Raw genomic sequence first — 144179 nt, forward strand, 5'->3', positions numbered from 1 at the left:
ACGACATGTTGATTGGCTTCCGTATTGCAAAAGTGTGGAAAGTAACCTTTAGCCATTTCTGTCATTCCAAACGTTTTAGGCATTCGACTCAAAGGCATGGCCAAGTAACTCATCGAATCTTTAAACTGTACTTGTCCCACTTGCATGAAAATGAGTTTGGCTCCGTTCAAAGTGACTTTAGGACGCTCGTACCATGTTCCGTATAGTATCTGAGAAGAAACTCTCCATCGTATCCGGAGAAATTGTGAGCCATCACCGTGGCATGACGAAGACAATCTCGGTAACGTCCTATGTCCTCTTGGCTCCATGTCTTGTCGATGGGGTCTAAGACCCATCGGGCGAAATCGGCTGGCCTGTTTTGTCCCCGAAATATTTTTTCACGTCCTCTAGGAATCTTGCTGCAGTGAGGGCAATGACTGAAAATAGGTTCTTGAATGCACTTCTCGCACGCTCGATGAGCCACGCAGAAATTAGGAATGTGAATGCCGGTCTCTTGCATCCATTCGAAATCGAAAAAGATGAAATTGCCTTTCTTCTTCTTGTGACCATCCTCTTTCTCTTCTTGGGGCTTGGTACTTCTGCATGTAGCATTGATGTTCCATGTCCACGATTCGGTGACAAATGTGACATTTTTTCTTTCCTGGACATACGTGTGCCTTGACATTATTGGTAAGTATGCCTTGTCCACACATAGGGCACAATCTCAAGAGCTGACAAGCACATTTCTGCTGTGAACCGTGTGTCTTGAGATGTTGTTGGTAACAGATAGGGCTGACAAACGTGCGCAGACAAGCATAACAATGCACTCGTTCTTGTCCTTCGTCCAGACAGGGTTGAGAGGCCAAACATCCTGAGCATTTCGATCCGCAATGTTTGTGTTGCACTCGAGTGTTATAGCCGTAGTCACATTTCTCACAGTAATAACCATATCGCAGGAATGTGGTGATACTGGTAATGGTATCGAAATGTTCATCGTGATGATGGAGATGAATGTATTTTCCATCTTTAAAGTCTTGGCCTGGAAACAACAGAGGTCCGCGCACTTCTTGAAGGTACACTTTCAAAGTGTAGCGTGGAGCTAGGACATCTTGCAATTTTTGCATTTCAGGAATGCCACAAGGTGTGTCTTTGGACAGGACGGCTTGTTGTAACAGGAGTTCTGCTTCATTTCGTTGTTTGGCTCGGTTCGATTTTTGAATAGTTTTCCAGGCTCTTTTCCATTCTGCCGTGTCGTTCTTGTTGGCATAGGTTCGCTCCACCACGATAGCCCTGGCTAAACACATGTGGTTTTGAGAATTGTGAATTTGAAGCAGGCTACGCTTAATGCTGCGAAGGCCGTTCACCAATAACACCTTTTTGCGTTGTCAAGTCCCTTGAGGAGGAGAGACGTGGGTCATGTCCAGTGTGGCTTTTCCATCGGTGATGTCAAACTTGTCATTGGATTGTTGCACGTGTTGAATCTTGTCCATGACTTTGGAAGGGGACAGTTCTGCAGGGCTACTAAACTCGATCCAAACAGGGGATTTCAAGCCGTCGTGTTGTATGGAAAGTCACAAGCGATCGTCTTCTTTGGGTTGACGTTGTCGCTTGAGTGTGGTGAGCAAAGAATCCCACATCTCGGTGATGAACTCTTCTGCTTTCTCCAGCGGTACGTCGGACTTGAAATCTTTAAACCTCGCCGTGTATTTGTAAGCCGTGGTTCTAAATTTTCTAGAGGTGCGCTTTTCCGTCTCTCGAATGTGATAGTAATTTTCATGGTTGACTAAGTGTGGTGAACTTAGGCTAGGTGCAGACTCTCTGGGTTTGGATTCTGGTTCACTCATGTCCTCTTCAAAATCACTGGCATGAATTTGTGCCAAGTCTTCAGCAATGTTACGAGGCGATAGATCACGTTTCTGTCTCTTACGTTCTTTTTCTCCTTTCTTCTCGATTGGATTGGATCGTTTCATCTTGACTGCAAAAAGTTAAATGACTAAAGTTTAAACACCATGGGGTACTTTATATCCATGACAGACCAGCGTATATAAAGGGTGTGTGTCTTGTCCTTCCACTATTCATTTCACTCTCAAACCGAGCAGAACATGGACGAGACTAAACAAATCGAACTTTTCATCAGAGCTTTGCGAGGGGTCATCAGAAAATTTTCTTCAGACCAGCCGACGGACTATTCACCCTCCTTTCGAGATAAAAGTCAAGATACTTGCTATATCTGTCAGAAGAAAGGCCATTGGTCTTCAGAGTGTCCAGACCGTCAAAAAAACAAAACAGGGGTTAAAAGAGACAAAAGTCAAGGTACCTGTTAGCATTATCAAGAAAAAGGACATTGGTCTCCAGATTGCCCTAAGAAACAACAGGAGCAAGAAGAAGAGGGAGTGATGGAGAGGAAGAAGAGGAAGAAAGCAGACAGGTGAAAAAACAGAAACAGGAGAAAAAAAGAAGAAGAAAAGAAAGTGAGAATGAAGAGGAGGAAAAGCTGTGAAAGTGAAGACATTTTAAAAAAGAGAGAGTGAAGACAGAAAAAGAAGAAGCCTATGAACTGTTTAAAGTGTTATGTGGTGTTGTGAATTAGATTTTAAAATTTGTACCAGAATAGACAGTCTATAAAACGTAAGTGTCTATTGGTCTTGATTTTTAGAATAAGAATCTACACTCATGCACTCAATCATTCACACGTAATGTAGGGGTAAAGAAAGGGATTTTTTAGTTTTAATTGATGTTGGCCATTGAAATACTATCTCTTTTCGAGAGACATGGGTGGCCCTTAAATGGCCTTTATGTCTTGGTGGGTTTTAAAAAACAAACTTAGGAAGCAATCAACTTTAACTGTCTTAAGCCTTTGCCACGGCCAAGGCCTACTTCTGGACTGCGTACGGTTGATGATGATGATTTAGTAGAAATTATTAAAGGTGGTATGGTAGGTGTTGTCACAGGGTTGGATTGTTTAGCTCGGGAAGGTCCTTTTCTCTTCGGTCGTAATAAAGAAGTCTGATATATTTGTTTCAGACTTCTTAACTCCGCTAAAATGTCTAACAGTACCGTAACCGTTTGACTTTCACCCTGTTGTTTCTTAGCTGCTTCTTCTTGTTGTTTCTTTCTTACCTCTTCTTCTTGTTGTTGTAGGAGAAAAGCTTTTTCCGCTTCCTTTTGCTGTTGTATAAATTTCTCCAATTCTTCTTTCTGTCTCTGTTTAAAATTCTCCACGTGTGGTAAAGAAGAAGAAGGTGACGAAGGTACTGGTTCAGGAACAAATTCTTGCGAAAGAAAATCCACAAAATCCCATTTCACCTCTTCTGAAAGTAAGTCCGGGTTCCCTTGGTGCACCTCAATTCATTTTCTTCTGAGTTTCCGTCATGTTTATGCTCACTGTGTCGCATGGATTGACTGCGCACAAACGCTAGTGTCTCTATATACAGAATGTGACCTCACGGACTGCTCTTTTCCGATTGGACGAATGGTGAATGAATTTTATAACGCGTGTTTGGACTGGTCAATCAACTCAATCCGTTTCGATCATCTCTCTCCCTATAAATACTCGCAGTTTGCTGCATTCCTTCACCTGTTCTCGTCACCCAGATGTGGACCGACGTGGAATCCTCTACTCTTGTGTCTTCAATGATGTTTCGATGATGTTTAGAACGGACTTACCCATGTAAGTCCGATCTACGTGGACTATTGTCAAGATGACGGATACCTGTGTGTGGAAAAGAAGAATCTACGTAGAAAGACAAGGTTGTTTAAAGAGAGTGATGATCTACGGTCCCGAAGTAAGACAGAGTTTAAGGACAAGAAGAAGACCTAAGCGGTGCCCTCTATGTTAACAGTATGGTATGTTAACATAAAACCAAAGGCCTTTCTCAGGGCCACTCCAATGCCTCGAAAAGACATTTCCTTTCATGCCTACATTTATTTTCTTTCTTTTTTTAAAATGTCTGTTGTCTGTGTTCAATTTCCCTTGTCGCTACAAAATCCCAAACGCCTCGGATGCGGGAGGTCGTGGGTTCGATCCCCGGCCGAGTCATACCAAAGACTTACAAAAACGGTACTAACAGCTGCCTCGCTTGGCGCTCAGCATTAAGAGGTTAGTGTTAGGACTGGTCGGCCCGGTGTCAGGATAATGTGACTGGGTGGGACATCATGCTACATGTCTGCGGCATGATGCCCAAGTGCTAGACATCACTATAAACTGCCACATTGCAGACATCGTAGCGATATGACTGAAAAATTGTTAAAGCTACGTTAAAAGTCCAAATCACATCACATCACAGTCCCAAAATATATTCCCATGTTAAATTCCCTTGTCGCTATAAAGCCTTCCACATTTTCCCATGTTAAATTTCCCTTGTCGCTATACAGTCCCAAAATCTATTCCCATCTTAAATTCCCTTGTCGCTATAAGGCCTTTCAAAATTTGCCCATGTTAAATGTCCATTGTCCCCCTATCGTCCCACTTCACTACTATTGTCATTATTATTATTATTATTATTATTATTATTATTATTATTATTATTATCATTATGATTATTATTAGTAGTAGTAGTATCGTTATTATTATTATTATTATTATTATTATTATTATTATTATTATTGTTGTTGTTCTTGTTCTTGTAGTAGTAGCTGTAGCAGTGGTAGTATTCCCTTTTTAAATTTTACGAGTTGCATAAATCCTCAACATTATTTTTATCCTGCCGACACTGGATGTCTGGAACTACATGTTTATTGAAAGACTTTTCTTCTACATGATAAGTATGCTTTAAAACTAAACCATTAAACTAATCCAAATCAAAATAGCCACTTTTATCTACATCTATCGCTTCACGGCTAAACTCACAGACATGGAATTACGTTCTTGCTCAGAAACCATAAAAACATTAATCCCACTGTAATGCAGATGGTTGTACGATACGATACGATTATTCATGCATGGCTTTACGAAAGATCTTTGTTATATTCAGGAGACTTAGGGGCCGTCCATTTAGTACGTACCAATGGAGGGGGCAGTGGGGTTTAACCCAAATGCATACGCTTATGTATGGGGGATCTACTGATAATGTACGTATGCATAGGAAGCGAGGGGTGGGGTGAAACCTCGATAATAATATGTCTAATACGTATAGCATGTTCGACTGGGTTCAGTCGGCGTTTGAATTTTAGCGGACACACTAGACACACATGTAAAAGTTACGCAGCTTATTTCCTTGATGCAGCCAGACGTTTACCATCGGTGGACTATCTGTTTTATTAAAAATACTAAACAGTATTAATTCTTAATCGTTCCTGCGTGGATTAAATATACGCCGTTCTATAGAAAGGGGGGGGGGGCGTCAAGCGCACGTACACATGTGGAGTAAGGGTAAAAAGTATGCATGTGTGCAAGGAGGGAATAGGGTTCAAGCTTTGTCAGACTTTTGCACACGCACTAAATGGATGGCCCATTATCTCCCCTGGGTCCCAAACGAGGATTTTGTCCCACACAAAACCCATCGCTTACTTTTTTAAGCTCCACCCACCAGTTAGAGAAACAAAATGAAAATAAATTTAAAAAATTGTACTTAACGATGTTTCTGGATATGCTGTTGATTATAATTTGTAATTAGAATTCAGTACGAGCATACTGTTTCAAGATGCTATTTTTATATGTATCAGTGATTGTAAGTTGTCTTGAGTGGTAACGTATAATAATTGATGACCTTATTACAGTTATATGCGATGTACATGTGTGACAAATTAACCATCCGCCAGTATCTAGCACTCGCGGCTGGCATATGCCAAATATGACTTATTTGAATAGTCTGCTATGATACAGCTGTAGTGTTAAACATGACTGATATTACAATCACCTGTTTTACATTGTGCCCAACAACGAGGAAGTAAATTGAAACTCCGGATTGAACTGGATATGCAAACTGAGTTCATTGTCAGTGTTAATTATGTGTTCTCAAATAGAAACACAACGTAGCGACACTCCGTGATCGGATACAAGGATTCATCTCGCTCAAGGTATTATTAAGTTCATATATTCATTTCACATCCACAATGTAATATGTACATGTATTATATATAATATGTATCAAGCATGATGTCGAGAACGCGGTGGGGGTAGCGGATATATATAAACAAAGCAAGCCTAACCAGAAAGTAGATCAAAAGCCACACATTCCATAACGAATACAATACACCGAGACATGAGACATATACCATTTAGATAAAGGTATTTATAACAACTTCCGAGTTATTTAAGCATAGGTACATACACTATGGTATAGTACAAACATACATACAATTCATCTATATCTAATTACATTCATACATGTATGCATGCACTTTCCCTCCGGTCAGATACAAACACGGTATTACTGGTTAATTGAAGTCAGGATACTGCCTGATATGTCCCGTATCGGGCATCTGTTTGTCTTCCAAAGGTCACTTCTTGAAACCGAACTATAAGTACTTGAATTATTGTGCCAAATTAAGTAGGGAATATGTTGAGCCATAACAAGCATTGACAACATATTACTTACTGGGCCATGCGAAAGCTTAACAACACAAAGTGAATACTTGATAATGGCCGATCGGTGGAATATTTACTGAATCAAACCTGTAATAGATTTGGATACGTTTTGCGACTCTATAATACATTAATTTAAATGTATCAATATATAAAGTGTTTTCATTTAAATCATAGACCCATTCCCTCCCCCGTCTTAGTCTATGTCTGTTTCTCTTTTTCTATCTCTCTCACTGTCTGTCTCTTTCTATCTGTCACTGTCCCTATGTCTCTCTCGCTATCCACCATTCACCGTGGAGTTCGATAAGAGGTTTAAAAATGTATTGTGTGTATGTGGCTGTTAGTTTTTCTGTCTGTCTCTCTTACTATATGAGTGCATATCTGTCTCTCTAACTTTGTATGTCTTTGTCTCTCATTGTCTGTCTCTTTGCATTTTATCTTTTCTCTCTCCTTTTTATATTCTATCATTGTTTATTTGTATATAATAGAACACTGTACTTGACTCAAATGTTTATGCTCTTTAAAATAAAATAAAGTATGTTCTGTTCTCTACTGTATCGGTCGATAACATGTATATGCCCCATAGACAGTAACATGATAACGACATGTATTATATATCCAGGTCGTAGCCTTTCTGTCTGCACTATTCAGCAGTACAAACTCCAATATATAATTATACTCCAGTACTCAAATATGTAATTATACCCCAGTGTTCAAATATAAAATTATACTCCATTACTCCAATATATAATTATCATGTTAAATATACTATGTTGCAAAGTATACTCGCTGAGTTCATGTTGACACTATTCATTGTTGAGTTCCATAAGAACTTTAAAAATGTACTATTTGTTTAAGTGTCTGAAATAGAGAAGCAATTAATAGGGTATATTCATAAATATTTTTAATTCTTCAGCAGCTTTCATATTATTTTAGTGGCAAAGTGAAATGTAGTATAAACTTAAATACATGACGTCCAAGCATGACATAACATTGATCACTTCAGCGATCAGAGCCAGTAAATAGTATCAAAGAATACTTATATTTAAGAATACTTACTACCTAAAGGAATTTACATGAGTGATAATGTCAAATTGAATCCATCAAATGCGTTGATTAATTTCTTTTTTTTTTCGCTATGTCGAGCAAATGATTTAAATTATTTTATAAGCTTAATTAACTTTTCTTTTTAAATTGAAATGTTTAAATAGAAAGCGATGATATTTGTATTCCTATGGTAGAACCGGATAAGTTTACAAGGACTTGGATTGAGTACATACATATATAGTTTAATTGTCAATGTTACAGCAGTGTTCATAAGCAGTGGTCGTATATCAATACCAACCGCATCCACATATATGACATATATTCATGATGTTGTCTAAACAGAAAGCTAGAGCTAGAAGCCATCGCAGAAATTTTAATTGTTTCCCCTCCCTACCCCCTCAACACTAGGGACCGCATTTTCCCTTCGTTTTCGTCTATCCATCCGCTTGAACAGTCATGACAGCTATGACAACAGTCCTCAACCGGTGTAGATTGAGTTCTGGTTACAAGGTAGAGTCCACATAACCTAATGAATATGTTACATTTTGCGCCACGCGCTTCTTCACTTGGGGTGGAGGTAGTGGCGGATACATTCAGAATGCAAAACTTACAAAGTCATCTAATGATTCTCGTAAAACGTACCAAAGATAAACACCCTCCCGCAATTGGTTTAAATGAAGGCACTGGATGTCAGGTTAAATGTGTGAGGGACTGGCTGAATATTTAGCCAGACGGGCACACAGGAAAACGGACCCGATCAAATACAATGCGTTGGCTTAAAACGTTTCTGTAATCATTACTAAGATGTTGGAAAACAGAAACAATAAAGTGTTTGTACTCGGTATTGTGTGCTAAGTATATTAAATCATATGTAACAGTTTAATGGTATTTGATATTTGAAAACCTGCTCTGAATTAGCTATTTAGTTTTTTTCTTTAAACATGCCAGTATATGTCTGAAATTCATTTTTTTAAAATAATTCCAAACTGTGTGTTTCATAGAGACTCTATAAAACGAGTTTAGTAGTATTTGTCAAGACTCAGATAAAATAAGTGTAAATAACTAATATATATATATATATATATATATATATATATATATATATATATATATATATATTACTAATTTATTTAGTTCTTTGCACTTATTTTCTCTAACTTTTAAAAATCTAGTTTGCATGCACAAATAATCCTCATCGTTAAAACTGCAACTTATTAGCAACACTATATTATATCAGTTGGATGTTGGTGCAAACTATCTTTGATGAACTGCTGCGATTTTGTACAAGGCATACACTGTCCCTTATGGCTTCCATCGCATTGCATTTTGTTTATCTAAGAGTACGATAACATAATTGAATGAAGAAAATATAAACAATGACGGTATGACGATCGTTTGTAAATATGTTCTTTGTAATCTATATATGTTGCGTAATCATTGTTGGATTCAGTAAAGTAAACCGGATGATTTGTAGATGCTTGATTTCACTATAAAGAACATGAAAACGAAATCTGGTTCACCACATTTAACATTTACCTGCTGTATGTGATTTAGTGTTTGCATACAAAATAATATCACTAAAGTGAAATAATAAATATGTGTTTTCATTATATTCTTTTTCTGAAGCAACAATAAAAGTTTGATATGAACTGAGACCATATTTAGAAATGGTATGTTATATTAGGATGATCTATATAGATTGGAATTGGAGAGTGTGTGCGTGTCTGTGTGTATGTGCGTGTGTCTGTGTGTGTTTTAATTTTGTGCCCTGGAATTTAGATGAGTTTCGTTTCACTCTACATCTACGACCTTCTCGACAAATATTTGGTCTCTTTGGTCATTAATTTTGTATTTTGGTATTGTTTTTTAGACATATGGAGTTAATTCATTACATACATAATATCGAAATATGCAGCAACATGAAGCTTGTGATGTAGACCTGAAATCGCTTATTATAACAAATTTATTCAAGGTCTTTTCATGATGTTGTGAAAGCTGTAACAGTAGTCCAAAATAACAATGAGCTGTTAATGGAACATACATGTTACAGAACTGCATTGGCCGTGCCGCGTGTATTCTACACTACTCATTCTTGCGAAATCCACTAGACAAATGTAGTATTACATAGCGCCATAGACATTATCAGCATGTACTTTCGAAGAAAGTATATTAGCAGTGTGAAGATCATTAGTTTCTTTCGTATGACTTTTAAAGTCGATCATTTAATCCTCGCCCTTTTATTTCATTTTCTTGTTAAGTTTCTTATCTACTCAACCCTTCTGAAGAATAAATAACGAAGAACCCGAAAATGATAATAAGGCACACATGGCGATTGACGCATTGCTCGGCTCATCTGCAATGGCAATGGCTTACAGAATGAATTTCCTCGTGAAGCTTTTATCTTCTGTTTTATTCAGATATTTTTTGTACTTTATGAACACATTTTGAGACGTCGCGCCATCTCTCGAATTTATACGCCTTAAGGATGTATTAGATATCAGATTGGTAATAAAAAGCAGGATACTCAATATACCATGTAAGTCTAAGGCAACGTGGATGTGTAGGTGGTGTAAATGACAACTTTATATAAACAGATTAATATAAATTGTGTCTTTTCACGTAGAATAAAAAACATTTTGTTCGCACCTCTGGACATAGGCCTTGTCCGTGTAACAAAACCGAAATCAGTCAAATGAGAAAGGTCTATGTCATTGCTAGACATTGTTAAACCTGTATTTGCTCGACGCTGGGCTTATAGCTAATCTGTGATTTTTCACGATAGTGCAGACATTAGGCAGCCATGTCTGTACAATACCTGTAACTAGGTAATGTTGCAGTTGTGTTTACATGAATTTTGTCAGCAAATATCCACAACCGATGTCAGGGATTTGACGTTTCAGTTGCATATTTATCGTGATTGTGCCCTTTTGGATGATTTTTTTTAATGAGATCTTATTGTTGACCCCCTTTTTGTCTAGCAAAGCGAATCAACCATTCTCACAACTTTCAACACTGAGTTCTCGATAGGCCAGCCTGCAATTGGTCTCGAAACGATGGGCTTGTTCCATTGTTTGAACTTGTCCTGTTCATAATGTCTTGTTTTATTGCAGTAAATTGTGAACAGTCACCAAGTTGATCATTATTCTTATTTAATTAACGACCTGATATTGATATGATACCGTGGTCATTTATGAATACGTACTGAAGAGTTTAAGTCTATGTACTTTACCTCTTATTTTGTTGCTTTAGTTCAGTGCTTGTTTTGCAATGCAATCCTTTAAACGTATACAGTCTCTTTCTATTGTCGTCTTATTATACTAGACAGTTATATTGTTCACTCTAATTCCAGCAGCAGAGAGGGCGAACAACCTCTAAATGGTTCAAAAGTATTTTCGCAAAATAAGCCTTCCTGGGAAATCGCAAAAAAAAACCCAAAAAACACCGCGATATCCAGCGTAAGACAGCTCTGTCGATGACAAATTGGCTTACCCGGTTATCGCCGAGGGGTTTTTTCTTTGCGATACACCGAAGGAAAATATGCGATTGTGTCGGTGCCAATTTGGAGGCGCGACCTCTCTGCCGCTATAAATTAAATCATCGCTGTATCAATAAAGGCAAATATCGGAGAAGCACATTCCGCTAGATTAGCTCGAGAGCGACTAGAAGCAATCAAAAATTTTCTTCCCGTGAGAGATTTTGTAAGACAAATTCTTCAAGAACGTCAGCAAGCACAAGTTGAATTTGCTAAGGGTACAGAACAGTTATTTAAACCCATTACAACAGCTACTGAAAAAGTTTAAGCGACTACTGAAAGAGCTATATGGGGAGATATTAAGGATGAGGAGGAGAGGTAGAAGGATATTCTTCCAGTATTAAAACAAACCGCTGAGCAGACTGAAAAAATAGCAGCGAGAACTAAAAAAAATAAAAACGATTTTACGAGAACTTCCAACTGATATAACTGCAGCTCAACCTCCAGCAGTCGGCGAATAAATGCTTGAGAGTATTGGTAAAATTCGTACTGAATTTGCCGACGTGAAAAAAGAACTTGCATCTAAACCAATAAAAGAAAATATTGGACTGATTGCAAAATTTAGGGAGGGTTTTGTCGAGGATATTAGAAATACTAAAAGAGAAAAATTGCCTGAAAAAATATTAATTAGTATATTTAATAAATCTAGTATCTTAAAACCCAGTTCTGAAAGAGTAAATGATGATAATCTTATTAAATGGATATATCGCACATATAAAAACAAAAAACAGGCCACAGATGATGATTTAGAATACAGAGGTCTGTTTGAAGAAATACAGAGACTTTATAAAGAGAGTGTGAAACAAATAGAACAACAACAACTCTCCCAGCAGGAACCTTCATATCAACTTTCTAAACCACTGCAACAGATAGAACAACAATCTTCTTCACCGCAGCAAAAACCTTCACCACTGCAGCGATTATATACCCGACAACGTACTACATTGAGGGAGCCAGCTGAGAAGTTTAAAAGAGAAAGGGAACAGATGTTGGCAGGAAAGGATGATGATGATCCTCCAAGTGCTGTAGGAAGTGGTTTCCTGACTACATCAGGAGGAAATAATTTTGCTTGTCCTGATAATATCCTCAATGACGTGTCGCGGTTAGAAGTTCTCATAGGGAGAAAACGAGCTGGGAATAATACACCAGAAATAATTAATGAAGCAGCTGATATATGTCAACGATTATTTCAAGGCGGTATCATGGACATTAATGTTTACCGAGAACTTATTGGTGAGATCGTTGATGACTATCACAGTGACTAGTTGTTAGATAAATGAATAATTAAATAAAAATGATCGTACACAATTCTCATCCTTGACCAGTTATGGTTAGGGTGGTAAATTCACGATTACCGGTATACAGGATGACTTACGAAAAAGGATTCGGTAATGTTGTTCGGGGTTTATTCCCGAGGATGGCCCCTAAAGCAATCCCAATTGCAAAACAATTATCGATGAAAGCAATGGATATTATTCGTGATGAAGCTCATGGTGCTATTGGTAACGTTGCCAGTAAAGCATTCTTGGCAATCAAGGACAGACTAGCACGATTAATACGTAAACCACCATCACCAGTGAAATTACCCAGTACTGACGTTATGCCCGCAAATATCAGTAAAGTACTAAATCAAGCCGCAAATCAAAAACTAGCAGCGCTGATAAATCAAGGAGCTGAATAAATAAATACAAGTCTGGTGTCGGGAAGTGGTCTTCGTTTTAGACGATAACAAATTATAATAAAATGTTTAAACGTGAATCCGACACAGCGTTTGACATAGACGAACCGGTTCTTAAAAATGAATCAGTGCGTGATTTTCAGTATTATTCTTATGACGCGCGAAGTCCAAATCAACGAGGACGAATTGAATTACAAGTTTAAGATACAAGTAGATATTTCTTACCCGCTGAAGCATTTATTGAAGTAGCAGGTGAAATTATAAAAACAGATGATACAGAATACGGGGATGGTGTTAAAGTCGGTTTTGTCAATAACGGAAGTATGGCCTTGTTTGAAAGCGCTGCATATCTCATTGACGGAAAAAAAATTGAGTCAATTGAGAATAATGTTGATGTGGCTACAACAATAATAGGTTTGGCGAGATATTCCGATGATTAAACAAAATCAGTTGGTCCATCAATGATGTTTGCTAAAGACACTTCTGATTTTCTTAACAATGATCGGTACAATATTAGACGGCCAAGAAATAATGCCAACAACGCTGATGCTGATGTTTGGCCGGTGGTTCATGGTGCTAATACAGAATTTAATTTAGGATTTACAACTCGTAAATTATTGTCGGGTGGTAATCATATAAATTTTTCTTGTGTAATTCCGCTGTCGCATATATTTGCATTTTGTAGAGAGGCTAGAACAGTAATTTTTGGAGCAAAACATACGGTTGCGCTTTTTAGAAAATCTGATGAGAATGATGCTTTATGGCGACCCATTGGTGACGCTGGTAAAGTAGTGCTGACAAAACAGCAACTACTTTCTTTATGTATCAAGGTGGTAAATTGTTGTTATCATGGCTTACAGTAACCACAGATAGTACTCAAAGTAATATTAATGGTTTATTTACATGGCATATAGCATCACAGCTGGGTTTCTGCACCGCGACATATTTTCATTGCTCTTCAAAATGTAACACGATTAGACTCACAAACACGGAGTCATATGATATTTGACAGACTCGGTGTGTCTGAAGTTTCCTTAAAAATAAACGGGCATCAAGAACCATCTGAGAATATACTGTTAGATTTTACTAATAATCATGTTGCACGTGTATATCATCGTTTGACGAAATATCTAGTGCGTGATCTAAATATTGATACTGGTTTGCAAATATCACAATTGGATTTTATGACATATTATCCAATCTATTACTTTTCACTAGAGCATCTTGATTTAACTAGACAATATGTCGTTGATGTACACTTTCGAGCTAATGTCACAAGAGGGGCTATAGCTAATTACAGAGCAATTGCTGTTATACTCAACGATAAAGCAATGCTACTTGAGGTTGTTGGTGGGCGAATGAGAGTTATTGATGCACCAGTGGAAAACATGTAGACAATTAGATCAATCGTGTTTATTATAAAAATGTCATATAGTTACGTTAATGTTACTCTGACTCCTGGTCAGGTGAAAAAATTACAAAACGCGAGCGCAACCGGGGCAGCGATAACACTAGCGCGGGATCAAATTGCTAATGGTGGCTCAAACAAGTTATCGTTGACTAAAACCCAACTAAAACATTTCAATAAAGCGAAGCAAGCAAAAACCGGAGTTCAACTTGATTTAGCTTCAAGAGCTATCAGCGACATGATTAAAACCGGTGGTATATTTCCACTTCTCGCAGCAATACCAGCATTAATTTCTGCAGCCGCTCCTGCTATTGCAAAAGCAGCCGCGTTAGGTGCTGTTGGAACCGCTGCTGGAATGGTATTAAAGAAAACAACTGGGCGGAGATATAAAAAAAGAAGCGGGTCTAAGACTTCCAGGAACTCCGCCCTCCTAGATACCCCAAAGGTGTTTGACTCCGATGTCAAAGTTTGATTTACTCGATGCCGCTAAACAATTAAATATACAAATTTCAGAGATATTTTTTATGCGAGATCAGTTACCGCGTGAACCGAATAATCCAGAAACTGGAATTATTAATCTCGACAACAGCGATGGTCCAGGAACTCACTGGGTTGCATACGCGATGCATCCACGTGGAATTGTTTATTTCGATTCATATGGGTTAGCACCGCCGGTTGAATTCCTAAAATACGCACACAGAGTACGAAGTACTGCCGCTCCCATTCCAGTCTGGTATTCAATGCTACCAACACAAACATTAACCGATGCACCAATATGCGGCCGTGAATTAATTAATGTACTTGACGCTTATCAAAATCAACCAAACCACCTCACAAAGTCGTGCACGAGTATACCACGGATAAATTAAACAATCCCTAAAAATAATGGTTGATCTTTACGGAAGATCTCTCAGCACGAGTAAAAGTAAAAAACGCGACGATGTGGATTATCAAAATATGCTTTTAATCCTCTCCGGAATAGACCCAGAAGAGATTGTTATTTTTCAAGACCGATACGGAAAACTAAAAACCAACGATATCAAATGGCATGAAATAATTCGTAGGGTTATTTGAGCTACTCCGGGTAACATTTCTGTATTCACTGACAGCGGAAAAATCAGAGACTCAAGTATGTCAATTGACAGCGTCAAAGATGAAATTGCAAATAATGTTGCTAATCGCTTAAAAAATACCGGTGACACAATGACAGGTGAACTCAACATGAATGGAAATAAAATAGTGGTGTTAGCGGATCCAACATCCGACGACGATATCGCGACGAAAAGGTATGTTGACGCCGGCTGCAACCTCGTTGACGGTAAATTATCAACGCTGCGGGACGAGTATGACGTTCACGTAAACGCGTTTACAAATCTCCGTAGAAACTTTAGAAAAATTAATGAAACCGCAGAAGAATTCTTTGGTACCCCATTGGCCGTTGACGCAAAACTTTCCGATGTCAAAACTAACACTGATACGATCAAACAAACACACGAAGATATCATAAGTGGAATTCCTGTGATTGTTAACAAAATTAGTCTGATTAAAATACTGCCTGGAGTTACTACCGGGCATATTACCAATATCGTATACACGGTGTCATCTGGATTCGCAACATGGTCAAAACAAAATAATACTATCAAATATACCGCAACAGTCACTGGTGTGTATAGACTGTCTGTATTCAGTGCTGCAAAATTTGAGATATTTACAACATATCCCTGGCGACATTCCACCGACAAGTTTTCCGGGGTTATGACTATCATATTAAATAGCGGAACCGAAGAAACATTTATAGTGGAAGCAGCCGACAAGAAATTAACTTCAATATCTTACTGGTGGTGTTTGGAATTTGTAGCTGAAACCACCTCAATTGTTTACTGCGTAAAATATAATAATGTCAACGACAACATCGATGATAAAGTCCTTAACAGAGTTAAGGGTCCAGCAATTTATCAACGATCAAGTACGCGAATGGCAATCAGAGTTAAAAAGCATCATCGACAAATACACAACAAAAGTAGAAAAATATAAGCGACGAGCAGTTATTTTTTGACGTTGCAGTATACTCGGTAACCGCGTTAGTTGCATCGACCTGAGTAGTATTATCAGCGCTAAGCCTGTAACAACTGCTATCGCAGTAACAATATGCGCTTCATCTTCAGCGGCAGTTGCAGTTGTTTTTAATATAATCGCGATAAAGATGTCAACGTCCACGAACACAAAACTACACGATTATATCACGCGGCTAAACACAGCAACAGTAGCATACTAAAAACTACCTCGCTGATATCATCAAGCCTTAACGATGAAACAATATCAGATTCCGAATTCGCGTTAATGACAAAGACATACGCAGACTGCAAGCAGTCCGAGTCCCACAGTTTGAAAACAAAGATGATAAATAACAACGATGTCATGACAACGTCGGAATTACTTCAGCAGATAGCCGCAAATACAACTCCGGTAAGGACCACAATGATAACAGTAAGCTCAACCAAACCTGAATGCAGTATTAATTTTCCAACTGTGATTGCGGTAAGCGAGATCGCGCTGGCACAGTTGCGAGTATACCACAGTTGGCCCAATATCAGATCAAAATTATTTGGCGGATTACCAACAAATAATTCGTTTGTGTTTGCAAATAAAAAAAATAAATAAGATGGTACACCCGCCTGGAACGTTGTTGGAATACCAACCGGGAGCTATCAAATCGAAGAAATCAATGATGAATTACAACGTCGATTAAAAAATATCACCTGGAACGAATCCAAAATAGCAATAACCGCTCACGAACCAACGCTGTCTTCCGCAATTGAGATAAACTCCCCCGACTACGCCGTGGATATATATCAGAGTTCGATCAGAATAGTGTTAGGATGGCCTGAAATCCCACCGCCGGAAATAGCGATACCGCCTTAACCAAAAAAGTCTAATTATGTCACAGACAAACATTCATACCACGGACTTACCCCGTCGTACAAGCAACGTCTACTTGATATGAAAATTTCAACATATCCAACACTGACTGATTATCTTACCGTTATTAATAAAGAGAATGTAACTTGACATATTGTTCAGGAACATCTCGGGTATGGAGTATTTAAATATTTAGATATTCGCCTAGATGAAATTATTGAATACTTTAAAATTATTAATCAAGAACATAGGCGACAACTAGAAAAACTACAGCAAAATTTCCAAGAACATCTTTTTGATGTAACAAGTTCACGTAGCGAAATCATTCAACAAATTGAGATATTAAATCAACTTGTGTCCGACATTAAAGATATTAACAGGCGAGTAATTCAGGTAACAATTAATACTAAAGCGATAGACCGCAAACAGCAATGTTCAACTACACATTCGATAACAGAAGCTGATCTAATGAATTTTAAATTTCCCGGATATAACGCAGACGAACTGCAAAAATCCACCAACAAAATCATTGATGAGTTCTTCACTGATATACTTGAACAATTGAGAAAAACACTATAACCGGCAACTATTCTCCGGTACAATAATGACCCAACGGGGCAAGGAAGACATGTATCCCCGGAAATCGTAAATATAACCCAAGTGGTCGCGGTCAGTCTTATATGTGATGTAATCGATAACAGCTACAGCACGGACACGACAATGTAAAATCAAGCCCAGCTAGGATTCTTTCTTTATTCATTCACGCCAAAAGATCCACCTGGATTTTTAAGCCAATCAATCCGGTCTATCTACGATGCCATAATCCACTGTTATCAAGAATAAATTTCAAACTAATAGACCACTTAGGCCACTTATTGGATTTGAGTAATGAAATGGTAAATATTAATATACTTGTGCGATCCTAAGGATCTCATCGTGAAACTGTTGACAGATTCAAGAAAACAGTAAAAACAAAATAATTCTCTTGACAGTCAAGGTGGATATCTTTTTTTCACTGTCGCTAGATTTCAGTAAAATATTCTAAGGAATTTATTTTTTACTGAAAATCTGTCAACGCTGTTAATTCAAAAAGTAATAAGGTAGTCAAAATCATGTGCATCGAATGATTTCTCAATTCGGAAAGTATTTAGCTAGTCAAAATCGTGTGCATCAACTGATTCCACAAGCAAGTATAATAATTTTATTTTTGTGCACGGGTAACAGTAAAAATATTTTATTTATATATATTTTGTGCACATCGACTGATTTGCTAATTTTGATAGGGTATTTACTAGTCAAAATCGTGTGCATCGACTGATTTGCTAATTCGGAAAGTATTTAGCTAGTCAAAATGGTGTAAATCCAACAATTTTCAGCACAAAAAAAACATTTAATATTTTCCTGTAATCAGTTTTTTAATTTCGATTTCATTTCCACGTACTTATTTGATTTCCACGTACTTGATAAAATCAACTTTCTTTTTCGATCGCTTCACGATCTGACATAATTTTTCTTAATTGTCTCACACGAGAATTAATTATCTTTTTTGATTCATATTCAAGAGATAATTCCGACCTAATTTTTTCGATTGCACGAGACAAAAAAAACAAATTCCTTTATTCGCGTTTCTTCTACTGTGGCTAGTGATTGACACATAACCGTCTGAATTTTCTTTATGAATCTATATTGCGATGGCAGAATATACCGCCCTTCATGTTTAGCTTCTTGCAGTGTTTCAAAGTCAGAAATATTTTTTTCAGAATTTAATTCATCAGATTTATTTATTCCGTTATGTTCTATTTTTTTTAATAGCAACAATTACATCACTGATATTTTCGTAATTCATTATTATATATACCGAATATTATATATTTAAAAGAAAAATATTTTACACCATTATGTGAAAATCTAGGTTGTCTTATGACATCCTAGCAAGTCCAGAATGGTGTTTTTTTTACACTAGCGACGACACATCTCGATATGAGTCTCTATGGTGTCTTGTGACATCCTACCAGACTCAGGAACACGGAAACACAACCCCCATGTGAACTCCTAACCTGTCAAACAACAGTCTAGAAGGTCCAGAAGACGTGTTTGCGAAGACGACTAAACATTCCCCATGTGAACCTCTAGCTTATCAAATGATATGCTAGAGGTTCAGAGGAATACATATAAGGACAGCACAACATTGTATTTACACTATTTACACCGTACCCTCCTCCCATATTGTCTTATCACATTCTAGTAGGTTTGAAAGGTGCTCTTAATTCTAACTTATCCTAAGGACAGCACAACATATAATCTTACTTCTAACTTATCCTAAGGACAGTACAACCTTATGTGGTCCATATGGTCCCCTAGATTGTCTTATAACATTCTAGCCGGATCAGCAGGGACATATAACTTATTCTAAGGACAACACAACATATAATCTTAAGTCTAACTTATCCTAAGGACAGTACAACATGTATTTTTTAACTATAACTTATACTAAGGACGACACAGACAGATACGGGGTTATATTCTACGGATTTGCACACCCTCCCCCAATCGCGTGAGGTGCAAAATATCACCGCCACATGGCGATATGGCGGAAGGTGTGCAACTTTGTTGGGTTTCGAAAAGCCCCAGTATATAATACGGACGCTATAGTATATAAACTGACTGATACTTGGAAATTCAAAAATAGCTCACGCGATGGGCGTGGTTTCTTTTGCTGTTTTTGTATTTCTTTTCTTAAATATAATCGCAGAAAAAATACAGATGAACCAAGAAACCAAATGAATTTAATAAAACAAGTATATTGTCTGTGAAAAAAAATATTATTTGTCCCAATAATCAATTATACGCCGGCCCGTTTTGACAGTCCTTGATAAAAATCTACGGGAAGTAATTGGAGATGTTTTACTTCCATGTTATAATCCGTTCAGGTAGGACGGAGAATTGTTTACCTGTAGTGTGTATACAATAGACGGTTCGCCACACCAAAATAAAAATTAATAGAACCTGAATTTAGTTCTACATTTTCTGGATAATATATCACCTGTAAAGGTAATGACGTGGATTACTCAATCTTAAGGGAGGGAATTCCATAATTGACTTTTCACAATCGTTGCAAAGTTATCTCCGTTATCTGCATCTACATAGCAAACCGATAATCCAGCTTCCAAACCGGTATGAAAAACTTGATTTGATTATTTTAACTGCAACACGTTTCACTGAACACGAGTGAATACCGAAATACTCGCCAGCTGCGGTCATTGATTGAAAAATTCTCTTTTCGCCGTTTGCTATATTTAAAGATTGAACTGACTTAGGCTTTCTGCTCCCCCCGGCATTCCCACGTGCAACATTCTAGCGTTGTGTGATAGCTTGTAGGTTAGATAAATTATTGTTAAATTTCTCTCCGTCAATATGAGCGATCACACGACCATCTTTGATCTCTCCAAAGAAACATTCAAATACAAAGCCTGTGATTGTAACATATTTTATTCCCAACTTTGAACTTTAGATAACCAGCATTACCAACAATGCCAACTGGTTTTTTCAATATACAATGGCTAACTATTCCATCACGAGACGCTTCGTAGTTCTTAAAGATAGAATGTCTGACAAATTCTTGATTCATTTATACAATAATGTATTTGTCTAATTTATAATTTGTCTGAAAACTTAGATAATCCTCTTCACACGCTATAACTCTGCCCCTGACAGAGGCTTTTCTTTTTAATCATAATATCTTTTGAGATCCTTGTATCGCTTACCACCACAACTCGCACATACCTGTGTCTTGCCCCGGACTCTGACACCACATCGTAAGCAGGGTATTGGTCCTAAACTACCATTACGAAGACATTGTGAATGTTGCCTTCAGAATTCGTTTACGCAGGATTTGCCACATGGAGTTACAGATCCTACCTTAAACCATTTACACTGATTTCTTGGTTTTATTTAAATGTTTGTCTTAATTATGTATGGATGAGTTTGAGAGATTATCCAGAATCAAGCTCTGGAAAGCTTCTAGATTCGATATTGACAGACTAACCCCTGACTCGCGGAGGCGAGCCCTGACTGATCTGATTGATATTATCAGAGGTGCCAAAAACGTAATTCGTGATGACGGAGCATCTCACGTGTGGTCTACATTCAAAATTATACACGACGACTCTGTCATTGATGCTACAATGAACAATGCACGAGCGAAAGCGATTATCGATTAGCCCAATCAGAAATATCTTCTCAGAATAAAGTTTATTGTGCAAGCAGATTCCGATACGTGGAAAATCCGTGACAAACGTGACACTGTCCTTGCTAATGGAAAAACTGCTGTGTTAAGTAAAGATTCCAAACCAGGAATGTTAAATGGGATTCACAGACCATATTACGCTCGATCGTATCCTGTGACAGCGGTTGTTTATGGAATTTATCAACTAAATGATAGACCTAACATTAATCATTTTGCCCCGATGAGATTTTCGTCCTTGACTTCGGCAAGGCTGAATTGTGTAGCCGAGCGAGTAATGGAATATTTAACAAATACGAAGCGTGGAAAAGGTTTAACCGATCTACGACGTGAAAAAATAGCGAAGTGGGCTGAATCAGTCAATGATAAAAGAGCGTCAATAAACGATATCGATGAGTTATCTAGTAAATTAAATTTTCGAATGATAGTAAAGACATTAACGGGGGGGGTATATGAATCAGCGAATAAAGGAAAGGGAACACCAGTTGAAATTATTGATTATAACGCTCATACTTGGACCTCCGCGGTAACAATATTTCCACGAGATCGTGCCGTGAGATATTACTCGTCAGAGAACTCTGGGGAAAATTCCCGGGAAAACATATTTGATGCTATCAGCCAGATAAGTAAAAACGAACCCCTGTCAGTATGGTTGTTTAAGAGTTCCAAAGATGAAGAACATACCAATTTGTAAGACCCAACGGCGATTTACATCGTAAAGTATCTCTGCATGAAGAAATGAGAAAACTATCGGAAAAATATTCAGAAAATACTGAGCAATTATTAACTAATTGTTTCACAGTTCCGTCAGTTGCTGCCCACGACGCGAGAGAAATTCATGGAGACCAACACGCGCTGAGTTCCTTGAAGATGTTCAGGCGAGCTGTATCGAATATGGACACGGCGGTTTGTGAAATACCGAATATAGTCACAAGATTGTCATTTCCGTGGACATGGTCGGGTGTCATCCGGGAAGTTTTCTCGGGATGGGTGAGTGTGCTGAATATTTTGTGCGGTTTGGACATCCTACAAACGAGATGACACGAGTGGCGATTAATAGTCCATTACCCGATTTTGACCTGACAGGATTCGCTCGTGTAGTGTCGTTTGAATTCGCTAAGAATCTTCATCCGTGCTGTTATGTTTGGTTTGGTAGACACTTCTCGGAGCGACGTTGGGCACCAATAGTGTTATTATGATATATGCTTGACAACCGCGTATTAATATCGTTGACGGTCAGTGAAGCAATGATATCATATCGGAAGCAGACCTCAGTTTGGTTACCAACACTAGATCGTATCAGAATAGATTAGGTCATCGAAGATTATGCGCGGGAATGTCCAAACGTTTCTGCTGATATCATTGCTAATGATGCTCCGAATATTCACAAGATTAAACTCAGCAACAGTGAAATAACCGCAAAGGATCTCGGTAGAAGAATAATTGGTAAGTTTACTCAGGGTGGAGCATATGATCATAAATGGCATCACGCACGATTGATTATGGACGATGTTGAATTAGATTTTATAATTGCTGATGCCGCTGCGAGAAATATATTTTGTAATCGGGAAGACGCTCACATGTCTAACGGAACACTGTTGGGCACAATTGCTAGTTACACTGATGGAGAATCTCCTCAGAATACACATTTAAGATCTTCAATGCTCGCTTATGTTTCTATAAATTTGCTATCGATCATAAATAGATTTCTTCACACCGCAGTTAGAGTTGCAACGGATTCATTTTTCTTGAATAAAAATATTCAGAATTACTGGCTCGTTTCACAGGCACTGATGAATCGTGGGGTTCGTGGAGCATAAAAAATAAAATGGTACATTGTTATTGTGAATCCGCGGATTTTGCGGTTAAAGATAGTTATCGCAAATCAGAATTATCAGAATTATCGTCGGTGCCAGTAGCCAGGCACAAAACGGTTTATTTGAACGGGCCGGGAGGTTCTGGTAAGACAACTCGGGTAATCGAATTATTTCGACAGAAACACGATGATATGATTGTGCTAACACCAACAGACAGATTCGTCAGGAACAACGAGGAGTTAATTCTTGTACTTATCACAGCTTTTTCAAATACAGCTTTGGCACATGGACTCTAGATCGAAAGGGAGAGAAATATATTCCAAAGATCATCATTTGGGATGAAGTGTGCACAGTGTCGTTGGAAATATTAAAAACATTTCTCGATTGGTTTTTATTGAGCAATACAGCTGTGATAATGTGCGGCGATCACGGTCAACCACCGCCGTTTCTTTGGCCATCTCCACACGATTGGTTGAAGAATTTTGTTGATTATTACTCGGAGATAACTGATGATCACAGATCTCTCGATGCAGAATTAAAGGAGTTTAAAAAAATTAATCAGACTACAACCGAACAAAATTAAATGTGAAATAGCGTGTAAAATAATTTCAGAAATTTCTATGAACGACTTTTGGGATACGTGGAGACCAAACGATTTAATAGTGGCAAGTAGAAAGATAGTCAGAGACACACTTCAACAGCGGTTGTTTCAGTTACACAAAGAGAAATTCCCAACACTGTCAGTGCCATTGTGCTACAGACCAGCTGATACACGAAGTTAAAATATCGACGTACGTTTACCAGGACAGTCAAGGAAGCAGAATCTTGTGTTGAATGATATTATCACAGTTGATGTCAATGCTGCTGAAGATGCACTGCACGGTAATAATTCCCTGTGGACGTTAGGATACGCGATGACAATTCACTCATCACAAGGACTGACTATCACTGACACAGTTGTTTGGATCGTTGATGATCACATCGAGTGGTCGAACTTGGTTTATCTCGCAGTGTCCAGAGTCAGAAGAATATCTCAGCTGCGGAGAATCGTCATGGACGAGTCAGTGATTTTAATGATGACAACGATAAATGTCAGGTCGATATAATAAGAAAAAAATTGGTTGGTTATAAACCAAATGACCAAAAAAATAATCGCGACTTTGATCTTGACGTTGAATTTATTAACGCGCTAAAGCAGCAGCAGAATAATCACTGTGCGAGCTGTAATTGTGTAACGTTATGGCAGTATTCGAGTAATAATCCAAGACAATTTACCGTAGGTAGAAAAGATAACCACCGCGGTCATACACGAGAAAATACGATGTTGACCTGTCTTGAATGTAATCGACGTTGGGACGCTAGTTAAGTGATTTGGGCGGTAATTTTGTGTCTTCGGGAATTACTTGTAATTGTTCACGTGCAAATCCACGTAGAGGAGCAGTTGAATCCAGTCTGTAGATTGCGGGTTTACCCGAGGATCTTGTTATGCTAGATATCTTGTGTGTGGTAATACTCCAAATAGGATCAATCGATCTTTTTGTACCGCCTTCACTTTCACCGGGCTCATATAAATATCTTACAGAGTCATTGACCAGCACTGGCTGTGTTAAAAAATCACGTCGTTGTACTGGTATGTTTTTTTGTGACTGCGCTAATGGGCTTCATTTTGGTTGTTCGAGTAATCCCATTATTTAACGCGGTTATCACATTTGGTAATCTTGCAACCCATTCACGAGATCTCTTGTCCTGAATGAATTCCTTCGCGTATTAATATCCAAATAACCGCTCAGCAAGTGTTCGATTAAATCGTTCAACAATTGCCTTATCACGGTGAATTTCAGTATGTCCTCGTCTGGTGGTGACGTTATGTTATTTCATAAACGATGATACTGCACCCTGAAATTCTTTGCCAGGATTAACTTGTAGCAACTGTGGCCATTGCAAGGGTCCACGTTGATAAATTCGTTTAAACGCAGAAGCTACTTCAGTTGCTGTCTTTGTTGACAACGGTTCTGCTTCTTTGTATCTCCTTGCAACGTCAGCGACAGTTAACCCGTATTTATATGTTATTTGACGTCTTTGGATTTTAACGATATCATGTGGTAGAAATAATATATCAGCTTGATGAACTTCATTAGAACACTAACATCAAAATGTGCAAATTGAATTTGCTTAGGTGGTGGTAGCTAATTTGCCATATTGCCTGTCGGGATAACCACTTTTTAGCAGTGGCACGTGTGACTTTTGCTGCTTCAGCGAGTTTACTAATCGCTGCGTTGCCCTTCCAATATCATCTTGGGGAATAACAAATCGATTCCATTTATAATTAATTACTAGCACCTAGCGCTAATTTACCTTTCATTGTGGATCTTACTAACCAATTAGCCAGTGATTCCTTGAAGAATTTATTTGTAATGGAATTTAGCGCGTGAATTAATTTCACATCTAAATCATGAGCATAACACGCTTTGTCAATAGCATTTATCGGATACTCACCTGGTTTTGGTTGGTTTTGGTTGTCAAGTCTGATATCAAGTCGGGTTCCAGGGCCACAGTAATTATATCCTCGAAGATGTTTTTCTCCTGGATATTTAGCCCACGGAGTTCCCGGTAATTTTCCTAATTTTGCTGCAATATCACCTCCTCGTTTTTTTTTAAATAACATTATTTGACTTTGACTGTGAGCAAATAAATTTAAATTATTTTGTACCGCATCGTTCACACTTACCCGTAACCACTGATCTGTTGTTTTGTTGTAATGGTTGTTAGATCACCTGTTGGGCTACGTGTCCTGCATTTTACACAATGTAAATCCATATTCTTTTATACACCATGAATGAAATTGATTTTTCTGCGAGAAGAAAACAAGAGCCGGTCAGGCATCATGCTACGCTACCAAATTCTGTCCGTATGATCATAATTGGACCATCCGGAAGTGGCAAAACACAACTGCTACTTAATTTGATAATGAGATGGTTAATATGGGATGAGTTGTATTTGGTATCTCCGTCTGTAGATGACCAGCGGTGCTATGATCTAGCAAAGGATTTTAATGAAAATGCAAAATCGTTAAATGAAAACGGCGATGATGTTTACGAGTTTATCACTGATATCGATGAAGCGCCAAGTATTGATGATATTGATGGGTTTATTAACAATTTAGTCGTCTATGATGATGTAATGCTGGATAGGCAATCAAATCCTACTAGAATATTTTCCAGAGGCAGGCACAAAAACACTGATGTGATTTATGTAACCCAGCGGTATACACAAATACCAAAAGTGATCAGGGATAATTGTAATATTCTTGCTGTGTTTAACGGAGTTGATACTCACACGTTACGAAATATTCATCAGACCTGATGTAGAAGTGATATGGACATAAGCAAGTTTAGAAATTTATTTAGTCAGGCTTGGTCAACCCCGCATAGATTTATAACAATAAATTTACATGATCCTCGAGCACGATCTCGAGTCGGACTTGATACAATTTTTGGATAAATGATAGCAGCAGAGAGTGCGCGCCTCCAAATTGGCACCGACACAATCGCATATTTTCCTTCGGTGTATCGCAAAGAAAAAACCCCTCGGCGATAACCGGGTAAGCCAATTTGTCATCGACGGAGTTGTCTTACGCTGGATATCGCGGTGTTTTTTTTTTTGTTTTTTTTTTGCGAGTTCCCAGGAAGGCTTATTTTGCGAAAATACGGTTGAACCATTTAGAGGTTGTTCGCCCTCTCTGCTGCTATTCCACATGGATCCGTATCTACATCTATCTGAATTTCGCTTGTATCATCCATCGTGTACGTCATAGTTTTTCTCTTTGTCATGCCTCAACAAAGGGATTTGATTTCAAACGCACGTCTATAGGTACTAGTACGACATAATATTATAATATCCGCTCTCAGACCGTCAGAAAGCCATCCGATCATATAGATACCACTCACTTGGTCCAGCATATTTGTTCAGAAGCTTACATCATAAAATATTGTTACAAAACGAAGGTGGTATTTACTTCAAAAGCCCATTCGGTCAGGTATAATCGTGTTTATAGATTGTAACTTGCACTCGGTCCGACATATCCTGTTCTGACAATTACAGTACATCATATTTTGAACAAATAAAATACAGTCGGCTTTTATAGCCCCATTCCATCTAGCCTATTTCTAATAATACACTTCATCACGTCTGTATTCTTTTTTATCGTTAATTTCGCTTTCTGGCTCCGTCAGCGGCCAGAAGATGCCTGAACCCTATAGAAACCCTGCTGTGCAATAAGCCATAAGCCGCAGGGCAAAATTCCATTGCATGATTAATATGTGCACTTTGGCTTTGCATATTCACCCCTTTTCTGTGCAATATTTTGCATTCGGGGTTAATTACTTTAACTCATGGGTCAATACTCCTTTGCAAGAGTATTGTAATTTTTTTGGGGGGAACACATCTATATCAATTCATAGGTACATAAAATATTGCATGGAACAGAACAAAACGGTAGCTTGCATTGGCATTTGTTGTTACAGGTAGTTTAATCTTAAAAATATTCTTTATCGATCAACTACCGTTATCGTTATTATTATTTATTATTATTATTATTATTATTATTATTATTATTATTTATTATTATTATTATTATTATTATTATTATTATTATTATTATTATTCGTATTGGTCCTGATATTACAGTTGAATTTAAGAACGCATATGCTACACACACTTCCATACCATATCACATGCTGATTAAGATCAGAAAATTAATCTTTGTAGACACGTTTCGAAATGTCAGGTTTATAAACCTAATGCTTAGAATCAAGTCCATTTACAACACATTCTTGCAGAGTTTAATGAACGCTGCAAGAAAGAGGAACACAGCAAATGCGTTAGATAAAATTGAGTATGGACCATAGCACATAGCCAAACATCATGCGTAATTAATGTATTGCATATTTAGTGTCATATACATCTCTGTCCAAATGCAACACATTTTGAAGAGATTTGGTCTGTCAAATTGGTACTTTAGTAAAAGTTGTTTTGGAGCAGCAATGCATATTTATTACCATTCTAAACAATTTTTAAAAAATTATTTATACCGGACGTTTTAATGTACAAATTGTTTTTTTATTATATCATTTAGAGCTTTTGAACATTTGGTATTTTGTTCCTTTCATTCCTGTAGAAAAACTTTAATCTCTGTATTTTTCATCATTTCTTTAAAAGAATGAACAACATACAAATGAGCCATGAGCCAATGGACATGTGAGTAAAATTTGAATGACTTGTGGATGATGTTTGTGTTCTTGAACTTTGTTTGTGTTCCCCTTTGTTAGACACATTATTAAACGTATGGTCAGGTGCCATCATATATATATATATATATATATATATATATATATATATATATATATATATATATATATATGTATATATATATGTGTGTGTGTGTGTGTGTGTGTGTGGTGTGTATGCCTAAAGTGAGACAGAAGAATATATACATGTATATATCTAGCTATATGTATATATATATATATATATATATATATATATATATATATATATATATATATATATATATATATATATATATATATATATAAGCGAGCGAAACCATAATATGATAAATAATAAAATGCACTGATAAAAGTTAAGATGTGATTAAAGCAAGTTTTTCAAGAATGATTAAACTTTAAAATCTTTCAAGAGGATGATTTTCAATCACATTGAAAGTGGGAAGAAGACTTGAAAAGGTGATTTTGTTAGCAATTAAAAGGAAACACAAATGCAACAGCAACATAATTTTGTTTCTATTGTGGTCAATGAAAATATCTGTAAAGTACTGTTGATTAGTCACCTATCAAGTTCCTTTCAAGTATGAATACATAGCTGATCGAATTATTAATATTTTTATCGTTTGTCATGCGTTACGATTACACTTATATATTTACAGCTTGGATGAATATGTGGACGTATCAGAAGAACTAAGTCGTAATCCACTGATGACGTAAGACATATTTTATGATTTTTAAAAGTGTTTGTCCATATTAATAAACAAATAAGGAAATAATTGAAACTATACTTGTTTATAAAGAATGTTTGTAAAATATACTCGCCACTTGAGAATTGCTCAAGCGAAACGTTCTTAAAATGGTCAGATATTGTGTGTTAGCACCCAATAACTAAATCATCATTAAGGAAAGGAGATCACATATAAATTATGCAAACTTCGGTGAATATTTATGTTCATTGATACATCGATAGATACCTTACATAGATTATGCATTTACCTACTTTATGTAAATTGGGTTGTGCTATAACTTATTCAGCATAAAAGTGTACATCACGTACATTAATTGATAACTTATATATTTGAGGTAGAAGGAGAGTGAGAGAAATATAACCGTGAGTGATGGAGAATAAGTATCCTTACATATATAAAATATCATCTTTATTTCGGTATTACGAAAATCATCACAATTGTCTTCAAATATCGTGCACAAATTTACATATAGTAATATCCTTCACATTGAATATTTTTGTGTAAAATTTGGCTTTATACATAGCGGATAGATTCCCATGACCAACAATTCCCGTCATACTAAATACATATAATATTTGAAGAGGTAAACAACTGATACAGAATGTGATAATTGATTGATGTTTTGCAATAATATACCGCGATGAAACAAATACCGTCTACGCTCTAAACAAATACAATTGGTTGCAAGTGCCTTCTCAGAATTACAGCAACGACAGAAAACAAATCAGCAATGCAACTGTTTCTTATTGTTTGTAGAGGATTTGAAATGTTCTGTCTTCATATGTTGAATGGCTGGTAATCTTTTGCGCATAATATTAGTTACTTGAATACAGAAATAGACGGCGCATGTATTACACCCTTTCAATGGTTATTACACGCTCATTTTTACATATTCAGGTATACAGTATTTTATCATTTATAAGTTAGCTTGAAAAGTAAACTGCGTTTTCGCAGTATGTTATGTTTAACCGACAATTTTATTGTCTTCTCGTAGAATACAAATACATTTGATAACTAAATGGTATTATTAAATATTAAGGGTATGAATGGTAACACAGTAAACACTTTAAGATGTATTCATCGAAATATTAAAAGCTGTTTGTGGATACATAAAGGTTCAACTACTTATTTCGAATGCACATCAGGTACGCGAGAAGAATATTCTTGTTTTCTCTTTTTATTAATGATTTCATTAAACAGCTTAAGCCTGTATGCAATAGATGGATATGTATATCAAAATATTTTAATGATACTCTTGCAATATTTTGCGTTGATGATGTTCTCCATCTGTGCTATTACAGAGTGGCTCCTGCAACAACACACCACTGTCATTAAACGCTTCTGTGATAAAAGTGGCATGTAGGTCAAAATTGGATGATATCTTAAGCCCACCAAAAATGTTGTGTTTTTTTCAGAGAAAAATGTAGTGGATGTTTGCCTTACTGCAAATATAAAATGGTTTGCTTTTCACTTCATAATTTGGTTGGTCAAAATCATAACAGATGCTAGGGACCCAGGAAAAGAAAGCAACTATTTCGATTTTGTCTTATCAGAAACGGGTTTGGCCGTTTTAGTGTAAATGATGCTTTTAAAATGCCTGATTCTGTGATGAAACTAATTGCTTGGGTCAGGCATTTGTGGTTAAGAATTTAGTATAGGTATTGAAAGTATGCTATACATTTTTAAACAGTATTTAGTTGTTCCTACAACTAATAATTATGCGATTGTGTTATGGCAGTGCGGCAGATATCCACTTTGGAGCTTGTATCTTTTGCCATGTTTTAAGAATGTATTGAACTCGCTACCCACACCAAGGATATTTAACATAGTAAAGATTTGATGAAGTCATCCTTGTCAACTGCGCTAGAAAAGTAAAGGATAACTTATTTTGTTTTGGTTCTGAGCGTGTCTGGCTAAATCAGGAGACGAACAACATTTTTCCTCACTATCTTTGCAAAGAATCGTGAAATCGACCTCCAAAAACTGGCAGAGCGATATACTAGTTCTGTCTGCATAATACTAAATATAAAATTGAATTATATAATATTAATTGTATTAAAAAATATGGATTGTCGTATATGTTTTGGAGGTTACTTACTAGATTCAGGTGTTCAGCAATCATGTTGAAAGGAGAGACGGAAAGACATAGAAGGATTGACAGAAATCAAGAGTATTCTGAGATATTCCACAAAAATGTGTATTTGGTAAAGGATGAATTCCATTTCGTTTCTGTTTGCCCAGGTTATGGTTGTCTAAGAAAGAAATCCTTTAACTAAGTTGATTATCTCTATCCGTCTATGCCACTAATTTAAATCTCACATGGTTCTTAGTAACATATAAATTTACAATAAACTTATTCTTAATATATCATTTCGGATTTTCATATTTGATAACTAACACGAAACCTAAGTGTTAGTAACAGTTTTACATTATCATAAATTAAGATCTTTTTACAGGAAATTATGTGTGTTGAATAGCCACGCACTGCATTTACTTTTGTATGCTTTGAATTATGGGCAAGTGTTCTAAATTACGGAATAATATAAGGCATTATGTGGTGACTACCTTATTACGTCATTGAGCTAGAAGAACGCTGATTTGTGGTTTATTATTATCAATATTTGCTATAAGGTCTTTGAAAGTTTGAAACTTATAGTCCATATTTCTTAGATCTAAAAGTTTCAGATATGAAAATATTGTTAAATGCAGACAGATTACCAACGCACACTACATAAATATTTTCCAACTAGCTCTTACCGTTTCCGAATTATGGCAACAACTGTGAGTGGCGTGTGTTGATTTGGTAACAAAAACAATGCCATTCATGATAGGAGACCAGCGGTTTGACTAGATTAGTTAAAAACACTCAACTCCCCCGTTTATGTGGTTGATAAAATAAAAAATAATACGTAATTGCTGCGTAAAAAATACGGTAGAACTTGTAAGAAATAACGCATGAATATAACTATGGATTTCGACAACGAAACAATCTGGGGCTGCATAATCGCCAAACAATAAAGATTACCTTGTGCAAAGACCATTGTCGGGATCGTCCTGGGATCCCAAATTTGCGCGCGTAAGAATGCAACTGGTCTAAATCCTCATTATTAAGTTCATGTTTGCAATAAACAGTAGTTAAAAAATAAAGTGTCATATCATATATGAGACTCATTTTGCTAACCTAATACTAATGGCCAAGTAAAATGGCTTAGACAGCTATCCGCATCAAAATTTAATGTGAAGAATGTTTGGGTGGACAGTTGTATTTTCTGATAAATAACATTTTCTTGTTTGGTTGCTTCGCAATACCTGAAGGTGAAACAAATATGAGAGGGAGAATGACTTTTGGGCAATGCAATATGTAACATAGTACATGCTGAATAATTGTAGAGTTTGTACAAGGTTGCCATACAAGATGTACGATTCAGAATCAACCTGTGAATTAAAATCAAATAGGACTGCGTATTCTGCTTACGGTACATTAAAGGATAAGCTGCGTGTGTAATGATACAAGTTATTCTTTATTTATCAAAACATTAAAATTCAAGAAGGCTGTATTAGTTTCATGAAGTAAAGATGAATTTCCAAAAAACATGAAATCTTAAAAATTAAAGTAACAGATGCTTGCTGCGTATTAGCCTCGTGATTCATGACATTTATCTAACATGTACTTCTCCTTTGTTTGTTTATCCTCTTATGTATATTCAATTTGCATTGTTTGATGGCTTTTTTAATGATTATATGTTATGAATATATTTAGTTTGTAATTGACATACGTCCAAAATCGAGTTAATGGTATACCTGACCAGAGACATTCATTTTATACATAATACATAATACATAGCTATTATTTCTCTATGATTATAAATGAAATATGCAGATCATTATTAATCGTAAACATGTTTATCTCAGTTTGAGTTAAGATACAATTTTTATTCTGACCTTATAAATTTCAAGAAAAGAAAATTTTCACTAAATTGAGAGAGTACTTCCAGACAATAGTAAAAGCGACCTAGGTCAAGGGGTGGGGTGTATAAACACGCCCAGGTAAGGTCGATTCATTCTGTACTTAACATTCAGTGCGTATCACCTTATTGTTGTGTGCACGTGTTAATTCAGGTTGACATATTTATTCAAAACAATATTCACTGGTTTAAAAGTGCTCAATAATATTCTTCGATTAAATCATTAATTTCGAATTATAGTGAATTCAGACAACTACATTTTGAACTAAATTGCTGCTATTCATGAGAGGAATGTTAACATTTCAACAAATTCCAGGCCTCTGATACATTAGCGCGTTCGAGAGCACAGGTACATCATCACATTCAATATTGGAATTATTTTAAACCCCATTGGAATTCAATTAGTACTTCATACATTTGGACTTGCCTCGGAACAAGTAGTAACAACAGATTCTAATTCACAATACTGTTAGTTCTTTTTAAATTTTCCACTTTCTATTCTATGGAAATAAATCCTTTATCAACTTTAACAAAACTTGTTTCAATCCTCGATTATAATAATGTATAGCAGTAAATGTAGTAATAATGTTCCCAAGAAGAAAATGATTTCGTTAATGTTGGGATCAGAACGAGAACATGTATCAGTAAATTATATAATGTATCCAAGATACTGTTTACCGAATAAGTCAGAGTTTTGTTGGATGGTAAAATGTGAATGTGAAACATTAGAATGTTTACTTCACTAGGTATAAAACAATTAACATCTAAAGAAGATACAAATCTTGGATACAAAGGCATATATAGATATGGTGTAGTCAGAGACAGACAAAAACGGAAAGACAATTGAAAAACTAACACTAGAACCGACATACAAGATTAACGTTATTCAGTATCCATGCCTCTGAGGTCAACAAGTATCGTCTTTAAAGGCAAAGGAAACGGTTAAACGATTTGCATCTGTAGTAACTAAAATACACAAGTAAACCTGGGTTGTTAGAATGGGAGAGAAACAATAGTTATTTTACTGACAACTTTCGCTAGCTGGTGAATCTGACAATAATAATATTGATGAGCGTTCTGACGTTTAGTACCCAATTACTGTAATTCGAATCAAAAAGTGTTTTATGCAAGAAAACAGGTTGCGCCTCGGGATGAATGACAACATTCATAGAAGCTATCTTTCATAGAAGGATTTAGCCAACATATTTTTCCGGGACAAAATACAGTTTAGATAATATGTTTAAAATAGTATCATTAGCTAAAACATACTCATAACATGATTCTGACACTGAATGCAGCAATACTTCGGTCCGTTACCTTCTCGTCATGACTACGAGTTTCATGTTTGTACTATGGACTGAACAGGTTAAGGGAATCTCTTCTTTTAAGGAGTTCAAAATGGTCTTCTTATGAGCTTAATGATATGCTTGTCTGTGAGTGTACTTTAACTTTTCTGTCTCCCAATACAGGAATTTGTGGCATAATATGCATGCCATGAATTATATGATATATTGTGTTAAGCTTGTGAATGTATGAATATATGTGAAATAGGGAATACGTCGCCAAACTTTCGAAATATTCAATAATAGGATCGTATTTTGAGATGTGTTCTTGTGTAATTATATATATATATATATATATATATATATATATATATATATATATATATATACACATGTCACTACACTCCGTGCACACATTTTGATACAAAAGTATAATTTATTTTTAGTACATTAAAGGAATATGAAGATCGGGAAAGAGAATGGAAGGAACACAAGGTCGCACTCGAAAATTGGTATTTATTTTATTAAAATTGAATACATATTTTGACGGAAACGATGCAAACAATCATATTTTATCAAAATGTTAAACGATATGTGTCCACACAATTGCTTTAAACAGGAATTACACACCCTGACACAATTAAGTACTCCTGTCTTTTTAAACGCATTGTAAATGCAGTCGAAAGCGCTTTGATAAGTACATATTTGTTCTTAATACTTGTATCAATTGCACTAAATGTTTCTTAGCAAAACCAACCAAACGAATACAACCCTTGGAATGTCCAGTGATCGATTGGTAGCTTATGAATATCATTGGCGTTAATTTGATATTTTGAAGATAATAGTTGCTTGTACTCGAAGATGGTATGTGGATAATTATGTTTACATCAATCGATTGATGTCAAATAACTTGCTGTTGTCACGGAAACTGTCCTTTCCTCAAACTGGTGAGGTCAAAAGTCTGTATAGGTTGATCTTTTGATGTACTTAAAGGATGAATGTACTATAAGCAACCATTCGTCATATCATATGTCAAAATTCAGAAATCAAGAATGATATCCATACTTGAATGAGTTATTTTGTTTTTTCAACAAAACGTAGTTACAATACATTTCAATAGCATCTTGTAAAAGACATCACCAATATTATTCACTCATTGTCGTGTACACATTTGGGTGGTATTTTAAATTTATCTCTGAAGATAAACTGTTATATTGTTTCATGCCATCTTTTGCAATTTTATATCGGCCACTAATTTGTAAATAATTTGATTACATAATTATGTATATACGCTGTTTTAGTCTAATTTAAATTTCAGCCTGAAAGCAGAAGAAGACAAATTCAAGGAAATGGAATATGCCTTCAAATATGCAATGGAAACGGAAAAGCAGAAGTATAAAGTGTAATGAATGCACATAACGCTTTGCTTCTTTAGAAAGGAAGTGTTATTATATTATCGGAAATTGCATAACTAACGATTCTTTGTACTTTCTCAGTATATTTTTGTTCTTTGAAATCGAATGATAATATGTCATTGATGGTGCTTTGTAAGATATTTGATATTAGATGAACACTTTGTTTTCTGGGGCAGTTTAGTTTCGCTTCCCTTATGTAATATTTTCAATTGTACTATTTACAAGTATTTTAACCATTTTCATGTTTACTCATAATCTGCAATGCTTCCGTTTAACTATAATAAAGCATTATAATTATTTTCGTACGGTGCTCATGAGTAAACATTGGGGACATGTCAGACCAAATTGTGTTATTCTCAGCCAGAGACGCTACTTCCAATATTACATATCTATGTATGCATCAAAGTTTCCTTAATAATGTTCATAAGTAAGACATTCGTTTTGTTGACACTATCTTGCACGCTGTGATATATACGTTGGTAATTTTTATGTAACCCTTTCAGTCTAAAAGCGTTAAATGTTCAGCATCTTACGCAAAAGAGAATGAATGAAATCGTAAACGATTCAGCAAGAACAGTACTCTGTTAACAAAAGCAAAAGCCCAGAATTCACTAATTGTATCAAAGTTTGGATATCATAAGAATATGAATCATCTATGGGTTCCATTTCAAATCCTGACACAGTGAACCTTTCTGTCGTAGAGGTATATGCTAATGTTTGCTAACCTTCCCTTAGAACTGTTCTGGTTACATAGCTTTGATTATATGCAGCATTGCTCCAATTGATACATTTTCAATTGGATAGACTACAGTTTGTTAAGAAACTAAAGATCAGTCTGAAATTTTACAGTATGTAAACTTAATTGACCATGTATATTTCTCGCTATTATGGAGATGTCTTCTTGGCTAACATAGCTCTCACTAATTTTAAACTTCACATTATATCAACACAACTTGCGAAATTAATTCGTGGCATGTCAACATGTAGGTGAGCAATTATTGCTCTACACGAGTTACAAGCAGACATTTATTTATTTAAGAAATCTAGACAATAGAGTAACATAATGACATTTGCTACAAAAATAAATGGCACTCTCTTAATCGCTGTGTAGATCAGCCGCTCAAAAACCTCCAAATAGCCTGCGTTCAAACAAGTATATGATTTTCATAATCAGCGTATTGCATCAAGCAAATTATGCTGCTTGTGTGAAAGACCTAGTTCAATAAGGAATATACAGTCTATGTCATCAACTGAAAACAGTTTGTGAGGTAAAACAAATAGGACCGTTTCGACATATCCTGTCATTAAATTATATGCTTACACCTTTGTCATAAAGAAGACCGAAATTACCAAAAGTATAGTAAATTGTGCTGGGTATTACGTTCTGATTTCTGCATTTATCATATGCTGATATACATATAGTTAGTAGATATGTGCAATTTATTTTCACTATATTTATACCCTTTAAACAACCCCTTACCCTGGCAAAATGCAAATATACTATTTTGTATTCAAAACATGGATCTCTTGCAACAGAATAACTGAGAGCTGTTCTGACTTTGGTCGATGTTAGATGTACTTAATTATTTTATTTTCTATGTTGTTAACGATGTTTTAATTCCAACTACTAAATATAATCTGTGAACGGTTTACCTACTTGTCTCATATATTTGTTTGTATCGTTCTCCGTCTTATTGCAAACAATTTCGTCGAACATATATTACAGGTATAATTTAGATCAGCCTTTCCTTTGAGTAGATGTTTTCTCATGGGGGTCGCCATCGGGTTTGCTTATAATTTATTTGCGTCCTCTTTTTGACTGTAAATCACTGATTTTAAACGAGCCACTCACACTTTAATAATGTGCAGTTCATGGTTCGTTGAAATGGGCTCGTTGTTCTTTCAACTATTTGATCCCTTACATGCAAGCATAGGCTGGCATTACAATATACATGCCATTTTCCATTTAATTTTCGTATATCTCCCCAAAAGCGGGTTGGGGGAGTTGAGATAACATTTTTAGAGTTTAATCCTCCAAACACTTAGTGGATTCGTCATTATTTGCGTGCCGTCTTTGTTGCAGATTGCATGATCATCCTCCCTGATACTAAACTCTCCGTATGTAATTGAACCTTATTCATGATGCTAGTTGCTTGCAGTTAATATGCAATAGTTTATTTAGTCGGCCTCGAGTAAGCTTTAAATATCTTTAAAACAACTTAAAACAACACTGTACATTCGTAAAATTGGGTACTAATTTTCAGGGTTTTTTTTAGCCCTTCAAAAACAATTGTAGGTATTTTAATCTGTGATAACCATTTGGTCTGTTAGGCAGGCAACTTTGCGTCTGTTGTAGTGTATGGATGATAACTACATGTAAACATTTGTTCCGTACAGGGTTAAAACATTATTTCCCTTAGCTCAGGGAAAAAAATTTCTTATTTTTATATGAGTAAAGTTGCTCCACCTCCAAGGTCGCCATTGATAAAATTGTATATGTTGCCTTTGCGTCGCACTTCTGAATTATATAAATAAATCTAATATAAAAATTCATCGAAATATTGGACATGTGTTGCATTACGCTCCAGGATAAAAGAAACAACTATATTTTGAGCAAGCTGCTCCATGGTGAATTTCGCTTTTTCAAGAAGTAAGTTATTATTAAGTTGTTTCTTTACCAGAAGATACATGCAACTATAGATAACATTTTTCAACTTAATTTGGAAACGTTTTGCTTAGACCTAGAACGTAAACAGCTGGTTTAACTTATTAATGGCGGTTAATCAAGGTTGTTTTCACTCAATTTAAAATTGTTCACTACGTTTAAGTTACAACAATAATATCAGTAATATATAGGAATGGTACACACATGTGTACAAATGTAAACACCCTACCCCCAAAGAAAGACCACAAGTTTTAATGTGTACCTTCCAGGTCTTATTCAGCTAACATCACAGCCGTATAAGCATGCAATGTTTGGTTTTATTTTGCAGAGATGTGGATCAACTGACAAATGAAAATCAGATCTTGAAAAACCTTTTGAGCGATCTTCACAAGTATGTCACGATCCTTCCAGAATTAGACGACAGCGCTTTTGAACAATTAAAAACATTGAAGCTTGAACCACCAGAGTCAAATTTATACCAAAAAGTCCAGGATATATATAATAAATTAAAGGAAATTAAGGAAAAACAAAGGTAAGGTTACTAAACCCAAATCTTCTATTTTATAAATTGAACGATTATTACTGCAATAAATAACGACGATCAAATACATTGAAACATTTTTTAAAGAAGTAAAAAATAATAATATATTTTATTTTGTGTTCACTTAAGGAATACGAACACCAGAAACAAGCATAGAAGGATTAAAACGCAAAATTCAAAAAACAGTATGTGTCTTATTAAACGGAAATAAATAAATTGATGGAAAAAATACAAAATGTCATACGGCACATTTTCTCTATAAGTTAAATGAAATATGTTCAAACAACTGCATTACACTGAATTACACACCATGAAACATTTAAGTATCTATGAGTTCGAAAGGCATTGCAAATACAACTGAAATACATATCAAATCGTTTGAAATACATTTGGAATGCATGTCTCTTCAATAGTGTTTCAATTAATCTCGGCGTTGACAGTTCATCATATCATGATTTGTTATGAGTCTTGTGAAGTCATGCGTTTTTCGAAAATTTAAGAAAGCGCTTGCAATTGCATTATGCCAATGTTTCTGAGAAACTACATTCTGATATGTGCCATACTGGGGACAAATTTAAGTTTAAATACAATTAACGTATTAGCCAGATTAATTTTGCTAATAGTTTCAATGCCCGACATGCACATCACTCTAGTATTTGGTATTGAATACTACATATTTCGTTTTTATAAAATGCTGTAATTACACAAAGAACCATGTACGTCACTATTATAAATGGCGGACAGTATAACTATTTTCTGTGTGCACTATATATATATATATATATATATATATATATATATATATATATATATATATATATATATATATATATATATATATATATATAGCATGTTGGAATACATACACACCTAAACACATGCATACCTAGATGGATGGATATAACGACAGACAAATGGATTACACACTTAGTGTTATGTCCTGTCTGTTATTACGTCCCAATTTATACATCTAATATATTTAGTAATTATTTGTTTTGTTATTGAGACTTGTACATAGACGTCATTCCTATTGAATCGTATTGATGTGACCTGTGTGCAACATGGACTGGTTTCATAACATGTCTCAATATAAGTAATTTTTGAGGATATTCTTACGTACAGCAGTTACGTAGTTAGAGATAGGAATTATTTTGTGTATTAGGCGCTCGAATACTGTATCATAACACATGTTATGAGATAATGATACGGAGGCTTTGCTTTGCGTACTAATAAATCTCACCAAGGTAAAGGAAAAAAAATCGTTCAAGTATGAAATTAGAGGGTCATTCATATGAGGATCTTGATGCCCAGTTTACTTGATAAAGATAAAATGCATTTACGGGTAAGATGTGCATGGAATTAGTATGTAGCAGCAAAATATAAGGCAACAATCTATTATGAAAGACATAAACTAAATGGAACTTGGACGCTCTACGTAACATACCGAGTACTGTATGAAAGCAGCACACACGTTTGCCATAGCCTATAAAAGTGTCTGTCGGAATCTGCTGGAAAAGGTAACATTCAATATGCTCTTCAACACACAACGTTTCGACATACGTGGTACCAGAGAACACGAGTGTGAATGAGCAATGGTATTCTATAGTAAACATATATACTTTACGTGAGACTTTTCGTAAAATGTATGAAGGCCCATTGAGTGGTGTCTTAAATCTGCCCAAGGATAACACTTGCAAGACTTTTTTTGAGTTGCATACGTTACAAACACTTGACGCTGAAACCCTAAATCATTAATCATACAGCTCCTATGTATCTACTTGGCCAGCGTTAGCTGCCTGTGATTCTTGACGTTTCTAATTAAGAAAGCTGAGGAGATTAAGGGATGAAATCTCCAAGTCGCTACGAATACTGTCATTTGACATGCTGAGACACGAGCAAATACCATATGTCATCACATTGGAGACTGCATTATGTTCAAAAGAATTTACATTGAGACAGACAACTAAAGTCATTCGAAAAGTTCAGTAACTGTCAAAGCATTTATTATGGAACTCTAGAGTTGACATATATATGTATTTATCACTATCAATCATTTTTGACATTTGAGTGAAATATGCTTTAAACGTTTTACTGCCTTTGTGATCGAGAAGAACAATAACAAAAACAGAAACTTAGGACAATTGATTAAACTTCAGAGACAGTAATACAGGAAGTATACCATTAAAATTGAATAATTAGGGGAAAAACAAAAGTCGTCTGATATTTGCATGTAATGAAAAAGGGAAATATATGCACATTGCTTTAACAATATATTTTGTTTTATACAAATTAGTAGACAGTATAATTCGGTCTTTTTGACATTTAAACGGATCATATCGATTGTATCCCTTACATATACATGCGCACACACACATACACACACAGATATACATAGTACCTTTGCTACGAGCGAGTTCTGCATTTCCTACTTAATTTGGTAGGCATAAACACGTATCTTTAAGGCAATACTATCATATTGTAGTCAATGATTACTACGGAATAGTTGCCTCATCAGCATACTTGTAACATTTCGTTTACTTTCTTAAGCGATAGCTGAATATATTGCACTTCATGACATATGCATCCGCTACCGTAAACACTTATTTTATATCTTTCCTTTCGCTGCTGAGCCAATTCATGCTCATGCAAAAGAGTAACGTACTATATGGATATCGACAATTTGTAAGGCTGCAGGAATATTTCCCAACAGCCGGTCATTATCAAAAGTGAAATCTTCATAAGAGTAGAATATTGTGCACCATGCTTGAACCAAATATTGAATTTAACATTGCCGTATCAGCATCCTTCAAAATTAGAGAAATTTTACGGATCCTTCTTCAACGATTCCCCATCAACTGTCTGTATGTTGATACAATCACTGAATGGTAAGACAAAGTCAAAGAAAATTACGATTCAGCTATGAAGTTATGTAATTATGGTTCAGTGCCGTTAATTAATTTAAGAAGGTTCCTTCAAGAATGGACCGTACTGCTCATTTTTTTTGCACTGCTCAGTGCTGCTGTAAGTAACGTTTTATTACTTGAAATGTCATTTAATATTTGATTGATGGAACAACCGAGCTAATGCTATCTGCGGTCGACACTGTATTTGATCGGATGTCAAACTACAAATACTTAATCCTCCATTTGACAGGTCTCAATTCTTCATTATTTGATATCACTGATAGTTGAATAAATGTATCAAAACTAGAATATTAGAATTCACTTCTCAAATACATAATCTATGATATAATTGAGCATCAGATGCAGCAAACGAAGAGAAGCTTCATTAAATTACATATTTTGCATTCATATATATATATGTGAGTGTGTGTGTGTGTGTGTGTGTGTGTGCTTGTGTGTGTGTATGTCTGTGTGTGTGTGGAATCCTATTTTCTTGTACATAAACGAAAAACTTCGAGAATAAAGTATTTCTGCTTCCTTTTTTGAAAACACAGTTTTTGTCTTTTCTTTACGTACCTTAGTCTGGAAGCAAGCAAATATATAGAAGAGATACACATGTACTTAAAACGCAACAATCATTGGTATATTACCAACAAGACGAAAATACAAAGTTCATTAACATAAACTGAGATTCAATTTGTCTATCATTTTCATATAATCGAGTATGGTTTGCTATATTTTTGTCTTATATTCAATTTTTCTGCGAACACCAAGTTGTATATCCTTCCCGCTCATTTGCGTCTGATACAATCTGATATAGGTCACGAATTTGAAGATGATTTGATTAAATTCTTATTGATATGTTCTGTTTGATACTAGCTATATTTACATTTTAGCCTGAAAGCAGCGGAACAAAGAGTCGGGAACATAGATTCGGCGAGGATGGTCAATGAATCAATAGAACATAAGAATGCAGTGTAAGTGAAGCAGCAATTTTATGTTTATAATGTGATTATAAACACTTTTTGATAGGACTTGGTGTTGTTTAATCTTAATTTATATTGTATGCTTGATATGTTAATGGCGATAGTATTGTGGCCTACGTTACCTTTGGAAGTTTGAAACATATTTATTTCAATTTGCTCTTAAGATGTAAAGTTAGTAAGGAAGTTAGAATGCTCTAGAAGCATGCATGTTTACAATTTGATGGAATTTTCGATTCAAAATTATTCACATTCAAGGCATTTTATTGTGTCTTATGTCTAGTTAAAGAAGTATATACATGTTAAAGTAAGCAATGTTTCATTCATTTTTTTTAAATTCAGTCTCTATACTAAATTACTTTTGTGTTCATTTATGAGTTTGCAACGAATAATTTATTTTCACTATTCATAACATTTACGAAGTTCTCATTTATTGTTTGCAATCAAACACTAGGATTATTGAGAATTAATTAAAAGAGAGAACTACATGTTTTGTTAAATTTCAAAAGAAATGTTCTTGGATCGCTTACTTATGTTACTTTGTTTAATACGATAAAGACTTGACAAGAATGTGAGGCCACCGCACGGATCAACAGTTTTTTGGAAAGCGTAATAAGGATTATAAAACATCGAATGCCAAATTTACATTGACTTTGTACATGAATTTTAATTACCCGTTGAAACAAGTTTTATTCCTCAGTTTGAAATCTTTCGTGAAAGCAGTAAGCTCTCACAATATCATATAAAATGAAGAAATTTGTTTAAATCTTACCAAGGTAGGGTTAGATTTCCTGCAAACGCAGTTGCTTGAGTGTGCAAGATAATATGAACTTTTTAGGACGTGAAACTGTCTTTAACAAAATATTAGTATGGTTATATTAGTTCAATAATTGGTGGCAAAGACAATTTTTGATGATTGGTTTTGAGAGCAAAGAAAAGGATCTACAGTTTAATGAAAAAATACCTGATGCGTTCTATGCAATCGAACGCTCCAACACTGCCGTCTGAGAAGAAAATGATGGAATTGCAAATTCAGAAACGATAAAAGGGGCGGCAAATGAGAATTGAGATTGAAAGGGATGAAAGGAGAGGCAGATATAGGACTAAGACAGAAAAATACAGATTAAAAGAGAGAGATAGAGAAAGATAGAGAGAGAAGAAAATCAAATATATATAACAGAAATATGGAAATAATATTCGAACTAGCAAGAGGAAAGACACCCCCTTGCGCACAAGTTCAGGAGTCGATATTGCCATGAATAAAGAAGATTAGTGACCCTTTTGAAGAGAACGAAATGGATACATACGTGCCTGATTCTGCGAATATTGCTGAACTTGAAATGGTCAAGACTGCATAGGTCTTTATTATTGCAGGGTATACTTATTGCCAAAGCTCGTGAAGAGAACACTTCACTGTGGGTAAAACGATCTGCTGATTATGATGTTATTAATTAACACATATTGAAGGGTTATGACCTGTTATGTGATGGATCTCGAAACATAAATTATGAATACTTTTGTGTACTGTTACACACAATTTAATGTATGTATCATGAAAGGTCATAAAATGAACTGAATGGCGTGGATACAAATTTCAGAAGTAATTAAATATCTTTTCACTGTAAGTTACCGAATGTAACTATATATCAAAAATATATTCGTACGAATCATACAACAATGATATTATTTTCATAAGGTAAGCAAATTATTTCTTTTAGACCCGTTTAAGTATGGAATGTGAATTTACGTAGCAGATGTCGCTATCCTACATATGCAAAGCTATTGCAGGCAGTTACGTGATTTAAACAAATCTAAAAAAATTGCAATACATGTTTGTTGTTAAACCTTAGATCAAGTACAACTTCTTGTTTTAAAGAAGCACCTGAAACAGTAATACCATTGGAATGTCTACTTCACATGGAACTATCCTGCTTTCATGACAAACATGCCAAGCAATGAGGTGGTTCTGAAGTACGGTCAGTACTAACAAATGTGCTAGTACCATGATCATATTGGTATATTTTATAAACATCAACCATAGTAATAATTATTTATTTTTAAAGCACAGAAACCAACCGATAAAGAATACAAAGTGCATGTATGGTGGCTTAAGACCAGAATATCATAGGTAAATCATTGAATTAAGACAGACACCAGCTATGATAGCTATGTTTAAAGGAATGTATTTAGGTTAATAAACTTCCTTATGTAAACGAAATTGTCTTACAATGGGATTAGAATGCTATTTTGTGATAAAAGATTTACTGATGATATAACAGCAATGAATAGTATTCAATTAATGAGCTGATGAATCAGTCAATAAATGAATAATTACGCCGTACATATTTAGGATTCATAGAATAAACATTTCCTGGCGGCACAAACGCACACATTCAGAAATATGAGGTTATCTAAGGTCGTAAACTGGAGAGCTCTCCAAGGCAATTAACTGCTAATACACTCCGCGTTTAAACACAGTGAACTAGGAGCGCACAAAGTGTCAGGTTCATTCTTAACCACACCGTATCTCCACACGTAACCTATATAACTTATTCTTTACCAAATACGGATATAAAATTATAGTGAAAATAATCTTACGCACACATATACCAATGGCCTTCTCAAATTTGTTTGAAAATACTCGTGTAAAAGTTTTAGTTTATTTTCGGAAACTTGTGTATGCCTTCGTAATAACTAATTTGTTCTTATGATATACAATTTGAACAACTTGGCAACAATATGTATCTCTACAAAAAAACAGCTGACAATATGACGGTCAGATTGTAAACTTTTCTGAAAGAATAATCTACCATCTACAATGCAGACATAGAGCTTAACATGTACGAAACGTTGCCATAAGTTTCGAAAGTAATATCGTTCTCTTTAAAATTGGTAGAAAAGTACGGACTACATCTTTCCTCTTCCATTTTGATTAACCCAATGAAAATCTTGTGTGGCTTGCACTATCATCTCCGTGTTTGGCGAAATTAGAAACTTTATCTGGCGGTGAATATAATGCCCACGACAAATACAGACGACTATTCGCAGAGCAATATTTTATTAAAGTCACGGTACTATTGCAATCCCTCTCATAACAAGAAAGAAGCATGTATTGACGTAGCAGCAGTAATTCAAGCCATTTTTCTAGAAACAGAATAGAGTATGTTTGGCTTTCAAAGGAAGCTTTAAATATGTGCAAATCTTTGTTTCTGGATTTAAAGTTCTTACATTTTGTAAAGTAAGCCAAAATGGAAATAATAAAAATCGATTTTGATACATTTAGAGCTCATATCATCCTATAAATATTATTTAAAGTAGCCTAATATCACTACAGATGTATGCAAAAGGGGAAACATCTTGAATGTTTGCCTTATTGACACTAAAAGATATAATTGTTAAACACATTTTATTTAATCATGTTGTTAGACATGTGTATTTTCCTGGTTATTTATGTATTATTAAGATCGATTTCGTCCTTTGTAGTTTAATGATTAACGTTATAAGATAACTGCCATCAGGTGAGGACAAGTCACAAACTTATTTACTAGTAACATTTGAAAGCCCTCAGAATCGAGAGAATTATATTGGTTGGCTCTATTTCAGAAGAAAAGACATACATATTAGATCTTTGCAGCATAAATTTGTAAAATATATTGAAATAGCAGACTCCATAATTGTTTGTTAAGCACGTGTAATGAAATTATGGTTCCCTTGTGCTAATATTGTGCATCCCGTGCAAAGGATTGAATAGGATATCTGACAGATTTTCTGACTTTGAGCGATGTTTCACGTACTTAATGTATTTATTTTTCTTACGTAGTTTGCGATGTTTTATTGCAGCGTTCACTCTGCTAAAAGAAAATGCGAACGGTGTTTATGCCTGTTGCATAGATTTTTCAAACTCGTACTTCATCTCATTGCGAATATTTTCATGTAGCACATAATACAGGTAGGGTTTTGTTGAGGCAGCTTTTTGCCTCTGAGTTCAGCTTCAAGTCTGTTTATAACATCACCGAGCACCCCACCCCTTATAACTGTATAGCACTGATTTTAAACAAGTCTTTCGAACTTTAATAATGCGAGGTTCTTGGCTGTCTGATTAGCCTAGTTTGTCCTTTAACTTCTTTTTGTTATTCTTTACATGCAAACATAAGCTGGTTTTAACACATACTCGTGATATTTGATATGTATGTCATAATAATCAGCCAGGTCAGAGGGAGAGCTAACAGTCTAGAGTGTATTCCTCCAACTTTCAAATGTATTCAGTTTTTGCCTGCGTGTTTGTTGCTGACAACACGATTATCCTAACATATATTGAAACTATCTGTATTATAACCAAAGTCATCAACATTATATAAGCTTAAAATTTATATCTCATATAGTTTATTTTGTCAGCAACGAATAAACTGTGAATATTTTTAACACGGCATCACTGTACCTTTAGTAAAGTTGGTTAATATATTTTTAGTTTATTATCTCCCGCAAAAGAGAGCTGCTGTTATTGTAGTATGTGATGTACTATTGGATATGTTAAACATTGAGACAATCGTGTCTTTTTGTGTATGGATGACAACTACAAGTAAACATTTTTTCATGATGCATTGGAGCATTATGTCCCTTATCTTAGGAAAGAAATCCATTATCATTTTGTATGTGAGTACAATAGCTCCAACTCCAAGGTCACAAATGATAAAGCTATATATTTTGCCTACGTTTTGCGCTTTTGAATTAAATAATAAACGCTATTGATTGAACGTCATCTAAATTTAGAACATTTGCTACATTAAGCTCAAAAAAGAAACACGTATGTTTTGGTCATTTAGTCATCATCGCTATTTGCAAAAGTACGTTTATTTCTTTTTCTTCAGATGATAGAAAAGCTATATCTAACATATTGAACGGAATTTGAAAACATTTTTATCAGCCCTGAAAAGTTAACAACTGATTTAAGTGAGCAGTGGCACCAAAATCAAGATATTGTCTCTCACATTAGAACTGGCGTTTATGTTTCAATTGCGAATAATAATATCAGCACTATAAGATGCAATCTAACATTCATGTGTGCAAGTTTACACCTCCGGGCACAATAACAAAATCCACGAGTTTTGAATGTGTACCTTCTAGGTCATATATAGTTTTACTAATAGCAATTTTAGCAGTATGACGCATGCAATGTTAATTTTTTGCAGGCAAAATGATGAATTGGAAAATGAAAATCAGATTTTGAAAACTCTACTGAGTGATCTTCACGGGTATGCCACTTCCAATACGGACGAAAACATCAGATACAATACACCATCAGATACAACGAAATCCAACCCGTCAGTGGCCAGTGTGTACCTACAAGTCCACGATATATACAATCAATTAAAGAAAACTAAGGAACTAGACAGGTATCGTTACGAAACTCAAGTCTTCTCCTAATTTATAAATATCGTATCAGTATGAAGTCTACCTAGTGTTATTGTAGGCACTAAGCAGAGTACTGAAGTTATGACACATTTGCACACATTTGACATTTACAGATGGTTCAAAACGATTTAACGTCAGTGATAAGTATATTAAGTAGTCTAGGGCAGTCATATTGTTATATTCGTTTTCTCCTGTCTTGAGTCAAACCTAGTTTATAGACGTACTATAACACTTTATGTCAAAATTAAACATGGCTAGCGCAATCTAACATTTTCACACTAAGAAAATCACATACAAAACATTGTCAAAAATCAATCCTTATTATTGCTTTCAAACTGGAGGAACAAAAATGAATATATACATATTAACATAGCTGTATTTACTTGCTTTTTGAATTCTTGCTTCTTCAATATATTGCGATGATAAATCGCTGCGAGAGCGATATGAACGTCACCAAACATGATTGATTAAAACAATACAGAATTGCACGATAGGGTCAACGTCTAAAGACCGTCACTCTCCCTCTCTCTCTCTCTGGATGTTTACTTTTTTCTATACGATGCACCTAGTGGTATGTTCTTCATTACGGTATATTACTTATATTTGCATTAAATATTGCTGGGTAAAACCCTGCCTCTAAAGCCTTTTACCCTTCCGATAGTTACCAATATAATAACATATTCATAGTTTTAATTGTGCACGTTTTCGCTATGATACCAATGAAGAGACTTATATATATCGTCCAGATGTGTTCGGATGATGTAAAGTTCTCTTATAAAACCTATTTAACAAATTAATTTAAGGCAGGTAAATTAGCTAGCTTTAACCATGTTTGAACTTATTAAATGATAGCTTTTAAATATGATTAAATATCATGGAAATCTTTCATATACATGTAAATCACTAATGTTTTAATTATTTGTTTAACAAACATCTATGTCTTTAATGATTGGTATAATGATTGGGTTAATAGTATATATATTCAACTCCATAGTGTAGTTCCAATTGTAAAACTAAGTTACTTGCTAATTATTATAAAAACCTATGCGTGCTCAAATTGTTTGTAAAACATTATACCTTTAAAACTATCAAAGTTGGTTGCAAATTGATTTTTTGGGGTTCTAACTTTGGCTTAGCATTGTTGCAACAAGTATCAAAGTTCTGGCACTTAATGTCGGGTTTCGTATAGGCTTCACTATTTGCGGTTCGCCATTCATTGTGCTTTATATAATAATGACTATTTGAATATATGTTGAACAATTATTTACCAAATTAGTGTAATGTGTTCGCTAAAACGATTCTGGTGTTACGATGCATTTGCTCATGCCCTCGAGGCTTAGGGTCAGCGCTTGAGATCGTTCATTAGAACGATGTAATTGTATTAGTTTAAATTACACATTTGTTGCTTTATCTAATACTTATTTATCGTAGAAATAAGATTTTAAAGAACATGATATTACGGCTGCACTGATTGTTTATATCTAAATTATTCTCTAGTAATTTGCACTAATAAGCATTAATATATCTGCTGTATGACTATCGTATCCTCTATATTCGGATGTATGTTTATTGGGAAGCAAATTATAGACCGTGCTTGTAATTTGTAAGTTTGAGTGTTAGTGTTGTTGAATCCATATACGTGAAGGAGTCATACCCAAAACCATCACTTATCAGACGTCACAATCAATTCACTGCTTGTATCCCCCAAAACTATGAGCTACGATATGATGTTGGAAATTATTTAACGATTTAATTTCTATTTTCTTAATTGTTTAATTTTCTCCCCAAAAAGAAAACAAAAACTATATAATATCACAAAAATACTCGACGTAGAACATCTGCAATTAATCTCATAAATACTGCAAGGTTCTGTACTGTAATGTATGCACGTATGTCACCGATTGTATTCTTTAATTATGCGATCGTTTTCAATTTCTATATAATAATAAAACAAAATGTTTTCATTTTATTTACTATTCAAGCAGGTCCTAGTAGATCATTGTCTTGTGCTAGTTCGATGACATCTACAAGTCGTCTTGAAGTATGAAGTATGACATTACTTCATCGTGTGCATCGTGATGTGCTTAAATGAGATGGTGACCTGTCAGGAAGTTGTATTATTAATACAGTTTTAACAAAAGATTGATTTAGTTAGATTTATTTGCGGAATTAACATGAATATAATTGTATTACTTTAAGAAGGTTTTGCCAGTTATCATGAGAAATGGAGATACTGATAAGACATTTTTTTGTAGCTTTTGGCTTAACACTTTCAGTGAGACGGAGTCTGCCGGCAAGCAATTGTTTAAACTAATATCAACAATCCTTGGAGATGGAGGACACCACACAATGGTTACAACTGGACGCGAGAAAAAACCCAAAGATGGTTCGCAATCATGTTTGAAAAAACCTGACACGCATAATGAAAATTTCCAGCTTGCACTATCTGAGCTGGAACAAATGAAACGGAGATCACGGTAAGACGTTAGTGCTCTATACTTTAAGGACCACTGGGTTGTGAGAAGACAAGATTAAATATCAGAAACATTCTCACATCCTTTCTGTACATATTGTTGCACCGACATTATAATGACATTCTAATCCATCCTCTCGATTTTCTAGTTGGTATATATATATATATATATATATATATATATATATATATATATATATATATATATATATATATATACTAGAGAATCCCAGATGAATAAATTAACTTAAGCAGGGAAAATCCATCGAAAAATATGGCATAGTTTGTAACTGGAAACGCATTATTCTCAACAAGACGTAGAACATATCTCCTCTAAAACTTCTATGAATACCTTAAATCTTTATTAAAGAAGCCTGTGTTTGAGTAACATGACTCTAACATTATCGTTAGTCAAGAACTAAGTCACTTACAGGTTTGTGATTTAAATACTCACATTACAAATGATAAAATTATGAGAAGTTTATTTAAAATCGAACACAAATCCCCTGGACCTAATATGATATATCCTCGGTTTTTTTAGTGCACGATCGAAACAATCTTACCATTCCAAACGCTCTACTCAACAAATTCTTTGAATCTGGTTATTTTCCTAAACAGTGGTAGAATAGTAGTATTTGTGTTATATATAAATGCGGTGCATGTGCTATCCAAACAACTACAGAGGAATCCCTCTTGTACATATTCTAGGCAAAGTCTCTCCTGATATATTGAATACTCGTATAGACACGTGGGCGGTAGTCGGAGAGACGGAGTACAAACAGGCGTTTGGAGAAGAAAAAAGACTTTTTTTGGACTTTAGCTCATATATGCAACTTAAGTGTATTCATCTCAGAAGATGATGATGTTTGTGTAACATTTAAAACGGATGATGTTGCTAATTACGCCGACACAGTAAAGCTACTTCTGAACCAAATAAATGCTATCGAATGTTTCTATGATAAAACTGGTATGATGGTCAATCGCGATAAAACTAAAAGCATTGGTTTACGAAATTGGGATATCTGAAGCAAAAGGAAGCATGTTTTGTTAAAATAAATTCGAATTGAGTGTGTAACTTATTATAAGTAAATGGGTTTTTCACACCAAAGTTGGTTTGGACGAAAGCTAAGCAGATACTAGCGGCGAAAGCAACTTCAAAAATTTTGAATTGTCAACAGCCATTCGGCTGTTTTAGTGTTGATGATGCTTTGAAACATTTCGATACTTTAACAAAGCAAATTGCTTGTTATGGGTCAGATATTTGGGGATCTGAATTTAGTAGAGATATTGAAACTGTGCAATAAAACTTTTGCAAACAGTATTTAGGTGTTCCTAAACCAAACAATACTGTGATTGTATTAGGGGTGTGCGAACGATACCTACTTTGTACCTAGTATTTGTTAATGGATTAAGTACTGGTTTAAGGTCGCAAGAATGCCTTCAAATCGATACCCACACCAATGTTATTTAATGCAGAAAAGATTAGATGAAACTAATTGTATCAGTTTGGCTACCAAAGATAAATACATGATATTTTGTGCTTCGGTTTTGAATATGCTTGGCTAAATCAAGATGTCGAGACGTACAACAATTTTTCTCACTATTTGTTTTACTAGGAAATATCATTCGACACTATATTAAAAATTAAAATAAATGTGTGTATTCAAGTATGTGATAAACCAGCTTAGGACTGGAAAAATACGTTTTTGTGGATTATCGTATTTTCATATTACTTGCTAAATATAGATGTTCAGTGCATACGCTGAAAATAGAGACAGGTAGGGATAGCAGGATAAAATATTGTGAATCATACGGGAAAAAATAATGTGTATTTGGTAGAAGATGAATTCCAGTTTGCTTGTGTCTGTCATGCTTATGATCATTTAAGAACGAAATAATTTAATTAAGTTTATAATCTATATCGGACTGTAGCATAAATGATATTCATAATGAGTTATAGTAGTATATTAATTATTATAAATATGATTTACTATCTCAATTCGGCGTTTCTTCTGGTGATTAATATACTTAGAGGTAGTAACATCATTATAATTATATGCACTGATTGTAGACGATTATATATCCATACACATGATGAACACCATATTTAACTTCTTTACACCGTGGCGCACATTATATATACTTGTTTCGAATTTTGTAACATGGGTCAGTGGCCTGAATTACTGTTGTTGTTGATGTTGTTGCAGGGTTTAAGGCCATTTTTCAGCACATGATCGGCTATAAATGGCAGCCAGTATTAATGTTAGAGGAAGAACCCGGGAAAAACCCCGAAAGAACCACCGACCCACGAGCAGCTACTGGCAAGCTTTCTCACATCGGCTGAATCGGAGACCTCGAAGCCACGCAGACAGAGGTGAGATGGCAGTGATCCGTAACGGAGAGCGCCTCAGACCACTAAATTACTGAACTATATATATATATATATATATATATATATATATATATATACTCTACATTTGCAATGTCATACAAAAATCTAGCTAAACTATAAAACTTTGTTCTTATACACAATTCACATTTAGGAAATAATGTCTGCAAACAGTATACATAAGTACTAAATTCTGCATGAGATTTGCCGGAAAGGGGGGGGGGGCAGACAGATGACACCCCCACCTAGCCAAAGAGTGGAAAGTGATTATGTGTTCGTGTTGCCCCCAAAGGTGTGTTGTGTGTATTTGTTATAAATATAATTTTAATTAAGATCATTTTAATTTAGAAATTTTGATTTGGGTATTTCACAAAGGTCCCTAGTGTATCTATAGGGTTGTTCATCCGAGAATGATTTATATCACTTTCTCGGAATTCATTCCCTAGTTCTTTATAGTTGACTTTGCTAAGGGTCACCTATGTCCCGTGTATTCTATATGTATGTGCTATATATTGTGATTGCTATATTTTGTTTCCATGTTGGGACAGCATATTATAATCAAATGCAAACCCAGATGTCATATCTTCTCCCATATGTTTCCACTGGGAGACCTTTGTAATTTGGAATTTGGCGAGTTAGCGTTGTACTATTATATGAGATTAAAACCTTGGTGGTTTATGCGTGTGCTCTTCAGTGTCGCTCTCGTATTATCTCATAAGATGAGCTGTGCCCGAGGTGGGGTCCATACTTTATTTAATTTCTCGAGCAGGTTATCTTTTATTTATTATTTTCTAAAGTTTCCAAAATATTATTTTAAATTTAAAGAAAAATTATAACAGGGTATAATAGAATATGTGTATGTTCAGATGTTTGTGTATGTGTGTGTTTGTGTATGTGTCCGTGTGAGTTGGTGTCTTGGAGAGAACACTATAATTCCCTAAATGGAGTGTTTTTCCCATCTCTTCCACAGGCCTGCTCACTTCGCGTAGCGCCTTGTGATATAGCCCCATGGCGTCATTGATAGTACTTTCTCCATATAAGGCCCTGTCGTCCCTTTCTAATGCCCATGTTATTTCATCTGCTTTTAAAAGGGAAGTGCTTCGCAGAAAGTCTATCGATTCAGTCTCATCCAATTTTGATCACCTGTCCACATGCTGTCATTGTGTCTACCATGTAATTTGTAATTAAGCACAGAGTTTTTTGTCAAAGTTCCCGTCTAGGTAAAGAATATTTTGTGTCTTTTATGTTTCTTTACGTTTGATTTCCTCAAGTACGTTTTGTCGTTTGGTTTTTATATTTTCACAATACAGCATAGTAAGTGTTTTAATAAAACTATATTTCTTACACAATGGTCATTTTGGCGGTACTCTGACCATAAGCGGCCTCAGTGCGACCTCTCCTGTCAAACATGCATTATGCATGTATTTGAAGCGTAAACTTTGTATCTTTAGTGATCCTTATTGGACCCAGTTTCCCCATGCTTTCTTCCAGTTCACCTGTACATTCTCTATTTCTACATGACTGTTTTGTTTGCTGATTCTTCCCTTATCCATGGATACGTTTTTTCCTCTCTATATCCCATAATTCTTTTTTGTCCATGTATTTTATTAAAAGTTCCTTAATTTCTTTAAGTTGCCTCGGTGTTTCCGGTAATCTGCTTATTTTTTTATTTCGATAAATGTCTTTCCTATGCCTCATAGATAGGCCGAACCAATATATATATATATATATATATATATATATATATATATATATATATATATATATATATATATATATAAAGCCCTTCCAACTGAATATTCGGGTTTGTTTTTAAGACTTTGAACCTATTGATAATGTTTGTGAGTTTAAGTAGTATCGGGTTAGTAATTGCTAAGGCTCCCCTTTCCTTTGCTTTATAAATTGTTTCCTTATTTATATAGTGCGTTTTGAAATCCCATATAAAGTTAATGATTTAGTTGTCAAGAGTCTTTAGAATATTCTTTAGATCTATATATTTTGTGGTATAGTTTATATTTGCGTACATGTACGTCCTTGCCACTTGTGCCCGTTCCATAAGACATAATGGTTTTAGCGCCCAGATGTTCACATTTTTTTCTATTTTGCTTTTTAATTGATTATGGTTTTATTTTCTTCATTTTGGCTAAAGTATATCCCCAATGCTTTGACTTTTTCCTTGATTTGTTGTGGAGGTAATCCAGAGTCGTTTCCCCTCCAGTTCCCTATTTTTAGAATCTCTGTTTTGTCATGGTTAATCCGGAATCCTTACCAAAATTATCAAATTCATTCAATAGGTGTTTGAATGAATAAGAATCCCTATTAAAATTGGTGCAATCATCGGCGTGTTGAAGCATTTTAACTTCTTCTGTTATATTCGGGGTTTTGATTCCTTCAATTTGTTTTTTTTTTGTCGTATTTGTATACTTAGAATTTCTATTGCTATTACGTATAATAGCATTGATAGGGGGCAATCTTGCCTCACCGATCTTTGGATTTCAAATTTTCCTGTGCAGGCGCCAGTTACCTGTATACTTGACGTCATTCTGTTATAAAGGATTTTGGTCCATTTTTGGAACTTATATCCAAAGCCAAAATTTTTAAAAACTTTTTGTATATAGCCTTCCTCCAATCTGTCGAAGGCATTTTTGTCTTTACTGATGTAATTTTAGCTCAGTCTTATTAGTGTCGAAATAAATTATTACACTTTGGAGTAGCAGTCTTCGTTGACGTCAGGTACAGTACGGAATTTCATCGAACTCATATTTCTTGTCCTTTAATGTCTAAGGTACAAACGTACATGGACATTTGTGGACTGAAGGATAAAACAATTGAGTTGGGTGAACACTTGATCTGCAACCTACATTTAGTAGCCTACAAGACACTGAGTCGCCGTAATGGTATGCTTACACCTTTCAAGAGCACTATCTACAGTGTTTGCAATACCAATGATTAAGTGTTGAAGAGACTGTAAGGTAAATATACATAATGAAGTAAGATCCAAGAGAAAAACTTATGGTCGGTAGCAATATCGATTAAATCATAATAATTACATAAATTGTACGGAAATTTAAATGATATAGGTTACGTCTTTCTATCCTATATGACTTCTCTTCATTTTAGCATAGATCCACATACTATTTGCAATTCACGAACGTTATTAGAAAGCATTCATTTGAGGAATTTACTCTAATATGTGGCTCCCTGACTTTCTTGCACCTAATATAGTATATTTAGACAAATGAGTATTTGTGCGCGTTTTGCAAATCATAACTTTAATCACTACCACAAATAACTATTGGATGCTGGAACACCAATATATTTTATATTCCGGCATGGAAAACTAAATCAAAAAACAAACACCGAAACAAAAAGTCAAAAGCCAGAAACCTAGGTCAAACCCAAATACACAGGTATCGAAGTATGCAACAACAATATAAAAACCTGAATCGGAAATCAACTTTGATGGTAGCAAACCTGGGATTCCAAAATTTATAGCAAAAGTAGATGTGTCTGAATTTGTTCATACTTTAGCTGCAAATACATTTTGGTACATTTCGAAAGAAGTCTACACACCCATGGATGTGGATCCTTCTCCATCGACTAGACACGCGATGTCTCGACCACAATAGTAATACATCTATTCGTTTCTCCGAGTTCTAAAAGTGTTCATGTCTTCATTTGAACAAACTTTACAGTTTAAATCATATAGTATGTATTTAATAAATATGAATGAAAACTAAACCTCACAATAACGAAAATACGTGTCAATTTCCAAAAGGGATTGTGCATTATTGCAATAGGCACATAAATGTTGTAGCGGACATAGTGGGCAGGGATGTGGAGTTCACAATTGTAAGGGTTTAAATATGGTAAACATTTGTTTATGCCCAAAATAAGTGTTCTCAGATGTAATGATAGTTAAACAAAATTTTTTAACGATAGGCACTGATACAATAGATGTTAATGCCAGAGGTACAATTTATACGATAATCTGATAAGAAACTCTCTGACTGTTGTCCAAAGACTAATTGAGCCATTAAATATCGAGACTGTAAACATATTTAGATGTTGTTTCTATGTATACGCTTATAATCCTAAGTAGATATTGATTTTCAAAATAATTGTAATCTAAAAATTTAAACAGACATGTATTAGCATCTTGTAATTATTCATTGCAGAGAATGTGAGATATCGCATCAAAGACTGCATGAGGCAAATGAAAGGTATGTATTTTGTCTTCTCAGTGGATCTTCAAATTTAGTCGGTACATTGACTGCTGCTGTATTTTATAAAATAATATATTCGTATGCTTAATTTACATGAAGGATAACATATTATGAGTCCATACACTTGTTTTAAACAAAGAACAACAAACCAATATACCGAAGGAAACTTAATAAACTATAGACATATACCTGAAACAGAGCTTGACGCCCAGGTGGCCTAGTGATTAGAGCATCCGCTTTGGAAGCGGGTTCGAACCCATGCCGAGTCGTACCAAATTCTTATAAAAATCGTACTAGCAGCCGCCTCGCGTGGCTCTTAGCATTAAGATGTTAGTATTAGGACTGGTCGGCATGGTGTCAGGGTAATGCCACTGGATGGGACATGATACTACATGTCTGCGGCATGATGACCTTGGGACAGACATTATAAATTGTCGCAATGCAGACATCGCACAGATATGACTGAACAATGAATAATGCTACGGTAAAAAGTATAAAAGAACATACACACAAACATATCTTATTACTACGAACTTGTTGACGCAATAATTAGAGTAAACCACGTACCCTTCATGTAAATGAAATGGACTGAGCGTATTGTATCTATACATTAGTGGTATGCTCACATATCAGCGACTTATCTTGAATCTAAAAATATTTAAAGTTATGTGCGACATTAAAACAATGTTTTGGCCTTGCAATGTGTCATTCAGACTCAAAGAACATCGTGTATGAAATTGAACCTCAAATTGAACACAAACATGAAAGTCAGGTCTTGTATCGCATGCCAATTAAAATTGTTCTTCACACTGATAAAGGGTGTAAAGAGTTTTAAAAACACATGAACTCGAATGCTTCACCAGTTCGTAAAAACAATGACAATACAATTGAACTTTACTAGTGACTGCTGGCCAAGTATGAGTTCTAAAATATTCAGAGAAGCAGAAACTCAAAACTACAATAGTTTCACAATTATGTTACACACACACACACACACACACACACACAGATATATATATATATATATATATATATATATATATATATATATATATATATATATATATATATATATATTTATATTTATATATATATATATATATATATATATATATATATATATACCGCATAAAATGTATGCTTGCCCTACTGATAAATGTACGTTCTACAGTGGTTTTAAAGAAATAATAGCGCATTTGTTTTGAGAATGTAATATGATTAAGTAATTATCGAGTAATCCCACTGGATTGAAAACAGTGAAAATAGCACCATAAACTCAAATGGTGTTGTCCGAGTCAAAGATGCAGAGCTTCTGTATGAAAAGCCTTTATATTTTAGTTTTTCATGTGACGCGTACAACATATGCATATACGAAATGACAAATATATATATATATATATATATATATATATATATATATATATATATATATATATATATATATATATATATATATATATATATATATATATATATATATATATTTCTACATTAAATGACCCTTATACCGCATTTAATTAGTGGTATATATGTATATTGAAAGTATTCATTGCATTTGGGAAGTACATGAATATTTATTTCTTTCTAACAATAGTTTAATTTTGTATTACAGTCTCTTTACGCAAACTTACCGCGATTGTAACATAACCATTGCGATACATGACACGCTCTCTCTCTCTCTCTCTCTCTCTCTCTCTCTCTCTCTCTCTCTCTATATATATATATATATATATATATATATATATATATATATATATATATATATATATATTCCTGGTCTTTATGTCATATCTGTGCTAATGATTTATATGTGCAATAATTGTCAAGAAGATGAATTAAACGTTATGATGATATTTGGTCCGGTTCAATTGTAAATTAGTAGATGAAGCAATACAAAGTAACTGAAAACAGAATAAGAACACAAATGATGTTACTAATTATGTTTGGTATAGAACACTATAACCTTATAAATCTTCATATCTCTGAATTATTCAGAGTTCGAATACATGATGTTTAAGAAATTATTATGTGTTATTTGTCCGTATGTGTAAATGTCGATTGCATTCGCATGCCAACTTCTTCTCCTGATAAAAGAGGTAAACAAACAATACCCTATGTGTTGTTTTAAATTAATTATGCTGTTGTCATACTGCATGCATACAAATGTAGAGAAAATTTAATACAAATTAAATCTTTCAAAGAGGATACCGGGTGATTAAATGACTTATTTGAAATTGTACAGATATGTCTAGTAATAAGACCTAGTGTTGTGTCTTTGTTCCTCATACATAATATCTGATATGTTGCACCACATATATGTCACGTGCCGTTCATTATTTAGCGGGTCCAATAAAATTAAAACCAACCTTCATAACAAATGTTATTGTTATGATTGTGAAGTTGTTTTCGTAGCATCTGAACTACAGTTACATAAGGAATATCAATTACAATACGAATATCATATCACACGAACTCATCATGGAAGAAAAATACTAAATGTCTTCATTATTTGGTCATCACTAATGATGGCGCAGTAATACGTGCATCCATCCATCCATCCATACATACATACATACATACAATACATACATACATACATACATACATACATACATACATACATCCACACACACACACATACACACACACACATCCATCCATCCATCCATTAATCCATCCATCCATCCATCCATCCATACATACATACATACATACATATGTGGGGGTGACGATTATTACTACCGTTATTTATCAGCTTAGAAACACATTATGGTCATAAGCAATATTAGGTACACATATAGAATTTTCCTTACAGTGTGCCGACAACGGATAATGACATGCATCGTCTCAACAAGGCATGGCAGCACATTTATGCAACGCTAGAGCAGGAAAAGAACAGGTATGCAAAGGATGAAGTATGTATACGTTCATCCATAGGTAGGTAGCATGATAGCAGACAAAGGTAGTCTGCACGTGAAATTTTTTACACCGTGTAGCAATTATTTTCAGCTTCAGGCTGACAAACTTCGCAGAATCATGCTTTAAAGTCAAGATTAAAGTAGAAAGTCTCATTTTGTCAAAGACATAAAGTTTATTTCAATACCGTATACAAATTATGTTTTTATCATTCATAAACGTTATTGTTTCGCATATTCAAGCAGGCTTCATGAAAACATTCTAACCCATACTAATATTTTAACAACGCACCACACGCGCACACATAAATATTCATTTTTGTCGAGTCATGTCTTTGGTATTCATACAGACGTTTACATGTAAAGATAACATTTTATTTATGTCTGGGTTGTTTTCGTTGTAGAAATTTACGTGACATCATTGAAAATCCTTCTGCCTATGCATAAATATGTATATATAACAATTCAAGAATAACAAGAACCGTCACGACTCATACAGCATTATAGCCGGGTGCGTTGGCCTTTAGAACTAGAATCGATTAGATGTGTTAGGAGTTTGATCCATGTTTGGTGTTACAGGCAGAAAGGTAGCTATGCTTGGTTTGTATTATTATTATTATTAGTAGTAGTAGTAGTAGTAGTAGTAGTAGTGTGTGTGTGTGTGTGTTTGTGATTTGGATTTTTAACGTAGCGTTAACAGTTTTTTAGTCATATCGCTACGATGTCTGCAGTGCTACAGTTTATAGCGAGGTTTAGCACTGGGGCATAATGCTGCAGACATGTAGCATGATGGCCACTCAGTCACATTATCTTGACACCAGACCAACCAGTCCTAACACTAACCTCTTAATGCTGAGCGCCAACCAAAACAGCTGTTCGTGCCATTCTTGCAAGTCTTTGGTATGACTCGGCTGGGGATTGCGCCCACGACCTCCCGCATCCGAGTCGGATGCTCTACCCACTAGGACACCTGAGCGATGTGATATTAGTAGTATAAGTAGCAGCAGTAGTTCTAGTTTCATCTGCTTTGGATGACATGTTTATATACAGGTAACGGCTCATGCAAACAAAGTCAACTCATTATACAATATATTTTTAATTTTAATACTATACTTTAAGCCTAAAGAAAGAAGACGTGTAGAAAAAGACATAAATTTATTGACCTACTTTACAAAGCTTTTTATTATGATGGATATTTGTTTCAGAGAACTTGAGATTACAACCCAGTGGGTCAATCACTATAAGGAACTGAACCAACAACATGCGAATGAAAAGGAGCATCTGCTTAATTCCGTCAAAATTCTGAAGTCGGAAAAAGATACTTTATTAACAAGGTGATATGATGTTGTGTGTATATATATATATATATATATATATATATATATATATATATATATATATATATATATATATATAGTACTATTCCATTTGAGGTATATTACAACATTCAAATCATAATACGTATCCTCTTTATTTTATTTTATATAGATGTAAACACTCCAATCTCTAAATTGTGATTTCGTATTACATATATAATATTTTTTAAAAATCCGTAGTAACTGCATTATCTTACATTTAGGTTGAGTAAAATAGCAGCAGATAAGCTGACTCATGGAAACGTCAATATTGCAGACCTGAGCGATCCCGGTCGACCGACTAAGCTTCAAGAGGTGTATTCAGAACTTTATGACAACGAGTGGACAGACGCTTTTGAAGAATTACTAAAGCAGCCAAACGTGTTAGAAAAAGATGCAATCAGGATGCTTCTAAATATTCTCATGGTTGTATCTTTACCTTAGTATTGATTATAAGTATTTTTTATGAAGTTTAAGCTTAGATCTGCAGTCGGAAGGTCGACTATCAAGAGTCTTCAAACGATAAAAAAGCTATTTAATATGCTGGATTTCAGTTACATAATTTATTTCTTCTGTGAATACTTTACCCGGTCACAATACAATACCTTAGGAGAATTTCTGCCTCGCAAATCAAGCCCTCCCAGGTAAAAAAAGAAAACAACCTTTTAACTAAAGAGCTAAAAATGATCTGCCCACATAGGTGGCGGTCGGACAGAGTGATCGCCCCTTGATAGAGGGATTGGTGGCAAAACTCGTCAGTATCGTTACTACTTCCACTCATGCCGAGAAACAAGCTCTCAACAGGAAAGACATCCTCCTCCACCCCCGATACCAGATTCGTCTTTACTAAATGGTGGAGTAGTTCTCCCTTCTAAGGAAAGTACACTCCATCTATATATCCAACTTTTCTTTCTTCCTATGCAGACATCGCTATGCCTTTATAAGTTACCACACTTTGTTATCTTTATACATTTCATTGTACCTAAGTACTTGCACGGTTAGCCGATGCGACTTCAGAATAAGCTCGGACTGAATTGTTTATTTTATGTTCGTGCAAGTTCCCTGGATATATATAAAACTCTTAATACATGTATAATTCTACGACGACTGGGTAGATACAGGTGAGTTTTTCTGCTAATACATTTAGTGTCCGGACGCCACGCTTGATTGTATTTACCTTGCAACAGTTAGTATGGTGAATTATTTTTTGACTAGACATGAACGAATCATAGCTTTATTAAGTTGGTCTTATATCAAAAATGTTTAATTAACACAATTAGTCAAAGCTTTACACCGATTTTGTGTTTATTAATAAAGAGACAGATGCAAAGCTAAAAAATGCATACGTATTGCTCTATTTGACTTACAGATTATACCATGGGCAAAGCGCAAAAATGCGCCGTTAAGGACGACGGCATCTTAAGCCTTTGTACTGACATATCCAAGAGTGGAGAGTTCTGGGCAATGTTTCACACAACAACGTTGGCGCAAAAATTTTCGTAAGGTTTTACTTAAGATATCCGAACGTGAGTACGGGTGTTCAACTAAAGAGAATTACACACGGGGGCCCGGAGTGGCCGAGTGGTCTAAAGCGCTCTCCGTTACGGATCATTGCCATCTCACCTCTGCCTGCGCCGGTTCGAGTCTCGGATTCAGCCAATGTGGGTATGTGAGAAAGCTTGCCAGTAGCTTCTCTTGGGTCGGTGGTTCTTTGCGGGGTTTTCCCAGGTTCTTCCTCCACCATTAATACTGGCCGCCATGTATAGCCTGTCATGTGCTGAAAAATGACGTTAAACCCCACAACAACAACAACAACATTACACACGTTTTTACCTAACTTTCCCTTTAGTATTATGTTTGTTGAGAGCGAGACTCACACCGAGAGGGTTATCTTGTGATACGCCCTGACATTCTAAAATATACGGCATATCGGGTTCTTGTCTATTTTAAATCATATTTAAGGTTATTCTCTGTAAAACAAATCAATATGAAACAAAACTATGTATACGATACATTTTACTTTCTTGATTATTCTGAAAAATATAAACAAGCGAAATATTAAGTCATCAATTTTAATTACATTCCTTCAAAACCTACGGCAGAAAAAAAAATTACATTTTTATATACGGTATGTCAGGGCCAGGAATTGCAGATATACATAGAGGTATTCCATCCAGTGTGATAAAGAATATGTGGATTTTAGGAAAGAGATTAGTATAGATGCTGAAAATCTAAACTAAGTTCTTTTTCAATATAACCAATACGTCAGTGCATTTTTTGCCCGTTTTCACTTCACGCACAGAAGCCATCTGCCTAAAGCGACAAATCAAGATGCCGAAGATCTAAACTAAATTTTTTTCATACCTTCACTTGGGTACCTACTAATTGTTTATGCGAGTTTACATGTGATGTTGTCGACATTTTCATTCTGTATGGTAATATCAGGTGTCTTTTAATGTTATTCTTTTGCCTTATTGTCCTTTTTCTGCGCATTATAGGCAATATATGGCGGTCAGAATAACTGGTGGAATAAGAATTCGTGAAACCCGGTATAAACCACCGACCCACGGGAGGCTGCTGGCAAGCTTTCTCACATATCCACATTGGCCGAGCCCAGGACTCGAACCCACGCAGACAAGGGTGAGATGGCAGTGATTAGACCACTCGGCCATATAGGGCTACACTGTCTTTTAATAAATTAAACGAAAATAGAAATTAAACAGTCCTTACTGTAAACGATGATCATCATCGTCAGCAACATCTTCATTATCACCGAAATCAGAAAGTCGAATTCTCAATAAACTGGAATTAATAAATGTTTCAAAAACGGCTAATATTGGGAATTCTTTCATACAGACTTTGATATAAAAATTCATATTAGCTAAGAACGAAACTAATAGTTTAAAAGGGATATCTGTATTATTAAAGAATGTTTCAAATGGAAAGTAAAAACTAAAGCATTGGTTGGTACTATCCATAGCATTTGTACATACAATATTTAATTCCAACTGGATATTACAAAAATGTTCATGACGACATAACTATTCTTTAGAGAGACTAATATACTATCCCACGTGGTTTATTATGATTCCGTAATGAGCTTGATAAACTATTCTCACTTTTATACTCATATTTCCATTGCATATTTGTAATGATTCTTCAGAGTATAAATCAGTTGCCACACATGCGCACATACATACACACGTTGTGTTTTTTAGCCGAAAAATATCTATATTTATTTCAATATGACCAATATGTCAGTGCATTTTTTGCCCGTTTTCACTTCACAAACACAAAGCAGCTGCCTAAACTACGACAATCTGGATTTGTCAAAATGTATTTATTCTGCATATAAAAACCACTAGTTATAATTTTATATTAAATTTTAATTGAGTAATGGTCTTTAAATGGTCTGGTTGAATGGCTTTATTTTGAACAAATAGTGTGCTTCAAACCTGACAACGCCTCGGGGCTGCATACTTATAAATTCATCACCAAGCACATGCACATACACGTATTCTTTAATCAGAAATAATATCTATATTTCATTCAATTTTACCAGTACGTCAAAGAATTTTTGTCTGATATTTCGTTTTGGTCATTATACTGATATTGTTGTTCTTCTCATCCTCATCACCATTCCTTGTAAGTATCTTCTATGCGCCCTACTATATTTTAAAGATTTATGATCTACCTCCCATACAAAATAGTAGATTTCACAAAAGGTTTTCTTAGACGTACGAAGTGTTCATATGGATATCTCTGTGAAACACTCTTTGGAAATAACATACCCTTTCTTTGGCTGTAAACTTACGTTAATTCTGTGCAAAAACACACATTGCGAGTGAAATGGGGCCTTGGTGGATAGCGAAGATATAGCATCAAAGGAATCTTCAGTTAGAAAACGCCAGAAATCTACCGGAACTCTCTTCGACGCTTCTTTCCGGTTCTATGCCTCTCTGCTACGTCTGGTACCTTCGACTCCGTTCACTTCTTGCACCTCCTGAACTCTCTTCGACACTTACTTCCGGTACTACGCCTTCACTCCACTGCTTACGTCACGATATACCTCACAAGTGGTCTCAATGTATCTTCCTTCATTTCGATTTGTGGGTGTTGCCTCTCGCTACCACTCACAAAGGTTGTTCAGAATCCCTTTGATCCGAAACCAAAACTAGAATTGCACAATAATTCCTTCCCTCCTTTTTACGAGTGCACAACTCTATCTCTTCCTTATGACATTTACATCTGTATTAATTTTCCAAAATGAATGTAACTGGAATAATGTCTTGACTGCGCGGAAAAATCCGCCCTAAATTTAATTTGAACCGGTTTACGTTGGATACGGCACGGCCCCTTTGAAAACTGCCCTGCGATAATGCATCAGTTACTGTCGCACTGAATTCGCTTGACATCACTGAGTGCAAAGCAAACAAAGGCATCCCGACAGAGACATAGAATTCCTTTTTTTTATTTTAGCTGCAAACATGCCATTGCATAATGGTTACACAACCGACAGACATTTTCTTTGTCCAGAATCGGGTCTACAGTCGAAACCTTTTCATAATACGTATTAACATATACAGTTGCTCTCACTACAAAGCAAATACATATAAGAAAATACGTGTGTATACGAACCTGAACATCGGCAAGTTTTCCCCACAACGTGAAACAAAGCCGAGTCATTGACCGGTTACGTGAATCAAACATCCTGTAACACGTCCCAACATTATGACTAGAACGACGTCCTCCCAACAGATGTTGCCTAATTCCATTAAGAGCGGAATAGGCCTAATACAAGGGATCATAATAAGGGACAAAGATGTAAATTCTACATGACAAGTTACCGGAAGTCATTTTGTCTTGCAGCTTGTCGAACTGGGTGTATAATGGTACTTATCTAAACCAGTCTAATCAAACTAATGCCTCAAATTACTCATCAATTATGATGCCTAGCTTAGTGCCTCAACTTCCAACAGGTGTCACTTCACAGTTCTCTCAACCAGTTTTCAGTAGAAATGATTCCTTAATCATTGACCGGTTGGAAACCACAGTTTGTACTTCTGTTTACTCCACAAGTTTTCTCAGCGGCAGACCTTCACACTCTTTGACAACGCATTCCCAGGCAAATACTGAGACTTCAGTGTTATGTCGCTAGAAGAGGCGGCCTTCACATCTTCGATTGAAAAAAAGTTTTCCACTTTTTAACTCCGGTGTTCTACTCTCCTGCACCTACCATATCATCCATTGGTACCAGAGTTCCAGCTTATATTTCTTTCATGACAAAATAAACAACAATCTGGCAGAACTCCAGACATTATGAACTGCTTGCATCATCAATTGCAAGATCTCAGCATCAACCATTCATTGTTCTTAAAAAGGCCCCTTCCGTCAGGTTATCTTTGGTGGTTCTACAATTGCCCTACACCAATATTTCATCTTGACACCTAACTGTGACATCGCAGTCTATGAGATGACAAAACCATACTCTGTTCGTAGGATTCGAACAAATTCAATGACACTCAGCAATTGGTTCACATTGGCTCTACGTTGGACTTGGTATCGATATCTATCTTCCAACATGAGGAACAGGGCCCATTTTATCCTACTCCGCATTACACAGGACATGTATGGGATCCGGTCTCCATAATGGCCCAGGTCTTAAACGGAACTGCTCAACATACTTTAGCCTATTCCGTCAATGCAGCTGAAAATTTACAACTTCTGGAACGTGTTACTCTGCTCTTTACTGTTATGACTCTACGGTCAAAGTAAGCAGCAGAAAGGAGCAAAACCAAGATCTTGTGTAAAACTAAAAAATAATTTAATTATCAAAGTTATTATTGAAAATGTGAGAGGAACGTACATTATAATGATGTGAATCCAGAAAAATCCTGATAGAATTTTATGAAAAGCCTAAATCAATGAAAAGCGCTGTATAAATTCCAAAACTGGAAGTGTACTGGCTGGCCAAGAATCATAAAGTTATCATGTGGCGTTGTCCAGAACTCCTTTGAATAATTCTTAGCAAGACCAGAAATAATATTACAGTAAAAGAAGCACTGTATTTTTCACTGAATAGGCTAAACAATTTGTTTCCTCTCGAATATCGAAGTACAACATAAAACACGTCCACAGACTTGCAACAGGAACAAAATAACATGTAACTGACTCCGAAATTAGAATAAAACTGATTGCTCAATCCTCTCTTTATTACACAATGTATTTTGCTACTATATTTCACAATGGACTTCAAGTGACAGATCACATTACTGATTTTACGTGCCTATTTATATGGCCTAGCCTAACCAATTGGAAATTAATGAACTCTTCTAGAAACGATATCATTGATCTCAACACGGAAATTCTCCGGAAAATAGAGAATTACCCTCATGTACTCTGACATCCAGGACGACCTTTGTTTCATCCTAATCCTGAGGTACTGATGCAGCACATCTGAATTATATTAAACAGACCCACATAGATACACGATTCTCGCGACCATTCGTGGATATAGTTGCTCAGGAATGTGGGCCTCTCTTCTGAAAGCATATGAAAGCAAATGAAAAATATTCAGACGGTGGTATACGCAAGAACGCATTATACACCAACTAGCTTCTATACCTGAAATAGCTAAATTCCTCCTCTGGTTCTTAGACGAAAACAAATTAACATCAAGTACAATCAACGGTTATCATTCAAAGATTGCTGACACCGTACGTCATCATGGAGAAGAGGATATTATACATAACACTTACTTATCCGACCTTTTTCCTAACTTTGACTATACAGGGCCAGAAGCGTTGGATCATTGCCCAAAGTGGAACTTCTCGTGGGTATTAAGCCGGTTGATAAAATACTATTTGAACCGCTTTAAATCTGAGCATTGGCTAAACTTTCACACAAAACCTGCTTCCTCATGACATTAGGGTCCACCAGCAGAATCATATAAATACATGCCCTATCAGTGGACCCAAACTGTATGCAGTTCGCACAATAGGGATCAGTTTCAATGATGACGGTTCCCTCTTTCATCGCCAAGAACGGGCTATCGTCCATGGGTAACTTTCACTCAAGGCCACCTACTAGACCCACTACGAGCTTTGAAGTGGTATCGTACAAAAGTACAGAGCCATTGCGTCGACGCAGATCATGCCTATGTTTACCTCTAGAGCAGGGACAGGACAATATAATATCACAGACTTTTTCTTCCTGAATTAAGTTGAGTATTTCGCTCTGCATATTGAGAAGTAACTGCACTTGAAATAAATTTGTTATGAACTTCTTTTCATGAGATTAGAGCAGTTGCCACAAGTGTAGCCTTTGACCGGGACAATTTTCTAAGTCACATTATATCCATGTCGTGTGATTGAGATCGGATTCAACATTCAAAAGTTTTACCACGTAGATCATTCATACCAAAGGACTCAATTCCATTTGATGGGATCTATACCCGTGGCGCATCAGGTCACCTTTCCTGAACGCACATCAGCGTCATAAGACGCAGCTTCACGACATCGATGAATCTGAGGAGGTAACATTTTCATTTTTGTAAGTCGCTCCTCGACAGATGTCGTCTTCTGAAGTGGTGTTACCTAGAAGCTTTCCCACATACCTTTTGGGAAACGGAGATGGTATCTTCGGGGTAAGGGCATGTATTCCCCTCCACCTCTTACGTGTTCTCCTAAGGTGTTATGATTTAGTAACGTTTTCAAGGAAGAAATAACATTTTTGTAGTAAAATATTTCTTTGTGAATGCATTCTTAGCTATAATACACATACACCCTTCCAGCCTCCTCGTAGTTACATCAATGAGTGCTTTACGCTCCATTAGTAACTGAGATACTTGTGGATTTTTCCGCCATTCCCTGTATCAAGGGTCAATCACTCTGCCCGACAAACACATAGGTGGGGAGATAACTTTTAGCTCGTTAGCTGACATTTTGTATCTTGGAGGCATGGATTTGCGAGGTAAAGGTAGTTCTCCTAAGGTATTATGATTGGGTAAGTATTCACGAAGACACATGCTTTGCTAGAAATAAAGACTATTTCGGTCTACAGGGGCAGAAGTCAAGCAGTTTCTGAATATCAGAAATTCCAACTGCCCACTGACTGGTCTCCTAAAACAGCTAGATTGTGGCGAACTTTGGTTATATACATACCGTGATATGCAGCAGGAACACTATAAAAATGTTATTGGTATAACTTTCAAATTATTTAAGATTGTGTTTTAATTACTTTGGACCAAGCGAGAACAAACATTTTCTACAGGCATAACTTTATTTACAGAATATTTGTTTGACCTTTTCTCCTAACACTATGGTTGTTGTTTTCATTTTTCAGTGTTCGTTCCGGAAGTGCAGAGAAATAACGTGGGGTAGATACGAAAAGCTAAAATATGTCGCATCTTCTGTAGATATTGTAGAAAGAAACCCCTTTTCAGCCTCTGTGAAGGTTCGTTGCATATTTTAATATAAATAGATATATGCATCATTGAGTTAACATGTTTTTCTAGTTTATTTGTTTTTGTCAAAAGGAGGATTATTTGTCAGAGAATTGAAAAATAAAACATGTTATAGTTACTAACGGAACAATATGTGACATAAACTATTAGTTTCGATCTGTTTTTGTTTCTGAACTCTGGTTTTTCTTAGCATTGAACATATGATCGTCATATAAGCTAGACTAAAATTGGTTACATATTTAAACGGACAAGCTTTTATTTACTTCCATAACAGAAACTCGTGTTTATGCCGTAAAGCCATGTTGGTGCAACACAATGTTCCGTTTCACAAAGGACCTGAAAATAACGTCGTTCTATCTCCGCAAACACCGCTCTAACTACCAAATAAATTATTTCTTAGATAACATTTACTATATTAACCCAACCTATACCGTTGATTAGGGGGCAGAGTGTATCAGAAAATAACATGCTTGAATTGCGACAGAAAGGGTGTGTGTTCGAATTCAACAATCAGATCAGCCAGGCACAAACTGTGGCTCATTTTGCCGTTGCATTAAATAACTTGTATTGGTGTGTCGCACAACATCAGCTCAGCAACGACAATAACTATTTTTTATTATAGTTTCTTATTAATAACATTGTGAATAGTTTTGGACTCATTATGATGAAACATTTTCTTTAAAAATAAGCATTTTCTTTAAAACTCAAGTGAACACTGCATGCAGATCGCCACTTAAATATTGATTACACCCGCGTGATATTTGTTGCCGAAGAAATGAAACGATGACTTGAAAAAATTAAGAAACTGTACATTTTCAAAAGGTAATGAGTGACGTTTCTGATCCTGGACTGGTAAAACAAGACCAAGAAACCGGAGCGCAATTGGGTAGCAATAATGAAATAGAGGATCACGTAAGTAATGTTACTCTTAGTTGTATTATCGTTAGTAGTTGCAGTAGTATTGTAGTTGATCTTTATTACGTTGTGTTACAGTCACACTCCATATTCTTACAAAACTACGTTTTTACACGTCTTTTGCTTATGATATAATTTCCTGATGCAATGCTATGTCTGTGAAAAATACGTTTGTCGTTGTTTGCTTTAGAATAGGATGACTGACGTCATTTGCTCATGTTGTGGACACGATACGCGTCTATTAACTATGCCAAGTCTATTCCAAGTTTTACACCCAAGAGAAGTATCGTGTACCTTTATATCTACACGTTAAGCTGACATGAATGCTCCACTGTGTAACTTGTTGGACGTCAGACTAATCTGATGTCATTTTAAGAACTTCTGTTTACAACTGAAATATTATAATGAATACACATAGATGTAAAATACCTTGAAACGCATGTATATTTGACGAGTCGCGTTCCCATGGCGATTTAAAGCTTAGCCAATTCAAATTGAATATCACTCTATATACAAATAAAATTAAAGATGTTTTCTGTTAGCAAAGAGACCACGATCATTGCCCTGGTGTCTGTCTCAAACGACGAAACATTGTAACCTGACTAGAGGAAATATATTTTGCAGTGTTCTTGTTGCGGAAGTCTATTTTCTGATATTGAAACCTCTGCTTATGACGCTTTAAAGTTTAGACAGCTTGAGACTCGTCATTTTAGTTTTTAATTATAATAATGCATTCCACTTCAAAAAAGAAATTTACACAATCATTATTCAACGTTCCCGTATATTGATATTTTATGTAAATGCTTTCAGAACGGTGAAAAGTATCGAAGGGAGTAATTGCCATTTGAAAGCAATTATTTTTACTACATCATTTTAATATTGTATGCATGGTTGACAAAAAACGTAATATGTAGTAAAAGGGAAATGATCTTAACCATGTGTTCGTTGATTGACGTTTAGGTCGATAAATGGAATACTGATTCCATTACCTTAAGTAGATTATGTTGCAGTCATTATGTTATCATCTACGCAAACTTAGGACAATTAATTCAACGATTTGTGTATCCATTCCATGCTTGGCTTTATCATTGTTACCGCAGACATTGTATACATTTTTATGTTACATGATTCATGCACTACATTCATGACAAATATACGGTTTTATATTGTTTGGTTTGTTTAATTTCGTTAGATATATTTGTTTTTTATACGTATTTAAGATTCTGGAATAAAGGTTGTTTTTAATTGCTTTTTCTCTTTTCTTCTTGTGATTCTAAATCCTTACAAAACCCCAGAAAGTTATATAATAACAATTAGTTTGATATCTCATTCGAATTTGTGTTAAGAGAGCAAATTTCAATCCCTTTTATACGATTGGGCAATTATCAAATTGTACTTAGGATGTCAACGTTCACGTCTCAAGTAATTTCTTGCAATTATAATCCTGAATAGTATATACTCACTTTCTCTTTAACAGCACGCAATATACACGTGGGTCATTAATGATCGTGTAATCGAGTTATTTGTATTTTTATAATAGATGGTGATTCTTTAATGAAGATCGTTATAGTGTCAATTAATGTCATGATAAAGTATAAAGCCAATGATACACGTCTTTAACATCATTTGCAGGTAGTTGTCACTTTGAGTTGCTCCTTATTTGCAATGTTCCCGTTTCTTACGGCAGCAATTCACTATTCTTTTATTCTCATTATTTAGTTTATACTATATGTATTGTGTATACTTGTATTGGTATTATGTGTCTCTTAAAACAAACCTAAAATGGACACAATAATGTCTTATATGAAAGGATATATATTTAATTTTCTAAACTCAAGAAACAACAAAATATATGTTAATGCATTTGATTTCTCTTTTCTCAGTCTTTAGGTTCTAGTTGTTGTGTTTAAAAAAATATTTCTTAGACAAATACATTATCTTAGGTTTCGTTAAACATGTTTAATTTACCTGGATATTTTGAAGAGGCTGTATAAAATAATAGTTTGCTTCTGATAGATTGGCTGATTTAAGCGCAAACCCCATTTTACAATTTATTCGCCATGTACGCGGACCACATTTTTAAAGTATGGTTGTTTGCAATCACATGTTTGGGGCTTATTGGCTTTTAACAATTTCTTATTTCATGCTACGTTGAAACTGTATAATCCCCATGTTATTTAGGCTATGATTCCCAGAAGAGGCACTGGGTCGTACTTCATTACCTTTTAGAGACTCATTGAACCCATGCATCAACTATATCACCTCTACTTTAAAACGTCACTCACAACTTGACTAGTTGGTCAACAGAAACTTATAATAAATGCAAAACGATATGGTCTGATACATGGTCGTGTGTTGTTAATTTGCATTAAAAGTAGTTCATAACACGCAATACTCTAGATTTTGGACATATGTTTTGTGCAGTAAGAAGCATTGCACCATATAATAATGCTGCATGATTCGTGTTAATGGAGAATAAAAATTGTTTTATATGTCTAATAAATTAGAGTTGATTCATACCATCTGTCGCATTTAGAGTTATACTAATTGGTCCAGATAATAACAATAGGTACTTTTATCCAAAATAGAAGCATTTTATGCGTGTATCATTGCAGGAAAACGGAAAATTAGGATGCCGTGATAATGAAAGTTGAAATATGCGTGACATATTTAACACATGATGCAGAGAAAATACTTTTTTTTCTATGTTTTAATGTTGCACAATTTTCATAAAAGTTTTATTTTGTTAACATTGACATGTCAGTATAATTAAAGACTGACGGGAGGGCATATAAGAAATTAATTCATCCACCAGTTAGAACAAGTACTAACGTAGACTGAAATGAAAGACTTTGAATACATATTAGGAGAGAGAGGGAGAGAGACTAAGTTTGAAATAGGTGTTCATTTATTCATTTACAATCAATACAATATTTGAACGTTGGGATTACAGTGCACTTTGTACGAGATTTATAACAGAAGAATATACCATGAAAATAAAATTCTTCAATTAATCCGAGCAAATTAAAGCAAACATTATTTCGAGGGAAATAGTCCTGTTCACATGCATACCTAACGGAAATAAGCTAAGCAATAATTATTGAATTATACATCGTGTTAACACATACAAATATGGGATTAATGAAAAATATAACTGTGGTATAATATCGCCATTAAACTTAAAGACAAACCCAAGAAGCAGTCAAAATAATGATAGTGTCACTATACAATGTGGTACGCTGTTAATGTCATGAACTTGGGTCAAGCGTAACTAGGAGCAAATTTCCAAGAGAGAGGCGACGTGGGGTTGCATATGGTAAATTGTTAGCATATTGTTTGGATACACATTACTGCATACATATCCCTAAGAAATTAATACAATGCATATGCGATGTAACTTAACAACATATGAAACACGTGACACACATAGCAAGGTATCGCCATACAAATTTTCTGTTAAATACAATCACAATGGTGTCTACCTATCCTTACCAATATTAAGAGAAAGACGTTCAAGTGGTATACCGAGAGAGTTGTCATTTTGAATAAGTCTTCATTTGTTACAAAATCAACCAAACAAGTTTACTTTCCAGTCAAGTACTAATTCTGCAAGCCATTTTAAGTACAAGGATATTAATTATACAGCAAAACATATACGGAAAGAAATTTAAGGGGCATTCATCTAAGGATGGAAGCGATCGCAAACGAAAAAGTGTAACCGAAGTTATCCTGGCCCAAAGAGAGAACGACAGATGAAACGTGTTGTACAGATTGATCGACATAATCCGTGTGCATACAACTATTGCACACAAGTCTACTTTAGAAAAAAGATCTAAACGTGGACACATATATTTGCATAATAATTTGGTTGGGGCTGTTTCGTTGGTTACATTGTATAAGCTTCTTAAATGCATCAAGGATTTTATTTTTTCCATCCTTATGACTCATGAGTAGCTGATCCATCATCTTTAATAATATTTGCTGTGATCGTACTAATCTTACTGTTGCTTATTGAGTGCATTTGTAAGACTACTGCTAATTTCTTAAACTGAATGTGGGAAAATGATCAAAATTTCATTATAAATTTTCAGAGTGTTGCAAAGGAAAACGAGGAGCTATTAAGTCAACTAATGGGTGCAGCTTCAAAAAACAAAATTGAAAACGGAACAGAAATGGTTAGATAACACACAAACACACATCAATATAATACATTAATGACAAATCACTTTAACATTCCTATAATATAGTGCACATATACACATATCCAAATTAGTTGTTAGAGTTAATAATTATTGATTTAATGACAATTGCCAATATGATTTAGGCACCAAACCCTTATACCATATTACCCTCGACATATCTATTTTGTCATTGCTGCTACACAAAGGAAGGAACAAACTTCAGCTATATACATTAAGAAGAAAGGAAAACTGTTCAACGTTTGCTTTTAAGAAAACAAAATCAAAGAAACAGATGCTAATATATCTGGAGAAAACGATAGATGAGGAAAAGTTTCTACTTTGCACTATTCGTGTTCTTGCAAATTAGGTATTTCTACTTGTCAACAATACTCTTTTGTGTTTAGCTTGCGCTGGTGGCCCAAAAAATAGTCTTAAGCACTGGAAATGTATCTAGGTATAAAAGTAACCGCTCCGGTGGCCTAGTGGTTAGAGCGTCCGCCTCGGATGCGGGAGGTCGTGGGTTCGATCCCCGGCCGAGTCATACCAGAGACTTACAAAAATGTTACTGACAGCTGCCTCGCTTGGCGTTCAGCATTAAGAGGTTAGTGTTAGGACTGGTCGGCCTGGTGTCAGGATAATGTGACTGGGAGGGACATCATGCTACATGTCTGCGGCATGATGCCCTAGTGCTAGACATCACTATAAACTGGCACATTGCAGGCATCGTAGCGATATAACTGAACAATTGTTAAAGCTACGTTAAAAATCAAAATCACATCACATCACATCACTAGGTATAAAAGCAATGCTGATGCATCTCTACCCAAACATTTGTCTTGCCTAACATATATCGCACAGTTATATTCCGGAGAAAAAATATACCTATTCCATATTAAGACTGACATGAAGCGCATGTATGCATACCGTTTAAAAGCAGGTAGATACAATAATGGCTATATGGTACCAATAGGGCTAGAGAATTAGAATTAACTCAAAATGTACACACAAAAATTCCAAACAGCTCTCATATATGAACATGTAGCAAAAATGATTTTGCTATATGATGGCATATTGGGGAATGAATCGGGCTTGTTGTGTTGATTTTAAATTCGATCAGTAATGGATTAGACCTTCAATAAACTCATGAAAAATACAATAATTTGTGCATTCAGAAGTCATATATGAAAAAAGCAAATCGAGATTTTATTTTTTATTTCAGCATAGGCTTTAGGTTTGGCAAATGTTAAAAGAGGTAGAATATTCGATATTACTTGAGCGTTTTAAAACAGTCAGAAAAAGAAATCCTGCGTTATATCAAATTATGCCTGTATTCTAATTTAGAAAGTCTCGACTGCAAAATCACAGATTGATATACCTTAAAGGTCGGGCAGAATGATGTATATCTGTCGATTTATGCATGCTCCCAGAAAATTATATTACTGAGGTTTTTCTGAACAAGAATCTCTGTGTTAATCAAATATCTGAAGTGCATGCTGTAAAAGTGGGAAGGGGCTCCTACCGCCTTAAGTCGGCCTTAGACGCTGTCCAGATATTCATTATATTCCTTTGAGTCATATCTATATTGTGTGAGAACAAATTCGGCTTTGCTTCATGTCCAAATAAGTGTATGTTTTAGCCGGGGTCACACCTATTTGGTAAATTTTCCTCAAGTCGTGGTTGTATCAAAACTCACGCTGATCGGGGGGGGGGGGGGGGGGGGGCGACAATCGAACAAAAATGTCTAAAAGATTAATTAGTTTACAATGTTTAAAGTAAGCGCGTCATGATGTTTTAAGTCATAGTCAATACCCACCCTTCTCACGCTTGTAGATAGCAGAATACCATATTGGTTTTCATATACTTGTGTCACATATGCCTACTTTCTCAATTGGTCGGTTTTGTAAAATACAAATTGGTAACAAAGATAGATAGATAGATAGATAGATAGATAGATAGATAGATAGATAGATAGATAGATGTGACAAGGAATTGTTCCCTTTAACTTCTTTAACTCTTCATCACCCCTGTTCCGCTTTGCATTTTAAGTTCTGAATAAGAAATGTTGGTACTATTATTTTTTCTTTTAAACTTTATAAGAAAAGCTTTATACCACATGAATACATATATATGGGTAGATAACATGTATTAGCAACCACGGGTGTATTTAATTCATATTTACAATACCCGTAAAATGTGAATATCATAGGCTTCTTTTGAAATCAATTTTAAAACAAATGTTGCTTGAATTTCTGCTAAAACCATTCACTGTGCATTATGTTTTAATTTGTTTTCAGCGTATGGGGTGTACAGTTGACCTGGGCATCGCTCTCGAAAAACAAATCAAAGACATATGGCGAACTACAACAGTGGCTCTTAAAACAAATGTAATCGAGGTAATTAACTATTTGTTGTCTTTTATTTGCTGCCAATATGAGTAAATTAATAATTATTGCAAGTTTTGAATCTGGATAATAATCAGTTGGACAGAGGATAACCCAAGGTTATCCGATAGTAATTTATTTTGTGTACCTACTGTCGTCACTAGTGTGTGTGTGTGTGTGTGTGTGTGTGTGTGTGTGTGTGTGTGAGCTCACAAACATTATTTCATCCGTTGCAAAATGACAGGATAATGTTTTGGGTGTATAATCTAATGTAATAATGCAAGATACATGCCACCAGAAGACGTTGGTCTTTGATGCTTTCGAAGGAAACTAGGATCTATCTTTACGAAAGGAGTAATATGAAAAAGGAAAATAGTGGGGAAGAAAATAAGATGTGTTAAATTCATGATATATATCTTATCTTATATTATCTTATCTTATCTTATCTTATCTCTCTCTCTCTCTCTCTCTCTCTCTCTCTCTCTCTCTCTATATATATATATATATATATATATATATATATATAGAGAGAGAGAGAGAGAGAGAGAGAGAGAGAGAGAGAGAGAGAGAAATAGATTGGAGAGAGACTAGAAGATTAGACAGAAAAAAGAGAGAGAGACAAAGATGCAAGAAAGAGAAAAATACATGAGAAAGAGAGAGAAATAGACGAGAAAGATAGAGAGAAATAGATGATAGCGGGAGAGAGAAATATATGAGAGAAAGAGAAAACGATGAGAGATAGATAGATATATAGATAGATAGCTCGATAGAGCGATATGTGCAATTTTCTTAATTACCTTTAGTCTTCCTTAGGTTTGAAAGAAGGAAGGGCAGAAAGCAAACAAAGTTATAGATTATATATATATATATATATATATATATATATATATATATATATATATATATATATATATATATATATATATATATATATATATATATATTGCGCAACAGGGACAAATCTTGGTATAAGCAATTCTATATAAGCTTTTACTTGTGCATAATGTGTAATAAATATATAGATGATGCTATTTTCATTCCAGATTGAGCACAGATTCCTATATTCATCGCTATATATTTTAGTACAAGTTTTGAAAACATTGCCGTGTGTACTAATAGTATCCATACGTTTTAACTGAATGAAATTTAATTTTAATCAATAGGAAACCTTTACTTGTTAACGTGCAAATTAAGGGATCGATTAATAAATATTATCACAAGAGTAATACGGTTTGCTTGAACCGATTAAGGCATATGATGTTGAATGCACGTTTAATATCGAATGCTAGTTTAGCATGGGTCTGTCTCATTTGCGTAGATCGAATTTGCTAGTTTATTTAGCTTCTTTTGTTGTTTTGTGTTTCGGGTAGGGATCTGTTCCTCGGATATATGTATTTATATGTCATCGTAACAGTTACTTTGGTTTATCAGCGATTCTTACATCATGAATATATTCCGTTTCCTATAGACAACAATGTTGTTACTAAACGATATTCTTGCTTTAGTAGTGTGGATCTATTTGTAACACAAAGAAATGCTCATTTATTTTTCTTGTTAAACGTGTCTGTGTTTTCTCTGAACACTGTTTAACCTTTTTAATTTTAGCAACTTCCCCGTGTAATCGAAACCTGTCTGGACATACCGTGTAGATTCTTGCCAATGACATCAAAATACTTGAGTATGTGTATTGACCTCTGCTGGAAAATGGGACTCCATGAGAGACCACTACATCTTGTAAGTGTCGCTGAGAACAGGTTTGACAAGGAAACGTTCAGGCCTTATACACATTCTGGGAAAAAGGTTGACTTTGTTGTATGGCCAGCATTATTCCTTTACGAGGGTGGTCCAGTGCTCGTGAAAGGTATAGCACAGGGATGCTCAAGTGATTAAAAGGCAAACAATGTAATATACGTGTAGTTATTAGTAACCGATTTATGAGGATAAAAAGATATTTGCACTAAAGCAAATTTTATTTGATTTGAAATATATTGTTTCGTTAAAAACATGCTAACCAACAGTGTAATGAACTCCGTTTAATTTGATATAGCCATAACATTGAAATTTCTACACATAAGAAGATTTGTTTGATATGAATATCTCTAAGACTATCAACTGTTTTATATTTTATTTGATAAATTGTGTAAAATCAAGGGAGGCTAACGTGCACCATCGCTTTTTATACAGGCTTGATTCAGTGGTCCAGAAATCAGGTAGAAGCTTCAAAATTCAAGTTGTTTATGCTATTTACAGGACGTTTTTTGCAGGTAAAAATCCATTTATTTGGTAAAATGTTCTCAAACAGAATTCCAGAAATTTGCTCTTAAATTTATTAAACAGTTAGATGCTCTAAAATTACTGAATGTATTACCTCCCTTGTTTAAGAGTCCTTGTTGTTGCGTGTGAAGCTACAAGTAGGTCAGACAAATGTATTAACGCCTTGATTACATGGTCATTGGATGTAACACGGACGGATTGTGTCTAGCATATTCTCATAAGCTGTGATCAGAAACAAAAAAGCCAATGTTTCATCTTTTTGTAAATTTATGATAGGATGAAGACAGAATATAAGGATCTATACGTTGATTCATTTCAAGAGTTTGCTTGCTATGCCTCGCTGAAACAAGAACTTAATCAGTTGCTGTCATAAATTCAAATATAAAATCATTGCAGATTTGAGATTGACTATATAATAAATATAACAAGGCAATCACAATGTGGTCGGATTATAACAAACACTTCAATGTGACAAAAATACAATGATACTTTATGAGAGATTCAATGAAAAAGACTATGCTTGATTCGTACGCCCACAAAATCCAAAATATAGATATTTAACAAAATATGCACGAACCTGATAATGTATAGCTATTTAAATCAAATAAAATGTTAACTGATATGCAAGAAAACAACCTTAAATAGTAAGATACAATAATTCAAAATGTTTTCACACAAACAATGGAAAAAATTATTCGCGTAAACATTTACAGTTTCCACATGAAAATGATATGGATCGCTCAAAAATTGAATTATGTTGAGTTTTAACTCAAATAGTTTGAGTTGAGTTTTAACTCAAATAGTGAAATATGACGGGTATTCACTCAAATAGTGAAATGTGATATGTCACATTGGGACATATATCTTGTGTAGTGTAATAAAAAACCGAAAGGTATTCTCACCCCCAACGCTGTGTCGAATGGTTGAGGAGCCATCACGAACGATGTTAACCTCCTGGTCTACCTCAATATCCCTAGAATCTCTTGTTCTCAGCAGACTCGATGGTCCCGACGGCTTTGCTCTATACCACGTGATGACCTTTTCCTTCTTCCGGGCTAACATCAACCCCGACAGCAGCACACTGGATATAACATAACCCAAATTAGCACCACGGCTAAACAAGACCTACAATACTGTGCATATGCGGAGATACTGCATAACTATCACTCTATCCCTCCTTCACTCCATCACTGCACTCATCATTCACGAGTCACCATTTACGAGTCACCGGCCATCAATCAATTAATAACCAATCAATCAACTGAAAATATAATTTCCAAATCCGTGTACTACAAAGACGGTGTTTATGTATAACAGCACGTAATGACGTTAAGTACTGTAAACTTGAGCTGATTTTATACAAATTATATTATCGGGACTACTGTGCAAGGTAATATTCATGTTCAGAAGTGAACCTGTATCTGACAAGAATCATGCAGTACTTAAACTCCTTCTCTTCCTTAATAAATACAACAATATTTCACATATAACACTGGACAACAAATTTTTACAAAAGTCATGTTACTGAAATAAAATTAGTCAATTCTTATCAATTTTTATGTGCTGAACACGAATATGACAGTCAAATTGCAAAATTGGCTCTAGTTTTTTTGTAATCTGCAAGAAATTAATGTTTACATAACGAAATGCATTCCAATAGTAAAAGGTCAACTGTAATAGCCTACCTATAAAAAATCAAGTCATTGACTACATCTTAGATTTCTTCGCCTGTCTCTTGTACAGCTGTTCGGGAGCATTTCTGAGGAGTGTCCAGCAGTAGTCAGCCAGCATTGTAGTGGACCATTTTCCCTGGTATCTTTGTTCCATTGTTGCGATATCTTGATGAAAACGTTCGCCGTGTTCATCACTAACAATACCACAGTTGCTAGGAAAGAAATCCAAATGGGAATGAAGGAAGTGAATCTTTAGAGACATATTGCAGCCAAGTTTCTTATACTTCATCAACATGTCTTCTACTAGTTCCTTATAGTTTTCTGCCCTAACATTTCCGAGGAAGTTTGTAGAAACTAGGCGAAAAGCATTCCATGCTTGTTTCGCGTCACCTTCCAGCAAGTTGTTGAACCGGTCATCTTTGAAAAGCTCTCGAATCTGAGGACCCACAAAAACTCCCTCTTTAATCTTTGCTTCGCTGAGTCGAGGGAATTTTTCATGCAGGTATCGGAATGCTGGCAAAGTCCGGTCAATGGCTTTCACGAAGTTCTTCATCAAACCTAGTTTGATGTGAAGGGGTGGTAGCAAGATTTTCTGAGCCTCAACCAGAGCTGGGTGTTGGATATTCTTCTCTCCAATGGCTACATTCTGCCTGTGAGTCCATTCCTTCCTCATGTAGTGCATTTCCCTTGCTCGGCTATCCCACTCGCATAAGAAACACATGTATTTTGTATATCCTTGCTGCAGTCCCATTAAAAGGGCAACTACCTTCAAATCACCACAGAGGTGCCAGCTGTACTTGTTATACTCAATGGAATTCAGTAGCTGCCTTAAGTTATCGTATGTCTCTTTCATGTGGACAGCATACGCTACTGGAATAGATGGAAGAATGTTTCCATTGTGCAAAAGCACAGCCTTGAGACTCAGTTTCGAAGAGTCCACAAATAGTCTCCATTCTTGTGGGTCATGAGTGATTTTTAAAGCATTCATGAGGCCCTCAATATCGGAACAGAATATCAGATTACTTTCCTTTCTGAAGAAAGGCTCCAATTGCTGGTGGCGCTTTCGATATGCAGTAATTGTGACATCTTCTTCTAGAAGATTCCATTGTTGGAGTCTTGATCCTAGCAATTCTGCCTTGTTCTTTGATAAGTCCAAATCACGAATCAGGTCATTTAGTTCTTCCTGTGTTATTCTGTGTGGGGTTGATGATGCACCACAGTGAAAATCTGGATCACTGCATGCTGATGGACCAGGAGAAGAACAGGTCGACTCACCTTTGTCTTCGTCAGATGAATCAAGAGAATATTCTGCTGGAGGTTCTGGAATAGGAAGTCCCTCACCATGTGGAACTGGTCTCAATGCAGACGGAATGTTTGGGTAGACTATTCTCGACTTCTTTCGCTTCGTTATTCCGCCGGAAAGAGGAGGAACCAAGCAGAAGTAACAGTCATTTAGGTGGTTGCTTGGCTCTCTCCACACCATTGGGACTGCAAACGGCATTGATGACCTTTTGCAATTCAACCACTGTGAAAGCTGTGTTGTACATGTAGCACAGCATATATGTCTTGGTCACCAACCTTGCATCCGAAGTAAAGATGATATGCCTTCTTCACTTGAGAATTGATACTTTTCTTCTGGTTGGCAAATGTCACTTCCCCACAAATATAGCAAAAATTGTCCGCGGTATTAACACACTTTCGAGGCATTACTGTTCTTTATTGTACGTAAATGGATAAAATAATAAGTTTTATGTAACAGTAGCTTGAACTGTCTCGCACAACGTCTAAAATATTTTAAATGCTGAACCTATCTGATTGGGCTTTATATAGTACACTGCTTACGTCAGCTTCAGCAGCCGCCTGGCATTAGTATAATAGGCCTACACATGTATAGTACACTGCTGACGTCAACTTACTTCAGCAGCCGCATGGCATTAGTATTGCATTGCATCAGAAAATGATGCAATCAACTGTGGATGATGTGAGCATGATGGTATTATGCAATGTTACATCATTATTCCGGATGTTGCTGCAGTCCTACTGGAGAAATTTACACAGTGAAACATAGAAAATGAGGTATATGAATATCTTCAAAACGAGAGCCAATACAAATTTTTCACGGTTATATTCGTGTTCGGCACACTAAAATACTACAGATTAGGGCCTTTTCAAGTCAGTAATGATTTCACTGTTGACCAGTGTAATTATTATGTTAAGTTACTTACAGGTAAACTAGAAACAGACTATAACATTGCATTATATGACACACGTTGGAATTGCCTAAAATACAAGATAAATGTGATAGTGAAACATTTATATTATATAATACAAAAAAGTAAATAATATTAACTCGCTTATCTCTATGGCTGGCGATCGCACGTCATTAAAGTAGACTGCTCACTACTCGCCGTTTCAAAATAATAAACGTTATACAACAAGCACCCTTGGATAACGTTATAAACAAAACATAAACCCGAGAACATGTATTTAATCCAAATAATAAATAAACGAGATATATACAATTCCCTGACAACTGTGCTGACACTGATATATCCAAATACATTAATTTCTCATTTTTGTATTAATCGTTATCACTGTCTTCTTGGTCACTGTGTGTAACATTAGCATTTATGCGTCTTAAAGTTATTTAAGATCATTGTCAATTGAATAACATATAATCAGCTCCCAAACACTATGAACGCCAGGTCAACGAGATCTTTTTCTAGTGATGTGTCAATCCGTCCATATTTAAAGGCAGGTAGTACCTCCGCCAACGACTGTGTGGGTCGTATCATTAAACGCAATTATTTTACCATGATGGAAAGAAAAATTATAATAATAATCAATATTTGGTTCTCGCGTAAGGAGGAATCCGGCCTAAGTTTCGAAGAAACAACCATAATTAACACTTAAACCATTTATTTTACTAAGATCATATTTTTCCATGATATAAGGAACTGCGTAATAGCTTAAACTATGAAATGTTGAGATTAAAATTAACCAGTAATTACGTGTTAATATTGGAAAAGGTCCCCTGCTATTTGTGTTAAATATTGAACACCACAGTAATTTGGTACGACTGATATAGCAAATTTAACAGTAGCATCTGTCATCTAGAATTATAAACTCATCCAAGTAGAGTATCATTTTCCAACCTTTCATGGAACAGTCAAACTATTCACTAAAGATTATGTAATCATTGGGTCGATAATTACAAATAGATTGTCACAATCATAATATAAATATAATACTGAGCCATTTTGATAAAAAAAAAACTTGCTTCAATCAAGTAATAGACTTCACCAAACGCATGCACATCTATGAATAGAATTTAAGGTTTTTGAAGACCTGTTTTCTTTACGTTCAACACATTACACATATTACAGTTGCTTTGTTGCCTTTCACGTAGTACGCGTCAATAACGAATTGTAAGACTTTTGTAAGAAAGACAAGTTTTAATAATATGATCAAAATGACAATTGCATTATATCACTGCAGACATTTTTTTCAATGACCTGTATACATTGAAGGCAATTTAACTGTCCTTCGATTTATTCTGGCGTAACAAGAAAAACGCTTGCTTGTAAATATGGGATTGTTTCTATTTTTTGCACCTTATATTAGCTACGTAATTTTCTACATGGTTATGCTACATTTGCGATATATTCCTTCTCGACTGGCAAGTGCTAACTTCAGTCATATATTGTTGTCATACAGTATACACTGGTAAATTGAAATTTTTATCACATGACATGCCTGACATATATTAGATCACTCTAAATTTATATATATATAAAGATAGATAGATATATCGATAGATGTAATGTTCCCTGTCATATATAAACGTATATGTGTTAGCAAATTAGAGCAGTACAGTATAAATGTAACTTTAAAAACGATCTATTGGAGTAGGAAATCAATGTAAGTGTGGAGACGGCGGTTATGTATTTTGCATATAAATAATGCAGCATCTTTTTTTGTACATTGTGCATCTTTTACCCAAGTATCTCGTCTCCTCGTCATCGTCAAATATCTTTTTCGAAGCACCTAATTCGCATCTGAATTCAGAGTGTTTGTGTGTGTGTGTGTGTGTGTGTGAGAGAGAGAGAGAGAGAGAGAGAGAGAGAGAGAGAGAGAGAGAGATAAGTGGAATGGCTGTTTATTTTGTCGTGCAATCAAGGTATTATATTCATTATTTATTTGATGTTTTTCTGACAGAATTAAATGTGTATGCCGTATGCCTACGGTTTAATCATGTGCTGTGAATAAATTAACATGCTATTATTTATGCATTTGTTTTTTGTTATTGTGACTTGCTTTGTTACTGTAAAATACTTTTCTAAATATTAAAGACCTCTCATCGTGGTTGCATTTGTTAACTAAAGTGAACTATATCAGTGGGAGACAAATTGTGTCGCCACAGTTGCGGAGGCACCTTTGTCACCTGTGCAATTATATCAAGCTTGACACTACATTTTCCAATTTATAAAATAGATCTGCCCTTACGAATGTCATTCATACCCATCTATCCACATTTATGCCTATTTCATTTATCTTTTTCGTTTGTTCCTTCTCTCTTCTTCCTACTCATCAGTTCTTTCTCCCTCCCTCCACAACAAGATATGCATATCTTAAAATATGACAACTAGTGTACATATATGGATTTAATGCAGTATCATAACAAAAATGCTTACAATAAAAATAAAATGAAAAATATGACTTCAAGTATCCCTTTGTTAGCATTTGTTTTCTACATGAAACATGACACTGTCAGTGACTGAACTTACTAGTCGTGTCGTTGTATGTGAGCGAAACTGCTGTACAGTATTCTATACCTATAATAGTCCATGACGAGCGTCATACATTTTTAAGAAAATAAAGCCCGTTATTAAAGTCGTAATAAACATTCTTAAAGTTGCAATTTTGAACTAGCACACATTCGTGTTTAAAATCGATGAATACGCCAAATATTGAGTTGTTCAGACTGCAAACCGAAGTTAAGTGATAATGGCAAATTGGACACGGCGTCTAGTACAGAAGTAGACTGAAATCTTTCTAAGGCCACACACAAATGCACATTAGACTGTGGAAACATAAAAAAGAACAAAAGTTTGTAAACTAACAATCGTTAAAATATGTTCTTTAAAAGTGTTGGGTTCTTAAATCTCTCAGCTACAAGTTCTTGATGAAGTTTGCACATTCCCCAACACAACTATATCAATTCAATACGAAATGCATTTACAAAACTTAAACTAATTTTGGTATGAATGCAGTCATGATTGGACAAAATATAAACTTTGAGGCATGGCATCTTCAAGCTAAATTTGTGTAACTTCGTGCTTTTCAAAATTGTTGTAAAATTAATCACGATCTTTTTTATTGATACCATATGTTGATTGGTGTACCATTAACCTTTCTTTGTTAAATTGGACACTGGCGTAACGCTTCCCTCTTTGAAATAGAGTTTGATCTAATTATCACATCACGGCATCATTTATGTTTAAATAGTACTTAGGTACAATGCGAACGTTGTTTTATGACACTGCGCTGTGTAAGATAAAAGTAGAAACAAAAGAAAAAACAAAAATGTATGATTTTAGAATAGAAATGTTAGTACTTAAAGTAGACAGGAATTTAAGTTAGATATTGTTAATAATAACCGTTGTTAAATATAACATGGTGTTAATCTGAGAATGAATCATAATGGTACCAACATTGTCGGTGGAGAAAGCGCTTGATCATACTTACTTTCTTGTAGATTAATATATCGTATTGTATACAAAGTCTGTAGGAAAACAGTGCGGCAACATTTAAAAACGAAATATATTAATACTTTAAAATATGTCCTTTTTGCCATCTGCACAGGCCTGATTGATAACAAAGGTGGAAATGGTTAACGGAAATTAAATAATTAATAACTGACATATCCTTCATCGAACAACACAAAATTAGTAGAAAATAATGGAAAGAGAAGGATAAGATATTATATGTGGTGTTTCTTAAAACAATAACATAAAAACGCATGCTTAGAAATCATTTATATATATATATGTGTGTGTGTGTGTGTGTGTGTGTGTGTGTGTGTGTGTGTGTGTGAGTGTGTGTGTGTAAATCCTGCTGGATGATTTTATCTATCTTTTGTAACATCTTTTCATTGCTTTATATTGTAGTGATTATCCATAGCAGGATTTCGTGCTTGCATACGGTCTTTTTATATATTAAAATTCGTAAAATTCGCTAGGATCTTTGAACAGATGATTACATACGCTTTCGGCGTTACTAATACTAGCAAAAATTTATACTGGATTAGGCCTTTTTCACACTGGACAGATCGGTCAGGTTGTATCTTAGAACAATTAATTAATCTTATTGGTTGAGTAACGTTGTTCTGAGGATTGGTATGGTTGGGGTGAGGTGCTCCCAATATTGTATTTTAAACTATTATATAAGCCTCACCAAGGCGCGATTTAGGTTGGAAGTTATATTAGTGAGAGATAAATGCATAGCTCCGAGCCGCCAGTCAGCAATGCCGACGGATATAGGGATAAATATACAGAAATGGTGTAATTCAATGAATAACAATTTAATAACAATTCAATAATCAAATGCTTCAAATTTCAAATTACATTCCTTCCGCTAGACTCTTTAATAGCATATTGCTTGATTTGATTAGCAGTGTGACCTTGATTTCCACCTGTCCTTTTATTCTACATATATGTTGTATTCTTCTCTCTCCTAATACTCCCAACTCCTTTTCCTATTCCCCACTGGCTTTCTCCAAATTCCTTCTCCTACTCCTTCCTGACTTCCCTAATTCTTTCTCATCCTCCTCTACTTTCTCCTTCAGACTCCTTTTTCCTCCTCCTCCACGTTCTTTCCACCGACCAGACTGTTTCAGCTAGTCTCACTTACGTCTCCAACTCTTGAAGACTCGGGATTCAATCGAACCCGAAGTTCTGTGTCCCCTAAAAAGCTTAATGCAAAAATAAAAGGAGGGCACACTCTTTTCCTTTAGTCATCTCATCTTACACTACACACAGCCTATCACCCTATAACGGTTATTAAGTTTCTTCGGTCACCGATTAATTCCCATTGAGATACACATACGTCCTAGTATTGGTAAGACAATCATCATAATACAGCCCTGTATCAGTTATTTCTTATACACACATTACTAAATTCCGTTACATCAATACATAATCCTAATCCTGTTATACCGAAGAATATCACAATAAGTAAATGCATTCCTTTACCTTACCCTTATACAAAGTACACAAATATTCAAATATCTATGCTCTGATATATTCATACGTCCATAGTAGCTAATCTTACACATATCTACCATTCCAAATTTACAATTCGAGCATACGTAAATTCTAAAATAACATTAACAACTGCAATGTTTTACTACGAAGTAACCTAATAGCGAATTACAAAATTAATTATGACCACATGCTAACAGTCTACATAATGCTCTACGTATTACTCAAGCTCATTTTTCAAATACGCGTGTAAATAAACCACTACAAAGGTAATTATACATAGTAAACGATCTTAGTAATTAAGTGTACATAAGACAATAATTACAATTGTGATGCTGTAATATTCTGCAAAAATCGAGAAATAAGTTACTGACCTGTTCAAAGCATTGTTTTTCTTTAGAATATACATCTCTTAGTTGCACAGTCTCACCACGAATGGCTCTTTCAGAGAAACTCTATTGCTCTATAATCTTACCAGGTGAATACTACCTTTTCATTTACAAGTTCAGAAAGTTATTTTTCGGATCAGAATTGTAGTCATACCCTCTATCTCAATTCCGATTGGATATCGCTAAGAACTGATCAAATCAAACTTGGCGGACAATGTCCCTCTCGCTGTCTGTCATCGTTGTTATGGAATAATAACACGCCTCGTTAACCAGCGGCTTTCCTATGATCAAAGTCTAAGAAATAACACACAGGTTTGATACGTCAAGACTTTATCAAATGATGCGAGCGGTCGCTTTAGCCAACTCAATCTTCCGGTCTCTGGTGCGTCAAGGTAACATTGCGTAAGAGTTTAACAGTAGCCTGCGTAAATCTGTAGACGTCAAACCCATGGCCACAGTATTATCGCCAAGAATGTAGAGTATAGCTTATACATGACTTTAAGGCTGGGGCTTAGCAAACGTGACAGTTTTAATAGGCCTTTGAAGTTGAATGTAAATTTAATACTATGCAGTCAGAATACATTCCCATTTTGGATTCATTCTTATTTCCTGTTTTACTGTTATAAAATGGTGCCATGATACATATTTAATAATGTACTTAGATATTATTTGATATTGAAACATTTATTTTTGCTACTAAATGGAAATAAGAAGTGCTCGTTATTGAGAATTGTTCAAATTAGTTCTTGAAAATCTCTCAATTCTTTTCGGACCGGTACGTTTTCGATTCTGAAATATATTAAAACATTTTCATTCTTTTTTACTTTAATACAACTTTTAATATATTATTTTAGATTTACTTAATAATACCGTACGTTCCTCTCACATTTGCTTGTATGACTCTAATAATGAAATTATTTGCTACCTTTTACAATGCTTATTGGTTTTACTTACGTTAGTTACTTAGTTACTTAACTGCCAAAGGTCAGTGAAGTATCCCACCTTTGTTCTCACTACTACTGCTACCACTACACCTACCATAAAAAGTGATGATGTGCGTGTCAAACCTGACGGATGCGAAAGCGATGCCAGTCGTGATCGTGGACTCTTTACTGGTTTTCATTGTGGATGTCCACTTTCACATCTACCACCCTACGGATATCATCCAGCCCTGACCAAACTCTTGCGCATGTCACCCTACCCTCATCGAAACGAACCTGTGAAAGACCAATATTCGTTCCCTGTGCGTTTGTCTGAATACTGCAACTTTGAAAATCGTTTTCAATCGTTCAATGGAAAATGGCCTAAATATATGGGAGGACGGACCCCAGAATAATTAGCCACCGCCGGATTTTTCTACTTCAGTTGTGGTGTGTCACTTCACCAGTGGGAACAACAAGATTCAGCATACCTGGAACATGCTCGATGGTCCCCGAATTGTCACTATTTACCTGTAGTGGGACGATATCAGTAATGCCTGAACGGATACTTTACAAGAGAATATTCGTGGTTTGCCTGTGGATTTGAGAGAACGGATTTACGAGAACTGATCAAAATACAAGTGAAACGCAAACTCAAAATCATTTCTCCATTTGTTAATTATGCTCTTTTCCAAAGTAAAAGAAGACTGATTATGAGTGGATATTACTTCAGTCACAAAGGTAAACGAGGCTATTTGCTACAAACCAGTGAATCCAAAGGAATATATACTTAAGAATATTTTACAAGAGAATATTTTTGGCTTGCCTGAGGAGTTCAGAGAACGGATTTACCGAGAACTGGTCAGAATTCAGGTGAAACGTGAAGAACAATTGCATCCGTTACGTCAGCGATGTTTAAACCACTGGTACCTGAATGATATAAAAGGACTGATTCAGATGAAAGTGTTCCAGTGATCAGACATTGTTAAACTGGACGTGAACGAGAAAGATTGATGCCTTCCACTTGGTTGCGACTTCTGGGCAACTTTCGTCTAATGGGTTTGTGTAATGTGTAGATAGCTTGTTCTTCTAACGATCGTCGCACTTGAGGTAAACGAAGACTTTTCAGTTGAGTTCTGGCAGCACGATACAATTGAACTCCTCTGTAACCTGCAGGATGGGGTGGATCGTAGTAAATATTGGCTAAAACCTTCTCAAGTTTTGTTAATAAGTCACTCACTCTTCGCTGATGCTACTTTGGACTGGGATGCACCGAGAGTATTGTGCCTGTTCCAAGTTGGAACTGGATCTGTTTGCCATGCCACCGACCATGATGACAATGCAAGAATCCCAATTGGTCGAATTTCATCCCGTTTCCTATTTGACAGATTCAGCTCCCATTTAGTTTGAAATCAGAGGACAACCCGAAGATTACACCAATCTTAATAGCAGTTACTTATACCTAAAAGTAAAAGTGATCAAAACTGACGCCACTGATTCATCAGCCGATGCTAGAGTAGTTCACGTCAACGACTTCATGCATTCCTTGTTCATTAAAGTGGATTTGTATTTGAATAACAAACTGGTCAGCATTGGCATGGATACTTACCCTTAAAGAGCGTACCTGGAACATCTCTTGACGTACGAAAAGAGAGCAAGGACACTCATCTGGATGATTGTGTGGTATGCAAAGTTGACACAGCAGGTGAGAACACGTTCAAAGACATAGCCCTGACAGCAGATAACAATCTTCACAATGTAGGCTTTAACGACCGTAGATTGAAAATCCTGCAAGGACGAAGTTTAGAACTGATGGATCGTTTGCATTTGGACATGTGGTTGCAAGAGAAGTATTTGCTGAACGGTGTGGATAACCGCCTGAGACTGAATCGTAGCAGTACCGCATTCGATTTGATGACCCATGCCAACGAATACAAAGCTATCATCCAAAAAGCCAGACTATACGTGCGTCGTGTGGAAGTATTAGCTAACGTGGGAAACAAGATCAGTCACACTTTGAGCAGAACGACCGCCAAGTATCCTATACGACAAGTGGAAGTGAAAACTTTCATCATTGCCTCTGGACTCCGATCCAAGATCGAAGATCATCTCTTCCAAGGACAGTTACCCAAACGTTTAATCGTTGGCATCGTGAGCAATACAACACTCAACGGAGCCCACGATCAAAATCCATTCCAAGTTTAAACACTACAGAGTGTCCAAAATCGAAGTCAGTCGCGATAGCAAGGCCTTGTGTACCAGACCTTTCGAACCTAGCATTACACAGAAGAATTACTTGAGATCGTACTTGTCCCTCTATGATGCCCCGGGACATTTAGCGACCAACACCAGTCACGCCATTTCGTACGAGGATTATACAGGAGGTCCACTTTGTGGAGTTTTGATTTCACTCCAGACCATGGCAGTTACGAGGGACATTTCCAGCATATAAAATCTGGCCAACTGAGTGTGGAACTTCATTTTCTAGAAGCTCTATCCAAGACGTTGAACGTCCTCTTGTCTGCTGAATTCGATAATACCATAGAAATCAACAATTTTAGGAAAGTTATTATAGATTATTAGAAGCCATGGATGACTGTTATCCCTTTTTACATAGTGGATAATCTTTGGACATCAAATGTGAGGAGGCCATGGAAGGAGAACCCCAAGACAAAGACGAAAATGACAAACACTTGGCAGAAAAAAATACGGAATTGGTTAAGAAAGATTGCTATGGATGTCAAAACGACCATCCCCGTCAAATTCAACAAGATAAATGTCTGATGCTGAGTCAAGAAGAAAAAAATTGGACGAGTATCTGGACAAAGTTTGGGGTCTCATCTCGGAAGAAGCCGTGCTTCATCAGTGGTATAAAGACTTGCTTGAACATTATTGGCCTTCATTAACTACTCTGGAGATCCGTCGCATCGAAAGTCTCTTAGACCAGGGTACGAAGACGGAGCTAAAAACCATTTACTTGTCAGAGATTTTCAGAGAAAAGGTCAGGATTGAACTGATCACTTATCATTTCCTGTGAAGAAAAAACAAGAAAAACAAAACAACACAAAAATGGATACCTGGGAACTTGATTACCTTTTGAACCACAGTTCGTACACTTCTTCTTGGAATCCTGTTATGTGTGCTAAAGATGAACAACCTCATCGCAAACCTCAAGATCATCAAGCGTATGTTATCAACACGGACGATAGTTATCTCCCAGAACACACTGGGTAGCCGTCTACTTTCCTCAAGAAGGATGTGTGTAGTATTTAGATTCGTATGGATTGCCCCCTTTGGAAGACGACATCATTGACTTTATTAAAAGAAATATTCAGACGACACGATTCAATAACGTGAAATTACAAGGCACACATTCATTGGTGTGTAGACAATATTGTGCATATTTTCTGCATCAACGCAGTCTTAAATATAGAACATTTAGTGACTTATTTTGATCGTCATTCTTCTAGAAACGATGAGAAAGTAGATCGATGGTTGTATGATCGTTATGGTTATCTGTTTTCTCTAGCTAGAACACGTAGTGTACATCAATGGCTCAATGACTTCCAACAGTGGAAATCTCATTTTAATTCACAACGTTGTCAACCTTGTCCAAAAAAATGATTATTGTTGAATTGAATTTTGTTGATTTAAAAAATTGTTAATTGTTAGTTGTTAGTTATTTGAATAAAAAATGTTGTGTTTTAAAACAAAATGCGTATGTCGTTTGTTTGCCATTGGTATCATGAACCATGCTCTTTGACTTCTCTCTATCCCTAAAATCAAACTATTTGAGAATTCCGGCACTACACCTTGTAGGGATGGTTTCAATCGCGTCAGCGCTTGAACCACTAAAGATGGACAGCCTCCAGTCTGACCATCCATTGTCGACGCATCTCCCGATGAAGATGTGCTCAAGATTAACCAAGCTGAACGAAGCCTACGTGAATTTGCATAATGTCAGACAAAACCTGATACCGAAGGCTGAATAGATAGAGAATGTCAAAATGTTAAAAATCACTGAAGATCTGATAGAAGAGGTCTTAAAGAATGAGCAGCAGAATAGCAAAACTTATGAAACTTCAGATGCACCTGGAGTACACCCGTTGCCTGTTAGATGAGCTGGCCATAGAGGCCGCAGCAGAGGAAGCAAAAATAGAAAAGGAGAAGGAGAGCAAAACAGAAAGAAGAGGAGGAAATTTTAAAAAAATATATATTATCTCACCTAATGCTGAGAGCTGTGTGTGAGGTTAAGGCTGATGCAAGGACGCCTCCACAGAGGCAAGCACTACACACTATACCAACACAGAAGTCTCTACCAGTACCACAGCCATTAGCAGTACAGGTGCGTGAAGAGAATATAAGGAGATCCCAACATCCTAGAGTATGGAATAGAAGAAAAAGAGAGAGGGAAGTTTTGACAATCCCAGAGACAGAAGATTGGGAGAGTGAAGCCAATCAACCTCCCTCTGCGCTCCCAGCAACAATAGTGAATTGGGAGAACGATTGGAGCCGTCGATGTGTCTGCGGTGCCAGGCTGGGGAGATGTAAGCATTAGCCAGGTGCGTCTGAAGTTACTAAAAACAGCCCTTATCAGTGTTACTAGGATCTCTAGAAAAGAGACACTATTCAATTTGCCAATTTGTATGAACGTGGAGTAGTGTGAATATAAACATTCACTCCTTTACTAACGTGATTATGTGTGTATGTGTGTGTTTGCATGAGCTCACGTACGTTTGTTTGGACAGTAGAATATTGGGGTTTGTAAGCGCTCAGGTACGATTGTGTGGATAGTTGAGTCTGATGTATTTTCACTTTCCCTTCTGTGTGAATGGTATACTTGTGGTTATGTTTTTGCTTCTTTGCGTGTGTGGATAGTAGATTATGGTTATGTATTTGTTACTTCCCGTGTGTGGATAGTTGATTGTAGTTAGTTTTTACTTCTTCCATGTGTGGATAGTAGATTGTGGTTATGTTTATGCTTGTTCGCGTGTATGGATAGTATATTGTGGTTATGGTTTTTTTTTCTCCCTCCCGTGTGTGGATAGTAGATTTTGGTTACGTTTTTTTCCTTCTCCCGTGTGTGGATAGTATATTGTGCTCATGTTTATGCTTCTTTGAGTGTGTGGATAGTATATTGTGATTATATGTCTTCCTTCTTCCCGTGTGTGGATAGTAGATTTTTGGGTTTAATTTTGCTTCTTCCTGTATGCGGATAATATATTGTGATTATGTGTTTTGCTCCTTCCCGTGTGCGGATAGTAGATTCTGGTTATGTTTTATTTTTTTTATTTTTTTTTTTGCTTCTTCCGTGTGTGGATAGTATATGGTGCTCATGTTTATACTTCTTCGAGTGTGTGGATAGCATATTGTGATTATATGTTTTGCTTCTTCCCGTGCGTGGATAGTAGATTTTTGAGTTCAATTTTGCTTCTTCCTGTGTAGATAATATATTGTGATTATGTGTTTTGCTTCTTCCCGTGGGTGAATAGTAGATTTTGGGTTTGTTTTTGTTTTTTCGTAGATAGAATATAATGTGGGTTTTTTTGTTGTCTCCTCACCTGTGTGTGAATAGTAGATAATACGAGAAAAGAGAAGTAGGGGATGTTTTCCTTTACGTCCGTGCTTTAGAAATAAAAAGTCAAAGCGTTCGTCGTTCGCGCCATTCTACGGATTAAGCAAAAGAAGATGGTAGCTGTCTCGGATTTGTTCAACAACTTGGTACTGGATGGTGGATGCAGCCTGTGTAGTGGAAAGGCTTGAACATGAATGCAGGTATCCAGTTACCAAAGACTTTGTGACAAGCCAAGTTTCCAGCCTCAAGGCAGCCATGGATCTTGTCCAGGGAATGATACATGAAAAAGTGAAGAGATTAAGAGGCTTCATCCACATTCAGTATGTCAGAGTGGGAGCATTGAAGGAGGCCATTGATAATGTCACGAGATTTGGGTGCTTCTTAGAAAACATATTAAATTTCACATAGTACTCTTTTGTAAAGTGGGGAGTAGGTCAGCTCAAGAAAGCTGAATAACTGATGAGAAAGGTATTGAGATAAAAAGTGAAGAAAATCAAAGAAACCTGGGCTAAAGAGAAAAAGGAAAGAGACAATATAAAGAAATAAGAAGAGTTTGAGACGCTAAACAACAACTGGATGAAAGTCCAGGAGAAATTCAGAGCCATTGGCCATCCTGACTGGATGCCAGAAAATGAAGGAAAGAAGAAGAAAGGAATATTGGGAAAATTAGAAGATGGTGCAAGAAGTGGAGAAAGTAGAAGAAGAAGAAGCAGAAGAAGCCAGATGCCCTTTTCATGTCCACTCATATATCTCGAAAAGAATTGCTTTCTTGCCTCAATTTAAAAAAAAAAAAGTTGTATATGTGTTTGTCTCTTTTCTGTGTTATCTCTGTACACCCGCTCTTTGCTCAGTACAGTGACGTCACCTTCCCTGGTTGCAACATTTTTACCAATCTCTCCTACCGTGACGTGAGACGCTATACAGATTCCACTGTCCCATTGTCAGTCAACAGACTCACTATTTCCCATGTTCAATTTCCTTTGTCCATAAACAGTCCCAATCCTTTGTCCCTCTATATTCCTATGTTTAATTTCCCATGTTCAATTCCCCTTGTCCTTAAACAGTCCCAATCCATTGTCCCTCTATAATACCAACCCCATGTTATAATTTCCCATGTTAAATTCCCATGTCCGTGAATCGTCGCAGGGGGTTCTGTAATGAATTTTCCCATTGTCCGTGAATCGCCCTATTCACTACTATTGGCACATAGTTTAGGGTCTTTCAGATGTATATATCGTTTCACATATAATATAGAGTCTATCGATGAGCCTTGTAAAAGGTGTATCCCTTGTTCTGAGCGTGTCATTAAGTCGTTTTTATTTTATGTATGTAGTAGCGAAGCAGAAATAAATTAACATGCACAAACCATCAAACAAGGAACATATATGGTGCAGCAAAATAATGTACACGCACACACACACATACAACATACATATATATATATATATATATATATATATATATATATATATATATATATATATATATATATATATATATATATATATAAATCAAGAGCTTCATTAATTTCCTTGCAATACCCTTATGTACTAGACAATATAGCAAGGTTTGATCTTAATTAAATTAACTGAATACGCTTGTGTTTTTTTCCTATTGGTTGTTTTCTTGTTGTTATTTTTCTTTCTTTCTCGTCAGATGTTTTTTAAACTAAAGGCATATCAAACATTTATATTTACAACATGTTCTTTGAGGTTGGAATAAAAATGTATTCGCCCTGCTGTTAATAAATGACTAAAAAAGGACACCCTCAGATTATCTATCACGCATAATAAACATGGCTACATAAAATCCAGCTTTTGTAATTGTATCTTACAATATGGTGCAAAGGCGTGGAAATTGATTTTTTGCATCATAGTTATTCCGGTAACCTTAATCATGTTTTATCTAATTAAATATCACGAAGACAAGTCCAGTTCGTGTAAAATCCGACTTCAAACCTCAAGCTCATACTTTGCGAACCAGACGTTTATTTCCGAGAGAAGAATAACCGTTAACGAACGATCAAGTGAAAATATAAGTACCTCCTTGCCCATTCTTAAACATAGCGGTCAAAGCATGTACTGGAAAATTTTGAATGTTTCATGAGTTGATGTATGTATGTATGTATGTATGTATGTATGTATGTAAGTGGGTAAGTAGGTGGGTAGGTAGGTTAATGCGGAAACGGCCACATATATGTCACACCTATTTGAGATATGTACAATATATTTCCGAATCAACTCCTGTTTGACAACTTGTAAATCCAAACAGAATAACACAACCAAAAATAACGTTGACACTTCCAAATTTCGTGGTTACCATAATGCACAGAGCATCCAATCCGATGCGACTTCCGCTCGTTCGCTCATTCAAAACTTTAGGTCCACTTGGTCATGTGACTCGGCTGTAGCTGCGTGAATGTGACTATCACGTGATGCAAGCAGACTCTGAACAAGAGAGATAAGAAATACCCTCTGTATATCATCCTAGCTCAGTTAAGTTAACGCGTGATTAGAACAAAAAAGGAATGCCAAAATAGTAAACAATGCCGTAAAATATATGTTCGCTTTGTGGTGTTTCAATGCCAAAAAATAATGTAATAATAATAATAATGGATATGATGTTAATGTTTCAATAATAATAATAATGATAATAATAATGATAATAATAATAATAATAATAATAATAAAATAATTTTATATACGAATCCTGCTACATAAGATTTTAGATCAATATCACAAATCTTGTTCCACACAGCTTTTAGGGTCACCCTTAAATGCCCTTGTTTGAATAATGTGTAGTATCTAAATGTATCTCACTTATATCAGTAGAAAGCAATAATTATTACTTGTATCTATATTATTTCTTATAAATACGACGTTCTTTTGTTACGACTATGACATCTTTTTGTACCGCATGATGGATATGCATAATGTGCAACTGACCTAAATTACATCTAAATATTATTATTATTATTATTATTATTATTATTATTATTATTATTATAACCAAGACAACTATCCCAATCAGTTATCGTATTTTTTAATTATCATTATTATCACATACAAATAACTCCTAGATCAATAAAGAGCAATATCATTTTATCAACATTTCTTAAATTCACGTTTCTCTTGATGATATGGATACTATTATATATCAAGCTTTTCCCGAAGCCGGTCGGTAAAAAAGGAATAACATGCTTTCCCTCAACTAATTTTAACACTGTTTCTTGTTGTTATGCCTTTAATCTCACATCATAGCTCAAATCGGCGAGAACACCCTCAAATAATTCGTCCATCATACTTTGGCGCTTTCCAGCATAACGGCCGAGTCACATCATCAAGTGTACGTAAAGTTGCTAATTAGCGTACTAGCGGAAGTCGCATCGGATTGGTTGCTCTGTGCAGTTTGATGACCACACAACTTGCAAATGTCAACGGTATTTAGGGTTGTGTAATTCTGCTTGTATTTGATTCGGAAATATGCTGTACATATCGCATAAGGAACCCTTCAGCCAACAGGAGCTCAACAGCCGCGAAAAATACCGTAAAATATACACCGATGTGTGCATTCAAAAATGTCTGCCGATAATTGCAGCTTTTAATGAATAGGTGAAATCAGCCCCTCATCCCAACATCAATATCATCACGGGTGAAGGGCTGATTTATGGACCTAATTTTGAAATTTGAGATATATAGAAAAGTACTGTGTCCTATTGTTATCCTGTGTGGAGGTTTACTGCTTTGATAACATATGGAAATATGTGTGTAATGGGAAGTTTATCACAATAGCTTGTGAGCGAGCGAATAAACGAGGAAATCCATGAATGTATCAATTTATCGAGAGCGGCGTGAGATAGATAGATAGATAGATAGATAGATAGATAGTGCAAGGGAAATAACTTTTTCAGTATGATATATAAAGAGTTTTTCGAGTGGTTTTCCCACCATTGCTAGCCAAGGTTCCGACATGTTAACTTATCTTCAACCTGGCTGGTCTGTCAGATATTGCAGTACCTTTTCCTAGCGACATATATTAGATTTCATGAGATGTATCCTATAGTTTGTAATGACAATTTACCAATAGTGTGTAACAGGGGCACATGGTACATCGGCCGAAAATGGTCGAGGCTGTTGACTTCAAAGAGATACTTTGTAAGTTTAGCATTATAAGTATGACAACGTTCAAGTAAGTGTAAACCTGCTTATTTATGAGGCCATTCCACGTGTGTGCTTCCTTTGTCTCGATCATGTAGGAACCTTTTTAAAATTTAGACAAATTAAGTTTGGATGGATACGGCAGCTTGCAGCTGAATCCAATGAAATTCACAGACCCGAAGCATCGACATATATGATTTATCCGCCAAGGTTTAGATCGGTCAACATATCGGAACCTTGGCTAGTGACAATGTGGGTTTCCCAACGCAAGAATCAAGCACTAGCCGTAAATGTGCAGACATGAACATTTACAGCTATACATCGTTCGACATAATCGCGAATGATGTCAGCGTCTGTATCTCGGTGAATTTTCACGCCAACAGCTTTACATTTACGTAAAATTTCTTAATTCGTTTGGCGCCATTTATATCAACAAGCAGTATAACTCTTCCATTTATTACATCCTGAATGAGGATGATATGGTTGCTTGAGATTAATGGGTGTTGTCATAACTTGCGGAAGTATCGATAGCTTATTAAGAAGTGATCAGCTTTCCTATTCGGCATAATGTATCTCTCTCCCTTTGATTTCTTTGTAGTATCAACAACTTACTCTTCCAGAGCTCAGAACAAACATAGCAGATCAGATGTACACAGACCAGTCTATTTCAGCATGTATCAAATGAATGTTGCATATCAATAAATTATGTTTAAGTCATTCGTACACTAAGCGAATTTTATAAATTTAGCTACATTTCTAGAAGCTGATGTGACAATTAAACGAGACACGGGCGGTGATACAATTCACCATACTTTGCAGAACAAACTCTAATATATTCTCGTTTGGTCTGGGAAAAACTTCAACTTTGATTGGGAATATTTAAAAAATGGATGTTTTGGCGATTCTTTCACAGCTATCAAATATTTATATAATCAAAATATGTCATACCTTAGCATGGTTTACAAATATATGTGTTGATTTAAAGAGGCAAGTTGACAACGTTTGTTTATCTTTTATGCAAAAGAATATATATGTAACACCTACACACAGAAACACAGCGCTTGAACTATAAGGTTTAGTCTCTCTTACCATATATGTATTTTAATAAGACTACACGGACATACATGCAGCAGGTAATCTCGTGGTTTAAAATATAGGAGTGTATCTCTGTTATCAAAGGTTAGGTATGGCTTTATCATGAGGTCATTGATTATCCACTATATATGAGGTCATTGATTAACCACTATATAGATAGATAGATAGATAGATAGATAGATAGATAGATAGATAGATAGATAGATAGATAGATAGATAGATAGATAAATAGATAGATAGATAGATAGACAGATAGATAGATAGACAGATAGATAGATATGTTGGATCAAACTCCATATATACATGTATAGTCCATCAGATAGATCAACTCATGTCACAAAACGTTAATATCATATGTTATACACTAATATCTCCTTTGTATTTATGAAGATATGATTAGCCTATGACCATCTATACCGGAGATGGATATCATAATTTGTCTTATCGCTTTAATCATATCTTTCATTTTTTTGTATGTGTTTTTGTTCTTATTTGTTCTGTTTTTCAATATTTTTGATGAACAGTGTCCTGTCTATATATGCACTATTATTTATATTAGCACATGCTATATTATATGTGTAAGAAATTTATGTATGTACAAATGTTAGATAAGGAGATAATACTATTACATATTGTCACTATTTTTCAAAATTTTGGTTCTAGGGCCATGGAAAGACATTTGATTTCACGCCATGTGTATCAATTTCGGTCATTTGCTTGTAAATAGGACACCGGTCTACATTGTAACACACCCTTTGGTCGTATTTTAGTTTTTGTTTTGGGTGTTTGTTTTGTGTTTGTTTGATTTTTGTCATGATTGTTTTCGGCACTACGAATTATATAGTTGTCCCTGTTTTCCTATTCTTTTCTGTGGTACCCACCTTGTCTGTATCCACGTAATGTATAAGCTACTTCAAGTTTAAGTCGAAGTCAATCAGTACTGAAACATTGGTTTGTCGAGGGTTATGTGATGACAAAAAAAGATTATTCAATTTCCTAAAGAATAGAACATATATTCTCCATCGTATACAACTCACTGTAACATGGGAAACGTTAATGCTGATTACCTGGGTATGTGAATGTATCCATATTTTAATAATTTCCAACCTACTTTCCATGGAATGACGATTCTGTTCCAAACCTCATTTATCAGGGTGGCATGTAGTCTTCAGTACAATAAGAAAGAGTCATCATAACAACTATGTTTGTGCTATTTAATGCATATTCATACGGCCATGTTGATGGTAAATTTAGGTCTCAAGCGAAAAATGGTTGGGAACGACTGTAATAACAGAATATACTAGATACTTTCAAGGGCTATCTGGTCCTACTTTTTACTTAGCGTAATGCATTACTGAATGGACAGAACGTTTATCGAACTGATCATTACAGTTGTTTGAGTAATGTAGGGGCAAAACGGATAGTTTACCGTGTGGCAATCGTTTCCAACAGCCGATAGCACAAAGCTGGTTACACAAAGTTAGTGTTGAAGATCATATTTAAAAAAGTATCGATATTGTTATGCGGCTCCTTTTAATTAAACCAAAATAGAACACAAAATAAAAAACAAACAACAACATCGACAACAAAAATAAATATATACATACAAAACAAATGTACAGTCGTATGCCGATGAAGTCTAACATGCGCACTTAATTTGATTTCAGACAATGGTTCAAAGCCAAATATTTGTTTCCTAAGGATTCGTGTATTGTTTTACCTGATCAGTAATGTCGCCAGCGACTGTGATGGTAATGTATCGACATCAACATTAATATATCTACTTATGAAGTATTTAGTCTATAATAGTAGATTATGTTATCAAGAGCGGATCAAGCACAAACGTGTTGGCGGGATAGGCGGATGTGCTCACCCCACAAACCGCCCCATTATAAAAGCTCGAAACATCCGGAACGTATTCTACAATACTTATGTTTTTACATTTAGATGGCTAGAATTATGCCCATGAAATGCTTAAAATGCAGACATTTTTGGTGGCTTCGTTACCTTGGGTCTGCGAATCCGTCCCAACCCTTTTGAAACATCCGATATTAAATGGCATGTCTGGATCCGTCCATGGATATCAATATATACATAAAGTTTGAAGATGTATGCATTTTTATATGCAGCAGTCAGCAATGTCTCTGTGTAAATAGTGTTGTATTGTTGATGAGTGGCAATGTATATTATTAATTCAGGACTTTAATACATGTATACAATGTACATGTGTCATCAATTAAGTCACCGTATCAAGCAGGCATGGCTGGCAAAGCAAAATAGGTCGTACTTTTTGATCTTTTGTGATAAAAATCTAGGTCAGACTGGATCGATGTTATAACCACAGGCTTACAATAGCCAACGAGGAAGTAAACTGAATCGGCAGTTTGAACTGGATATATAAATATAATTCTTAGTAGGCCTAGGTAGTCTGTTTCAGAAAGAGACACAACGTAGCCACTGCCAGTGTTCGGACACAGAGAATCATAACGCTAAAGGTAAAGTTAGGATGACGTATTCGTGATAAGTCTTAAACACAATATTGTACATGTATTATCTATAATAATGATCCAGTAGGAAGTTGATAAATAATGAAGCATAGAACGCCATATAATTAGGTGGGGTGAGGTGGTTTATATAAACAAAGCCAACATAACCAGGAAGTAGATAAGTTAACCAAACTCCATCACTTCGATATCTAATGAAATATACTCAAATGTGGCAATTATAATTAAGTGATTTAGTAACTTCAGATTCATATAAGCATACTAAAAGATAGTATATATATATATATATATATATATATATATATATATATATATATATATATATATATATATATAAGCATGAATGTATTCATGCGCTTTGCTCAGGTCGGACAAAAACACTATCTTATTCTTTCATGGAAATCATCCGGCTGCCGGAAATTTATTTAATTGGGCACTTGCGAGTCGCATGTAAAAAAGACGAAAACACAATATGCAGCAGAAAAACACTATTATTTATTTATTCTGTCTCCACATTTGTTAAATATGATATTGTATATAAAATTGAATTCTACAATATTATAGTTGATACAACAATATTTTAGCACAGATCTTTTTTCTAAGTAGTCGTGTGACTGATTTGAGGATATGTACAAATTATTATCATGTGACACGCCTTTTCTGGCCGTTGCGTCATAACAGACCAGCTGCGAACATCATGTTACGCTGCAGCATACGTATTGGCTAATTCTTGAGCTTAACATCACCCTGTATATACTTAACAACGTCAGTTAGGCGGATTATTCAGCGAATCACTCCACGCAATGCCCAGTAGAGGGTAGCATGATACAGTCATAATAAGTATATACCCCACGAGGGCAACATGATAATGGCAATTAGTATATACTCAGTAGAGGGAGCATGATGAAATGATAATTGATACATACCCCATAGAGGGCTATAAGATAATATCAAGTATTATATACCCAGTTAATATCATCATATCCACACAATATTCAAAAGCACAGTCACTTCGGTCTATACTGAGGACGTTACCTTCTACTGCTTCATAAATATTTTCTTTAGCTAATGTTAATATTATGAACCATTTTAATCCATAAAGTGTGAAACGGAAGGACATTGTGTATTCGCTCGTATGTGTGTGTGAGTGTATGTGTGTCTGTGTCTGTGTGTGTGTGTGTGTGTGTGTGTGTGTGCGTGCGTGTGTGTGTGTGTGAGAGAGAGAGAGAGACATATATACGAGATGGAGATGTGTAAGAAAGATATTAATAGGTGTTATGGGCGGATATATTCGTAACAACTGATTGGGATAAAATAATGACATGTTTTGTTTAGTTGCCACGCCCATGTCCAACAAAAATGATCTATATCAGTATGAAACTCATCCGTATGGCAAGAAAGTATATTAATAGTTATACCCAAACAACAAAACTAAGACGGAAGTCATCAAAACCATTTAATTCTTGATTTTGTTTTGGACCACCTCTCCCACTCTACCGCACATAAAACTATAAACTTTCGTTGCCATCTACACAAATTTATGAACATTTCTGACACCTATGATAGCCCGCCCCAACTCAATCGGTGTAGATTGAATTCATGGTACAAGGTACAGTTCATACAACCCAATGAAACTGTGACATTGGTTCACCCCTTCTTCCCTTTTGGTTATATCCAGCATACAATATTCTAACTGTCCCGTAATGATTCTAGGAAAAAACACTATAATAAATATAACCATAACCCCACAACTGGTGACGCCAAAGGTGACCGAGTAGTCTCAAGTGTTGGCATTTACTTATCACTACCATCTCAACTATGTTCCTCTGGGTTCGACTCTCGGGCTCAGAAAATGTGCGCATGTGAGAAAGCTTGCCAGTAGCTTCCCTTGTGTTGGTGGTTCTTTCTTGGATTTTCCTGCCTTCTTCTTCACCAGTTATAATGGGCGCCATACATAGCATATCATTTGCTAGAAAATGGCTTTAAAACAACAACAGCAACAAAAACAGCCTTTGTTGTAAATGACGTTCATGTTATCAATGAACTGAGTGAAAACTGAACTTATTTCTATGGAAAATGGGCGAAGTAACGAATGTACCTTAGCAAACACAATATAGTGTGAAAATGATTCCATAAACATTCTCGCCCGATACGACAGGGGTCAGTCTCTTCAGTTGGAACTTTGTCTACTGTTTCAGTCTTCCATCTGCCCGCAACGATAGTGTCAGTCTGTTCTAGAGAACATGCTGCTGACCTATTGACTGCTATCGCGTGATTTGCATGATAGTATCAAACGTTTACCAGTAGCAACAGTTTCTAGAGAGTCAGGAAAATCCAGAACAACACGCAAACACTTAACCAAGGATTTACAGCTATTGTACGTGCATGTAGTTGCCGTGAAATTGATCCTGAATCACTGCGCAAGACCTAGGAAGAAATAATGTTTGACATTTAATGAGGTTAAATATACTTATAAGCTTTTATGGTTTAAACGCTGACTCTGAAGCAGACCCATTCAGTAGTATACTATCTTACCTCTAATACGTTGATGTATGATATGAAGCAACAGTTGTTGGTCAACTGATGCACGAGTGTTGCAAGTGCAGGGTCAGGTCATTGATTCACTTGGTTTTCAGTAACGTAGGATGAATTTAAAACTACTGTACAAATTTGTGTTGAAAAACAAATGTGGACCATGGCAATCATAATCATAGTTGGACCTTAAGGGAACATTAACCTCTGACAAATCATAGATCAAGAATTAGGAGACAAATTTTTGATGCGACAAATGAAAAATTTAAAAGGGAACACAATTATTTAGCAGCCAATATAATTCACTAATATTCAGAATTTGAATACAAACAACGATTCTGTTATTTGTTTACAAAACCTACAAATATGATGAACTTCATATGCAATATAGGTGCATCAAAGGGATTATGTAAAACCTGTATATAGGCAAATTACGCCATATTTTCAGCATCAGTAGAAAAATCATATTATGATTTTATAATCTTGAGGACCATGAGTGCCGATTATTAATAAATACATATCCCCTAAACCAGTTCAATTTTGTTTGCAATCTATGTGTTTTAATATGTAAAAGTACCATCAGAGATAAATGTATTTACTAATATTTCTATCACCAAACATTATACCTTAGACCTAAGATATGTCAAGATCATTTAACCACATATAGAGTTATCCATGCACTTTGAGGCAGGAAATAAAGCTTCATGTATGTTTGAAGATAGCAAAATGATGTTTACTTAAAAACAACACTTGCCAATCATGACTCTTTGAGTATAATGTTCATACAACTACGAGGGGCATAGTCCTGATCTGACAACGTGTGATAGAGCCGTCAACTGTTAAACCTAAAACCTGCATTGAATTTAGGACAGCTATCATATATTTAAGACAATACAGCATTCTAGATGCACGTATTATACTTACACATGATCAAAGACCGCAAATTAAATTTGGTCATAATATATTAGTGAACACAACTTAAAGAGTTGTAACGAACATTTTCAGTCAAATGCTACATGACCTAGTTCATCAACAGATTTCTGTATCATTCTGAGCATATGTACCAATGCTTAGGGAGTTTTAAAATATCTCTATTTCCTCACACATATACCATGCCCTGTTCCACATCAGTCATACCCATAGATTCGTGCCCCAAAATAACACTCTCGAGTTCATAATGAGAGCATGCTATTTAAATTTCTAATACATTTTACAGGATAAAAACTGATTAACTCGATTCAATATAGTAAAACTCGCAATGGCAGTGTTTACTACAGTACAGAATTGAGACATTTTTACGAAATTGAAGACATTTTGATTTGCAACGATATGATTAGCTAGCCATTCTGACACTGAGAGTATATGAGTTATATGTTTCTTACGCCCAAAATAATAGTTCCAGATACATAGATATTTGCAAAATTATAAAATGCCCGAAGAAACAAACAGAAAACTTTTTTATTTATGGAAAGAATTTCTCTAGCAGTTTATTATCGGCTATCTGCCTTATATAGCTGCTTGTTAAAAGCAAATGCTTAGAAAAGGTTATATCCGAAATTTGAGCAAACAATGAAGAAAACATGTTGCATACGTAGAAGAAAGCTTAGAGTAAAGACTTATCTTCTGAAATTATTTTGTGTCTGGCACCCGCAATTTAATGTCCCATGAGTTGGGGGCAGTTTGGAAGCCTAGGATTTTGTTTGGTACGATTGTAAAACAGTAACAACTGATCCTGAGAGGAAGAAAATATCTTGCTTAGTTTGATAAAGTCATCGCCCACCCCCACCCCACCTTACCGATGGATAATAAATGGCCAATCTCGTATGATTGTTTCAAATGTATGATAGCATATGGGTTGAAAAGCAAATTAATGCATATTGCTATAAAATAAAACTGATTGCTAGCTCAAATATGAATTTCCGAGGTACAATCGTGCCTTTCACCATTTGCCTTTCTCTCTGTTCCTTATATGGATGATAGGCACAACATAATTTGTAGATGAAAATGTTACCTAATGGATTGTTAACAATTAACTAATGCCTGTCTAACCATTGCAGTTAGCGGCGTGCATATATTCTGTCGTATGGGCTAGCAACTTAATATTGAAAACTGCCAATGAATTGCGAAGTTCAGGAATTGAATTTTCCGCGACTGACCTTAATGATGTTTTTGCAACCTTTCTTATAAAAGCAGGTGAATTCCAATTTATGGTTTTGTTAGCAAGAAATACTTTATACGTTAATATATATATATATATATATATATATATATATATATATATATATGTTGTGTCTGTTTAATTCATTAGACAGAGTTGCTGATGATATATGATGAGGGGTTTGTAGCATCATATGTAACATGGTAGTTACATGTATTAATTAACTATCTGTTTATTCAGTTTGATTAACGTGTGCCTATTAACAATAAATTTATTGGAGAATATACCCTTTGTTTAAGGCTACATTTCATATAAATGTTTGAGATCAGCTTCACTACAATGGACGGTTGCAAGGAATATATGTAAACTGCAGTGATACCTTTTGACCAGGTTCGGTTAACGTCTGTGAAGTCTTACCATTGAATATACAAGCTCATTTGATAATGTTAACCATTGAGTTAATGTCACGAAAACGTTGTGATTACCCTTACCCTCAACGGAAAGCATACTGGCGCACAGGTAACGTATGAAGATGCATACAGGAGCTGTCTTCTGGCTCCGTTATCGTTTCTTCTTTTTTTAAGTTACGTAAAATAGGCCGAACGAAACCACATAGCCACGTTGACCGGCAATTTGCACCGCCGCTAATGACAAGAAAGCAATACACTAAGCTAAAATGATCCTTGTATATTGGCCATGCTAACCAAGCTGCACAAATAATAAGCAATCTGAAAACCTTTAAAGTAATATACTGAATTCATAACGAACTCCATTGTTATATGACACACTATGAGTAGGGCAAACTATTAGAAGACATACGTTATGATGATTGTTTCTTTCGATGCACAATATGTTTTCTGTTAACACATTGAAAGTGACCTATAACATGTCTAACTGGAATGTATACTCTTTCAGATTGAATAGTTACGATTTAGTACGTTTTGGTTCAGTCAAGCGAATGAATGAGTGACGACGTACAATATACACAATTTGATAACAACCTTGATGTGTAAGTTTATTTGCACATACATTTGCATCTTTTTTATAACTGTCCTCAGTATAAGTTATATGCTCCCTGCCAATTAAAACGCTAATATGAAATAGGTAAAAGCGAAGAAGGTGTGTAGCTACAGGAATATAAACTGATAATTGTTCCCAGGTACCAGAAAGCAATCGGTTTGTTACTGGAGTCCATGTCTTAATTGCCTCCTGATTAACAGGCTTTCACCACGGGGCGAAAAGAAAAAATATACGATTAATTGTTGCTCGTTGCGTGGATAAATTGAAAAAGAATTGCACGCAGTGTTAATGAAATTCGCATACGAAATCTGTATGATAAGGAATATATCATTTGTTATATATTTTGACGCATCACAAAAGTTCAAAGCTTGTCCTTGACAGGCATGGTTGATAGTTTGCACTATAAATGTTTCACTGTTTAATCTGTTGAAAAATGTAGATTTCAAGGTGTATTATAGGTCCGAAAATGTCATCTTTATCTCAATACCAAAAACATGCTAAACAGATTTACAACTATCACAAATCATGCAGACTTCATTTAAAATCGTCTATCGACTTCAAGGGCTATTCTTTCTTTATTCAATTCAACTTCAATCTAACACCCACACCCACACACACAACAATCATACAGACACATGTATGATTCAAAGATACATCCAACCTTTTTGACATGCATACATGCATGCACACAGTATATATAAATACAGATGTAAATAAGCACACATACTCTATGTAGTTTATATTTTTATCTTGTTTTAGACTCATTTTTGTGATAATCTTCGATTTCGAGTTAGTGCATGTTTAATTTGTATCTTTGTCAGTTTTTTATTTTTGGTATTTTTATATATGCTATTGATAATGTAACATTGTATATTATACTTCCTCTTGTCTAAGATCAAGTTCATGTTTTACTTGACCTGAAAAATTGAACTTTTCAAAACAATGTGTAAACAACTAACACATAGCTGACATATAGTCTCTGTGTATAATAATTTGCTATGATTTTCAGGGTTTTAATTCGCAATACCGTTATATCATTTTTCATATTTACAAAGCATTGTGCTTCTCACTCTTTACTATTACTTACGTTAAGACCACATATATTTCTATTTTAACTCATAACAAGTTCAGATAACGGAAATTATTAATGTGTTTGACATGGATGAATGTGTGTTTAAATCGATCGAATAATAATGCGCTTTCAGAATGATCATAGGTTGTTTTAAACAAGTGGACACAGTGGCTAAATTCGTTTGATATGATCTCACATTTATCTCAATTACAAAAATTAACTTGTTTTAACAAGATGAACCTATATTGAAGATGTTATTATTCATGTTAAAATAGTACCCATTTTATTTCAAAGTGATTTATGTTTTATGTTACAACATACTTTCAATAGAGAAGTCAGCTAGGTCCATGATAAACTTTTCACACTGTTAAAAACACATATAGTATATATTTGGTGTACTTAACAACTTGTAATGTTGGAAAATATTCCTATTAATTTACTTCCCAAAATATCTGAAGGCATTTCATTTCAGAACATATGACAATAAACTCCATATCGGTCTATCTCGATTCGTATTTTAGTGGTGTGGTCCGTATTAACATTTTGTGTGTTCTGCAAGCAAAAGCAAAACAAAACCATTCAACCCAAAGAGATAAACGGAATGAACTCAGTATAGTGAAATGCTTGTGTGAAGATGACTGAATATCATATTCAGAGGAAATAAATCCGATTACTTAATTTTTCATTTGCTGTATGTGAATGTGTTCTACACATTGCATATTTTTTTAAATTTTAATTCCTGAGACAATATTACAAATCTGATATGAGTTAAGTCAATTTATGTAAACAACCTGTAATGTTATGGCGGTATATACTGTATATAGACTGGCCAGTAGATGCAAATGGAGTTAAGTTTGATTTCTCTCAAATTTTTGTGAGACCTTTATCATGACCTGGGATTTAGACGATTCATTTGTAACCCGTTATATTTGATTCCTTACATCAACATGTCGTAATGGTAGTTACATGAAGGCTCGACGAAGGGATGAAATTATCAAATTTTAGTATAAGCCTTGTCCATACTTTGTGTTAACTGCATTGCAATATTAAAAAGCCAAATTGAAAATTAAAACAACGAGCTAATGGAAGAACCGCATTGACTATGCTCGTTATACACTGCATACATTAGAGTAATTCACAAGTGAAACACATACAACAATCCATAATGCTACAGCAGTTATCCTCAGATGCATGTTCTTATTCTTGAAAACTTCGTATGAATGTACTGCATAGATTATATAAAATGCTATTTGATATTCGTTTAAAGATAGTGCAAATGCAAAATTAGTCTTCAAGCTCTTTTTTGTTTTACTTTCTTCTCAAATTTTATTATCTGCTGAATAATAAACACAAAAGCCGTCAGCGAATGCCTTTCTCACTGTTCAACATGCGAATGATACGCGTGATAATAAAACTTGCTTCTCGAGCGGCGTGTTGCACCGTTCGAGCTACGTTAGTCATTTCATATATAATGTGCTCCGTTTTATCATAAAACATATACTCGTTGTTTAAATTCAGCCGAATAAAATTATGAGGAGGTCGTGTTGTGTTAGAGTTATCGTTATTTCCACACAATATATATAACGAATATAAAAAATATCAAAAGCAACACAATGTCCAATCTTCAGTATTAGCTGTAGCTAGGATCTGCTGTACATACTGATATAGACATAGTTTTGACATGCAATTAAAATACATCACTTGAATTGTTAAAATCTGCTTGAAATAAAACAATACCATGTTTAAACATAATCTGAAGTTATTATCGCATGCCCTCTATATTACAAGTGTTTACATTTTGTTACAGAGAAGATGAATCAAATGCTCTCAACCCTACTAACACACTGATGACTGAACACGAAGGATTTCATATGGAAGAGGGGTATAAACAATATATGTTGATTCGATAGTATTACAAATATGGTATTTTTGTTGACACATAAACGAGATAATTATTTGCAGTGTGCAAAGCAATTTAAGCTAAATGTGTGCGTCTCGTGTTGTTTTCATGGGGATACCTGCATCATTATAGCAGAATGTTCTGAAGGTATTTGTGTAAGAATATTTTATGATCGCTGACAGTGTCTTCCTCTTCGAAGCAGCGTTCTTTTTTGTTTTAATAGGACGTGATAATGTTAGTGTGGTATACAATGTCGGGATTTAGTCCGATTGTACATACACTCTGTTACTCTCGGGACTTGTACATTCCTTAATTAACTAAATCCGTATTGACATCTATGTGGTTAAAAATATTAAAAATATAATAGCAACAAGTAGCATTTCTCCGAAAGTTGAGAGTTGCAACCTAAATACATACTTCCTTAGAAAATAAAAACGGGTTGAAAGTTTATTTTTCATGGATAAAGTTCTGCTTTATATGAATTGTGGGGAAAACATTTAAATATTCGCAACAAGAACCAAACAAAGTTTGCATTCATATTAAAACAAGTTGTACTCATCAATAAATCATATAGACAATCAATATAAAAACTTGATTTGTTTACCAAAAAGAAGAAACAAAGCGAGCTGAGTATAACAATGCTGTAAATCATCAGGCGTTCCATACCATTCAGAGGATATTTAAATGTTGTAACTGATGGTACTTTGGGTAGCAGAAATCTCGCCAGAAAGTTTACAGCGACATTTTCATGAACGTTCAAGTATGTTATTTAATGCTTCTGATATAGATTTCATATTATTATTATTATTATTAGTAGTAGTAGTAGTAGTAGGAGTAGTAGTAGGAGTAGTAGTAACAGTAACAGTAGTAGTAATAGTAGTAGAAGTAATATTAGTAGAAGTAATAGTAGTAGTAGTAATAGTAGTAGTAATAATAGTACTAATAGTAGTAGTAATAGTAGTAGTAATATTAGTAATAATGGCAATAGTAATAGTAATTTTATTAGTAATAGTAGTAGTAATAGCAGTAGTAAAAATAATACTAATAATAGCAGTAGTAGTAATAGTGGTAGTAGTAGTAGTAGGCAGTAGTAGTAGTATCAACATGTGTTAAGGCTATTTCTATTGCGTTTGTGCTCATTTCATCACATCTCCAGTTTTTTGTATTTCTTCTCAGTGGCTTTACCTCACAATGACTTTTCGTGGTGATTTTGCCATCCCGATGGTTCCACATTGTAACATGATAACCGGATTTGGGTCGGATTTATAACGAAACACTAATAATGGTTGATACAAATACAACGTTTATTGATGAATGACTCAAATTAAAAAAGTACGATTAATACGTGCATGTATAAGATCCAAGTATTGCACAAATTAACAATATCTGCACGAACCGAATAATGTCACATGAATGTGAATACAAGTAAATGACCTCACATAGCACAAGGAAAAAGGTTAATAATTCGTAGTAATTTCACACGACCGAAAGAATTATGTCTTTTACTCAAATAGTAAACATTATGTGCTTTACTCGTATATTAAAAATGACGTATACACTCAAATAGTGAAAAATGATGGACTTTACTCAAATAGTAAAATGATATAAAAAATAGAGATATCATGCAATATATCTATACAGTCCCACAAAACACTGGATATAACGAACCATAAAATTAGCCCACGGCTAAAATAATACATGTATGGGGTTACACAAAACACTCCGTCACTAGAATTCGTAACTACCAGTCACACTTGTCAATCAAGGAGTCAGTTTTACAGGTAATTACCGACCACCAATCAATCAATTAGTCAATCAAGTAATCAGCGCCCACCAATCGGTCAGCAACGTCTGATCACCCGCTACTCTACCAGCAAAATACCGTTGAATCATTTATACGGTTGATATCCAACTAGCTATGTCGTCAGCTCCATCGTCACCTCTATGGTTGCTATGGTCAGCTTTATGATCAGCTCTACAGCTGTTATGGTCAGCTTTATGGTCAGCTCCACAGCGGCTACCCCGTCAGCTCTGATCAGCTGAAAGTAGATCTAACACCGTGTACTAATAATGACACGGGCATATATGATAATAATGAACGACGTTATATGCGGTAAGCTATACAACATTACAAAGCAATACACAGGTTCGGAGAGGAACCTACCTGTGTCCGATAAAAATGCTATGAAACTAAATGTTTCTTAATACAATGCGACTTTATTGGTAATATATATCTCCTGTTAAGTCACGAGCAAGAATAGAAAGTTTTTACATTATACAACGCAATCCAAAAATAAACGTGGCAGTGCAATAGTTATAACGTATAATATACATAAAAAAGAATTAATAACTCACATACCATAGGAGCTGGATATATGCAAGTCCTTAAATAGATTGCCCCCTGAGAAGATGTTTCCGTAGTTTAATGTTTTCCGTCAATGGTGAAGTATATATATATATATATATATATATATATATATATATATATATATATATATATATATATATATATATATATACAGATAATGTAGCCCAACATAATCTGTGCGCTTGATAAATATCTGTTTTTCCTATCGAAAGCACTTCGCTCGTGCGGCATAGGATGAACCGAGCTCAGTTTCGAAATACTGTACAATACACTTAAATCATCCTCGTGTATCATTGTACACACACACACACACACACACACACAGAACGAAACACGAGTACATGTATTTAATAAATAACTAAGGGATTCACACAATTTCGTGACGCACATGACCGACCTAAATTTGGCTTCAGGGTTATTTGAGTTTATTAAGCTTCTGTTTAAGTCTGTAGGAAATTGTACTAACGGTTCCATCGACGAACAATCTATGTGCCTGTCTTTACGTTCTTTTATTTGAGTTCTAGTCTTTGTTAATTAGTAGAATGGTCGGTCAGCTGCTGTTATTTTATTTGTTGTGTCTTTCCGCATGTATGCTATTATATGAGATTTATATCTTGCATAATTAACAAAAAATTTAATCCATCAAATAGCTTTTATGCTATTGAGTTTAAGCGCATATAATCGAAACACAAATTGTGGCTCGGACTGGATACGAATGTTTGTAAAAATATTTCAGTAATTTCAAAATGGCTTAAAAAAAATTTCATTGAATTTGTTTTGAAATTTTCTTTGCCGCTAGTAATATGTCAATTTCACATATTTAAGAAATCTTCAGTGAAAACAACAAGTTATCTAATTTGTTGTGGTTTTTTTCTTCAAATCATATGCAGGAAGTGTCAGAAATTTTGAAAATGATTGAGTGTAACGAAAAATAAGTAGATCAATATTTCCTTCTTTCTGAGAAATTTGCTGTTAAATTGAAATGGTTAGTAAAGCACTGGACTTTATTACTACAATGGGTACTTATTGAAAATGCACGTAAAGTGTACACTTCACTGTCGATACGACGAAGTACTGATTATGACGTGGTCAAGGCATTTATCTTCGATGGGGATGGGTTGGTTCTTGAGGCATATCAACAAGGGTTTATGAATTGTAGGATAGAAACTGGACAAGCCCATGTAGAATTCGCAATATAAAATGGACAAATATTTGATAGGTGGTACGACAACCTCAGACATCTATTTTAATTGAATGGATTAATAAATGCGTTCATAACGATGTCGAAACCTATATTGATGAGTAAAAGATTGAATCTGTGGAAATATTGCTGTTAAAGCCGTTGAATATTCATTGGCTCAAGCTTGCTTTGATAGTAAGATTTCTTCACAGCAGAGTTTGTGAAAAAGATACATCAGTCGCATTGGATTACTTCCGCATTTCAATCTGGCACAGCATTAAAACATCAAACCTCTGATAAGTCTCGCCAGAATTTATTATCCCCTCCTACCTGCATTTATTGCACGAGAAAAGTTCATGTCATTTCTAATTACTACAGGTTGAAAAATATGTGTATTCTATGAAACCCCTGATTTATATACTCTGCTTGCGTACCGATTTATGGCAAAAATAGTTCTTCAGAAAGATGCTGATTAAGAAACTATTCCTTTAGCTGACACAATTACTTGCCAGTCTTTTAATGAGGCCACATTGGCTCCTCGTATGTTGCAATATAAATCTATTGATACACATCCTTATAATCCATTATTCGGTTTGCTTCTTTGCATTTTAACCTTCTCCTCTTTCCGGTAAATACATCCAAATTAAGAATTAGCAGAGCTATACAAATTAAATAACAAAGTTGCCTCACCATAGGATCCCTTCATCCATCCATGCACTTACAGAATGATAATTAAATATATTGTGAACAAATATAGTATGTAATCGTTCAAGATACATTGTATTTAAATAATTTTTATATACAAATTATGTATTGTATTAAGTTTTGTTTACTTTCAAAGGAAACCATTTTCAGTGTCATTGCATGTGAAAAATAGTATGCTCTATTCAAGTGAAAGCGTTGTTTGATAACATTCTTATTTGATATAATTTACCATGTAATGCAGTTATAATTCTGTATTTGCAGCGAGCTTGAGTTTATGTTCGTGGACACAATAATCAATGGGCTCCCAGCTATACCGTAAGACATATTTTATGAACTTGGTAATAATGACATTATGTTAATCTAAATAGACGTAACCAACTGAATCTACCTTTATTTAAAAAAATGTGCAACCCGTACTTAATGGCTACATGCCGCAGTGAGAAAGTCAAAATAAATGCAATAAACATTCAAATATTTTGTTTTGTCCTCGATTAATAAATCTGTATTTGATAAATTAATTTATAAGATAAGCAAGTTAATTGGTAGATAAACTTCAAAACGATTAAGACTCGGCATGTCTTTATAACATATTCTCTTGAAGTAATCAGTGTGACAGGTTTGTTCGACGTGGTTCCAATGTTCACCTGGTGTCCACACACTGCTAAGAATTGTCCTTGGATATTAACATAGGATGCAAAACACATTTACCATCAAAAAGCCTGTTCTTAAGGTTTACTAAACAATACACCGGTGAGCAAACATTCAGCTACTGAATGAGACACATTATTTAACCTACTAATTATAGAGGGAGAAAGTGGGTTACAAAGCAGTCAACATCATATTCAGGGTAAACGACATTTCGTTATATTGATTTATATTATGTTACGAACATTCGAGTACCCTTTTATGCTTCGCTTGGCGCTCAGCATTAAGAGGTTAGTGTTAGGACTGGTCGGCCCGGTGTCAGGATAATGTGACTGGGTGGGACATCATGCTACATGCCTGCGGCATGATGCCCCAGTGCTAGACATCACTATAAACTGCCACATTGCAGACATCGCAGCGATATGACTGGAAAATTGTTAAAGCTACGTTAAAAATCCAAATCACATCACAACACACAGTACCCTTTTATACTGAGGAAAGAAAACATCCATTTAGTTTTCAAGATCAAAAGTTGAAGCTAGCTTGAGAAACAGTCTTTTGGGAATTGATATATCAGTTTAATTATTCGATTTTGTAACAAATTATCTGTTGATTATTAGTACAATTTGTTAAACGGGAGCCGAATAGATTTTACGAATTCTATAAACTGTTTAAATTCACGCATTGCTTCTGATAAATTGGAAAAGAAATACCTCGTGCCCAATATAATGTATTCTGTACTTTTCAAACTTTCAAATTTATAATATAACATAGTCTGCCTCTGTTTTAACATCTTAAGTTTTCCTTATGAATATTCAAAATAGGACACTTACAGTGTTGGTGGTGTTGTAGGGTTTACCGCCATTATTTACCGCAAGATATGCTATTCATGTCGGCCAATATAACTGCTGGAGGAAGAACCCAGGAAAACCCCGGGAAGAACCACCGACCCACGAAAAGCTACTGGCACGCTTTCTCGCATAGCCCCATTAGCCGAGCCTGAGACTCAAACCACATAAAGTGTAAGTTCACTCAACTCACACTGCGTGTTAACCCCGTGACATATGAAATTAATTGCATAATTACTTACCGTGTATTTGTTGATCGTCAATTAACATAATGTTTCGCAGTAATACAAGCCATAATTAATAAATGTCCTTTTTGTACATTGCTATCTTCCTTTTTCACATTTGGTGGGATTGGAGCAAAATGAAAACCTGTATCAGTAAATAATTAACGTCTATTTGTTGATTGTCTACCAAACAAACTTAGTTGTTTAAAACTATTACTGTAATAATTCTGTCAACTCTCTCAACCGACTCTTTCCCCATATTCCCTATCTCCAGAAAGAAAACATTGCACTAAATGTTTCCTAGCAATTGGTAATTTGAGGAAATATATTTGCAATATAATATTTACAACGTCAATCTTTGTTTAATAATCGTCCAAATTAATGTTCAAAATAATAGACATTAAAATCATTCTTAATTGAAATGGAAAGGTCAATCGTCTGTGTGTCTTTTTGTTTAATGTGACAATGAAAACATAGATCTTTATTAGCAGAAACCTTTTGCGCACAATTATTTAGAGTGCGATGGGAATCTTAAATATTATATAAATCAAAGTGCGATGGAAGTCTTGAATAGTTGATTTGTTCGCTGATCTACCATAACTATAATTGTTTTATTTTCAGAACATGGTGGTTATCATAGATAAAGGAAGTAAAGATATAACATGTATAACATTTGGTTCAAATCTTTCAGTGAGACGGAGTCTACGATTAAACAATTTTTTCCAACCTTATCCCGATTCCCCGGAGATGGAGAACTGCACAAGGTGGCTACAACTGGACGTCCAAAAGGAATCACAGACTTGTCGCAGTTGTTCAATCAACCTAACGAAACTTTTCTAGGTGAACAATGGAAACAGTGGGAACAGTAAGTCTTACATGTACTAGTTGTCAAAGAGCATTGGAATGTGAAATGACACCCTTAAATATGAATACATTCGTTCTTTCATTACTTTTACTTTCGTTTTACCCGTCTTTTCGCAGAACTACCAGACATGGATGAACGCTAACCTATGCAATCAGCAGTATATGATAGTCATAAGTAATTTTAAATCTTTGATAGTGTGGAACCAACCAGTCATTCTTTAATGATAATATAATGGAAAGATTCGTCTCTATCACGAATATAGAAGTCTGATATAAAATGAAACAATCCTGTGGAGACTAAACATAATTCACACGCCAGTGTGTGTGTGTGTGTGTGTTAGAGAGAGAGAGAGAGAGAGAGAGAGAGAGAGAGATCAGTGAGAAAAATCGACGTCATTTAGTGACATGTAATTTCAATTGCCCACGGTGAAGATAAACTTTTAATGCAAACATTAATTATAGATGCGTAGCACGGAACTCATAGAATATCGTCTAAAATAGTAATTTGTAACGAGTGCCATGTTTAAGACGACTTCCTTGATGATGTCAAGAAAAGAAAATATACCGCCGCACAGTACGTAATTGGTTAGATGCAGACGGTAATTCATTTAGATAAGTCAAAAATAGTGGCAAAGGAAAAACAAAGAAAAATATCTAAAATAATTGGAAGATCGCGTTGTGCCAATTAAAATCATTTGAAAAGTTTTCATAAAGCAAATCCAGGCAGTATATTAATTGGTAAAACAAGATTTTAGAGGCAGAACAAATACATGACAAAACTGAAATATCACGTTCATGCACTTTTAAAACGTCTTGTCGATCGAGGCTCTATAGGAATCGAGGAAAAAGCGGGAAATTAACAATCATGAGCAAATCGGTAATCGTGTATTTTTGGCGATTTGTTAATCACGAATTATGACAATCATTAAGAATATTTGCAGGGCTTGACACTCGATTTTAATTAGTCCATAAGCCGTTACGCATTCATATTTTGGACAGCACTGTCACTCATATTTATAAGAGAGAGGTTATTAAATGTATATGTGTGAAAATCGAATCCACATTGCAACAAAATTCGAGATACATATTTCTGGTATGCACTAGATGTAAGAATTACGGTAAAATTTAAGAAAGCGCAATCGCAAATAATATAAATGTATAATTTCAGGGACAAGGCACGGATAAACGTTGAACACATCACACGTCATGAAGATGTCTCTTATTAAAGCCATGTAACACTTGAAAATTTGTATCACATACAATCTCTTTATTACGTTATCAAACACCAGTACACAGTACGTTTGCAAGAAAAACACCCACTATCAAAATTGACGTATCTGGCTCTTGAGTAAATTTTACAATTTTGCCGAAAGCTGGAGTGTTAGATTCGTTTTCGCTCATACTCAGATCCAGATGAAATGTATATATATATATATATATATATATATATATATATATATATATATATATATATATATATATATATATATATGAATTAAATGGCACTGATTTCATATTTTATTTCAAATGCGACTCTGTATTGGATGATATGAATAAAAAAATTTACAGTATAATATGTTAATTAGAATGTATTTATTCCAGTGGTTATTGATATTATCCCTTACATACCTAATTAGAACTCAACATTATCTCCTAGTTTTTAAGCTCCCGTAAATTCAGTACAAAACGGATATACTTAACCCACTGATGGAAAAAAGAAAAATATATTTATTTATATTCATAAATCTGAAATTTTAAAAACGTTGCTTCCATGGACCAATGAACTGCCGACTAACGAGTATATTTATAATACTGCAATGTATCCCTTTTTTCAATATATAGTTCTTCTATGACTACTGCATTCAGTTGTTCCGTTTTATTTTTAGCAGGACACCGAATAAGTATAGGTTACTGCATTTGTAAGGGAAAATATGAACCAGTTTTGAGATGGAATACTTCACGACCTTGGGAGTGCAGTATATCCTTCAGACAAAATGAGTTCATATTTTCGCATACAAATGCAGTAAACTTTTTATTATATGCTCATTTTTTAAATTCTACCTAAGGTTTAATTATATCAACAAAATACACTACAAGAAACAACCTAAATGAATGAATGTCGTATTCCAAGCTAAATACACAAGCGCAGATTTGTCATTACACAGTGACATCATTATTAACTCCGCCCAGATAAATTTGAACTTAGTCGCAATGGACATAGCTTTCGAAAGAAAATGGCGTGTCTAGTTAGAATTGAAATTTGCAGTCATATTGTAATAAATGCGCATTGCAACAACTTTTCCATTTGATCTGTAATGAATATATTTTGGTATTTTATTTCGATTCGACGAAAGTTTGTGATTTTGGGTTGGATTTATCTGTGCAAATTATACATGAAATACATCGGATTGAAGTGGCGCGGAAGAAGCGTGTTTACGTCTGCAAATGTGTTTCTGTTTCTGTCATTGAATGTTTGAAACCATGATGTGGGAAAAATATGAAGTCTTTCAATTGCAATTATCAAAAGAAACTATGGAATTTAATGCTTATTTCATTTCGAGTGCAGTAAGGAGGATGCATTTGTACTTATCATCGAAATTACAGCAGAATTTCAAAATGTGTAATCCATATTGAAAACCTATGACATGGCTCATATAATTCGGATTTGTAGAATTAAGAAAATACATTTTGAGGAAATTCAGGATGTAAAATTGTAAGTATATTTTATTTTGCCATTCCTATCACCAGCTAAAGAAGAGAGTATATGACTTGTCACTTGTATGTTATTTGTAAGGACCTTATCTTCCGTCTGTTATATAATGTAGCTAGCCTAAATCCGTAACATTGTATCAACGCGGTATGTGCCAGATCAGCTGGGGTTATTTTGCAGTCCACGAAACATGTTTTAGTTCATTCAGAAACAAATTTAAACAACCGCAAACATAAAGAGCCTCTTACGCGAGTGTACATGATTTGTGTACAAATCAAAAGTGCTGGCGTCTGCGTCCATTGTTTGTTTACAATAGAAAGTAGTTTCTTTATGCACGTGAATGCTATATGTGTATTGTCGCGCGATTTCAGTATGGGGTAGTATTGAACGATTCTGACAATGTAAAGTTAAGGGGAAAAAATGAGTATATAATAATATGGTCTTCTGCACAGGGTACTGTGAAAATGTGTACTGCAATAATTCATCAAATGGGAAATGGATACTGTATTATTATTTGTATCTTCATTCCATTATAATTTAGACTCCGTTAGGAAAATATTACCGTTTGCAGTTTTTGTTGTTGTTGCTATTGTGGATAGATTTCCTTCATGCGCCTTTTTATATTTAACTTACCCTAAGCCAAATAGTCAAAATGTCCCAAAACGCGGTCCGAAAAGAGGAAGCGAAATATATATTACAAACCACAGGTGACATTTGAATCTCAATTTTGTTTTAAATGTAGTGGACAAGAAAGACATTTTGTGATACTTTGTCCTTAAATTATATGTTCCATATGACGGGTGACGTAAGGGGAGCGAACTCAAATACGGTTTGTTTTGTTTGGTTTTACGGTAAGGAGAAGCACACACGGGAATACAATTGAAATTTGCATATTTGTTAGATGGTTGTAAAATAATGAGTCTCCTGTAAAATAATGGAACATATTCTAAATGTTTTTTTCTTCATTGTTTCACTATACCATATAAATACTTGCCACAGTGGACATATGGTCATTTTGGTGTATGTAAAAATATTGTATGGGTTCCTTGTAGCAAAAAAGCCAGTTTTCATGTAGTTAATATATGACGGTTGTAGAGATGCAGGATACCAGTGAACGCGTATTTTATCATTTTATAATTTTCGATGTGCATGAGCCAAAGCTATATTTTAGCAAAAGGTTATTCACTCAAACATTTATATTCTATAACAAATGTGGCTGCCGCATTTGGATCACCTTAGTTTTCTTTTTTAAATACTTCCAATTATAGCACAAAATGGCTATTTTACAGCCATGTGTGACGTCACAAGCAAGTGCCTATGACGTCATATCAAGTAATGTTTTAAAAGTAAATTGCAATTTTAAGGCTTTTACTGTTGATACCGTTTTTGCTATGATATTGTCTGGTCAACAGCGTTTTATAAAATCTGTGAATTTTTGGGTCAAAAAGAGCTCTTTTAGTACCTTCTACTTGTACAATGACTAGAACCCCCTTACCCGTCATGTTTTGACCAAGATCGAAAACATGTACGCACTATATTAACTATATTTTTCTTTAGGCAAGGGTGTTTGTCCTCATTGTTAAAGAAAAGCATGGGCTTAATGAAGTTAAGATTTCTGGTTAGGTTGTGCGTTTGTCATTCTTAGTAAATAGCAAGGCTAATATCAGTACATTTTTTCAAGATACCTTCCATATTTTGCATTTCGTCCAACCAAATATTGATTTGACACTTTGTTTGTTATTGTTTGTAAATAAACTAACCGGAATGAGTCCTGATTGTTTGCAATTGTTAAGAAAAGACTGTTAATCTCTTACATGTCTAACGACAGGCAACGTCTGTTATCGTGCTTTCATAAAGGACAGCGACTGAGCTACGGCAGTAGTGAAGAGGAGCGATTCAGGGACAGTGGGAAAATACATTACAGCCCCCCCCCCCCCCAGCTGTTTAGCGACAAGATATATAGGGACAATGGGAAAATACATTAGAGACACACCCCCTTGGGCCTGTGTAGGGACAAGATGCATAGGGACAAGGGAAGATCCAGTGAAAAAGGCCGTAGGCCTGTATAGGGACAAGGGAAAGTAGAGTTTGTATAGCGTCTGACGTCACGGTAGGGGAGATTGGTAACAATGTAGCAACTAGGGGGAGGTGACGTCACAGTACTGAGCAAAGAGCGGGTGTACATATATAACACAGGCAAGAGACAAACATATATACAACATTAAAAAAGAGAAATTAGGAGGCAAGAAAGCAATTATTTTTCTAGGCAAATGGATGGCCCTGAAAAGGGCCTTTGGGTTTATGTTAACTTAATTCTGTTAACATAGAAAGCAACGCATATATCTTCTTCTCTTCCTGAAACTTCTCCTCACTTCTGGTCCGTAAATCAGAACCCTCTTCAAACACTTTGTCTCTCCACATAAATTCTTCTTTTCCATACCCATGTTTACGTCATCCTGATAATGGTCCATGATGATCTGACATACACGGGTAAGTCCGTTCGGAACAGCATTGACGAAACAAGGGAGGAGGATTCTACGTTGGTCCACATCTTGTGACCAGAACGAGTAAAGGGAATGCAGAGAACTGTGGTTATTTATAGGGGAAGGGAGGATCGAAACGGATTAAGTTTATTCACCAATCCAAACACGCGTTACAAAATTTAGTCACACAACGGAGCCGGAGAGAGCAGTCTGCGACGTCACATTCCCTATATAGATGCGCTAGCGTCTGTGCGCAGTTAGTCCATGCGACACAGTTTTCAATTATGGCGGAACCTAAGAAGACGATGAATTGAGGTGCACCAGCTGTGGAGACGACACGTGATGGTATAGCAGTGACTACTCAAGTCAACACATGCTTTACTTCCAGAAGAGGTTAATTTTAATTGGGATTTTGTCGAATGTCTTTCTTCTTCTTCGCAAGAATTTATTAGGGTACCAGTACCTTCGCCACCTTCTCCTTCTTTACCACACGTGGATAATTTTAAACAGAGACAGAAAGAAGAATTGGATAAATTTGTACAGCAGCAAAAGGAAGCAGAACAAGCTTTTATTCTTCAACAACAACAGCAAGAAGAAGAGGCAAGAAGGAAACGACACGAAGAAGAAGCAGAAAAGAAACAAGGTCTAGGAGAGAAGGAGAATAGTGAAAGTCAAACGGTACTTTTAGACATTTTAGCAGGGTTAAGGAGTCTGAAACAAATGTATCAGACTTCTTTATTACAACCGAAGAGAAAAAGACCTTCTTGAGCTAAACAACCCAACCCTATTACTATGCCTGCGATACCACCCTTAGTGATTTCTACCAAATCATCATTGACAGGAGCTAGTCCAGAAGTAGACCTTGGCCGTGGCAAAGACCTATGGCAGTTAAAGCAGATTACGTCTCATTCCTGAGTTTCTTTTTTAACAAGGAAATACCCAAAGGCCCTTTTCAGGGCCACCCACTCCTCTCAAAAGAGATACTATTTCAATTGCCAACATCAATTAAAACTCACAAACGCTTTTTTACCCATGATGTACGTGTGTGAGTGCGTGAGTGTAGGTCCATATTCTAAAAATCAAAACCAAGAGACACGTTTTATGCCTGGTCTATTAAGTTCCAAATTGTACAATTAAATTCACAGCACAACACAACATTTTCAAAGGTTCATAGGCTTCATCTGTCTCTGTGTTCACTCTCTCTGTTATTTTTACATTTCTTCACTTTCACAGGTTTATTCATCCACTTCTTCCTCACTTTCTCCTCGTCTTCTTTTCTTTTCAAGTTTCTCTTTCTGCACGTGTCTGGGTTCTTCTTTCGAGGAGGGTATCTCTTCTTCTTTCTGTCCAGAATCCATCTCTTCTTCTTGCTCGTGTTGTTTCTTAGGGAAAGCTGAAGACCAATGTCCCTTTTCTTTGCAATAATAATAGGTATCTTGACTTTTGTCTCTTTTAGCACCTGTTTTTCTTTCTTGACGGTCTAGAAACTCTGAAAACCAATGCCCTTTCTTCTTACAGATATAGCAAGTATCTTGAATTTTATCTCGAAAGGATGGTGAGTAGTCCGTCGGCTTGTCTGATGAAACTTTTCTTATGGCACCTCGCAAAGCTATGATCAAACGTTCGATCTGTGTAGTCTCTTCCATGTTCTGCTCGGTTTGAGAGTGAAATGAATATTGGAAGGCAAGACACTCACCATTTCGCTGTCACGATGAAACGATCGCATCAATTAGTAAAAAAAGGAGAAAAAAGTAAGAGGCAGAAACGTGATTTATCGCCTCGTACAGTTGTTGAAGTCTTGGCTCAAATCCATGCCAGTGATTTTAAAGATGACATGAGTGAACCTGAATCCAGACCCAGAGAGTCTACACCCAGCCTAAGGTCACCACCATTAGTATACCCTTCAAATTACTATCACATTTGAGAGACGGAAAAGTGCTCCTCTAGAAAATTCAGAACGACGGCTTATAAATACACGGTGAAGTTTAAAGGTTTCAAGCCCGACGTACCACTGGAGAAAACAGAGGGCTTCATCACCGATGTGTGGGATTCTTTGTTAACGACACTTAAACGACAATGTGAAGAAAAAGAAGACGCTCGCTTTAGATTTTCTATTCATCACGACAGCTTGAAGTCACCTTTTTGGATCGAGTTTATCAAACGAACTGACGACCTTCGCAGCACCAAAAAAAACCTCGTCCAAATTAGCAACTCTCAAGACCAGATGTGTTTAGCTAGGGCTGCCGTAGTGGGACGAACATACGCCGACAAGAATGACACGGTAGAATGGAAAAGGCCCAGGGAGAACATTCGAAAATCAAACAGAGCCAAACAACAAGTGAAGCAGAACTCTTGCTACAACAAGCTGCTCTGTCCAAAGACACACCCTGTGGCATTCCTGAAATGCAAAAAATACAAGATGTTCTAGCTCCACGCTACACCATAATGTGAACCCTCAAGCAGGCGCCAACCTTTGTTGTTTTGAGGCAAAGATTTCCAACACGGAAAAAACATTCAGTTCTATTATCACAATGAGCATGTCGATACCATTTCCAGTATCACCGCATTCTTGGGTGACAATTATTACTGTGAGAAATGTGACTATGGATATAAAAATCGAGAGCAACACAAGCATTGTGGATCGAAACGATCAGTATATTTGGCCCCTGAACCCTGTCTGGACGAAGGACAAGAATGAGTGCATTGCTTGTCAGCGCATTTTTGTAAACCCTGCCTGTTACCAACAACATCTAAAGATGCAAGGTTCACAGCAGAATAGTGCTTGTCAACTCCTGAGATTTTGCCATACGTGTGGACAAGGCATATGTACCAATAATGCCAAGGCACACTTATGTTCAGGAAAGAAGAGATGTCACATTTGTCACCAAATCGTGGACGTGGAACACCAATGCTACATTAAAAAATGCCAACCCCAACAGGAAGACAATGACCGCAAGAAGAAACACAATTTCACCTTTTCGATTTTGAATGCATGCAAGAGACCGCTACTGACATTTCTAATTTCTTCGTGGCTCACCGAGCATGCGAGACGTGCATCCAAGAATCTATCTTTAGTCATTGCCTTCACTTCAGCAAGATTCCTGGAGGACGTGAAAAAATATTTCGGGGACCGAACACGCCGGGCCGATTTCGCTCAATTGATCTTAGACCCCATCGACGAGACATGTTGCCAAGAAGACATCGAACGTTACGGAGAAAGTCATCGCCATGTCACAGTAATGGCTCACAATTTCTCGGGATACGATGGACAGTTTCTTTAGAGATACAATACGGAACAAGGCACCTGAACGTCCTAAAGTCACATTGAAGGGAGCCAAAATCATTTTGATGCAAGTGGGACAAGGGCAGTTTAAAGATTCGATGACTTACTTGACCATGCCCTTTAAGACGAATGCCTAAAATGTTTTGGAATGACAGAAATCGCCAAAGGCTACTTTCTACATTTTGTCAATACCGAAGCAAATGAACATACCGTTCTACCTCATTTGCCTGAGGCTCACGATTTCGACCGCAACAGCATGCGTCCCGAACAATGAGAAGCTTTCTACGCTTGGTACCAGGCTCACGCTTTGGACCGCATCGACTTTCAGGAAGAAATGTTAAAGTATTGTCGTTCCGACGTGGACATTTTACGGCGTTGCTGTGAACAATTTCGAGAACTGTTCATGGAACACGGAGGAGTCGATCCTCTGAAAGATGTTTGCACCATTGCCAAAGCATATTCCTTAGTGTACCGCCAACGATTCATGCCCGAAAACACCCTGGCTGTCATCAGTCCTCAAACAAACAACCTTATCAAGCGTCAATACTCGGTCAAAGCCCAACCTGGTTATATTACTTGTGCGACAAGGAAGACAAATGGATTGATCACGCCCGCAACGGATTAGGCAAAAATAAACATCGGAACTTATTCGGTGGATGGCTGGGACTTAGAAAACCCTAAGATCGTGTACAAGTTTAACGGCTGCCTATTTCACAGCAGTCCCGTCTGTTGCCCTCAACGTGGTACTAAAAATCAGTTTTTACAACGAAACAGACCACTTGTCAGCGACGCTTGAAGTTAGAAGAGCAAGTAGTGAAATGTGTGAACACGAGTACGATCACCGTTTGAAAACTGATCCCTAGTTTAAACGCAACGTAGAAAGTTGAAGGACCCACTGATCCCGAGGGACAGTTTTGTACGGAGGACGGAAACATGTCACCTGTTTGCTCTACCACGCTGACGAAGAGAAAGGAGAAGAAATCAAATACTTGGACTTGTGTTCACTGTTTCCTTACGTGTGCAAATGTCGCTTTATTACTGGACATCGGCAATTGCTGACACATTCGACAAAGCGAAGGCTTGATTAAGTGCGAAGTTTTGCTTCCCACTTACTTGGGCCATCCCGTGTTAACTCACCATTGCCAAGAAAAACTGATGTTTCCCTTGTGCCTTACTTGTTCCGAAACGTCTAATGAAGACCAACCTTCTCAACACACCCAGGAAGAACGCTCCTTGACGACAACTTGGTTCAGCGTGGAATTGTTAAAAGCTCTGGACATGGGATACCAACTGTTAGAAGTGTACGAAATTTGCCACTTTCCCAAGACACCAAAAATGCCACAAGGGCGACGAGACTCAGAAAGGCATTTTCGCAGACTACGTGGATGCTTTTTTGAAAATGAAACAAGAAGCCAGCGGCTACACTTCCTGGTGTCAAAAGACATTAAAAGAAAAATACTGGGAACAGGAAGGCATCACTTTAGACCACATCGAGAAAAACGAAGGCAGGCGATCGTTTGTCAAAGTAATTTTACATTGCTTGTGGGTTTAAATGGCACAACGACCGTGTTAACCGAAGACAGAGTATTTGACAAAACCTTTCCAGTACGTTCAAATGATTCAGGACCAAACCAAATACATGAAACACGAGGACATCGTTCGTGAGGATTTGATCTTAGTCAATTACGAAGACGATCTGGAGTTTTTACAAGCCGACGAATTTGTAAATGTGATCATTGCGTCTTAGGTGACAGCCCATGCTTGATTAAAATTGTACGAAGCTTTTGAACTGTTAGGTGATCGCGTCCTGTACTTTGAAACGGACAGTTGCGTTTACATCGATCGCCCGGGTCAACGTCACGCTAACATCGAAGGAGACCCTATAGGAGTCTCGACAGACGAGCACACCGACACAAATATTTTAAGTTTCGCTAGTGGTGGCCCTTAAAATTACGGCTTCAAATACCGCATCAAACAAGAATAAGTGCACACGGAGTGTAAAGTGAAAGGATTGACTCTCAAATATCGCACCAGTCAAGTGGTGAACGAAAGAAGCCTTGCAGTTAAGGTAACCACCTACCAACCGAACAAGATTGTACCTTTACCCACTCACCAAATCGTCAGGCGACCCTTGGAAAAACTGTATTAAATCGTATACCAGAAGCGAGTACGTCTTCCCAATCACTTCACTTTGCCGTACGGTCACGACGATATTGGTCAGCATATAAAAAGGGACAAGGTCCAAGATCAATAGATCATTGTGACTACAAGACCAAGCAAGAAAGATGAAACACAAAACCAGTTCAGACAGGCACAATTCAAGTTCGGTGATTCTCAAGTGGAGTGCTATGCTGTGCCTTGCAATGAGAGTAAAGCAGTAAATCATCATGGAAACTGTGTTCTCTTTACTACTACACCTACAATGGAAAATGATGCTTTGCGTGCCAAATCGGATGGATGCGAAAGCGATGCTGCTCGTTATCGTGGACTCTTTACTGGTTTTCATTGTGGATGTTAACTTTCACATTTACCACCCTACGGATGTCATCCAACACAGAGCAAACTCCTGTCGATGTCACCTTGCCGTCATAGAAACGAACCTGTGAAAGACGAATATTTGTTCTTGTGCGTTTGCCTTAATACTGAGACTTTGAAAATCGTCTTCAAACGTTCAAAGGAAAATGGCCTAAATAACTGGGAGTAAGAGAAAACGAAGAATTAGCCAGATCCGGATTTTTCTACTTGTGCGAAGGGGATAAAGTCAAGTGTTTCAGTTGGGGAACAACAAGATTCAGTATACCTGGAATATGCTCGATGGTCTCCGAATTGTCACTACCTACCTTTAGTGGGACCAAGTCATTGAAGTGACCTACTATGTCGTTTAAGAAACCAGATTGGCTAGGAGTCAAAAATTGGATACCACCGAGACTAATATTTAAACCCCATTTAAAAAACAATATTCAATCATTAACAAACGAACTGCAGGAGAAGATCTACAAGGACGTTTGGCAGGGACTTACCAGAGCAAAATCTTAATGGGTGACTGCAGAACTTTTGTGTCGAGAAATTCACAAGAGGAGAGTGAAAGAATTCAACAAAAGGATTAGACTTTTCAGGATCATGTGTGCGTTCACCCTATTATTCTGCTTTAGACCGTTTACATCAGAAGATTTCAGTGACATTTGTGTCCACTACCCTGAATGGCAGTGGTCAGAAATTACTATGTTAAGTAATTTCGCTCTAGGAGAAGATTGTAAATAACATAATACTGACTGACTGACATGATTATGGATACTTTACAAGAGAACATTTTGAGCTTACCTGTGGAGTTGAGAGAACGCATTTACCGAGAGCTGGTTACAATTCAAGTGAAACGTAAAGAACAATTGCATCCGTTACGGAACCGATGTTTATACCACCGGTACCTGAATGACATGAGGACTGGTTCAGGACAAAGTGTTTCAACGGTCAGGCCTTGTTAAACTGTTCGAGGACAAGAAGTATCGGTATGTTAATAATTTTTGTTACTACGAGATGCACATACTACACCGAATTCCAGAATAAGATTTGGAGGATTACCAAAATCTTTTGCATAACGTCTAGTTAGTTTAAGAGGAAGCTTCTAAACGAACTCTGATGTGTATGTTAGGGACTGAACCATTTAGATTCGTTACTGGAGTACCATTATCTCTGTGAAGAATATACACTTATAGTCTCCGACAAAACGAGGTATGAGACTACCATGCCACAGCTTTTATGAGAACTGATTCAACAGATTCCGTGGGAGGAAATCAATGACACTATTCAAACAGTGGGCGATTGCCAACACTTTTTACGAAAACTGTATCCATTCAATTTGGGTCGACGTATGGTGAGTGTCTTAGTGACTTGTTTTCTGGGATTTCGTTTATCAGCCGATTCCTTGTGAACCCTTTACGAACAATACTTGTCACCCAATCAAACATGAAAGTAGTTCCTTTAAATGACCACTAAAAACTCATTTTGCTCAAATCTTTGCGTTTTCATCTAGATACTTCTCGACCACTACGTGAAAAAAATATTCGACAACTTTTGAGTACTGAAGATGTGTACGATGATGTCTGTGTAGCTTGTGACTTACACCCCCATTGGATAGATGTACGTGAATGGAAAAAAATTCGGGTTTTTAAACTTGGGCGCAAGAAGTAGCCCATTATGCTCGAGAGTTGGGATTCAACATTTAAATGTCCTAGAGAAAAGTCACTTTTCAACCTGTGTTAGTGACAGTGCCAGCAGAACCCGTCATCGAGGACAATCACTTCCTTCAGGACAGGACTGTCATGGACATTCCCGAAAGACCATTTCGGGAGGACACTTTTGTGATATTACCCCATGTAGAGCCTGACAGAATATTACACATTGTCCCTAGGACATCTTGGTTACCAAAAACATGTTGTACAGAAACTTGTTTCTATTCCACTTTGATCGTTTTGATGTGCATTTTATCATTGTACTTAACCCTTTGGCTTTTATGTGTTTTAGTCTTTCGTGTTTATTTTTAAAAATCAATAAACATGTCCTGAAAAACTACATAAACTCTTGTATTGTATGTCTTCGTGCCACAAGTGACATTCCTTGCACTCTGTCTATCTATGCTGTCTCTGCTCCCTCTTCCTCCAGTTTCAAAGTCATCGAAGAACACTTAGATCGTGCCAGTTGGGAGGTCTTGTATCCTCGTCGTCCCTTTAAAATGGTCATTGCTGGATCTAGCGGTTCAGGCAAAACCGAATTGCAGTCGTTGATGGATCGCCACGATTTGTCCGAAACAACTCTTTCACCAAAATGATTTAGATGAAACAGCACTTCCCACTCTGAAAGATGTCAAAGCTTTGATGAAAAGTCCATCATCTACACCACCACTACCACCACCACTACCATAACCCCCATGGGTCATGAGAAACGCAACCCCACGAAAGTCGGAGGAAGAAGTGGTACGAGAAGTTTTTCAAACACCGTTAGCATCTCACATTCCTATTAAGATTGCAGCGTCCTTTTAGACTCCTTTTCCCACACCCCAACGAGAAGAAATGAAAGACTGGGTTAAAAAGATGATATCCACTTCTCCTTCCACAGAAAGGAAAAAGAGAAAAGGGAAACCAGAAGTGAAAAAGGAAAAGAAAACCAAAGCCATTCCATTACCACCTTCACCACTAGCTTCGACTTCTACTAACGTTGCCCATCGGACACGGATATCCATTTCCAAGCCACCCTTTTTCCCCGTATAAAGTAGCATCAGCTAAGAGTGGGTGACTTATTAACAACAAAATAAATGGAGTAGGTGTTAGCCAGCATTTACTGCGTTTCATCCCATCCTGCAGGTTATGGAGGAGTTCAGAAATTGTATCGTGCTTCCAAAACTCGACTGACAAGTCTCCGTTTACCTCAAGTGCACTGATTGTTACAAGTACAAACTACCTACACTTTACACAAACCCATTCAACGAAGCGTTTCCAGAAGTTGTACCCAAGTGGAAGGCATATATCATCAATGGGAAGCCGATTTAGCCGATGCTTATCATTTTTCCACCTACAATAGCGGCTACAAATATGTGTTTTGTGTCATCGATATCTTTTCCAAATTTGCCTGGGTCGAGCCATTGACTTTCAAATCGAGAAGCGAGGTAGTGCAAGCCATTCAGCAGGTGTTAAAACAAAGAGGTCGTCATCCTCTTCGATGGCAAACTGACAAAGGCACCGAATGTCTGAGCCAAGCATTCCAAAATGAATTTATGAGACGTGACATTAATTGTTTGCCACCAAGAATCCCGAAACCAAAGCCAGCAACGTGGAACATTTTCAACGCATCTTGAAAGAACGCATGTGAAAATATTTTACACATCACCACACTCTCAAGTACATCGACATCTTACCGCACCTAGTTCAAGCGTACAACCAATCTTACCATCGACGCATTTGACGTGCCCCCAAGATCTGACACCCGACAACGAAGTGTTCGTTGCTGATCGCCTGTTTGGTACGTTCCCGACGGTGGTCGTCCCCAAGAAAGGTGGAGTGATGGATGTAGGAGATTGGGTGCGCATTGGCAAAACCAAATGCGCTTTCGACAAAGGTTACTTACGCAACTGGACCACTCCTTCACCCAGTTCTTCTCTGCAAGATCTACAAAAACAACCCGTGTGGGTGTGGTGCGGAAAACGTGTGCCTAAAACTCAGATCTTTTTTTCTGCTAAATCTGTGTGGAGTCATCGGTGCGGACATTGCCAATTTGAGTTTGCAACAAGGAAACAAACAATTGTGGACCATTTTATAGAGCAGTGGCATCGGTAACCTTCCCAATCCTTCTCTGAAATTCTCCTCGAGCGGCAACAACGGGAATCTTGCGTATAGTGTCAGTCACCAGTCCAACAACAACAACCCCATTTTGGGCGGAGACACTCTTCTGACTTGCATTGACCCCTCAAACAGCCACAGAACTCTGTAATTATGAACAATAACATCCAATTTTACTTAACCTTACCCAGTGACAGTTCCATGGAGGTGTTTCCCATTAATGCTTTATGCTGTTACACGTCCAAATTACCTCAGGCCATCAAATTATATCACGAAGCCCATTGCGAAGTGGCTTTGGTGGAAATCATTTACCCTACACATATCTAAAACATCACTAAAAAGCAAAACATTTTTGAGGTCGTGATCATGTACGAACAGTTGCAAAATGTCATGAATGAAATCGGGTTTTCAGATGACACAAGACCAGCAAGCAATATATTTATTCAGTATATAGACTGTGAAAATCTCGACAGGCTATTATTTTAGTGGTCAACATTTGGTGGATATCATTGCTTTGAGGTTCGAGTTAGCCTTTGGCAAAGCTCTGAACAGAGTCAAAAAAGTGTCGCCCTTGAGAACCATAAAGTGACTCGTAGCCTACTGATGACATTTCAGGATACATAAACGTTGTCCATCAGTTTTAATCGTAACTTGTTTGACATTTTAGGTGGAGACACAAAAATGTCTCCGATTTTTAAGCCGAAGATCAACATCAATACGAAATTTTACAAGGTCTTTCAATTCCCGGTAAAACGGAACCAAGGACTCAATTTGACCTTTGTTTACTCCGATGTGCTGGAGTATAACGTGGTGGTACACACCTTGGTACCGTTACTGCGTGTCATTCCTTTCAAAGTGGATTCTACCACGAACGCTGAAGAATGTGGAAACACCTATCACGTTCACCGCGGATTTGTACATCATCACTATTTTCCAGTCAACAAGTCGTATTTCGACACTGTCAACAGTGCTATAAAACGAGATCTGGGACAAAATATTCCATTCACCAAAGGGAAAGTCACGGTGAAACTTCATTTTCGAAAACGATTCTCTAACGACTCGTAAGTCATGTATCCATTTTATCGAGGGGTCGCTCGACAGCGAGGACATGGCTTAGGAGATATGTTGAAATCAGCCTTTCGTTCGGTGGCTCTGGTGTTGAAACCGATGGTGACACGAGATATGGATGCTTGAAGGATGCCGCATTGACGCACGGCAAAGAATTTCTCCAGATTGTCATCATTGTCAAATAAAACCCTAAAGAAACTTTCTTGTGGGCAGGCAAACATGTCTTGCTTCAAACGGGCAAAGACATTTTGGGCTGAAGAGAAACGCCTATAAATGCCCTGAACCCTGCCGAGTCAGGCATTCCTGCTTCCCTGACGAAACAGCAAGGACAAGACAGAAAGAGACGACAACGAAGAAAACATCCCTTCAGAGGATTTCACATTCCTAAAGCTAGAAAGACTAAGAATTGATTATTAAGCAAATCACAGCGAAAGAAAAATGATGCAACGAGAGTCTTGTGCCTATTCGAAGTCTGAAGTAGATTTGTTTGCCCTGCCACCTACTTCGATGACGATGGAAGAATCATAATGGGTCGAATTTCATTTCGTTTCATCTTTGACGGATTCAGCTCCCATCGAGTTTGAAATCAAAGCACAACCCGATGATTACATCGATCTGAATAGCAGTTACTTATACTTGAAAGTAAACGTGATTGAAAAATCGACCCACGGTCCCGATATCAAGGACGAAGATAAAGTAGCTCCCGTCAACAATGTCATGCATTCCTTGCTTAGCGGAGTGGACTTGTACTTGAATAACAAACTAGTCAGTAGCAGCATGGACACTTACCCCTACCGTGCTTACCTGGAAAATATCGATGTACGGAACAGACGCTAGGGACACTCATCTGGATGCCTGCGTGATATGGAAACTAGACGATGGGGACGAGTTAAACACAATAGGGGATGACAATGATGGATTTGAACATCGATGAAACAAAACCAAAGGCCTAAACAAAAATTTAGAACTGATGGATCGTTTGCATTTGGACATGTGGTTGCAAGAAAGGTATTTGCTGGCCGGTGTGGATGTCCGCTTTAGAATGAATAGCAGCAGTACCACTTTCCATTTAATGGCTGGTGCGGCCGATTACAAAACCAAAATCGAAGAAACCAGACTCTACGTGGGGCACGTGGAAATGTTACCTAAAGGGGAAAAGACATCAGTCACACCTTGAGCAGAACGACCACCAGGTACCCGATACGACGTGTGGAAGTGAAAACCTGCACCATTCTCAAGGGTCTGCGATCAATGGTCGAAGACTATCAGTTCCAAGGACAGTTACCGAAACGTTTAATCATTGGTATCGTCGAGAATTCAGCCTTCAACGGAGGCCTTCGATACAATTCCTTTCAACTTCCATCACTTCAACGTGCTAAATTCGAAGTCAGTCGCGATGGCAAGACCTTGTGTGCCAGTCCATTCGAACCTGACTTTGCCAGGAAGAATTACTTGAGGTCGTAATTGTCCCTGTACGAACCCACCGGACATCTAAGAACCACTATTAATCACCGCATTACGTACGAATACTATGATGGAGGTTACACTTTGTGGGCTTTTGATTTCACTCCAGACCAAGGGAGCGACGAGGGACATTTCCACCCTATTAAATCAGGCCAGATTCGAGTGGAACTTCAGTTTGCTGCACCTCTACCTGAGACGGCGAACGTCATCCTATATGCAGAATTCGATAATAGACCCTTAAGACAAAGATGAAGAAGTCATAATGATGAAGTCCAGATGGCCATAACAAGAACAACATTTAGTCTCCTGTTTTGCCAAACACTTGACAGAAACAATAACGAAATTGATCAAGGAAGATTCATATAAATGTCAAAAAGATCATCCCGGTCAAATTCAACACGATAAATGTAAGATGCTGAGTCAAGAAGAACAATTGGACGAGTATCTGGACAAAGCTTGGGGTCTCATCTCGGAAGAAGCCGTGTTTCTTCAGTGGTATAAAGGAATGCGTGAACATTCTTGTCATCCATTAACGACTTTGGAGATCCGTCGCATCGAAGCTCTCTTGGCCCATTATACGAAGATGGAACTAATAGCCGTTTACTTGTCAGACAAATTCAAGCAAATAGTCCGGATTGAATTAATCACATTATCATTATCTGTGGAAAAAAAACAACACAAAAAATGGATACCTAGGAACTTTATTACCTTTTGAACCACAGGTCGTACACTGCTTCTTGGAATCCTGTCGTGCGTGCTAAAGATGAACTACCTCATCGCAAACCTCAAGACCATCAAGCTTATGTGATCAACACGGACGACAGTCATTTCCCAGGAACCCACTGGGTAGCCGTTTACTTTTCCCATGATGTTTTTGTGGAGTATTTTGATTCGTGTGGATTTGCCCCTTTGGAAGACTATATCATTGACTTTATGAGAAGAAATACGCAGACAACACGATTCAATAATGTGAAAGGCACATATTCCATGGTGTGCTAACACTATTCTGTGTATTTTCTGCATCAACGCAGTCTTGGATATTCTTTAGAACATTTAGTGACTTATTTTGATCGGCACTCCTCTAGAAACGGCGAGAACGTATATCTATGGTTTTGTGACCATTATGGTTGTATTTTGTCTCTATCTAGAAAATGTAGTGTACATCGGTGGCCCAATGACAACGTTTTCAACCTTGTCCAAAATAGATGCTTGATTGACAAAATGTTTATTGTTGAATTTGTTAATTGTTATTTGTTGGTTATTTCAATAAAAGATATTGTGTTTTAAAAAATGCTTGTGTTTGCCATTGGTAACATGAACAAAGCTCTTTGACTTCTATATATCCCTCAAATCAAAACTATTTGAGTGTTCCGACTCGAAACCGTATAGGGATGTTTTCGTTCGCGTCCGCTCTTGAACCATAAAAGCGGGGAAGTCTACAGTCTGACCATCTATTGTTGACTCATCCTCCTACGAAGATGTTGTCAAGATAAGCCACGTTGAATGAAGCTTACGTGAACTTGCATCGTATCATAACAAGTCTGACCCGAAGCCTGAAGAGATAGAGAATGTCAGAATGTTAAAAGTCACTGAAGACCTGATAGAAGAGCTCTTCAGAGAGGACATCAAGAAGGAGAAAGAAGAATGGACGGAGAAGTACAGACTTCAGAAGAAGCGGACCTTAGCCTGTGGGAACGCTGTCACCATACGAGGTCGCAATCTTAGAACATAAAAGATTGCCATAGATCCTCGTCCACAAAAGACAGCCCTTTTCAGGGCTACCCAGCACCTTAGATAATTAATACTCATTCAATTGCCAAATGAATGTTAGTCAGTTAGAACAAAAATAGAAGTGCGTCTATAAGCACATTATTTTTTTTATCTTACTTAAAAAGTGTGGCTATAAGTCCTTCCTTTCCGTAGCTTCTCAAACATTTTAAATTTGTGATTGTTAATGAAAAAGTGAGTGAGTGTTTATTTTAAGTCCGCGCGTATTTGGTGATAATATGGGCAATGTAAGTTTTGGTGACAAGGGACGTTTACCTTCACATCGGTGATTGGCTGATATATAGGGAACGCTCCTCAGTCTGGCTACCCATCATTGATTGAAGAACAGTGAAAAATGAGCAGCAGAATAGCGAAGATTTTGGAACTTCAGATGCACCTGGTGTACGCCCGATGCATGTTTGATGAGCTGGCCATGGAGTCCATAGCAGAGAAAGAGTGAATAGAGAAGGAGGAAGAGGAGAGGAAAAATTTAGAGGAGGGAAAAAAGGCCAATTTTGCTTCACTTGATCATGAGGCAAAAAAGTGAAGTGAAGCCTGTGGTGAATACACCTCCACAGGTCGCACCATCACGACAGCCTCAGCCACAAGAGCCACCAATACCTGTGGTTCGTCAGAGAGAAAATTTGAATGTGGAATTGGAGGGACAAGGACAGCCACAGCGACAAGAACATCCATGGGTGCAAAATAGACGAAGGAGACACGAACATGTATTCACTATCCCTCAAACGGATGAATGTGATAGTGAAGCAAGTCATCCTCCCTCAGCGCTCCCAACTACATACTTAAATTGGGAGAATGATTGGAGTCGGCGATGCGTATGTGGTGAAAGGTCGGGGAGATGTAGGCATTAGCCAGGTGCAGCTGGAGCTACAAAACAAAAGCCCTTCTCAGGGCTAACGAAATCTCTAGAAAAGAGTCACTATTCAATTTGCCAATTTGTGTGAATGTGGAGTAGTGTAAATATAAACACTCACTCCTTTAATAACGTGGTTATGAGTGTGTTTGTATAAGCTCACTTACGTTTAATTGGATAGTAGATTAGTGGGGTTAGTAAGCGCTCACGTACGCCTGTGTGAATAGTAGAGTGTGTGGTTTTTTAAACTTCCTTCTGTGTGGATGGTATATATGTGGTTTGTTTTTTCTCCTGGATAGTATATTTGGTGTTATTTTGCTTCTTCGTGGGTGTGGATAGTATACTGGTGGTTAGTTTTTGCTTCTTCGCGTGTGTGGATAGTATTTTGTTGGTTAGGTTTTGCTTCTTCGCGTGTGTGGATATTATATTTGTGGATAGTTATTGCTTCATCGCGCATGTGGATAATATATTTCTGCTTGTTTCTGCTATTTCGCGTGTGCCGATAGTATAATGGTCGATAGTTTTTGCTCCTTCCCGTGTGTTGATAGTATAATGGTGTTTAATTATTGCTTCTTTGCGTGCGTGGATAATATATTTGTGTTTGTTTTTGCTTCTTCGCGTACGTGGATCGTACAATTGTAGTTAGATTTTGCTTATTTGCGTGTGTGGATAGTATATTTGTAGTTAGTTATGGCACCTTTCAGTGTGTGGATATTATATTTGTGTTTTCTTTTGCTTCATTGCATACTTGAATAGTATAATTTGGGCTTGATTTTGCTCCTTCCTCTGTGTGGATAGTATTGTTTAGGTTTGAAAATAGTATATAATAGCTTTTTCTTCTTCCCGTGTGTGGATAGTACATTTTGGTTTTGTGGGTACGTTATTGTGTGTGTTTTTTTTTTAAATTCTCCTTCTCCTTCTCGTGTGTGGATGGTATATATTTGGGTTATTGATAGTATATTCAGGGTTTGTTTTTCTTCTCGTGTGTGGATAGTATAGTTTACGTTTGTGGATAGTATATAATAGTATTTTCCTCTTCCTGTGTGTGGATAGTATATATTGGGGTATTTGATAGTATATTTTGTGTTTGTTTTTCGCTTCTTCGCGTGTGTGGATAGTATATTTGGGGTTAGTTATGGCATCTTTCCGTGTTTGTGGATAGTATATATTGGGGTTATTGATAGTATAGTAAGGGTTTGGTTTTGCTCCTTCCCGTGTGGATAGTTAATTTGGGTTTTCTTTTTTGCTTTTTCGCTTGTGTGGATATTATATTTTGGTTTTGTTTTTGCTTCTTCGCGCGTGTGGATAGCATAATTTTGGTTTGAATTTGCTCCTTCCCGTGTGTAGATAGTATAGTTTAGGTTTGTGGATAGTATATAATAGCCTTTTGTTCTTCCCGCGTGTGGATAGTACATTTTGGTTTTGTGGATAGTAGATAATAGTTTTTTGTTCTTCTCGTGTGTGAGTAGTATATTAGTTATTAGTTTTTTGCTTCTTTACATATGTGAATAGTATAATAGTGGTTAGTTTTTGGTTCTTCGCGTGTGTGAATAGTATATAATGGTTATGTGAATAGTCTAGTATGGGTTTGTTTTGGCACCTTCCCGTGTGTAGATAGTATATTTTGGTTATATGACTAGTATAGTAACGGTTTGTTTTGGCTCCTTCCCGTGTGTGGATAATATATTGGTAGTTATGTATTTGCTCCTTCCCGTGTGTGGATGGTAAATAATATCTGAAGTGAATGTAAGGATCATTGATATAACTTGGAAAAGAGTTGAGTTCTTGCCTAAAAAAGTTTTTTTTTCAATTGTGCAAGTGTTGTTCGTTGTATGTGTTATATCAATCTAAGTCCAACTCTTTCTTCCCGATTGAGGGCAGTCCGGTGCACACCTGTACACTCGCTCTCTGCTTAGTACTGTGAGGTGACCTCCCATTGTAACATTGTTACCAATCATCCATACCATGACGTCAGACGCTAAACAGACTCCACTTTCCCTTGTCCCACAACCTTTTTGACTGGAGTGTGTGTGTGTGTGTGTGTGTGTGTGTGTGTGTTTGTGAAAGGCGCGAAACGTAGACATCAGTGTGAAGACGCACCAACAGACCTGGGACACCTTGAAACGGAGACGTCCCGGTTTTGTAATGTCGACTTAAATGAAATGCCAAGGCCTTAATTAATGGTACAAAACTTAAAATAAGCGTATCTGAACATGCACCATTTTCTTGGTATATTTTCACATAATGCTATACACAACAATACACATGTCCCACTCGTCTCAAAACCCCGTGTGTATTAGTCGGAAAACTACATTCCCGTCTACGCGGTAAAAATTCATATGTTGTGCTGTCAGCTTGTGCACTTTGCTTCCGAATTTTTGGCCGCAGATGACATCAAGAAGAGCTAACAGGATTTAAATCATTTATATAGACATATACAAATACATATGATATATTTGCTGTTTTAACACAGATAGCAATATCGATATACATGTTTATTAAAGAGTAGTCCAACATTCATAACACATTTCGCTAAATTAGATGGGGAACCAAGATGGACAAGATATTCTATCAATTCATCTGTCCTTGTATATGTTATCTCCTTTTTTACTCTCAGATATGCACAATTGGATAAGAAATACACTGGACAATTCAAATGTCGTTAGAAGCATAATAACGAACAGTTTACATGATAACCAAAACATAATACCATTTCTTTCCTCCAGTTAACCGCATTAAATGTAAATCCGACAAGTTAAGATTAAGCCAATAAGAAATAAAACTAACTTTTCTAAGTGCTTGTACATGGTACCAGTCACGACGCTGAAAACACAAGCTTTTGTATTCAGATTTAGTGTGTCTCGATGTATTACATAAATGTGCATGCTGGTTGAAGTATAAATAATGTGAAGAAAAAAAACAAACAATCAGATACATTGTGTTTGACTCAGAGGTAAACTATCAAATATTTTAAATATTTCACATTCTGTTCTCGTTTAGCCAGTACTTTTCATACTCTCTCTCTCTCTCTCTCTCTCTCTCTCTCTCTCTCTATCTGCCTCACAGCTTCGTTACTTCTGTCTGACGTTCTTCCTTCATAAGTGAACGAACGAAACAAACTATAATAATTTTTTTCTAATTGATGCATGACCACGAATATCACAACTACACATTTACATCACAACTTCACAATTGCCTGCCTACCTCACAAATGCATATTTTCTCCTTAATACATTTCCGTAACGTAGCGCCGGTACTTAACTACCATACAATACATATCACAACTCAAATACCAGATACCGGGAACTATAGTTTTATATTTATTTTTTATTTATTTAGATGGGGTGTTGAAACCATTTCTGCTCGAAGTATATTCAATGAGGTGAAGACAACACCATAGTATAGACTGAGCACATATTAAACTGCTAACATTTATATTGAGGGGCCCCGAGTGGCCGAGTGGTCTAAAGCGCTATCCGTTATGGATTACTGCAATCTCACCTCTGCCTGCGTGGGTTCGAGTCTCGGATTCGGCTAATGTGGATATGTGAGACAGCTTGCTAGTGGCTTCTCGTGGGTCGGTGGTCCTTTCCGGGGTTTCCCGGGTTCTTCCTCCACCACTAATACTGGCCGCCATGTATAGCCTATCGTGTGCTGAAAAATGGCGTTAAACCCTACAACAACAACAACAACAACAATCATTTATATTGATGTCAAACCACTACTCTTATCAGCTTGTGCTTGTGTACACTTAAATTGACGGGATAGAATCTAACTGCGGTAAAGCCAACACAATGTCAATTAACAATTAAATTCGTCGTCGCTAGTCGTCTTCTGTATATTATGGAAATGGCAGGGGGTAATAAATCGCGGGGTAATATACTGAGGGGTCAATGATAGGGGAGGGGTAATTGCAGGGGATAGTGGCAGGTTGGGGGGAGGTAACTGACAGGGGGTAATGTCCTGCTTCCATGATCACAAGATATCAAAAACAATCACGATGGACCATCGAATTTGTTAACTTTTGTTTCACATTGGGTAGTTCTAGCGAATGGTATGGGTACATAGTCATACAATGCCGACAAGCACGTTATCATAAAAGAGAGTTAATTTGAATGATTTGTTTTCTTACTTTAAAATATATTAATTGAAACCGTAAACGATTCAGGTCTGTTTGATAGATGTTGAAAATCAGTATTGTTATTTTAACTCATAATTCACTGCTTCAAGCTAATGTTGAATATTACAAACGTTAGTCTATCGCGTGTACATAATTATAAAACGAATTCGGAAAGTTTTCAAATGCTAATTATTTCCATGCTTTGTCGTCTATATCTGAATGTATTAAACATCACACCTCCACACGTAACGTATGATCAGCCTATTTCCTATACTGTCAAATATTACTCAATAAACTGCTATTAGGACAAGCAACCTGGCTTATAATTTGATCTTGTAATACCGGCTGCATAAAATACATTACTGATTAAGATAATTTATACGCTTTCTTAAAGCTTGTAACAACAAAAATACCAGTTTAGTAAAAACAGCCGAAGGCAAAGTAATAATGCTCCACTGTTTTTGAACAAACCGCCATCACGTGATACTCGCCAGTCAACACGTTTATGCTACGATGGACTCTCATTAATTGCTTTAAATGATTACTCCTTGGCTCTCTACACTACATTGTGCTCTAGACTAAACGAACTGGGACTACATTCATCATTACCTAAATGTAAACAGAAGCGAAAAAAGAAACGTTGTTTCAAAGCTGGCCGGCCTAGAACAGGAAGAAGAATTCCAGTTATCTCCCTTATTTCGGCTCAACAATTTAAAAAAAGAAAATTCGACCGTTAATTTAGATAACCTAATTCAAATCCCTATTAATTCGTCAACCTTTGTGTCAGCTATCCAAGAAATACCTCTGCCCATTGCATTATTCAATGCCCAGTCAGTAGGACCACCGGAAAAGCGCACAGAAATAGTTAATTTTATCAACGACCAGAATATTGACGTGTTTTGCCTGACAGAAACATGGCTATACACATGAAGCGATGAGCCCAAGAGTGCGGATCTAACACCCACTGGTTACTCCATCCACCCATAATTCTCGCGGAGGTGGAATTACTGTCATCACAAAGAACTCCATGATAAAACGTCTTAACCACACCACAACATTCAATTTCG

General features: G+C 36.0%; 2 protein-coding genes across 9 annotated transcripts in view; both read left to right on the forward strand.

The window, feature by feature from the left end:
- Positions 1-5900: 5900 nt before the first annotated feature.
- LOC149772733 (uncharacterized) lies at positions 5901-82034 on the forward strand. Of its 2 annotated transcripts, XM_089947403.1 has the most exons (18): positions 5901-5997; positions 28367-28405; positions 29094-29147; positions 34878-34943; positions 35750-35833; positions 38840-39043; positions 42852-42932; positions 48128-48331; positions 50627-50827; positions 57391-57435; positions 60254-60337; positions 61559-61687; positions 61933-62134; positions 70052-70162; positions 70995-71084; positions 75179-75262; positions 77563-77661; positions 79255-82033. In XM_089947403.1, the coding sequence occupies exons 2-18, from the start codon at positions 28368-28370 to the stop codon at positions 79537-79539; spliced, it is 2061 nt and encodes a 686-aa protein (XP_089803529.1). In that variant the 5' UTR covers positions 5901-5997; position 28367; the 3' UTR covers positions 79540-82033. The 2 variants fall into 2 exon arrangements, with proteins under 2 accessions (XP_089803529.1, XP_089803530.1); XM_089947404.1 differs by lacking the exon at positions 75179-75262 and having other exon boundaries at positions 79255-82034.
- Positions 82035-103321: 21287 nt separating this feature from the next.
- LOC149772734 (uncharacterized) overlaps positions 103322-144179 on the forward strand; it is an 88170-nt gene continuing 47312 nt past the window's right edge. Inside the window, exons 1-5 of one of the 7 annotated variants that reach the window (XM_089947427.1) lie at positions 103325-103489; positions 109104-109197; positions 112088-112162; positions 116695-116748; positions 118842-119015. In XM_089947427.1, coding sequence (XP_089803553.1) covers positions 109151-109197; positions 112088-112162; positions 116695-116748; positions 118842-119015 — 350 coding nt within the window. In that variant the 5' untranslated portion in view covers positions 103325-103489; positions 109104-109150. Of the gene's footprint in view, positions 103490-109103; positions 109198-112087; positions 112163-116694; positions 116749-118841; positions 119016-144179 lie in introns of all 7 variants that reach the window. The other 6 variants (XM_089947425.1, XM_089947430.1, XM_089947424.1 and 3 more) reach the window with 6 other exon arrangements.

The sequence above is a fragment of the Sinohyriopsis cumingii genome, unplaced genomic scaffold, assembly GCF_028554795.1.
Source record: "Sinohyriopsis cumingii isolate HCF-2022 unplaced genomic scaffold, ASM2855479v2 utg001182l, whole genome shotgun sequence".
Taxonomy (NCBI): Eukaryota; Metazoa; Mollusca; class Bivalvia; order Unionida; family Unionidae; genus Sinohyriopsis; species Sinohyriopsis cumingii.

Excerpts from the sequence above, each read along its gene's own strand:
- LOC149772733 (XM_089947403.1), top strand. The coding sequence starts at position 28,368 with ATGAACAACATACAAATGAGCCATGAGCCAATGGACAT. Across the intron at positions 29,148-34,877 it reads AGTCGTAATCCACTGATGAC|TACATTAAAGGAATATGAAG; the intron begins GTAAGACATATT and ends ATTTATTTTTAG. Across the intron at positions 70,163-70,994 it reads CCTTTTCAGCCTCTGTGAAG|GTAATGAGTGACGTTTCTGA; the intron begins GTTCGTTGCATA and ends CATTTTCAAAAG.